The following is a 144,179-nucleotide window of genomic DNA, read 5'->3' as shown; positions in this document are numbered from 1 at the left end:
AACGCTTTTTTATAAAATAATGAGTGCAATGTAGGTCCGCTACTCAACTGTCAAGAGTCAATCTGCTATCACTCGCTCGTTCCAGATCTGCTGCCATAGGACCGTCTTTGCCTGCTGCTGAGGAAGGTTTCTCCTCATACTACAGCCAGATGGGTGAGAGGCAGTGCAAGGGAGGGAGGGGGGTTTACCAGTTTTATGAGACCACAAGGAAGCTTCAGTGGTTTCCTCAATCAGTGATGCCAACCCTAGAATAATAGTTTTAAACCTATCAAAATTTGAACTTCGTTGTCACCTATAACACTCTTGTGTTTGGCATAATGGTAAAATGCAGCAGCATCTAGAAAACGGGCGCCCCTGGGAAACAGAGAAATTGAATTCTAATGAAGATATTTTGAATACACCTATATTTAAAATCTCCAGATCTTGTTTGTACTTCTCCAGCGGACTTGTTTCAAACAAAAGTAAGTAGGCTGACCAAGGGACAAGCTTTTACAGGCTGTGGCCCCATCCTCTTGTTTTCATCTTTCGTAATCCTCCCCGATTTAACAAGTGAAGAACATTTTATAAAAATAAATCGGTAGAAAGTTAGGGGTCACAAATAAAAGTCGCTACCAGTTTCGAATTTTCTTCAACTTTTTCAAACACTTGACTGAACCCATTTTATTGAATGGTCGAAATTCCTAATGTTGCTTAACTATAATAAATAACGCAGTTCACAGCTCCAAGATAGCTGCATAAATTGAACTTAAACTACTACAGCCATCAGAAAATGATAATGATAATAATAATTGCATAATAACAATAATAGACCCTGTCATAATTTTTAGCATAATCTAAGAGTTGAAACAGCACTTTTCCTTATCAGGAGGTTGGTATTGGTAAAGCTGTTCTCAATCCACACATGACAGGCAGGGAGGGCCTGCAGCTAACATTATGGCTAGTACAAACAATGGCAAAGATAATAGTAGACCGCACAGCGAAGTGGGTTAGAATCCCTGCGTGCTTTAGGGCAGCTTTGATAAGGTACCTGAATTGTCTCGAGCTGAACCAGGAAATGGACGATCTTTAATCCTCAAGGCCATTAAGCACAACGAATGCCAGAAGAGGTTTGTCTGCGAGTTTGGTGGGTGATGATAAGTGTATATGTTATTGTTTTCTGTTTTCGTTATTTTACATTGGTTTGCTACCTCTGGAATTTGAATGACGAATAGAATGATTTGATGAACTAATATACACAAAAAAAACCAACCTTGTGGCAAATTAGTTAGCGTAACGCGCTTCAAAGTCGAATAGATGGGTTCATAATCTGGTCCTTATCCCACCTCCACCTTACATATTTATTCCTTATCATCGCAATTAACGGAGAGTGATAGAACAATTGCGTGAAATAACAAAAATATAATCTTCGGTAATGGCTTCTGAGTTTGAAGCATTGTTGTTTCGTCAATCAATAGCAGCGATAGAAATGAAATGATCCTTATTTTCTAATGAATAAGAAAGTAATAAGAGAAGAGCGATAGGTATTCCTCGTGTTTTCGCAAAATCCTTATTTCCAGTCTGTGGTGATAACGAACTCTATTTAGTGTGAGAAATATGTTTAAAATAAGTTTATGTTAATCCATGCAGATGTAACCGGAGGGTCTTGAGGATGACGTAGTGATAACGTCAAGCCTTGCAATCAAGGGGCCGTGGGTTCCAAACCCGGTGGAGACACACAAAGGTTTGGATCCTACTTTAAACTGTAGGCCCAGTTCCGATTAGCCTATCTGTGCATAAAATGGACTTGAAACAAAAACCCAAACTAATTAAGAATTTGTCGTAAAATGCTGCCTATCTCAAGAATGGTAACAACGAAAATAATTTCGAAAAGCAACAATACGCAAAGCACCTCAAATCCACACTGAATTACAAGATGATACTATTCGTCACATAAGAATTATTATTTTAGTGTTCAAATTCTGACATTTGCAGCCTTGAAATTCATTGTTTCTCTCAATAATTAAGTGCTTTCTGTGCTTTGCAATGCACTAGCTCACACAGAGCTCTAGCTCTTCGTCTGAGCTTAGATTAAATGTGATAGAAGCTTATCTTCAATCCCTCACACAACTTCGCTATTTGCTTGCTACATCTTAACAGAACTTCTATCGAACATCGCTCATGAAAAATATATTTTACTTATCAGCTCTTAATTCACTTTTTAATTTTCACATATATTTTTATTTTTGTTATTTAGCGTCGCTTTTCTTCCACTTTTGGGCAATCGCGACGATGAAGATGAGTGAAGATTATAAATAGAACGTTCAAAAAGAACATCAATGCCTAGAACGGTATTCGAATCTAGGACCCCTGACGCAAAGTCGTCTAGTGCTACCACTCAGTTAATTTTCACATAGAAACTTACACTTACACACCTGTTCCTTACATATGTATTTTGTTTTACCTGCTGCAACTCTCTTATGGTGAACACTAACCCCTCATTTCAGGTTTATCTAATATTTATAGCTATTGCACTGTAGCGAATGATAATCCTATTAAGCCTTGTGAATCTTACTCCGAAGGAAACCCTGTTAGAGGATGGAAACGTTACGTGTGTAGTGTTATTAATAATATATAATAAAGTCTGCTTTGGTTAGCATTTTTAGTGTATTGAATGAATGTTGCATTTTTATTTCGTGTTAAAACATATTTTCGTAGATCCAGTATATATTAGTCATTGTGAATTCGTGTCAATTAAAACATTTTGCGTTGTTGCGAGATTATCTATCAGGAAGAGATTTGGACATAATGAATCTAAGTAGAGAAAATGCAACTTGTATATCAAAATTGCCATGCCAACTGATCTCCGAAAGTAGTGTCTAGCACGTCACATTTCAAGTATAGTCCATGATTGTAGTATCTAGTATATGGACGAGATGTGTTCCTCCTCTCAATCAATACGTGGCTTGTCCTTACCGAATGAAGTGTGTCACTTATAAATTAAGTGTTCGAAAGCAGGTATTAGGCATGAACAGAGCAAAAAATACTCCTGAGCAATTACAAATGTTATAAGCCAGTTCATGGCCGGGAGTTAGTGACGGTCTTCCCCAACCTACTCGCTTTAGGTTCCGGGTTCGGGTCCTCGTCTGGCAATCTCTTTTTTAAGTGTCTCTTCATCAATTTAATCTAATTATCATCCATCTTCATAGTTTCGATTAATATTATAAAAGTGACATAAAAGCAAAGCAAAATATGAACAAATAAAAATAATTGTAAAATGAATACAATGTCAGAACTACTCGCATTTTATTTTTCAAATGTAGAAGATTCATTTTCAAACAGGCATTTGGGGAGAATTGTGTAGACAGACAGCATGCTCCCGAAAGTTGCCAATCCACGTGTAGTATGACCTTCGATACTGGAGTTGTGCTTTTCAGGAAAGTTTGCTCGACGCTCCTCAAGCGTCTTAGCAAGAATGCCTCGGTGTTCGCAGCATTGCCAACTTATTTTCCTTCGCGAAAATATTTCTCCTCCTATTTAATTTGCAGTTGGCTGTACGAGGTGCAAGCGATACGTGTGACTGTGTAATTGAACGCATTTTTGAAAACTTCTCTCTGTCTGTTTTCCATAACTTCCTACACCCAAGAAAATCCAGGAGTCGCCACTGAATTCCCATCCCATCCGCACAACACAATGTTGACCCACTTCAACAGATTGATACACATCTTTCTGCATTGTTTGTCGAACGGATTCTGCATTTGTTCCCTTTGTAGATGGTGTGTTGGTTCTGTCCTTTGCTATATTTTTTCCTTCCATTTTAAGGTTTAAGGTCAATCCTTGAAAAAAGGGCGGATCATAATAGTCGTTGAAGGTAATTTTCCAAATTGCAGCGACATTTGTGTTTGGTGTCACAGGCCAGTGAGTCTTGCCTTCTAAACTGTGTAGTCGTCAAGCTTGGCTGGAGCGAACGTACTGCAACCTCGACAGAAAACGAAAGAACACGTGTCATGTAAATGTACATATTATTTCGTCGTTAAGAGCTTTACCGAAAATTGGGTGTTTCTGGAAGTAGTTGAAAAATTAGGGAATTTTTAAAATTGTTCTAAAGGTATACTCAATGTCAATGTTCTCATTGAGAGGGCCTCCCCAATGGCGTATTATCGTCGTCGCCTTGTAATGAAGGGGTGCGGATTTCGATACACGGGGTACATTGGAGTTGGTATCCCTAAACTGTAGGTCCAGTACAAAAAATGGACTTAAAACAGAAACTGAGACTCATCCATTGAGATTGAAAATTCTCCAAACCTCACTTTAAAAGCTGGTAAATAAAACTTGCATGTTTAAATGAGTACATATTATGTATGATTTTCCTTTTCACAGTAAAGTAAGTGCAGATTTGATTGAAGTTAAGTTTTAATCGCGATATCCAGGATGGAAGTGTATCACTTTCTCCAACTTTTTTTTTTTTTAATGGACCATTGTGGCGCTTCTTTTTCCGGAACTACGCCACCACTCCTTACCATATATTTGTACTTGAGCTAATGTCCGTAGACATCTGAGGTCATCATATGAGTCAAAGGTTTCTTTAAGAGAAAGAAATGACGTATAAAAAATGTATATTAGCCCAGAGTCGTCCTCTGATTGTTAAAGAAAATAAAATATCATATGACGCGAGAGGCGCGGATTCGATACCCGGGATGATTATGATCTCGGATAGAAACTTTTCCTGCGATGTCCTCTATTACCGACTCCGGAGCTTATCCAGACACTCATCAATGGGGCAACCATACACGGATCTAGATTTTTCTTCTGGGGGTCGCCTATGTGAACGCGATTGTGTGAAGGGAGCGTGTATACAGGAGTCGCCATACATCACTGGTGAACTTTCAGAGGGAGCAGAGAACATGAATAACTTTTCCTTGTGACGTTTACAGCCCTCTCCGACAGTGTTGTATAATTCTGTTGCCTTGTAATAAAGAGAAACCGGTGGAGGCACACTGAACAGTGATACTCATTCCAGTGGCGACCCGTGGCTTTTTTGGAGTGTAGGGAGAAATTATGGTAAACCGAGGAAGGTTTGATAAATGCGTTCAATTACAGTCACATATATCGCGTGTACTATCCATTGCATTTTAAATGTTAGGTGCAGGCCCTTGCCCCCTTGAACTATGAAATATTTTAATCTGAAGCTATAAATAAATAAATAAAAACTTACGAAAATAGCATTGACGAAATTTTAGATTTTGCAGGAATTTCGATTTTGTCCCCTCTCCCTGTCGTGCGGATTGAGGATAATAAAAAGTGCTGCTTAAACCCTGAAATTATGCGAAATGCTTCTAAATTGTGCTAGGGTTTATTATTAATTATTTTTTCGGTTAAATGCAGTTTTAAGTTCAATTATGTATATACTTTTCAAGTTTCGAACTTGCGTTACTTATTATTCACTACAGTTATGTGATATTGTTAATTGTCCCACAAAATTGTGTAGAATGGCTCAACAAATGAATTGAGTTCAGCATAGAACTTGAAACGGTTTGAGAAAACTGTTTGTTCACCCCCAACCTTCTATCGATTTTCTGCCATAAAATCTCCTCACGAACAAAATCAACAGGATAAAGAAAAGATAGAGGATGGATCGTGGCGTAGTTGTAAAAAAGCTTCCTGTATGTACAAACTCCCTTTTTTTAACAGGTGCGCTGGTGAAGTATAAATAAGATTTGGACGTAATTTTATTTCTATTTCCTGAAAACATTCATTTGAATTCGATTTACATCTCCCAGGGACTCGCGTTTGCAGATTATGCTAGATTTTACCATTAAACCAAAAGCAGGATGCTAGGTGCCAACGAAGATCAAACTGTGCTAGATTTAGTACCATTTTGATGGGGTTGGCACCACTGATCGAGGAACCCATCGATGCTTCCTCGCTGGATGCTTTAAAACCGCAACCTTTCCCCTGTCCCTTTTCCAATCCTCACCCATCAGTTTGTAGTGATACCATCGAGGTTCCTCAGGTTGTGCAGGAAAGCGTGTGTGTCCATCGTCTTTGGCGCTGGGGGAACTTTTGACAGTAGCTAACCTAGTCAATTGTACATACATTGAGCTCATAATTTTATATTGCGCATTATTATTAAACTCCTAAAAAGTAGAGAACTGGAAGCAAGTATAAATGAATTGTAGGAAGTTTCGCACTTCCTACATGGAGGAATCGCCCCTGACTCATTCACCAGAAACTTTAGGTCCAGTCCCGATTAACCTATCTGAACATATAGTTGACTTAAAAACAAATTTCGACTTTTTGTATTGCTCATTTGGATGCTACAAATCCTCGAAAAATGCCATTTTCTTTCCTATATGCATGCAACCACTTGACAAAGATTCACATTTATTATTTCTGTTGAAAAGCGACAAGATTTGTAACACGGTACGGAATTTGACATGGCATCCTACACGTATGTAGTGTAAATAACTATTATAAATTTTTCGATTTATTTTTATGCAAAGCATCCAATACGATCAGCAATTTGTATGTGGAGTGATAATTGCATTATTTGAACGAAAAGGGTAACTTCAGTGACTTCATCCTGCCAGTCATAGGCGTGCGTAGGGAAAGGGGGGGGGGGGCAATTGCTAACCTTAAGCATGGACTTCAGCAGATTTTTTTTCCACGGAGGGACAAGTAAGATATTTTTACATGTGGCATATTACCCCGATAGTAGTGTTGCCCCCTCAAATAACATCACTTGAATTTGAAATTATCGCATGCCTTCATCCTCATTATAATAATTAATGTAAATTATCTACTATGACTGAATTAAATGTATGCGTGTGAAATATATACTTTTAGGTTGACATTCGATACTTTCCCCCCCTTCCAGACGTTATAATTAGACGTCGGATTTTAGGTTTTTAACCTATTTTTTTTTCCTTTACAGGTATGTAAGAAATACTAAGTTATGTCAGCGTTTCGTTAAAAAACGCAACAACTGATAAAGTTTTATAGTGTTTAAAAAAACCTATTTTGCTTGTTAGAATCTATTTTAGGTTTATGCGCCTAAAAAGCCTTTTTTTTTAGGTTTTTATATATTTCTAAAGGTTTTCCAGGATTTTTTTGTCACACAGAGGTATTTGCTTTGTTTGGTCACGAAAAAATTCAATGATGAACGTGTTTGAAACATATTATCTGTCGAATTCCCTTCATCCAAGTCCACGGTGATTTTTTCAAAGCTCTAAGCAAAGCAAAATGTCTGGTGCCACTGTTATCTGTAGGTACAATCCAAAGAGGTCTTGCTCACTTTCGCATCACTTCGGTGCTTTATGGCATTCACGCCTTGCAAACTAACATTTCAGCATTGAAGTTTGCACCACTGACTATGTTTTTGTTGAAAGATTATTATTTTTATTATTCTTTGTCTGTGATCCTCACAGACAAAATTGCGGAGATTGACTGTGGATAAAGTTCTGCCATCACCGTAGGGTTAGGAACACACATAACGTTATGCAAGATAGTGCGTATTTCAGGATATTCGAGTAGGTGTCCCAATTTCATTGCCGGTGACTATACCTAATCAGCATTTTTCAGGAATTTTCAACTATTTTTAACTTTTTTTGAACCTACTTCAAGATTATTCGAGCATAACGTAAGATTTTTAGGACCTATTTTAGGATTTTTAGAACCTATTTTAGGGTTTTTCGAACCTATTTCAGAATTTTTATAGTTTATTTTAGGAACATAAAGGCACACTTTTTAGAACCTAAAAATTCGAGGTCTAATTATAATACTTTCACCTAGAAATTAGTGTAGAGGAATCTTATCGCCGTTATTAAACGATATTATACTCTTAAAGAAAATTAAGTATTTTCAAACCGATGAAAGTTCAAAGCAACTACGGGGGAAGGTGTTGCAGTGGCGCAACCACAGGGGAGGCAGAGGGCATTGCTCCCAACCTAGGACGGAAATAGATTGTAGGGGCGAGGGCAAACATTGAAGTAAAATAAAACAAAACAAGACTGGTAGATGGTAAGAGTAACCGGACAAAGGATACTCTATATGGAATTAGTTTTCACGTCTTTCTTGCATTATTTCTTCCAGACGGCCAAGAGTACCTACAGGGCGACACAGAGGGGCAATTGCATTGTTCTCTGTAATGCATTGTAAATTACCAGAGAGAGAAGTAAGACCAATTATGTACTTGCTGCTAAACACTTTTGCCTTAAATGCATGAACAATTGTTTGGAGGAAAAGGAGCGCGCACATTTCAGAGACAATTTATATTAAAGAGACTTTGAATACGTTCACAATTTAGTGTTAACGTGTTGCATATGCATTTTCTTATTTTACCTGGCTCCATGTGTAAAAGATATGTTAACATGAAAGTTTTCTGTCTTTCAGAAATACAGTTTGTTGCCCCACCTGCCTCCCTCTAAGGTTTAATTTATCTTGGTAGACAAGGCTTAGAATTAAGAGGCCATATAAATATAAATTAATATTTGATGCTCAATATGTATAACACTGTCAAGCCTTGTTTCCATGTCAATAGAAAAAAATCAAATGCTGACCAAGGCAAAAATTATTGTATAAAAATATACACTGAAAAAGGCCTTGTTAGAAGGTGGAAACGTTACTTTTTAGTGTATATTTTTATACAATAAATTTTGCTTTGGTCAGCATTTGATTTTTTTTATCAATAAGTATGTGTATATGTACATATGTGTGTGTATATAATATTATAGGAGATGAAGCAAACACTGACTATAGAAACCAAACTTTAGCCAATTTGTCCAAGTAAATAACATTGAGCATGCATTTATTTTATCTCTTGTATTTTATATTATATATTATGCCTGTAGTTTTATAGATGTATTCTTTTTTTATTTGATGTTTTAAGTTCACTTTATGAACAGTAAGGCTAATCGAGACTGGGCCTACAGTTTAAAGTGGGATCCGAACCACTATGTGCTATTCTATTTGTACATGTACAATATGATAATTCCAAACTTTTGTAAAAGTTGAACGCATGCTAATAAATAAATAAATAAATAAACCATAGTACGGGCGCGGAGGCAAAAAGTGGTCGCCACTGTTTAAGGCTGCCATTTTTACCAGAACGTGAAATCGGGACACCTTTTACCACTCGACTCCTCTGTTGCAATGTATGAACATTGTGTGTGTTTGTCCGTTTCTTTTCATCAGGCATCAAAGCATCTATAGGTGTGTTTCACCTACGTCGCAAACTGTTGCATTGTGGGATCGAGCAGCCATGATTGAGGCTTGTAAACATACGGGATTCAAGCGGGCGGGCGGGAGATTTCAATCTTGTTTACGATGATACTGTGTAGTTCTCGGTTGTTTAACAGAAACTCACGTTTATCCTCGAATTTTCAGAGAAAGAACAGAAGGTGCGATAATTGTTGATCGGAAGATACCAGCGCGTCGTCTGGTTGGCGAAAGTAAATTGTGCCAACATTAATGAAAAAAGCGAACATTACAGAGAATGCAGTGAACATTTCCTCTCAGCTAAGTTCATATGCCACCTTTGTCTGTGACTTTTAGTACAAATGGATCGAACTGGTGTGCTTAATCATACATGCAATATTGTTTCCTTGTTTTTTGGTAGGAAGATGCTGATACTTCCGATAAGTTTGAGGACAAAAATGATAATCTTCAAAGTTTAATTAATCTTGATAATTGTACGTTTGTACTTGGTTATGTATTATAAATATATTTCGTTCGTTAACACGAACTGTTATTAATTGTTATTCGATCCATGAGAAAAGATGCCGCTTGTAGGCTTTGCGTAATGTCAGAAAAAAACACTGCTATCAAAGTATCGCAAATCGATCGATTGGTTTATTTTACATCGCTTTTATGCCAGTTTTGGCTAATCGTGAAGACGAGGCTGAGTGATGATATGTTGAAACTGATAAAGCGAAACTCACAAAGAACACCCCTGCTCAGGCTGGGATTCGAACCCGGGAACCCTGACATCGTAGCGCGCTGTGTTAACAACTCTGCCACGGAGGCCGGTATATCCGAAATTGTTAAAGCAGCGAGTGAAATTACTGTTTTCGAGTACCTCAACATTTTACATTACAGCGGTTCAACAAACCTTAAAAGGAAACAGAGACGATAATGGGGGAGCCTTGGAATTCACAGTTAATCTTTACTGGATGTAAATGTTTCAAGCAGAATCCTGACCAGTAATAAATACGAAAACAAATTGATTCCAGGTAGCTGGGTCAAGTAAATAAACACACCTGAACTACAGTTGGGCAAAGATTTAAGCCCCTTTTTATTTCGTTATTGGTTATTGTCAAGTTTATGTGGATCTACACCGCAAAACTTGGCTTCTTCTCCATATCTTTTTCTGTCGATTACGCAATGAGTTTGAACATATGAAACATTACCGCTATTCCCAGATGACACGACATTGTCAATAATTTTATGCAATGTTACCGACATTTTACACAGTACTAACAAACGTACAGTTGGCGCAGGTGTGACGAACGCTACATGGTGGGTATTTCCTTGCAGACGACAAGCAACTTCGCCGGAAACATGGCGGTGGTGCGAATCCTGACGTCACATGAAACCCACATATAGTGTCTTTCAGTATTTTTACGAAGCTGTTACGCACTCGACCACGCGAGATTCAAACTGTGAAGCGAGGTAGACAGCACTCGGATACTTCTATCTGATTCGAGCCTGAACACCACTGATGTGTCCTCCCATGTTTGCAGCTCCATCAAAGCCGTAATTACCAAATTGCCATATTCATGCCTAAGAAATCACAAGTCTTCAAAACTGTCTCTGTCACAGCTTCAGCAGTCATGTCATATATCGGCAGGAAACAAAGAAAGTCAACGCGAACACAGTTGGATCACGAAAAAAAAAATAATGCATAGTAAAAACTTCTGTCCCTAACACATCTAAAGTGTCGTCTCCAAATATGGAATAATACTGAGTTATTTATTTAGGAGAGAATTTTACCTTTTTAGTTGTTGATCAATAAATGTGCTTCAAGTTATATGCTATCAGGAATTGAATATTCTGTGTCCACATTGCGAGTTCTTTGTTCCTCCATGTTGGGAAGCTGTTTTTGTATTCTCTGTATTGAATGATTCAAAAGACAAATAGTCAAAGCCCTTGACATGGAAGTCCCCGCACCTCTTCCTCTTTTACGTCGTATTTGAAATGTCCATCACGTTTTCTTCGCTGAAAGGAAGGCCGCAAGGCAGACAAAGGTTTCGATTTTCAATGCGGTTCAATAGCTGCAGCTTACAATAACTTAAATGCAGATAAGATTTATTGTGCAGGAAGTCGAATACGAATACGCAGCATCTTCGTACTTTCTGGCCCCCTCTCCCTCCCTCTGCTGGCTACATTTCTCGACGAATTCACATAGTCTGTACCTGCTACAAAAGATATGAATGAAGTACAAAGAAACGAAACTACAAGCAGAGAATAGAGTGATTCGAAGTCCAGTTTGGGAGCACAAACGATTTCTCATTCAGGAAAACAAATTCGTAATCGGCCGGGAATCCCGATCTATATCCGATGGATGTCACGCGATTGATTGGAAAATTGTCGTAATGGGCGCGAGTCCTTGAAGTAAACAACGGTTCGGTGCCCTGCAGTCTCCCTGTTCTTCAATTGCTTCATTCTCCGCTCGAAGAGAAGGTTGTCGATCGACTCGTCTCACGATTGTGTATATGTTCGGGTAAGTACCTTTGCAACCTCTGTGGTTCGTTGATCTCTTGTGATTTATACTGTTGGATGAATAATGATGAAGTTGATGGTAAGTACCAACAACCAGCGTTGCCGTCTTGGATTCGAGTCCTGTCAGTTTCATCTAAATACCATTCATATTGCGACCTCATCGTCGGAATTAGTTAGAAAGTGAAAGAAAAGCGATGCTAAACAGCAAAAATGCAATCGAACCTGTAGAAGGGGCAAATCTTCCCAAGTGCTGTGTTCTAAGTAATTTCAAACTATTTTATTACACATTTAATACTGTAACAAAGTTGTAATACCGTGCGTCCATTTCGATCTGCGGTACTGTCCGTGCTCGAGGTGCAAAGCATTAGGTAGATGGATATTTGATTGAGACTTGGGACTAGCTAGGGAGATGCCCCTTTAACACGATGACAATGGGATTTTTCGAGTCATTTTCCTACTCCACATTTTATATTACATAAAACATCGACATCTGTCAATAAAAAAAATTGACATAATTCTCGAGGGAGTACAGTCGGTGAAGTACCTTACCGAGGAGGGGAGGTGCAATGACTCAACCTCTTCAATTCGAGCACAGCGAACGCTCATGCTGCGTCTAAAATCGTTAGGCGTAAGGCGCAGACCTCTTCTCGATGGACAAATGTGGGGCAAAGCGAAAACATGCTGGTCGAATGCGAAACACTTCCCCCAGCATTCTTCGCCAAACGGCGATCCAGGACCATGGAAATATTAAACTTTCTCTTCTAATCCAGGTGTATCGATGTCCCATATTGCTCTTTAATCAATCAGGGCTATGTTGTAACTGTTTTATGTCTTACGCCAACGGTGTCATTCACAGGTTGGAGTATTTGACCCTAGCATACTAACATACAACGACACGTGGAACTACAGACCGATTAGGATAACCTCTATATCCTAAGCTCAAGTATTTGTAGACAGTATTTAAATATATCTATTATATGTAGGTATCTGTCGAACTGGGAGGTGAATAAGGACCTCCCCGATGGGCTAGTGGGTCGACCTCCGTGGCGTAGTGGTTAGCACAGAGTGCTACGACGCCATGGCTTCCAGGTTTGAATCCCAGGCAAAATATGGATATTTGTGTTTGTCTGTCCTGATGTCCTCAATGAGAAAGTAGAAGAAATGAGTAAAATTGATATGACGTTGAGGTGCGGAAACTGCCTCTTAGAAGCTTTCCTTTTAAAAAAGTGGTACAGTTGTCTCCTTATCATCAGGGGGTCCTGCCTGGGTTCGATTTGCAATGGATGCACAGACTGACTCCGATCCCAATCTCAATTAGCCTATCTGTACATATATTGGATTAAAAAAATTACAACTCAAACTTGATGGTAAAGAACAGACATTCATAAAGTCATCTATCTTGTTATATAACCTACACTGACCGTAATCATAAAATGTACGTTAGATCTTCATGTTGTTCAGTTATATCACCAGACATGATCACTCAATATACGTAAGTGCATATAATGATGACCGACCTTCATGGCGGAGTGGTTAGCGCAGCGCGCTACGACGCCAGAGGTTCCGTGTTCGAATTCCGGCCTGGGCATGGTGTTTCTGAAAAGTGTGACTTCATCAATTTAGTGCTATTATTACTCATCCTCATCGTCGCGATTAACAAAAGTGGAAGACAAGCGACATAAAATAACCTAATTCAATCAATAATTCAATTTTACAAATCATCATCTTTCCGTATTCGAATAGTAAGTCAGTAATAGTAAGAAAAATAGAGTCGTAACATTTCAGTTTCGTACACGGCCCGGCAAGACTGGAACTACAGTTCTTGTGCGTCACAAGCCATGAAATTGTGTTCCAGTTCAAATCCAATCCGTGACCCTTTGATTACGCAGCGATAACCTCAACTACGTCACGGAGAGAAACTTTGAATTGTAAAAAGTGTTGCAAATAAAAGGTAACTGAACAATGTGTGTTCTGGATACTTTCAGTCACCTTTCTATTGCAACACCCTGTATATTACTTTGGTAGTCAGCATTGTTTTACCTTCATAAGTCAATCGTGGGAAGCTAAGAATGACTGATGTATATTATTATTATTATTTCAACTTCCGCGGCTAAGAGTCTATCTAACCTACAACCTTCGTAGTTGAAAGCATGTGTACAGAGCATGGGCTTGATCTTATAATTGGCGTAACATTTGTAGAGGCTAAACGTAAATGTATAAGATAAGCACTTGTGATCTATTTAATGCGAAACATATTCTGAATGAATTATGACTCACAGAAAAACTGACGTAATTTCCTGTTGGGCACATTCCTCCCTCCCTACCCTACGTTCTCGTCTGCAAATAATCACATATTTTACACACTGAGGTTGAGATACTTCTCGATTCAAGCATTGGAATTCATTTTTCAGTCTGTGATAGAGATGACAACGTTCAAGGTTAGGAACTGTATGTTAAGCTACAACGCTCGTTACAATACTGAGTGACTTCGGAAAGTGTCAATTTTTTTAAAACTAATTTTTTCTGGTGGGAATGGAATAGAAAGCAAATAGTCAGTGGCGGCGATTGGGTTTCAAAACTGCGGGGGAAAGAGACCAAATCTTTGGGAGCAAGGACAGTTTAATTTCCCTTTATACATGAGGTTTAGCATAGTGCGGGGGCAAGAGTAGCAAAAGGTACGGGCAACTACCCCCCGCCCCCCCCCCCCATAATCGCCGCTACTGCGAATAGTTATTAGTTACTAATAATGTTTAGCCATGAATAGGCATTGTTGTGAATGTGCCTGCTTAGGGTATTAGTTACATGAATATTTAACACGTGCTATTTCAAGTAATTTATGCCATTAACCTGTATTCAAGTAATTTATGCATGCTCTGATTAAGGGGGGGGGGGCGATCGTCCTCCTCGAGTCCAAAACTAACACTAGTCTCCGGCCGTCGTACCAACCGGTGTTTATTCACAGCGCAGAACGGTAATTTTCACAAATTCCTGCTTTAATGCGGGCTGCTTCGGGGAGAATGGATTTTATTGTTGCCCAAGCAATAGGTTGTTTGTTCCTTCGAAGGTAAACGCAGCAACAGAGGATCACTGCCATAAAGGCGATCTCGGCGCCGGATCCTAGGCCGTCCGGTCTATAGGATGCCGTTTGGCACGAAAAATTAGTAATAACTTCCCGTTTGACGGCTGAAATAAGGCAACCATCCAGAACAGTGAACCTTGAACGTGCTCGGCTAATGGATATATAATGGTTCAGATATCAACCCAGTAATGCCCCAAATCAGGAAGAGCCAACGGAGGAAGTTCCCATTTCAAGAACAGATCTATTTCGTCGGAATGTTTCAGTGGAATATTCCCAACTCAGCTAAGTGCTTCTAATTACCTTGGGAGGGAATGGGGAGAGGTAAGAACGGGTTTTTGGAGGTTTTCATTGTTAGTGCACATGTCATACCTTTGGATATGTGTGATATATGCACATACAGAGTGATCACAAAGTCCCATTACCCCCTATGTATTACATAGATGTTAGTGAGCACAAAGTCCCATTACCCCGTATGTATTACATAGATGTTAATGAATTGTTGTTTCTTATTGTTGCAGGATCTACATCTAAATCATGCGTTATGATGATGATCATGATGATCGCCATCGTACATGGCGGAGAATCATACTCTGTTATGAAAACGATGGTGTACACACAGACACTCCAGACTAAATCATAACGAATAGTCACACTACCTCCGAGTTGTCTTCTGCCATGATCTCACATTAATACAATGCGACCATCTATGACGATGTGGACACGCGATAGGGGGTAATGGGACTTTGTGATCACTCTGTATATATATATATATTTCCATTTAAAAAAAAAAGTAGGTACAATACGTGCTTTGCGAGAGGTTTAGTTGAGGACACTTTCCCACTCTATCTGGAATAAATATGGCCGTATTAACTTAGTATTGATAACTTACATGAGTAATTAAGAGGAATATAAAAAAATACCATTATTTCCGCTAATACTATATTGTGAGTTTGTTCTAGAGCTTTTGCTTATAGAAGAGTTGAGATCCGCGTTAACAGTCTCTGAAGAGTGAGGGGCCAAAATTGATCAAGATGGTAATTTCAACGATGTTCCGTCTTCTTTAAATATGTTCGTTCAGTACATAAAGTTCTACAGGGAGTATGTTACCATTGATTTTGGTTGAAATCAGATGACTATGGAAACTGACTTTGTACCGGGTTAGTAAACAAACCCTTTTCCCAGGTGGCCAAAGAACACTTTCTCGGGGAGAGTAATGCTTTATTGCTTTATTTTGAATATGAATAAAGTGTTTCGTATATGCGGTAGAAAGCTGTACACTCTACAACGAAATGAAAAGAAAAGAGGTCAGAAGCTTTAGAACTGTAATTATGACAAAGAACGGAGCATTTGATTGAGCGATTGACTTTATTTACTTCGTTTTTCTATCACTTTTGACTGAAAGATAAGATGAAATTGGTGAAAGGACTATTACAAATACACATGGACAGGGCATCACAGCATTGTTGTCGGTTAGACGCCAGAGCCTCGTTAGTCTGCAAAATCAGTGGCGTGGCGCGGATTTTTAAAAGTGTTACCGGTTATCAGTAGGACATTTAAGGGAGACTTGGGCGCCTCCCCACCTCATGCCCCCCCCCCCCAATGTCTTCCAAGTAGTTCATATAATATTAATCTGGTACGTATGAAATTCAATACTAGATTTTGGTAAAGTTATTAATCAGGAAAAAAAATGTTGACGTAAGGACTAAAGTGAAATCTCAAACATTGGTTGTTTACACAATAATACGTAATTTGATACTTACAGAAACATCAAAGGCTACTTATAGAGCAGATCAATCCGACTTTGAAAATAGTTATATGATGCTGGGATCCCGTGTTCGAAACCTAGCTTGGGCATGGGCGTTTGTGATGTCTATTCATCAATTTAATCATATCATCACTCATCCCCATCTTCGCAAATTAGCCAAAAGTGGCACAAGCGAAGCAAAATCAATCAAATCAAATCAAAAAACTTATATGATGCTGTCATAAAGAGAAGTTTTTCATTTGAATTTGAATATTTGGGTGCGTCATGGTCATGGTCCATGTTATCCACATCTGAATTCAACACGGTTTTATTTTCACCCGAAAATAGAGTACATGGCCAACAAAAGAGTTTCGACAACTGCACACATCCACATAACCACGGATAGTCGTTATACCACGAAACATTGAAATGTCGGTCATATCCAGCAGACGACTTGGTTTTTAAATCGTTCAAAATAGGCTTTGGCATCCCTTTCGCCACAATTTCGATTTTTTTCTGCAAAATAACGAACCGAAAGATTGCTTCAAAATATCTTCTATCGCACGATTACACACACTGTCCAGATAGGATGAACCCGCCACCTCGGAACTCGGAGGAAGCTTCATTAATTAATTGACAATGCCCGAAAACAACATAAAGACGAAAGACACCACTCACAAAACTCCCACTGCACAGTCCCTCCCACAAACCGTTGTTTACTTTTTTAACACGTGAAGCACCCTCCTTGCCCCCTCCCCTCTCAGCATCGGCCCTTCCCCAATATTTCCTTCGGAACCTGCAAGAAATCCAGTTGTACTAATGTTGCCATCTTAGTTCTTTTGAAACCAGATTTGCCCAAATCGCGAAACTTTTTGTTTCAAATAAGACGTACGTAGAGTAGATGTAGTCTTCATCTGTTTCCTAACTACTCCCACTCCCATGTTTCGCTAAATCCACTGAAATCTCATTTCTGACACCACTACTATTTCGTATATTTTACGTCCTTTGCTACCTTTAAGGCTTTCGCTTTATAGGATAATCGTGACGATGAGGATGCATGGTAAATTATTGAAATAAAATTATTATTTCTTTGTGTATGTAATTATTAATTTTTATAATTATGTAAGTAAAATAATAACAACGAACATTGAAATAACCATTTCTTGCTGAGGATTCGAACCTGCGACACCTGACACTTCAGAGCGTGCTAAGATAACAATCGGGAAATTATGCTTGTAAGTATTGTTTTCACCCAAAAACAGTTCTACCACCTCAAAAACATTGCTTCAATCCAAAATTATTGCATTCTTGCGACAACGTATGTCAATCTCAATCAGTATTATCAACAATTATCACAAATTCCTGTAACCGAAATAATATTATATGTGTGAAATATAGAATTTTAGGTTGACATTTTTAGAAGGACAGCGGACCCCTTGACCATACCCATCCCTCTCCTCTCCTTCTCGTCCATGATGTCGAAGAAGGACAAAGAGGACTTTCATAATCGCTGATATTTAGTGTAAATACAAAATATCACTTGGTAGTTTGCTTTTGCCCCAGTGTGATTTGATTTTTTTAAATTTTGATTTGGCGATTTAAGTCCACTTCATGAACAGTAATGCTAATCGGGACAGTTTAAAGTTGGATCCGAACCACTTGTGCCTCCACCGGGTATCGAACCCGGAATCCCTTGATTATAAGGCGGCGACGCTACCACTGCGCCATCATTCCCCAGTGTGACTGGACACCTTCAGAGTAAGATAGACCCGATTAGGCGACTTAGCTCTTTTCTGTCAATTGAATATGGCAACACTGGTATATTTCCGGTAAGGATCACCGGCAACTGCGCCGGCCAAACTAGCATGCCAAAAACCCGCCACCTCCTCCCGCGGTCAGTCTTTGCCGCAACGTGAAGTCTTCCTTGTGTGGGCTCAGGGCGCTTTCCTCATGTTGCCTGAGGAGGGTACCGGATCAGTCCTCCTCTTCGCTTTTGCCGGTGTCAGAAAAAATGTCAGTCTGCAATGTTTACTTTACGACAATATTACCAGTTTATGTACGTAATAATATTTTAAGACGGGTTCTTCAATTTTTTATATTTTGGTGTTACCTACGGTAACAGCGGCTACATGCACGCCACGCCTCTGAGTTCATGGTATATCAGGGTGCGAAATCTCGGGGGGATCAGGGGAAATTCCCCCCAGCAACGATTTGTCTTGTAATTTCTCCCCGCCAAACTTTTCCGGGGAGGAGAATTTTGTTCGAACAACAAATATAAAAACATAGTTTGGGAGTCGAATATACTTTACTGGAATAATATCGAAAATATACACAAAAAAGAGCCTCATCTCTGAGGACACTGAACCCAGCAATCCTTACAACAAAGAAATTAGTCGGACTTGTTATTTGTTCTCCATTTCTCATCGCCGTTCGTCAGCTACCGCAATAATAAGACACTAATAGCATTTAGATATGAATTTTATGTAGGAAACGATTATCTTCTTGATGTCTGTTAATATTTGCCTCTTAGTCACGCAAATCATTGTTCATAGAATTAGTAGTGTATTAAAATCTTCAATTTGCAATCGAATTTTTAATGAACGACGGTCGATATACGTAAGATGTATATTTTATAATATAATTTGATTATTTAATAATTGACACATATTTAATGACACACACACACACACACACACAATATATATATATATATATACTTATTTAGTGTATGTGTGTGTCTGACTGCTCCATCGCCCCTACCAATCTGCAATGATTTCACACCCTGGGGTATAGGGGAAAGAAGGGCAAAGTGGCCAGTGCGGGCAAAGTGGCCATGTGAGTTTTCTTCGCTGTATAGCGCTTCCGCCGCCGGGCGAAACAGTCGCCACGGATGCTGTCAGTGTTGTCTGTGACTTTGAAGCGGGAGGCTGCACTTTTCTAGATGTGAACTCATTTTATTGTTTTTTCGCAAGTCTGATTTTAGCTAAGTGGTACCAATTGTTGATTATAGGTAAATAATAGTAAGTGTTATAATTATATGCTCTTGTGCTGTTTGATCAGCGTGAAATAACCTTTTAAATTATGTGTGTTTGAAACCGCTAAGTCATGTAGGTTAGACGTTAGACCACAGTTTTTGTAATGGCGTCATTCCGGGCAAAGTGGCCACGAAACAGACAGACTCGAAAGGCAATGAAGGATGGATTAGATGTTTAAAATGTAAGAAGTGGGCACATGAAGAGTGCGCCGGTTGTGACGAAGAAGATGATGAGTTTGAGTGCGAATTTTGCAAATAGGCCTACGCCTAATCCTTTATTGATAGACTATTGATTACGAATTACTATTTATTTTTTCTTGTAAGGATTTCATACTTAAGATAATACTTAAAAAAATAATACTTATTCTTAGTGTGTATTACTTCAGTTTGTGTTGATTAAATGCACACTCTGAATCAATGTGATTTGTTCATTTATCTATGCAGGTAAAATGGGAAGGGGCTGGCCACTTTACCCAACCTAGGCAGGCAAAGTGGCCACTTCGTACTTTTTTTAAAGAAAGTAACGTGTACATTTCTAAACAACAAGAATTAAAAAAAATAAAATAGAAATTGGAAGTAAAGTTATACTTACTATTGGTCTATGTTTCTATAAATGTGCTGATTAAAAAGGTATGATAAGAATTCATCAAACCTTAGAGTGGCCACTTTACCCTTTCTTCCCATACTACAGTACGTGGAAGAGAGGATTACTATTGGTGTTTTCTGAAATGTTCACCAAATATGGATTTGAATCCTACGCTTACATGAAGCGAAAGACGCAAAATCGGAAAGAGTGGAAGTTCCAATGAACAAAGTGTCCATTCGATTCGGCAGAGATCAATGAATGAATGTGAGGTTATTATCCTTCGAAATAAAAATTGGCAGTTATGAAGTAAGTGATATCTCGTATGATTGTGAAAGATGAAGCGAGGATAAAGGTTGGTGTTACGGATGTTGAAAAACTTAGAAAAACTTACCTATATAATAATAACAATATCCCGTGCCACCACAGTCCTTGAACACCAGGGCCTACCTACCGACTACCGCCCTCACTTAGACATTCTCCATCAGAGGTGGGAGATCATACAACCAGATACGGGATGACGTGTGGTCAACCCCCAGTCGTTGATTCCATGACCGGATTACGCTACTCATTCGTAGCTCCCTAATTTCTTGAAGATGGTGTGTGGCCGCCGGCCCCATACACAGGGTAAATCGAAATCTCAAGAGAAAGGTGGCTACCCTTCACCCCCAGAAGCCTCGAACCAGCGTCTCCCGATGACGTAGTGGTAACGTCGCCGCCTTGTAATTAAGGGGTCCCGGGTTCGATACCCGGTGGAGGCACATAGTTATTCGGATTCCACTTTAAACTCTAGGTCCAATCCCGATTAGGCTTTTTGTGCATAAAGTGGACTTAAAAACAAAACTCAGATTATGCGTATACACTTGTCACTTAACTGAGGACATGCGTTTCTTCTTCTCCTTTTAAGTACTACGGTTCGAGAAAACAACATTATTCACTTTCCTATAACCAGATTTCAAATTACTTTAAGACAAAGTAGGTTACTTAACTTAGCACATCTAACAATGTATAGGAATGTGTTCTTGTTTTCATTATTTGGTTTTGATGATGTGGGTTAAATTACTTTTATTCTCAAGAGATGGCGTATGTGGTCCATGTATCAGCTGTTTGTGTGGGCGCCAAGAAAAGAAAACGGTTAGTGAGTGAGAAGCAACATGGCGCGAATCACGGTAACCACAGCTGGACATTACTAAGAACATACGTCGTCTAAAGTGATTAGAATTGCCTTTCAGTGATACTTCATGGTAGTTAGTGCATTACAGGTAGAAAATAGATGTCTCAAAAGAATCAGCGTGTGCATTTGTTATTGTGTTTTCTTACAAGAATCAACGCAACTCCAACATTTTTATGGTCCTCCAAGCCTTGGATGTCTACATCTACCTGACTTTGTGAACTGTAAACTTTGTGGTGAACGGTGTGTTCTAGTTTTGCATTGACATAGCGTGGTCCAGTTGTGTGGATTCGTGTCTCAAGAACTGAACGTTTCGTGCGGGTGGCAGAAGGGACATTCCGGAATCTCGATACTAAATTTATTGCGTAGCAAGCATATTCAGAAGGCGGGGAAGGAAATCAGCTGATTCTTCGTGCGAGCAGTGCAGCAGTGTTTCCAACCGGCGAGACGATTGTGTGTCCAACATCGGCAGCGCTGAAGTTTGCAGGTAATCAGGCTCATTTTAGTACCATTTCCTTTTCCTTTCTTTACATTACATTACGTTCATTAATTGCATTATTGTGAAACCTTATCAGTTATCCTTTCACCATGACAGAGGCAGAGATTAAACGTTTAAAAGTTGTGCGAGGAAGCTACAAAGGGCAATTGACCCGTATGAAAGCATTCGTCGATGCATTTGACATTAATATACAGAGTGTTCAGGAAATTAAATTGAGATTAAGTCACTTGACAGAGATGTGGGACAAATTCAATGACGTTCAAACCAGTTTGGAACTTCAATCGGAAGCAACCGAAGAGGAAGTTCACAGAATAGAATTTGAAGAAAAGTACTACAGCATTAGGTCTCAAATGGAGACAATAGTGATGCGGCATGATCAAATGAATCAGCCCAGTGTTAGTACTAGTTCTGTTACGTCAGTTCAGTCTCAACTTAGACTTCCAAAGATTTCCATACCCTCTTTTGATGGAAATTATGAAAACTGGCTTCCATTCAAGGACAATTTTAAAGTGTTGGTCCATGATAACAATACATTACCAGCAATACAAAAATTTCATTATTTGCGGTCCTCTTTAAAGGGACAAGCCAGTAAGCTCATTTCAAACTTGCAAGTCAGTGAGACAAATTATACAGTAGCATGGAACTTGCTCACTGAAAGATATGATAATAGCAGGCTTATTGCATCACATTACGTTAGTGAACTATTACACATAAAGTCGGTGCGTAAAGAAGATGCAAATGAATTGAGACAGTTTGTAAATACAGCAACCTCAAATCTGAATGCTTTAAAGGCTCTTAAACTTGAGGTGCCTTTGGATGAAGTCATTTTATCACAACATTTTGTATCTCATTTGGATCACAATACTCGTAAGGAATTTGAATTATCACAAGAGCATGATTACTTTCCTACCTTGTCAGAATTATTTGCATTTGTAGAGCGCAGGTGTCAAGCTTTAGAAAACATGAAACCGACACATAGTGACACCAACGCTAAGCAGTTTCAATCACATGATAAACAAGGTAAATTCCTGAAACAAAGCAACATGTATTTAGCAACATCCACTAACATTCAGTGCATGTACTGTTCCGCAAATCATACTTTGTACCAATGTGAGACTTTCTTACAGGCAAGTTATAAACAGAAGCAAGAATTTGTGAAGAAGAAAGGTCTTTGTTTTAATTGTTTATCTTCAAAACATTCATTGAAATTTTGTAAATCTGGAAATTGCAAAATTTGTAATTTGAAACATAATACTCTCTTGCATAGGGATACTCCTGAAAGACCAAGATCGTCGAGTGTCAGTAACAATACAAGCAATAGACAACAATTGAATTCTAGGGTGTATCCTCAAGAAAGCAACAATGGGGCAAGAGATGAAGCACCTCAATCTTCATATTGTACAGTCAAAGAAAGACACACTTCACAAGTTTTATTGTCAACTGCCTTAGTGAAGGTAAAAGGCAACAATGGACAATTTCATTATTGCAGAGTCCTCTTAGACAGTGGGAGTCAGTCAAATTTTGTAACCACATCATTAGTGCAGAAACTGCGACTGAAGAAAGAAAACTATGTTGTTCCAGTCCAGGGAATAAACAATTCGTGTCTTGAAACTAAACATTGTGTAGATGTTGTAATCCAGTCTAGAACATCTAATTATACAACAACAGTGAAGTGTCTTGTGTTACCAAAAATCACAGGCGACTTGCCCACACAGGTAATCGATTGCAGTACTTGGAATCTCCCAAAGGATATTCAGTTTGCTGATCCTTCATTTCATCAGCCAGGCAGCATAGATTTGTTGATTGGATCTGAACTATTTTTCTTGCTACTACGTTCAGATAGAAGAACAAGAATAGGAAATTATCCTGTACTTCAAGATACAGAGTTAGGATACATTTTAGCAGGAGCTATGCCTCAACAATGTGAAGCCCCTACAACAGTTACTTCATGTTTTGTACGTACTGAAGATAGCCTTCAATTACAATTACAGAGGTTTTTTGAGTTAGAGGAAGTATTCACAAAGACCAAGAGCAAAGAAGAAATGGATTGTGAAAGGCATTTTCAAGAAACAACCATCAGGCAGAAGGATGGTAGATTTATGGTTAGGCTACCATTCAAACCAAATCATACTGAATTAGGGAATTCGTTTCAACAAGCAGACAAAAGATTTCATCAGTTGGAAAGAAGATTAACAACACAGCCAACACTCAGGCAGAACTATTGTGAATTTATGGACAATTATGAATCATTAGGCCACATGAAGCAAATTAAAACTACTGATGAAGAGAACAAGGAGTCATATTACCTACCGCATCATGCTATTATTAGAGAAAGTACTACAACACCTGTGAGAGTTGTATTTGATGGATCATCGAAAACAGACAGTGGACTATCCCTTAACGATGTTCTAATGACAGGGCCTACCGTCCAAGAAGATCTATACTCTATTGTACTGAGGTTCAGAACGCACAAGATAGTTTTTACAGCAGATATAGCCCAGATGTTTCGCAACATTAGAGTCCATCCTTATGACACTAAATATCAAAGAATATTGTGGAGAAAATCACTAAACGAAGAAATACAAACTTATGAATTATTAACTGTAACTTATGGCTTAACCTCATCGCCGTACCAAGCTGTTGCAGCATTACAAATGCTTGCAAGACAGGAAAACGAAAACTTTCCCAATGCATCCAGCATATTATTAAGGGATTTTTATTGTGACAATGTAGCATCAGGAGGTGATAACATTGAAACTATGCTCAACTTACAGTCTGAACTGAATGAACTCTTGAAACGAGGTGGATTTATTTTACGCAAATGGTGCTCCAATTGTGAGGAATTAGTGCAAGCAGTACCAGAAGAACACAGAGAAGTTCATTTACCATTTCAGTTCAATAATGAAGCAGAAATAAACACATTAGGCCTCATCTGGCAACCATCAACAGACAAATTTTTAATTTCGTGCAAAGTAGCGAAAGATGGAGACTTTTGTTCACCATTAACGAACATAACCAAACGACAAGTTGTGTCAATTGTTAGCTCCATATTTGATCCACTGGGACTTATAAGTCCAACTGTCATTTTATACAAGATGTTTTTGCAGAAACTTTGGAGTTGTAAATTGGAGTGGGATGAACAATTAGATTCAGATTTAAGAAACCAATGGACGAATTTGTATCAACAACTACCAGATATAGTTCACATCCAAATAGAGAGATTTGTACTGACAACAGAAAAGACAAATGACATTCAGATACATGGATTCTGCGACGCAGCAGAAGAAGCTTATGGTTGTTGCATTTATATCAGATCAAGAGATGAGTCAGGAAGAATCAATGTTAAATTACTGTGCGCAAAGTCAAGAGTAGCGCCAATCAAAAAAGTTACTTTGCCACGACTAGAATTGTGCGGTGCTCTTCTATTAGCTAAACTAGTTAAGAAAACAACACCAATTTTGAGAATTCCAATTGACAGTACATATTTTTGGACAGATTCAAAAATCGTACTTGGGTGGCTAGCAGCGTCCCCCACTCGATGGAAAACCTTCGTAGGTAACCGTGTTGCACAGATCCAGGAACTTTCTGTTATTAACCAATGGCATCATGTCACATCTAAGTGTAATCCAGCAGATTTGATAACAAGGGGAGTAGAACCAAGAGCCCTCAAGGATTCGGAAATTTGGTGGAATGGACCTACGTGGTTAAAAGAAGATACTTGGCCATTACATGTTATGGAAAATAGCGAACTTGAAGAATGCATAACAGAACAAAGGAAGATAGTTACATCAATGTTTAGCAAGATACATGGAACAGAAGCAGATTTCATGCTGAGATTTTCCACATTACAGAGATTGCTTCGTGTAGTAGCAACATGCTACAGATTCATTTACAATGTTAAGAATCCTGTTTCGAAGAGAACAGGAAACTTTTCTTATGTTGAATTACGTGCAGTACTGATGAAATGTATCTTAATTGTGCAACGCATTTCATTTCCACAAGAAATTCATGACTTAGAAGAAGGACAACAAGTATCAAAAAATAGTCCTATCAAGGATCTTCATCCATTTATTGATGACAGACAGCTGTTACGAGTTGGTGGAAGACTCGAAAATTCAGAATTGCCATATGGGAGCAAATATCAATTAATTTTGCCTACCAAACATCATCTGACGCAACTCATAATTGAATCAGAACATCGTCGTTTATTACATGCAGGGCCTCAATTGTTGATAAGCTCTTTAAGACAGGAATACTGGATTCCACATATCAGACAAACAGTAAGATCTGTCTTGCATAAATGCTTAATATGTTTTAAGTTGCAAGCCAAGGCGTCACATCAACTCATGGGGCAATTACCAAGCCCAAGAGTCACACCATCACGTCCATTTTTAAATACAGCAGTAGATTATGCTGGTCCTTGTATCATAAGAACAAACAGAAGAAGCAGAATCACTACCAAGGGATATGTAGCTATATTTGTGTGCATGGCTACTAAAGCAGTGCATATTGAAGCAGTTATTTCCTTAACGTCAGACGCATTTATCGCTGCTCTACGCAGATTTGTTTCTAGAAGAGAAAAATGTCAAAACATATACAGTGACAACGGGACTAATTTTGTTGGAGCTAATAGAGAACTGAGAGAACTCAGTCAACTCTTCAAAGCAGAACAGCTAAAAGGTGGACTTGAAGATTTTGCAATAAAAAATGGAATCAACTGGCACTTCATTCCAGCTAACGCGCCCCACTTTGCAGGATTGTGCGAAGCCGCTGTAAAGTCTATGAAATATCACTTTAAGAGGATAGTGGGAAATGCTACTTTGACATACGAAGAGCTTGCAACATTGTTAACGCAAATTGAAGCATGCCTCAATTCCCGACCCCTGACCTCAATATCTGATAATCCTAGTGACACCTTTTATTTAACACCTGGTCACTTTCTTATAGGGTCACCTCTCATGTCCATACCTGAGCCTGATTTAACTAACTTGCCCCAAAACAGTCTTCCTAGATGGCAACACATTCAGCAATTACAACAACATTTTTGGAAAAGATGGTCGAAGGATTATCTCCACGAACTACAACAGCGTCGTAAATGGACGGCTTCAACAGAAAATCTTCAACCAGGCATGGTGGTTCTGGTCAAAGAAGACAACGCACCTCCACTTACATGGAAAATAGCAGTAGTGGAAGAGACGTTTCCTGGTAAAGACGGTGTAGTGCGTGTGGCAAAAATTAGATCAAAAACTGGTTTTACTAAAAGACCAGTGAACAAATTAATTCCCTTACCTAATGACAATTGAATTAGCAAATCTGTTGATTGGAATTTATCCAATCAAGAGGGGGGAATATGTATAGGAATGTGTTCTTGTTTTCATTATTTGGTTTTGATGATGTGGGTTAAATTACTTTTATTCTCAAGAGATGGCGTATGTGGTCCATGTATCAGCTGTTTGTGTGGGCGCCAAGAAAAGAAAACGGTTAGTGAGTGAGAAGCAACATGGCGCGAATCACGGTAACCACAGCTGGACATTACTAAGAACATACGTCGTCTAAAGTGATTAGAATTGCCTTTCAGTGATACTTCATGGTAGTTAGTGCATTACAGGTAGAAAATAGATGTCTCAAAAGAATCAGCGTGTGCATTTGTTATTGTGTTTTCTTACAAGAATCAACGCAACTCCAACAAACAATCTGAAGTTGAACGAGAGAAGCGGAAGGGGGCGTGGCAGAAGGAGGCTCTCATAATTGTTCAACGATGACGTCATAATGTGCAAGTGTCCTTGGTCCTCTGTGCAGTGGGTATTCCCTGCATCTTGAAGCTAGCAGTGGCGATAGAAGGTTCCAATTGGTGCTGTCAGCACGAACACACGGCAACTGCCAAGGTAAAGTGCAGTTTTGTAACTTTTATGGTGGTAGGATTTTTTTTAATGTCACAATCTAGGATTTAAATATTTGATATGAAAACGACACCGAGAGAAAACACAGTAATTCTTGCAGTATAAATTCACCGTTACTTAATTTAGATGCAGGTTGCAGGTATTGAAGACGTTTAGCTTAGTTTTGCAATACAAGTTACTGCAGATCTGCAAGTTTCATACAGTTTTTGCTGCACTCAACTGGCCTCCAAGTGCATTAAGGCAGAGTCAAATTATGACAACTTCCGCGCTCTACGATGTCAGGGGTCCCGGGTTTGAATCCCGATCTCCACATGAGTGTTCTTTTGCTGACTGTCCCTTTATCATTTTCATCATATCATCACTCCTCTTCATCTTTGCGGTAGCAAAGCGAAGTAAAATAAACTCAAGCATTCAGTCAAATTTTGCGTTTTTATCTTTGTAGTGTAGTATTGCGTTTCAACTCGTCAGTAATGACTATTTTGAGATGATATTCACTGCCAGAAAATTACAATTACACGAATTTTGATAATTCTGAAGATTTTTGTAAGTGTCCCCCTGAAAGTAACGTTGAATAGCTGACTTAACTCGTGGATTTACCAATGGAGTAATGGACGCAATTAAATTCAGTTTAATTTGTGGATGTAACCAATTAAACTATTGCGTATATGTAGATAACACGAAAGATGAACCACACAAAGATTCACTTCAATGCTCTAGAAGGAATTCTAACCAGATGTAATTTTTTTTTTTTAACTTGGGATATGATGTACAGTCACGAAAACTTCTACGTTGTAGCGATTCCATTGAAAGTAAATTAGGCCATTACAACCCAGAAGTGTCCGTGACTGTACAAAGGTCTAGCCGAGCCTGAAGTTGAAGCTGCGGGATGAATGAGTAAATGTTTGGTGCGATTTATTCACGAAGATTGTATTTTTATTTATTTCCTTATTTTGTTGTTATCACTGTTGAAGGAAGTCATCAAGCCAAGAGTATGCCAGAAAGTATTAATATTGTTTTTGTTTGCAGTTTATTGGCTATTATTATTTTACTCGAGCTGTTCGAATATTAAATGACTGTAATATCAAGAGTAACGTTGCTAGTTTTATTTTCTGACTTCTACTTGTTCATAATTGTTTCACATTGCATTATACGTCTCAAATATTGAATATATTGTATTTATAGTGTTTAATGTGTCTTCATTTACAAAATGTATGGTAACTGGGGACTTTTCAAACGAAGTACGTATATTCTAGTCTAGCTAGGTTATCTGCGAAGCCTGAAGTCCAGAGTAAAATACGGGAAAAAATCGATTGGAAAATGTGCATAAAATTGTTCATTCCAGTAAGGCGATCTGATTCTGAAGTTATCAACCTCATTTGTTAGCAGTTTACAACCTGACTGCTGTTGGCATGGCAGAGTGGCTTCCTTGAACAAAATGGGCGTGTCTGACGGCTACCCACTTATAGAAGGCGTTTACGCTGGTCAAGTCTTCTCCCTTAGACCAAGTGAGTTGGACTTAGAATACGCGACGCCACTCTCACTGGTATACATATATTCGTGTTCTGTACTTAGACATCGATATGAAAGTTGTCAGACTGTATCTGCAAAATACAATAGTTGACAAGCCTGCAGCGAATATTTCGCCAAACCCTCATTGTGATTGAATTACCCAATCTAGTGAGTATGAGTAAGAGTTCATTCCTCCTTGAGAGACAACAATCACGCAGTATGTCTGCGAACCCCCATTAGAATCTGATGAGGTGTAAATACTGTTAAGTAGGAAATTAGGAACTTGACCGTGCATATCGGTTACGGATGACAAGAGGTGACGAAACGCGGAGGGGAAGCATAGCGTGCATTTTGCAAGGAAAGGGTACCGGCATGCCCGAGGGAGCAACGTACAGTTAATGAGTCTGAGATATTTGGAGTATTTCGAAAAAGTTTCATTCTCTAATTAACATTTTACAGCGACATTGAACACCGCATTGGAAAAAGAGACATGTTGGCCCAGTTTTCTACCATCAAATTAATTCGTGTGGCCAGTTTCCGATTTGTCTTTGTAGCATTAAGGGGAAGAGTGACAATTACGCACCAGTTATGCTTGTGCATTTATTTAAATATCGTCGGAATGGGCACTACTACTAAAAAAAAAACCTTGACTATACGTACATGAAAGTATGAATTTCTCTCCATGTTGCATGTGGAAGCGTTTTTTAAGGTGATTATTAGCTAGACATGATGTTTGAAAAATATGATCAATAAGTATTTACAGAATCCTATGTATTCCTTATGGGAAATCAACTTCAAGTTCAAGTTACGGCTAATCAAATGGGATTTTCGACTTTTCCTACGACTAAGACGTAGTTCAACGTGTCCTTTTTCCGTCCACTTACTATTCTACGTCATTGGATGTTTTATATTCCCGAGAGAACGAATAAAATAATGGTCCCATAAGCGTAATGCATTTCTTCTTGCCTCCTACGGCCATCCTGGCAGTGTTGCCAAACCTGATGTGCATAAAAGAGCTAAATTTCACCTTAAATAGAGCAAAAGTTGACTTTCAAGGAGCAAGATTAACGAAGTGCCTCCTAGGGTAATTTTAGGTATCAGATGGGTGGGGGCACTGCTATTACCTGTAACTTTAAAGTGATGATAATTTATTCTTAGTTTTCACTCATCTCAATAATCCACCAATGGTTGTACGAAATCGGAAATAAAGGAATCCCGGATAACAATATTATGTCATCTTCACGTCAGCTACGGCGCTATAAAAAAGCAGCTGAGCAGGTAAGAGGGGGTGGGGCGACGCAGCCAATATAACAATATCACATCACGTGCAAAATATATAGACGGTGTTAAAGGCGGAGCTACTGCGGAGCATGCGCACTCGTCTGGTCCCCCTCGAACATCCGGTTACGTTTAAGGTGCTATGGACGTTAATATGAAAGAGCAAGGTGGAGATTCTTTTACAAGGAAATAGGGTGTCAACTGTGTAGGATATGGTTTCACAGTTCTATCGGGAACAAATTTATTGAGTCAAGTATCACTTCGTAGGTTTCCGAAGGACGTAGAGAGACGAAACCTGTTGATACAAGCAGAACGAAGAAAGGATTGGTATCCGGAAAGTATTTGTACGACTTGCATTTTGTTAAGCATGTTGATCGTTTATCTGAGTATTGTGTTGTGGTGAAAAGCACGCTTCTTAGTGAGGTTTCAAACCGAAGCGATACGCGACAGCAGTGGTTCGTACCGAAGTGACAAGCGACACAGGCCCATTTAGTCTATAAATAAGCATTTACGGCGCATGGGAAATCAAGTCTCAGGCGGCACAATACACGCCATTGGGAATCTGAGCGACACGTGCAGCTTGTGTCGCTTCGGATCGAAAAATTTCATTGATCACTGAGGATTCATTTTTAAGTGGCACGGAGATTACACCCCCAAGCGACAAGCAACAGCCCCTTTACTCTACAGGAAACAATTCACCTTGCATACGAGTACAACAGACCGAGGCGACACGATGCATGGTGCTGACAAAACAACAGTCCAGTCCAAGCGACACGTGCATTTTCTCGTGATGAATTGGTTCGAAAGAAAGCTTTCAGACTGGAGCGATACGTCTTTCTTGGAAACCAACATTCAAAAATAAAAAACACCTTCCGAATTAAAGCGACACGACAAATTGGAGGTGTCGCTTGTCGCTCGGCCTGGCCGTTTTATCAATACCGTGCATTGTGTTGCCCCGGCCTGTTATTTGCGCAAGCGTGGCTGGTGAATGGTTTGCTTTAGAACCAATGTTTCTGTGCGAAATCCCGACATCGTTTGTCGCTTCAATCTGAAAACTCCCTTGTTGTTTGAAGTATATTCGTGCAAGTGATATCATAGGTTTTCCCTAAATCCCTCAGGCGGAAATGCGACGTTGAAAGCACATATACAGGGTGTCGCAAAACTCTTCCAACAACGCTTGAGTGCTGGTAGATATCATAAAAACAAGTAACTTTCCCCTATAAAGTTTACCTCGAAAGCGCTTAGTTTCTGCGCTATAAGCGCTTAAAACCTATCCTGTACGTATGCAACCCAACACAGCAAACGCTTGCTCTGACATATCTACCAGGCGCGCGTGGCAGGGTTGCCACTAGCGTTCCTCGTTAAGATAGACGACTTCAAAGCAACAACTTGGGAGTCTTGCCTGAGCAAAATCCAAAACATTAATGATACTTACGATGTTGTAAGAAGCAGTGACAGTATTTATAAACTGACCAAGACAGATAATGGGCAGACTGAAAATCAAGATTACTCATTCCAAAATATCTCCATAATTGATTGATTGATTGATTTGGTTTATTTTAATTCACTTTTCTGCCACCTTTGGCTAATCGCGAAGATGAGGATGATATGATGAAATAACAAATGACACCAATGTCTAGACCAGGATTTAAACCCGAGATACCGGCGCCGTAGAGAACTGTGCTAACCACATCACCACGGAGTGTTTCTTCGTGTATCATCCGATATCAACAATTGCAAGGGACACGTGAGATAGGGGAAATCCACGAAGGAGCAAATGTAAACATGATGTGCTTTCTGCCTGGTTTCGAACATTTGAAATTCGAAAAAAAGCTGCTGGCTGCTAGTGCTTTACACAATGACTCTGCCATCGTGGTTGCAATCACATTCGCAGCAAAACATGCCTTTACTGCAGAAATGAGCTTTCCTTGTCAGTATATTCGTACTTGATTTTTCTAACGCTACTATTATTCCAAGAGTCAAAATAATTCGTTAAGAGCAGAGAACTAACAGACGTTTTAAATTCAGTTTTCTTACAGTGTTCTTTTTACGTTAAGTTCAATGCACCAATATGTGTAGCGGTGCAGTACCTCCTCCCTTTTCAGAAAAATCGGAACCTACGAAGACGAATGATCCAGTGACATATTTCTCAAGGCCGGTGCTCTTATCAGGATCCTTCGATAGAGATCATGTGTCGATCACTAAACGTACTCGATCACCAAGGCGACTAAATATACTTTTGTTGTTCGCAAAATTGTTTTTTGTCATTGTGCAATACGAGTGACCTTTGCAGTTCATCGCTTGATATAAGTATGCATTTCTTGACTTTGGCTTTTAATAAGCACTAATTTTAATGTGTGAATTTATTAATTTCTAAACGACGTGTTTCATTAAATTAAAAGCAGACTCACGTGGCGGAGTGGTTAGAACATCGCACTACGATGCCAGTGGTCTTGGGTTTGAATCCCGGCTTGGACATGGATGTTTGTGAGTGTCCATTCATCAATTTCATCATATCATCACCCATCCCCATATTCGCAAATTAGCCAAATGTGGCACAAAAAGCGAAGTAAGATAAATCAAATCAATCAATCAAACATTAAATTAAAAGAACCTTGCAATTACTTCCTTATGAGACGAACACGATTAGCAATAACGCTAGCACAGATAGGAATAATTTTCAAGTAAATTGTAATACCATTACAGTCTGCGTGTTCGAAACGAGGCAGCAAACACATCATGTTTACATTTGTTCGTTCGTGGATTTCCCCTATCTCACGTGTCCCTTGCAATTGTTGATATCGGATGATACACGAAGAAACACTCCGTGGTGATGTGGTTAGCACAGCTCTCTACGGCGCCGGTATCTCGGGTTTAAATCCTGGTCTAGACATTGGTGTCATTTGTTATTTCATCATATCATCCTCATCTTCGCGATTAGCCAAAGGTGGCAGAAAAGTGAATTAAAATAAACCAAATCAATCAATCAATCAATTATGGAGATATTTTGGAATGAGTAATCTTGAATTTCAGTCTGCCCATTATTTGTCTTGGTCAGTTTATAAATACTGTCACTGCTTCTTACAACATCGTAAGTATCATTAATGTTTTGGATTTTGCTCAGGCAAGACTCCCAAGTTGTTGCTTTGAAGTCGTCTATCTTAACGAGGAACGCTAGTGGCAACCCTGCCACGCGCCCCTGGTAGATATGTCAGAGCAAGCGTTTGCTGTGTTGGGTTGCATACGTACAGGATAGGTTTTAAGTGCTTATAGCGCAGAAACTAAGCGCTTTCGAGGTAAACTTTATAGGGAAAAGTTACTTGTTTTTATGATATCTACCAGCACCCAAGCGTTGTTGAAAGAGTTTTGCGACACCCTGTATTTACTTTAGCATTTATGTGTCATTACTTCTGCAGATTTGTTGGCAAAGATTCACTTAAGCTTTACTTTACTTTACTTTACTCTACTTTACTTTATAATATAATAATATCACTAGTTTTATACAATTATCTTTCCCTCACTTTTTAATTTACAAAATAATTGAATATATCTAAACTTTTGTACGTTTTGAGTTCGTCGTGCGTGTACATGAGACACTTGTATGTAGTATCCTATACAACTGGCGGCCACAAAGACACGTCATATTTTAATAAACTGCTCTGCAGTTGATCATCCGACGGATTCTAGACGTCCACTCCTTCATATTAGAACTTTAACAAATACCTTTCTTGACTATCGTCGCACAACTGATGAAAACAAGCGCTCATTTCTTACTTCGTATGACGGTGAATCTGCACTGGCAACAACGGGGACTGGCCTAAACCGGAAGTTCCGGGGGGACCGGGCAAGACCTCACCAATGTTTATGTTTACATTTTTAACACGGTCTATACTCATGGCAAAAGTTGATCTTTGTTGGCCGGAGCCAGTGGTGGTATCATAGTGGGACAGGTGCCACAGTTCACAACCAAACGAGTCCACGAAAGAGCCAGATCTGGCTCCAAAAGAGCGAAGCTGGCAACAGTGCTGGGCAGCTGCCGCAGAAAGGAGGACTATAGGTTGGATTGACCCTCTCCCCCTTGTGGACTTAAACGAATCAACCGTAATAGGTAGTCAATATGGGGACCTTTCTGCGGGCTCCTCGTCCATGGTACCCTACTCAGATATGAATATACTAATTACCATACTGTCTCATATGATTATGTAAAGCACCAGTGTATCTCGCAGAGATTTAAGCAATGTTTTACAAATGCAATACGAAGCAACTTCAGCTTGTGATTTGAAACTTTTATTCCTTCTCTCTCAAATGCAATTGGTTAACTATTCGATCGCCTTTTGTTCTAAAGCAACGTCCTCATTGAGCCATACCCCTCACGGAGTAGTCTTTTATGCAAGTGGCATTTGCGTTCCTAAGGAAAAATAGGAGTGGGAGTAGTGAAATGATAAGTGTTGCCATCCCACCTTTTTTCACATAGAGTGAAAGATGGACTGGAGCATGATTTATTTTATGTATCTGCGATTTGCAGAAAAATGAGGGGAAAGTGGGTGGCTCAGTGCACGTCACTGGTCAGAGTATTGCTGGAAACGCAAGAAATCGTCGTGCCTCTTCGATGGCTTAGCCATAGAGTGGTATCATCATCGTCAAGGGGTCCCGGGTTCAATACCCTGGGGAGGTACAAGTGGTTCGGATCCCACTATAAACTATAGGTCTAGTCCTGATTAGCCTTCCTGTGCATAAAAGTGGACATAAAACCTCAATTGAAACTCAATAAGAAATTGTCCACTGAGACTGCAAAAACGCCAGGCGTTCCGGGTTCGAATCCCGGTTAGAAAAGAACATGAAACAATGAAGCTCTTTCTTAATTTTTCAGGTAACAATGGCAAGACTGGTAGTTTTACTACTTTTGGCAACTCTAGGACTGGCAGATGACAAAGTTGTTTTTAAGGATGACCGAAACGAAGACTCTGCAAATATTGATGAACGATTTGGATTATTAGCTAGTCAACTCGGTTAGTAAAGAAATTATACATGTACTACTGTTGTGTGTATTCATCAATTACTAGTTACATATTTAGTGTGTGGTACCTATTTATGAACAGGTTATCTTAAATTTTCTTTTGCTATGACTTCCCAGCTGGAATTTTCTATTCAATTGAATTGGTTTCAATTGGAATGAATCTGATTCTATTGGATGTCTAATGTATAGGTACATGAATGTATTGGTTTTAATCGTAATCTCAACTGAAACCAATTAGAAAATCAAGACAATTTCCATTTGGTGAATTGAATCGAATTGTAAGTTTGTATATATTGTAGAATCAATATGTCAGTACAGTGGCCCAACGTAAAACTACATATTGGCTCAATGTAAAAAACATACATTGGCTCAACGTAAAAACCATATGTTTGCCCAACATTGGAACTATGGCCAAAATTACCATTGCCCAAGGGTATGTTCTTACTTTCGGCTAACCATTTTCAGTGTGGTTGGGCAAACCACTTTTGGTTACTTGGGAATATTGGTTATTAAAGAAAATAAAGATGTATATGAACACCTACTGTGTGTCTTGTTATGCAATGGGCATATATTTCTTTTTAACACAATATTTCAACTATAACCCAGTGGAGGATTGTCAACCTTCTGTAATTGGGGCCAGATTAGTAGCTGTAGCTGTCACCCTATGTTCATGTGTGTCCATTAAAAATTTGATAGTTTTAAATTTATCCAATAGAAGTGGTTCATATATAAGAGACATCAAGAGTAAGGCTGTCACTCTATTTTATACATCAAAGGGGAGAGCAGTCACCACTTGTGCATGCAATACTTTTGAAGACTTGCCATTTAAAATATTACTTGATAAAATTTCTACGAAGAACTTTTAATTTTCCGATCTGTAATGACTTTCCCAAGAGATGTAACTTAATAACACACTACCTCAAAAATGGGTGCATATGATGAATGTAGAATACATTAAAAGATGGGAAATATATAAGTTAAAAAAAAATCCTATTGATGAAATTTAATTGCACTGAAACTGTGCTTCAATCAATCAATAAGAAAAATGTGGTTTGTATTGTAGAAGCATATTGATGGTTACATTCAGATAAATTTTGAATTGGGGTCCTATATCTAACATTGCTCTGACCAGTAAAGCCAGACCCTGGATTGACTTCATTATAAAGGAATCAACTTGAATTTACATAATTGATCATGATGGAAGTTTTTATTTTGTGTCATAAGTGTAAAGTTTCAGAATCAAATTTGAAATTTTACCTACCATAACAACACTGAAATTTCATTTTGTATATTGAATTTGTACTTTAAATTCAGTCTTGAGGAATATTCCAATTCTTAATGCACACTCAAGCATTCTAATTCTAAAATACCACAGAAACAAATCAATCTATTTTATACTAGTCAACTATTTATAGTTCATAATAAATAACTTGAAAGATCTCTAACATTTTTCCTTACATTGCAGGCCTTCCACCTGTTCCAGGAAGTGGCTCATCAGCATCGAGTGAAAACGGACAACCACTGCCATTGCGACCTCCATCAGGAGAGAACAGACAGCCTAGTGGAGGTTGCAGTTGTGTTCCTACACAGTTCTGTAGTCCTCAACAACCTACGGATGGATCAGGAAATATTGACATTCGTATAGTCTCCAAGGTATTACAAAACATTCCAAATTCACACCTCATAAAAAACACATACGATGTTAGCAAAGTGGTATCTGCCATGCTCTGGATGAACAGTACATGTAGTAACAATGTAAAAAGTCCCATGCATGTGAGGCTAATAATAATACATGTTAATAGAATTTGAGATGTAAGAAAATGTTGGCAAGTACAGTCTGCAATAACAATGGAAAACCTAACAAAAGTGGAACACAAAAATCCGTAGATGATGACTATTAAGAAAGTTGTAACATTCTTCCCATCCTTATCTTATCAATTTCATTGCTATTAATGCCCACTTCTTGTAAGAGTTTATTCTTGACATTTGGCATCACTGCATGTCTCACTACCTTCACAATTGCATATTTGTTCCTCAATTAAAACATTATCTCTTGCAATTGTATTGACATTTTATACATGGCCCATGAGCATAAAAACTTGAACCATTACTTTCTCTGATTGTAAATACTCAATTTGCAAGACAAGAATTCTGTAGTACCACTAACGGTAACTCTTGTAATTAGTATACTTGAATTATTTTTTTTAACATTTATGTATTGAGTGTGTAAGTTGAGAGAGGGGATTACATTTTGCATTCTTGCCTTTCTTGTTCCTAAAATGCAAAATAAATCTCCATGTTAGCCATATTAATTCCTCATTTGAGACCATTTTGCCTAAAGTGAAATATGGGTTATGGTCTGAGGGAGCTTTCAGATTCAGAGAAGTGACATGGGGGTTTCACACCAAAAGTAACAACAACACAGGGTCAATTCAGTCTGTAGAAAAGCACTCACTGGGCATGTACTACCAACAGACTAAGAAATCACAATGCACAATATTGAGAAAGAGGCCCAGTGCAAGTGACACCCAAGTGACAAGTGGCACCCAAGTGACGAGTGGCACATGCAGCTTCTCATGCTACTTCAGTAGGAAAGGATGCATTTATTTCAGAGTATGGTTTCCAATAGACATGTGTCACATGTTACTTTGGTCTGTAAGCTCACTAAAAGATTAAAAAGAAGAACTAGATACAAATTAGTTATTAAATTTTCGTATTTTCTGCATGAAATGGAACCATCTGAGAACTTGCTGATGTCTGAGCATACCTGAACTAATGATATAATTAATCTAAAATACCTTTTTCCCCCTCTTCAGCCTCCAGCAGGTGTCATCTGTTCATCTGGTCAAGTATACTGTTGTCCTGGCCCCCCACCTCCAAGATGTGGCACCAGAACTCGCATCCAAGTGCCAGGAGTTAAGTTAGGACCTGGACAGGTAAGATTCCATCTAATACTTTACTTACATGGAAAAACTAAAAGCCCAATGTTAATGTGTGTGCATCTACCTCTGTGGCACAGTGCACTACAATGCCAAGGGGCCTGAGCTCGAATCCTGGCCTGGGAATGGATTTTGTTTGCGAGTGCTAATCATCAATTTCCACTTATCCATATCTTCGCAATTAGCCAAAAATGACAGGAAAGCAAAGTAAAATGAAATTACATGTGTGTTCTATTGAAAAGTATCATATTCACTTCAAACATAAATAACAAACAATATCAGAATTTACGCTATACACGCGTAGTTGTTGAATAATAAAACAGTGTTCGAGTTATATACTTAACAACATGCTATTGCTGCTCATGAAAACTGTGAACATTTGGGAGTGACTTTTTAACTACTGTCACATATTTTGTGACCATACTATACCATCAGTCCTTCAGGCTTTTCTTTCACTTTCCATTCACTTATAGGTATTTCCTGAAAATAAAGTTAAGGAAATTATATGGGTCTTATTTGCACATGTCTTGGCAAGTGCCTTATTAGAATGATGATCTTGTTTCAGGCTGAATTTGGGAAATATCCATGGGAAGCCCTTATTCTTGGAGTGAATAACAACTACATTGGTGGAGGAGTCCTGATTGATAGTTTCCATGTCCTGACAACAGCACACAAAGTGGCTCCATTTCCGTAAGTTACCTTGTCCTTCTTTATTCTTACTTCGAGCAACTGAGTACTGAAGACACAGTAATACGTATGTGTTTCTCAGAAAAGCTCAAGCTTAAACAAGGCACAAAAATTCTTTGCTATCAAGTTTGATGACGCAAGTAGTCATCATTCACATAGAGGCAGAGCAAATTGTGTGTGTAGGTTAACTTTACATAATGAAAATTATTAAAGTTAGCTTTATTTCTGCACTCCCTGCCACTTCTACAATCTGTTTGATTTTAAATATTAAATGGTATAATTTATACCTACTAAACCAATGTAAAATTTAAGTATTACTTATTGAGATAATAATTTTTCTGATTGGTTTTCAGGAATGGGGAAGGCTTAAAGGTACGAATGGGTGAATGGAATGCAAAAGAGAACACAGAGCCATTTAAATACGAAGAGTATGGAATTCAACAGAGCATAATTCATCCAGGATTCAACGCCAACAACCTCCACAATGACGTTGCAGTTCTGAAGCTGAGCCAGCCTGTTCGGCTCGGAGCTTATCCACACATCAACACAGCATGCATCCCTCCATCCAACGCAAGATTCACTGGACAGAGGTAGTATTTGTCATATAATGAATTGAATTGCATGATCAAAGAAACCCAGTCGCCAGAAAAGTGGAGAATGATGAGTGGCATACATAAAATAGTCTATAAGTGCTTTAAATAATTTACTTAAATTCTCATTTGCTTGTTTTAATAGTTTGCGATCAATTACCCATGTATTAATGCTAAACATATAAAAATATATGAAAAACGTTTGTTTACCAGCCGCAACTGCAGTAACATGGAGAATACAATGTTTTAAAAACTGATTACACTTTTGATTTTACCCAAATGTCTTAAATTTTTAAAAAATGACTGTAACCATAGGCGTAACTCAGCAGGGCAAGGGTGGGCACTTGCCCCCCCCCCTCAAAAATCAGATTTATTAAAATTTACAAGTTGGGGAACCTGATGAGCAAAGTAATAACTTAATAAGGATTAATTTTTGTGATTTCACAAACATCACAGTTATTTTGCAAGGAATCCTGGACTCTATTTTCATGAGATGGATAACTTTTCGAATCTCTTCTCCCAAAGTTAAGTCTCAGGCTTGATTCTGCCCCCTCGAAATTAGGCCCCAAGTCTGATTCTGCTCCCTCAAAATTAAGCTCCAAATCAAATTATGCCCCCTCAAAAACTAGGCCCACGTTCGATTCTGCCCACTCAAAATTAAGCCCCAAGTTAGGCCCATGACTGTAATACTAGAACTGAGTTGAAAAAGATCATCATATTAAGAAATTTAACAATGCCATTGCAGGTGCTGGGTATCTGGATGGGGAAAAGATGCCTTTGGTCCAGCAGGCAACTATCAGTTTATCCAGAAGGAGATCGATGTCCCAATTCTTGAAACAGACAACTGTGAAGTGAGGCTCCAAGGGACACGACTTGGCCAGTATTTTCAGCTGGATCGGAAGAGCTTTCTGTGTGCAGGAGGGGAACCTGGGAAGGATGCTTGCACTGTAAGTATTTCTATATTTTATTTTCGACTGCTGTAAAGTTTCTAAATCAGTTGAGAGATTATATGTATTTATTATATAATGGTTTAGTCTAGTCTTTGGAAGTAAAAAATTATAAGAAAGTTACTTTTTCAAGTAGCAGTAACTGTAACTGGATTACTTCAAGTAACTAGTAATGAAATAAAGTTACTTTCCTTTGTTTTTGCAAGGAAGGAATTTTTATCACATTTTATTTGTAACATCTTGAACCAAATGCTTGCTTGAAAGAATGGATGAGTTGATTACTGTAGGGAAAATTTCTCTACATGAGCTCCAAGTGTGTTTATTTTACAATACCTAGAACATATGAGTGTGCATACTCTGTTAATCAGGAAAGAGATTTATATGTAAATTCATATCTTCATATCAAGGTTATTTTTATTATCTTTGTGAATTCCAAAATTTTCCAACATATTTTCAATATTCATGATATATCTACCTCCCTGTTAAATACAAAAAGGTTTGCATTCATCTATATTCTGTTATGACATTAATCTTGATAATAGACAGTCCATGAAACATTCTTGTCAACAATACAGAATGCAAACTCAAGCTTTGGTGGTGAAATCCATTGCATATTTTAAATATATGGCCATGTTTGCAATTTCAGTAACTACGAGGGGGATCAATAAGTTTTGCCTGTTGAGGTATAATTTGTTTAATAATCCAAAGATTGAAACTATGAACAAACAATTAGTTTGCCTATAGTGTACTCCACTCTAAGCTACCCTTCCACATAGTTCCCATCATGTTTGCTGCATTAAATAAGAAGTAGTGGACATCACTCACTCTCAAACTGAAACCAAATTAAAATATACTAAACAGCCCATTGAGGGCCAAGGCCTGCCTAGTGGCTTAGTTGGGTGACATGTGGCCAGAATAATGAACCCCATCATTGCTGTTTTCAGACTTTCGAGACCAGAGTCCACTGCTATTGCTTTCAAGTAGCTCCCCAATTACCCTCCTGATGCTGGCCCAAGACTGTATATTTTAAGCTCCCATCAGGAATCAATCCTGGAACCGTTACACCAATGGCAAGAATGCTAACCTTCCAGTACATTCACAAGTAAAATAAAATAAATATACAACAGCATATTTTCCTCAGGAGCTCAACTTTAATTCTCCCTTCATCTTTCTGTGCTACGAAAACTGCTAGTGCTAGTGGTTAGCGTAGGATGTTATGAAGCCAAGGGTAGTGTCCAGCGCAGATATTTCTGCCGTGCGATGCGCGAAACAACTAAAGAAGCAGTGTTGGTAATGGAGCAGATAGAAAAATCACTGCAGTGCGCTGATGCACAGCTGTTACGTACAACAATAAAATTAGAGAATTCAGGTCTATCTAACGTTGAGTTTTAAACGTCATGCATTATACCAGGACTAGGATTAATATGTACTAACAAGTGGCTTTGTATGTAGCTACATACATATGGACTAAAAATTCGCAAAATATGAACTAACACATAAGTAAAATTACCAAAAATGCTGCAAAGAAGACTTCTTCATACGATTCCTTATTTGAGTGATTTCAAACAAAATAAAAAAATATTATTTTTCATTGCATTAATGCACTGGTGGCGTTCTAACTTTTCACTCCCAAAACCCGTATACACTGGTATGGAACTGCAACGGCAGATAATAACATGCCAACGTGTTAAACCGCTACAATTGCACCATAACATTCCTCCTGAAGCAGTATTATTATTTCCTCTCTGAGATCGGCGACAGTCGGTTGCCTTTGTTGTACATTTACAAAGGATGCCGGCTTCCACAACAATAACAAGTACATATACTGCCACTAGACGATAAGCTGCGCGGCTTTTTCTTTTGTTATGAACCAGGGCCGGCGCTAGTCATTTTGCCTCCCTGGGAGGTGGCGGCAGATGCCGCTCTATTTCGACCCCCCCCCCTCCGGTCATTACGCAGCAACGGAAAATAACGTTTTCATCGAAAGCGTCCACTGACGATTTGGTCGCTGGTCTTTGTCGTTCTTTCCCGGGAGTGTGGAATGATGTGGAGGGGCCTTCTGACATCTCAAGAGATTGTCTTTCGTTCAAGATAGCCCTGATTGTTCTTTCAGGAACTCCAGTCGCAGCCGCTGCTCTCTTGCCAAAATGCTTTATTGGGATGCTAACACCATGACTGGCTTCCTCCTTCATGAACGCATGCACGTTGCTTAGAATTTCCCGAGCTTGGCTATGCAAGGTTTTTGATTTCAACTTCGACAGAACTGGAGGCATTGTGGAATTTAACGTTCATTAGCAAACACACACTTTTACATACACACACGCAATACACGCACACAACGTCAAACCGGTCAAATACTTAGTATAAAATAAAAATATGGTGCTTCCAATCCAACAAAACTCACCGCCACTTTACCTGCCTTTCCCCTTCCGTGACAGAAATAGTGCTTCATTATTACAGTTGGCAACACTAGTTACTAGCTAGCCAATGAACATGCACTGCATAAAAGAACCAAGCACTACGCCGTGCTATATTGCCACATTACCGTCCCTGCCGAACGGTGGGAACCGCGAGCTGGAGCGCTATTCAATTGTTTTCAATGATGTTTGCGCGAGTGTGTCCAGGAATGGAATGACAATATGGCAACAATAGCGAAGGTTTTCGAGCAGGGTAGAACACATGATGCTAAGAGAGAGGGAGACGAAACGAAAATTCGTTTCTACGCAACGGCAAATTTACGTGTGTGGCACTCTACTATATTTGAATCTCATTCGCTTCCTCATCGATTTCATCAATCATTCTATTCATCATAATTATCCTACAGAAACTTGAAGGAGACTGTGGGAACTTTGGGACTGAAGCAACAAGGGATGGATAAAAGATAAGTGACTTTTGTCTTTGAAACCAAACTTCAGAAACAAATGAAACATTTCGAATCAAAGCAACACAAATTGTGTGTCACTCAGACTGAAATGTTTTCTCAATACCATGCTTCAAGTCATCATGGTCTATTCCTGCACATGTGGTGAATGCTTTGTTTTAGACTGAAAAGACCCTTCTTGCCTGCTGCTATTGTGTGAAATCCCCATGAATGATATAAGCTGGATAAGTGGTTCCCTTCTGTCTGAGAGATTCATCAAAGAAAACAAAATACAAAAAACATAGACTCAACTATAAATTAGAGAACAATAAATATTTTACTTAAAATTATTATTTGCATGGAACAATGTGTGTATGTAATTGGAGATGTGTGAAATATCAATAGGTCAGTAGGAAAACAAAATTTTGATTTCAGGGAGATGGAGGCTCACCATTGGTGTGCGAGGTGAACAACCAGTTCTACCTGGTGGGAATGGTTGCCTGGGGCATTGGCTGTGCAGATCCTGGAATTCCAGGTGTCTACGTGAATGTCCTGAACTTCATGGATTGGATCCAACAACAAATGCGTCAATAGCATTCCAGCATTTTCTCTACAGTGCCATTACCCTTCTCTTAAGTGGTGCATTACAAATGAACTTAAATTCATAAAATAATTCATTTTTCATGTTTTCTGTATTGTACATATAGTAAAAATTGATAATTTATTTTTTAAAAAATTGCTTTTTTCAAGTAAAACTTTCAGTCATTATGTAAGAATTTGTTGACTAGTTGAGATGACATTCAGGTATGTCTAAGCAAAAACTAAAATGACTGATAGTTGGAAATATTTGTTCATACTTCACAAATATTGGCAATATTTAGATTATACAAATAAAATGATATTTTTTCCAATATTTTGTTTTACTCATTTCCAAATAGTGCCTGTATTGTACAAACTAAACAAGCTGTGAATATAAAAAATACTAAACCCAGCACATATGTACGAATTTCAACTATCATAAAAAATTAACGATATAAGCTGGATAAGTGGTTCCACTTTCAAACAGTTTTATCTGTTCATATAGTGAACTTAAGATGAACTTTGGCATTGCTATTGCATAAAACTCTTCTAATCATTTCATGGATAAGTATGTACAGTTTTATTTTAAAAAAAAAATCATTATATTCACAATTAATTCGAATTGTTCCTTGCATTGGATAGTGTTGTAAATTGTTAGAGAGAAGTATTTGCAATAATAATAATAATAAATAATAATAATAATTATTATTATAATAATGTTTGCACATAAAAAGTCATTTTTCTCTTTGTACTAAAGAAATGAGACATTGCTGTCAGTAGTTTCTGCACCAATTTGTTCTGACTATTGATTTATTTTTCTTTGCAAGTTTGTTTAAAATGTTTTGTGTGTTTCATGGATTTGACATACCTTGCTGGATTGTCGGTGGATTGCTACACATTGATGGCTGGCGCAATCTGGATGTCAACATCTGTAATGTTTATGTTGGAGGCCGGCCTGCTAGCAAGAGGACTGGACATTAAAACCTGGGGTAAGCCATCTTTATTTTGACTTTTCTCTTTACAAGGTGGTTTGGCTATGCTGTGTAAGGTACACTTTGCAGGGGAGGTCTGAAGCATGATGCCGATCACAACATTTCTAGAATGGCAGATACTGAGAATATGTTGACCCTACTTCCACAGTCCCTATGATTGTGATAAGGGTGCAATGAATAGAGGACAACTTTGCTTTAAATTTCTAGTTTCTAATATTAATACAATTGAAGTTCAGAGTAATCATAAATGGGAATATATAATAAATATTTTATTGCATAACCTGAATTATCCCCTAATTTGAATGTACAATGTAATTTGTAATGAAAGTTGGAAAGAAGCGTTTGAAAGAAAATTCGGACAAGAACGAGAAAGAAAAGTTGTGGCTAGAATGAGATCTTCATAGAAAAGTGGAGTGAAAGGAAGGACAGATTCGGACACATTTGAAAAAATGTTAATGTATTTAAAGTTCAGTGGCCGCGGTGGCTCAGTCGGTAACGCGTCTGACTACCATGCTTAAGGTCCCGGGTTCGATCCCCGGCCGGTTCAAATCCGGGAACTTTTCTAACGGTGGAAGCGGCCCCGGCGCCCACCCAGCATCGAATAACATGGGTACCTGGGGGGTAAAGGCGGTCACATCACCCCCACTCACGACCGGATCAAGAAAGTGTGGGGCGTTACCCCCACACCGCCTGTACGCCTTCATGGCGTGGTGCTATGCACAGGGAACACTTTTTTTTCTTCTTTTTTTGTATTTAAAGTTCAAGATACAATAGGTATAAGAACTGTGTTACAGTGAATATCGGTTAATATTTGCACAAATGAAAACAATTTATATTCTCCTACACTACCGGTATGTTTGGCAAAAAGGAATACTTTTAATACACGCGCTATCTCGGCCCAGAGCCAAAACGAATGCACTGTACTTTCGCATCATGTGACCAGCTATTGATCTGTTGGATGAGATGAGTCAAGGCAAATGGATAATAAACCTTTTCCTGATCCCACAAAAATAGACAATAGTTAGGCTGGAAAGTTCAATGAATAAACCGATCTCTAACTAAGCACTGGTTAAAGCCCCTATCACACGGAACTGGATTTCTAGTTGGAATGCCCTAGTTGGCGATGAACTGACTTTCTGGGTAGTAATCATGGCCGCCTGGCTGACTGTTTGACTGGTTTTGAGGAATAGGTATTTATTTACATTTTACTTGGGATTACCGCTAAGCAGTTTTTCCCATATCTATTTGAGGAATAGGACATGTTCTAATTGCTACTAACTTCTTCGACTAGATTCTGTGGAACAGCCAATCAGAGCAAAGTTTGGCCATGTGAAGATATTCTGTGAGTTTGTAAAGTAGCCTTTTTTTGTCTGTGGCTTCCGAGTGCATACAGCACGAAAGGCATGTTTACAATTGAAAAAGCTATTCTTCCATACGTGTATAGTAAACGTTGTAAAGTACGTATTTTATCAGCGCCGTTCTTCTCTACCTAAAACCATTTAATGCGATGCGATATTCCTCTCGGTTGGATAGTTATCTTATTTTAAAAGTGTGAAGTGATACGTTGTTTACATCTCGCGCGGCCACCATTATGGGAACGAAAGACTATCGACAAGTACGGTATAACAAGTACCGTGTGAGGCGAAAACCAGCAAATGGGTAGCCAGTCCAGCGTCAACTAGATCATTCCAAATTGAAATCCAGTTCCGTGTGATAGGGGCTTTAGATAAGGCTGGAAAGTTCATACGAACTAACCGATCCATCTGTCCCAAACCAGTGTTGCCACAATCTGAGGGCATAATATCCCTCTACAAGGGACAAATTTTCCCTTTTTGTACTCAGTTTTTCCCTTCACTAAAAACCTTTAAAAATAGTAATAAATAGTACATAATCTAACTATTTTTGAGTTTGGTGTCTTAAAATTCCATGGAATTGTATTTTTCATCCCGTTTCGTTGGTTGGCCACGGTGGCTCAGTCGGTAACGCGTCTGACTACCATGCTAAAGGTCCCGGGTTCGATCCCCGGCCGGTTCAAACCCGGGAACTTTTCTAACGATGGAAGCGGCCCCGGCGCCCACCCAGCGTCGAATAACATGGGTACCTGGGGGAAACCCTGGGGGGTAAAGGTGGTCAGGGGCGTGGTGCTGATCACATCACCCCCACTCACGACCGGATCAAGAAAGTGTGGGGCGTTACCCCCACACCCCCTATACGCCTTCATGGCGTGGTGCTAAGCACAGGGGAACACTTTACCTTTTTTATCCCATTTCGTTTAAAATTTGGTTCGAATTTTCCTTCATAAAGGGAAATTTCCCTTCATGTGGCAACACTGTCCCGAACGAGTCTCGGAACGGGGTATTTATACCGCCAACAAAACTTCCCCTCTCCCAACCAATGGGGCGAAGGCTTTTGGGGAAAACTAACCGCTGAATTCCCCTGCTACCGAGCAAGAGGCAACCTTGGCGACAGTATTTACAAACACATAAATTTTCATACAAAACTTTTTCCCAAGGTACCTTTATTAAGTATGCCATTCCCGAGGTTTCGAGATTTTTTCCCATGATTCTGTGCGCACTATGGCGTCATTAAGAGGACAGAATGGAGCTTACTTCGTTAGCGTATACGGAAGCTTGAGATAAATGGGTCGATTATTTACTTATACACACCTTTTCTTGAATGCCGGTAGAATGAGTACAAATCACCCTGTTTGTGCTCTTGCCACGTGCAATAATAACAGGTGCGGCAGTGAAACGGGCGATTTAGCAACCCTGGAAATAGCAAGTTACGTAAGGAATCACATAACGGGAGTGGTGCCATCTGGACAACAAACCTTTGCCATTGACACTGATATCGGTGTTCAGTCGAGATGGCGTCGTGGACCGGTGAACAACGCCTTTTTGCCGTAAAGGCGTTTCACAAAAACAACGACAGCTACGTGGCCGCGCAGCATTTTTGTGAAACGCCTTTACGGCAAAAGGGTGTTGTTCACCGGTCCACGACGCCATCTCGACTGAACACCGATATCAGTGTCAATGGCAAAGGTTTGTTGTCCAGATGGCACCACTTCCGTTATGTGATTCCTTACGTAACTTGCAATTACCAGGGTTGCCAAATCGCCCGTTTCACTACCTCACCTGTTAGAAGAAAATCGCCTGGAATAAAGTAATCATCGCTTCGCAAAAAAAGAAGTTGCTGCAGCAGGATTGATTCAATTTGTTCCTCCAAATTTCGGACTTACTCAGTGGTGCAACCACAGGGTGGGCAGGGGCATTGCCCCCCAACCTTCGACGGAAGTTAATTCTAGGAGGGGCAAACATTGATGGCCAAAGGCACCTGCAGGGGTCACAGAGGAGCAACCCTTCTATCTCAAATTTTATAGAAATAAAAATACATTTCGTAAAATTTTCTTGCTCGCTTCGCTTGCAGTGCATGCTTTTCTCAGTCTCGTCAAGTTCAGAGCCGTAGCTAGGGGGCGGCGGGAGTCGGCCATGGGCGCCAAATAATCTAAATTTAAAAAAAAAAGTTGTGAAAGAGAGAATGCCTTGGCGCCATGTGATATTATTTGTTCCCTATTAAATCAATATTGTTTTAAATTGCAAAAATTGGATCTAAAAATTTTCTTTCTCGCTTCGCTCGCAATATTATTGTTTTCTGTAATGTATTTAAATAATATGTTTTGTATATATGTAATGATTAAACTTCGAATACGTACATAATTTAGTGTTAGCATCTTGCATATGTATTTTCTTATTTCATGTCGCTCCATGTTGCATATGTGCAAAACATATGAAATTTATACATGTTATATGTACAAAAAAAATATCTTCGGCATGCATTTAACATTCATTTTCTGCCATTCAAAAATACAGTTTGTGTGCTTGTTTTCAATTATTAGCTAATGTAAAATTTCTGGTGTTGAAAAAATATTTCAAATTGTTTGTTCCAAACAAATGCTTTAGCACAGACATCTACCTCCCTTTTGCGTAATTTATGAGGATAATAACGTCTTTGATACTACTACTACTACCACCAGTAATAATAATGCCATTATTAATGTTATTATTATTACTAATATTATTTTTGGTACGTTTATCCTGGCACTTGCCCCTCCAGACAAAATTCGTGGTTGCGCCTCTGGCCTTACTTCCACACTCGCCTTCCGTATCATCACGTATTCAACTTTCAAAAATCTTTACACAATCGGAACTCAGCTTCTAAGTATTCCTTCATTGAATATTGAGCGCAAGATAAGATTTATTAGCTTTGAAGTTGAAACATCGCCCGCGAAAATAATACTTTGCACATCTCGTAGGTAGCCAACACTAATTAACAATTGCACTGTGCTACTTTACATTATGTGCGTTTGTTGAGAACTTGTGCTGAAAATATGATGTATGACTTACAGGACAGACGTTTCTCCCCTGCACATCCTTTCAATCTTCTCGTCAATCAATGAGAAGAGCTGTCATGTAAATAATGCCCAAAGAAGCTATCAATGTAACGCATACTTATCAAAGCAAGGAAAAATTTATCAATGATTTTTGTATTATCAATATAATGTGTTGTATACACGTCTATTATATTATAATTTAAAGATATCGTACAAATATAATACTATTTTGTTGGCTTTAATTTATTTTATATGTGCTTTAAAAAGCCTCGTTGGTTCAGTCGGTAAATAATCTGACTGGCACGCTGAGGACGAGGATTCTGTTCCCAGGGTGGTTGGTCTCGAGAGGAATTTTCTCAGCAACGTCCTTGCATGAAAACTGTTTTGAGGTTCACCAGGGGTAAACAAAAATAGTGTTTTCGGGGCCGGAACGTGATGCTAACACCACCTTCATAAATGGCCGGGATTGTGAATCATAATCCCTATATTCATTCATGGCATGTTGCAACGCGCAGAAGGTACTTTTGCTTTTAAAACTTTGTGCATATTTAGTCGCACACCGTGGTCGTTCGGTCTAAGACGTCATGCTTTGGGCTCTGGCTACGGAACGCGCAGGTTCGAGTCTCCTAGGGGAAGAACAACTTTCCTTCTGAGGTTTCGGACTGTGTATGGGACCAGTGGCCACCCACCATTGTGAGTAAATTGAAGAGCTACAAATGAGTAGCGTAATCCGGTCATGGAAACTTACAAAAATGACTGGGGGGTCGTCGTGCCGACCATACGCCACCTCGTAACAGGTTGGATGATCTCCCGCCTCGGGTGGAAGTGAGGCCGGCAGTCGGTAGGTAGGCCTTAGCCCTGTATTAGTACACATTTGAATATACATGCCGCGAGAATATACATTATGAAATTTGTTTGACTCAACTCAAACAAACTGCAGAAACTCTTTCTATGTAGATTTAATAGCCGGCATCCGTGGCAGAGTGGTTAGCACATCGCGCTAAGACGCCAAGGATCCCAGGTTCGAATCCCGGCCTGGGTATGGATGTTTGTGAGTGACCATTCATCAATTTCATCATCATGAGTCATCCCCATCTTCGCAATTAGCCAAAGTGGCAGAAAAGTGAAGTAAAATAAACCAAATAAAAAAAACTAGATTTCATATTTTATTTGTGTTGCTTGATTGAATTGGCGTTTTAAGTCCGCTATTTGCACAGAAAGGCTAATTGGGACTGGACCTACAGTTTAAAGTTGGATCCGAACCACTATGTGCCTACACCGGGTATCGAACCCAGGACCCCTTGACTACAAAGCGACGGCGCTACCACTATTTTTTTTTATTTCCATTTTAAATCATACAATTACAGTAAATCTTTACAATTCTTACAGGTATGTTATTAAATTATTACATTTAAAAAGTTGGCATAATGTAATTTTCTATAATCTAAAGACATTTGTTCATATTCTTGTATTAGAGTTGGTCCGAAATCCAAGTAATTATAATTTTTTCCCACAGGAAATAAAATCATTAGATATTGTGCTATTAACCACTGAACTGATTTTTGCTTTGTACTTGGGAACAAATGAAACTCTGGTAAGATAATGTCTTTTGCTGATACTTGGTTTGGTGAAGTACGGCAAATTCTACTGAGCATTGTTCTTAATTTTGACCAAGCTGTGGCTGCTTTCTTACATTCTGTTATCTTATGGATAATCGAATCTGGAACATGACAATTATAACAATTTGGAGAATTACTGAAACCATACTTATGACATCTATCTGCCGTTATAATTACTTGTTGAATCACTTTGTACCATATAGATAATGCCTTGTTCGATAGATGTTTCGCCGTTACATTGTTCCATATTTGTTTCCAATTACATTTGGGATTTTCTCTTTCGATTCGAACGGTTATTATATTTGCGTTAAGTTGCTCTCTGTAAATCTGTCTGACAGAAGGACTGTCATAAGTATGTTGCACAGTTCTATAAAATGTATGAATGGCAATCTCGGTATAAAACATTAATTCTCTGGGAATAATTTTTATATCCATTGGTGTCTAGGCCATCGGGGAAGCCATATTTGTGTTGCTTCACAAGACTTATTTTCTAATTGCGCACTGTATTATTAGTAAAACACATTTTATGTGTGTGTTGGATATGGTATGAGATTTAATTAGGAAAAGCGATGGATAATGTAATATTTACAAAGTAAATTAATGTATTATGTTCTTACAAGAAATGTAACTATTACAGAATAGGAAGCCAGTGCCGAAATTAGCCGTAAGTTTCTTTTTAATTCCTCGCAGTAGTAAATATTGTTACAAATAAAATTAAAAATTTAGATCCTCAACTCAGGTGGATAAGAGACCAAATTATAATTCTCAGCTTGCATTTACCTCCGATTATTAGAAGTATCATGCCACCGAAAAGCAATCTCTGACTGTTGGCTGATAAATGCGACGTGCCTAAAATACAGGAAAACGTAACAGCATAATCGTTCCATTATTTTTATTTTGTATTTGTATTGCTTTTGTTTTATTTCAAGTGTAATTTACCCCTTGGCTATTGTAAAGATGAAAATGAATGGTGAGTAGATGAAATGGATGAAGGGATGATCACAAATCCATGTGGATCAGAAACAGTACAGAGTAATACACAGATTGTTGGTTGTTGGATTGTTGTTGATCCCTTCGGCCCTCGACCCGAACTAGCACTACACTGAGGCTCCGGAAATTCCGCTGTCGTTAATGTCTTCAGCTTTGGACCCCAACTGGAACTAGTAGACTTCGTTACTTTACGGTATTTTGTCCTTTTCATCTTCGAATCACTAGATATTATAAAGCCAGCAATGGACAATGACTGATCACTAATCGACATATGAACTGTCACACTTACCTTTGAACTCTCATTAACCGATTCTGTTGTACAGATCAACTTGGAAATTGAAGCCGCGTATTTTAACCTCATTATATTCTAGAACATTCCGCAGGTAAAACGATTCGTTAATGTTGCCAGTAGTTCGACTCCTTCTCTTATTCAAGAACGTTTCCTCTGTTTGACTCACGCTTTGCAGAGATTAAAAAATTACAATGAATCGCCCTACGTGTGGCGCTACGTTTGCAGCTTCTAAATGCTGAAAGTCTTTACATAGTGCTGCGACAACACCGAAAGCTCAAAAGAAAGTTTTAGTGCAATATTATCAACAACAGGGTTATAGAACATTCTCCGTGTTGCCTTGGTAAGTATTTCTCTCCTTATATTATCGGCACACTATTCAAGAAAACAAAAAACCTAATTTTATGTAGTGTAAACTGAAAAAAATTAAGGGGGTACTCCAGCCCCCTGATCACACCTTGGATACGCGCTATTAACAATAACAGGGTTATAGAACATTCTGTGTCTTGCCTCGATAATTATTTCTCTCAAATTATCATCACATTATTCAAGAAGCCATGAACCTAATTTTATGTAGCGTAATTTCCTGAAGGGGGTGCTGGAGCCCTCTGATTCCCACCTTGGATACGTGTTTGACTCGATAATTATTTCTCTCCTTAAATTATCGTCACATTATTTTATTTCCCACCACAAGAAACCAAAAACCTCATTTTATCTATTGTAAACAGCAAACTTTCGGGAGGGCTCGAGCCCCCTAAGCTCCCCCTTTATACGTGCCTGTTGCGAGTGTCCCTTCATCAATTTAAACTTAACATCACTCATCCTGTTCGTCGCGATTAGCCAAAAGTGGAAGAAGACGCTAAATAACAAAAACAAATGTATCCTCATCGTGGCGATCAACTGGAGAATCTTAAAAGTAGCGTAAAATTATTAAAGGGAAATTCCAGGACATTCAGTAAAAATTCATATCAGAATATGCCCGGACAAGAACTTTACTTAGAATTAGACATTTAAAATAAATTCTATAGGTTAGCTGGAAAGAAAAGCCGGCAGTGGACTACAGCCTACAGGGACAAGATATCACGCAAATAATGTCTGATAAATAAACTATGCATTGTTTCGGAATAAGTGTATTCTTCTATTGCGTATTTGATCTCTTGTTGTCAGATTAAATTAACAGCTTTGGTGTATAATATCAAAAGATGCATGAAAACACAGCGTTTCATGTGCCATCTGCTACATTCTACGAATAGCTTTCTTCCGCTCGTGTCCTCTTGGTGACGTCACAAGCTCTAGCCAATAACGTGCAAGTCGCGGAGTGGCCCCCTCTGACTTTTTCCATTTTACAGCTGTGTGCGTAAAAGACCACACAGCAATTCCATGCCTACCATCTGCCCAAATATTTACGTTGAAACAAATTTTGGAATGCCGATTATATAGATCAGTGGTTTCAAACTTCAAAAGGTCCGAGGGCCAAAGTTATATCTAGCAGTTGATAAGCGGGCCGCATTTTTTTTTTTTTTGGGGGGGGGGATTAAAAATCACAAAAATTGTAAGTACTGAACTGAAAATGTAGTACTTTCGCATGACCTAAATTTCTAAAATGAGGCAATAAAACAATAGAATAACAAATCAAAATTGTATAATTACAATTTATTTCACAAAAACCCAATACTTATTGATGAATTGAAATAAATTAAAGACACACAATACAAATAAGAATCCTTCATAGTTAGTGTTCAATGTGAAAATTGAGCCCGATCTGCTTCTTTTATTAAAGTTGTATTTGAAAGTCTCAGAAGGTGAAGCAGTGAAGAATCTGCCAGTCGGCTTCTGGAGCGGTTCTTCATTGAAGAAAAACACTTTCACGCGTGTATGTGCTGCCGAACATCGATGTCATTCTTTGCCCAAACCAACGAAGGTTTGGAAAGCGTTCCTTTGAGAGGTATTCGAAAAACTCTGGCCCCTTTTCTTGCCTAGTTGGAAGGAACACATCGCCTTGCAAATCACGCAATTCAACATTTCGATATTTGCACAAACTTTAACAATCAGTCACAGTACAATCAGAGTTGGAACACTGGAAATCTCTTCGTACTTCGTGCGTAGTAAAACAGATCTCTATAGCGCCTCTCTGCAGTTTGTTTGAACACAAAGAGTGAAGCCTTCGCGGAAGCAGACGAGTTCATTCCACATAGGGAAGGGATGGAATGCATGGTGTGAAGAGAAAGTTACGAAACTTTAGATTCTTCTGATTATCATTATTGACTGCAAAATCAATTCTACCTGTGACATTGTCCTTCTTCACAGAGCATCCGTTCCTTCAGTAAAAAAAGAACGTATTTTAATAAAAATAAATAAAATTAATGTATTTTGCAAACTGACTTCGCGGGCCGCAGAAAAAGGCAACGGGGGCCGCATGTGGCCCGCGGGCCGCCAGTTGGAAACCCCTGATATAGATCATATCTCTTCACCTGTCAATAGCAACAATGATTTTTAATCATGTTATCTTCATGAGTTACATGAAGTCAATGTAAGGTCTACAAGTCCCACAACGTGGCCTGACTAAGATGTCAGGCTTTGGGCTCGAGTCTCCTACGGGTGGGGGGGTAACGACTTTTCTCCTGATATTTCGGCCTGTGTATGGAACCGGTCGCCACCCACGATTGTGAGAAAATTGGGGAAGTACAGGGTGGAGCATTTTCGACTACACAGTTTGAGGTTGGCAACACTGCAAAACAGATGCATTGGGAGGGCGGTTTCCTCCTGCCTCGTGTACACTGTGACTTTGGATTTCAGAAGGAATGGAACGTTGGCTTCTACAGCAACGTATATTTTGTGTGGAGCAGTTCGTGTTGACGAAGTCAATTGTAGCGGTGCAGCGTGCATTCCGCAGGGAGTATGGTGATCAACAATGCCGTGGACGAGTTCCTAACAGGAAAACAATCAATGAATGGTGGAAACAATGGCGTGAAGTTGGAAGTGTTCAAAATAAACCGCATGGGAGAAAAGGAACAGTCAGAACACCAGAGAACATGGGTCATGCGTAGCTTTCAAGACCGTCTTGCACAATGTGTTACCTGCCAGGGACGTCATTTGAAAGATGTTATTTTCAATAAATAATTGTGTGCACATTGTTCATGTATACATTTTCTGTAATCCAAAGGTGCAAAGTTTGTTCTAGAAATGAATAATGAAAGTAAATGTCATCAGCAAATCATCTGTCTTCATTATAAAATAGGTAGTCGAAAATGCTCCACCCTGTACGAGAGCGTAATCTGGTCATGGAAACCTGCAAGAACGACTGGGGGTTCGTCGTGCTGACCACGTACGTCACCCCATAACTTTTTGGGTGATCGCCCATCCCTGCCGAGACATGTGGGAATGAGGTCGGTAGTCGGTAAGTAGGTAAGCCCTGACTCTCAAGGGCTGTTGCACCACGGGTTATTTTATAAGGTCTGCAAATTTCATTATTTTATTTTTAAACCAGTAAACTGAACGATGAATGTCCGAATAATTATGCGAGCGTGTGTATTTTAAATCGAAAATTCGAGGCCCACGTAACTTTTATACTTATAGTTTATTAGATTTGCATTTGAAATAATTTATCACTTCACTTACATATGTAGTGGTAAGTTAATGAAGAAATAAATGTATGTATTATATTTTTGTTATGGATTTTCCAAATGTTTTGTATAGCTTGTATTTAAATGACACGTCGATTCTAGCTGATTAATAATAATAATAAAATAATTCGTGGCACTACAGCTTGTGAGGGTCAGGCCCTACCTATCGACTGCCGGCCTCACACCCACCTGCTGAGATGAGCGATCATTCAATCAGTTACGGGCTGACGTGTGGTCCGAACGACGAACCTCCATAGTAGTTGTGGTTTCCATGATCGGGTTAACTGCATGCGTTCGCAATCAAAGCTTCCCCGTTTCTCCACGATAGTGGGTGACCACCGGTCCCATACACACGCCGAAATCTCAGGAAAAGTTGTTACACTTAGCCCCAGGAAACTCGAATATCTGCGCGTCCCGTAGTCGGAGCCCAAAGCTTTACGCCCACTGAGACGCGGAGAAACGCGGCAACAGACGCATTTTCGGCGTCTCAGTAGGCGATAACCTTTAAGATAACCTTCAGACTTCTGGAACAGAAATTCGGCGTTCCGTTCTGCGTGTTTCTCAGTAGTGGGCGTTACACAGTTTGATTTCAATAGAAGCAGACAACAGAAGTTCTGTTGCTTTCTGTTGCCTCGTTTCTACGGTGGAGGACGATTCTAAATCTGCATGTGTTCACATTAATGCTTCGGTTTGCGTTTTTGTAATGAATTTAAGAAAAATCAATTTCTTTTCTTCCTGGAATTAAGTGTTACATTCCCTTAACCTTGCTTCTCGGAATTTCCGTCTCTTCCGTGCTGTGTTGACCCAGTTCTGCACATTGATCGACACAGTTTTGTATTGTTTGTCAAATGGATTCCGTACTTGTTCCCTTTGTAGATGATTTGTTGATTCTGTCCTCCCCCCCCCCCCACCTCCGTTGAAGATCTGATCATTTACTGTTGTGAAGTTACGTTTACGTGACGTCCAAGATCAATCCTTGAAAAAAAGGGTGGATCATCATAGCAGTTGGAGGTTACTCTACAAATTGCAACGACACCTGTGTTTTGGTGACACAGGTCAATGGGTCTTGCCATCTAAACGATGTAGTCGTCAAGCTTGGCTGGAACGATCGCATTGTAACCGCAACCTCCGTTTGTGTTCAATGAGAATAGTAAACGAAAGAACAACTTGCCATGCGAAATGTACAGTCACCGGCAATGAAACTGGGACACAGAGATCCTGAAATACTAGCTTCCCTGCAAGGCGTTATGTGTGTTGCCTAACTCCACGGCGATAAGTGGAAATTAATAGAACATTTTCAATGGCAACTTCTACCGCCTCCGTAGAGTTAGGCAACACAGAACGCCTTGCAGGGAAGCGAGTATTTCAGGATCTAGATGTCAATTTTTTTGCCGGTGACTGTACATTTTATTTCATCAATGAGAACTTTTCAGAAAATTGGTTATCTCCGGAAGTACATGAAAAATGCAAGAACTTTGAGGACATTTTAAAACTTGTTCTAAAAATATTCTTAATGTTCTCATCCATTAATATTGAGAAAAGAATCTCAATATGAAATATGAGAACCTCAGTACAAAAGGTGATAAATCAAACTTGCATTTTTGCATCATCACACACTATATATGATTTTTCCTTTTCACTGCAAAGTAAGTAGAAATTTGATTGAAGTTAAGTTTTTATTGCGTGAACTAGGAAGAAAGTAATTCATTTTATTCATTTCTTTCACGATCTATTGCGGCACCCCTTGCTCTGGAACTACACCCCCACCAGTGGTTACCACAAAAACATAGTACATATTGTCTGTTTTCATCTGAGCCATCACATGTGTCAAAGGTTTCTTTTTTATAACGACGTATAAAATAGCCAGATTAACTCAAATTCATCCTGTATTTTTTAAAAAAAATGAAATATTATGCTACGCGAGAGACACGGATTCGATAAGTATGATATTGATCTCATATTTCCAGCGATGTCCTCCATGATAGTCTCTGGAGCTCACTCCACATCAAGGTACAACACTGAGGTTCAAGGTAACTGGAGGTTGGTGTTCATCACATCGGTTACACTATGGTCACGATCGAGTATGTGCCTTCATTATTCCATATAGTGCAATGAGGAGGAGAGAATGCTGCCTTTTTTGTTGTTAACAAAATTAATGTGCAACAAGGCATATGTTATCATTGAATATTCTGTGTCCACAGTGGGAGTTCTTTGTTTCTCCGTGTAGGGAAGTTATTTTTGTATTCTCTGTATTGAATGATTCGAAAGACAAATAGTCAAAGCCCTTGACAAGGAAACCACCACACCTCTTCCTCTTTTTACGTCGTATTTTAAATGTCCATCACGTTTTCTTCGCTGAAACGAAGGCCGCGAGTCAAACAAAGGTTTCGATTTTCAATGCGGTTCAATAGCTGCAGCTTACAATGACTTAAATGCAGATAAGATATATTATGCTCATCAGGAAGTCAAATACGAATATGCAGTATCTTGGTACTGTCTTTTCATAAGAACACTACAGTGGCTTCCATATACAATTTCATTACATGTAAACAAACTGCTTAGAATATATTTCAAAATCATCATCAATGCCAATCATAAGTAAATTTGGTAGTAGGAAATGAACACTTAGTCATAATATTTGCGAAGGTTTGAGTCAGGTTGAATTAATTAGGCACAGGGGTCCAAATGAACCGGAGCGGGAACGGCGTTGCGGTTCCTGAATACCTGTTGATCGAAGAAAACAGACAAGAGCATGTTAACGAAAGTAAAGCGTTCCGTTTCGCGAAAATTCCCATTTCGAGCCCGGATTATACCCATCACAAAATTATGAACCCTATTTTTTTTTTTTTACCTTTCTCTGCCATCATTAATTGAGACTACAATAATTAGAATTTCAATAAGAAAACAGTAAGAATATTTGTCATTTTAACTATCACAAAAATTGTATGGTGAACTTTATAAAATTTTCGTACTTCCTAAAAGCCAGATCACTGTTGAAGTTGGGTCCTTTGAGCTTAGTAAGCATTATGTATAAAACCATAGGTATAAGTGAGTATAGCGTACTTGAAACAATATTTTAAGGAACATCTTCTTCATGACCCTCACCGCCGGGTATGTGACAGTCTTGATCAAGGATCTAAGGGCTGTAGAACATTGGGGCGAGTCTCAAAGAATCGAAGTCGTAGTAGTAGTTGTGTTCTTTAATATGTCGCAATATTACACTTCACTTCACTGTACTGTAACACTGATCACAAACTTGCATATACCCACAAATTTCAAAAGTGAATACCACTCTGGCGGGATATAATATCCACATCGTACGAGGGGAAGCAGACGATAATAGGGAGGGTATGGATACAGGAAATGCTATCTTGGCTCTGTGTAGTCTGTTAAAAAGAGCGTGTCTGTGTTTGTTCCTTAACAGGCAATAGAAGAAATGATGATTTGGCGTTTGCTTGTTTGCTCCGCAATCGCAGGCAGGGGTGCTAGGTGTTCGTTCGTGCATACGTGGCCCGTTCGTAGGCGAAGTGTGGAAGTTATCACTTCACGAGAAAGTTTCAGTTCATGAAACCAAGGTCTTCTGAATATTTTCTCTGCGTACCATTTATAAGTCGTCGTATTTGCAATTTGATTAAGCGCCCAAGCTTCCCATTGGGAATTAAGTTTCATTTTAACTCGGGGTAGAAGGTCGGTATAGGATAAACGAATGGGAGTAGGAAAAGGAATGCTCTTCGCCTTTTTCGCATATTGGTTCACTAAGTCCTCATAAAGGTTAAGATTGCTATGAGCTTTTACGTACGTGAATTGTACTCTTTGATCATTTTGGCGGAGACTTAATGTAGTTGCAAGATCAGGGACGGGAGAATGGTCATGCGATATGCATCTTTCCCACAACGATCCAGTGTAAATAAAACACCCAAGGCATCAGTTAGAATTAGCGTTTTTTTGGATCCCGCTCCAAGGATTGCATAACATTCTGCCGAGAATATGGACATGTCCTGCTGTAAGGAGAATTGTCTGACGACGTTTTGGTAGCGTGCGTAGAACATTTTAAGGATGTACAGATATGAAATTTAGCGATTCCACAGATCCGATACAACATATCAAACGCTCATTCTCATCATCTTAATTAAAAGCAAAAGGTGATTGCGATAGGTTTTGCCTAATAAGAAGAAACATGAATAGAATACAGATTAATTTGTCTCACACCCAAATTATGTCCTATCTAATTACGATTAAAGCTGGTTGTTTTTGGTACCCGGATATTCGAGGGAGTCCATTAGCTGACATCGCATAGAAAGTTCCGCTCAATCAACGGTATTTGCTGTGCGTAATGCTGCAGAAGATCAAATGCCCACATGACCACACTGATACAAACAGTGTAGGCACGTTGACTGCTTTTAACAATTAACAATATTGCTCAGGGTCACAGCTAGGATGCCCACTATGAAAAAGTAGTCGCCCGGTAAATTAGTTATTCAAAAGTCGATTTTAATCGTCGATAGGTTTCTAATTTTTTAAAGCCTTATACGTTAATTAATACGTATCCTTGAAATTTAACAGTAAAAATAACAGTACGGCATAATCATAGAGAGTATTAGTTCAATTATGTCTAGATTTGTTGTAAAATTAATTTGGTTAAATTAGTTGACAATGGAATCTTTTAGTTTCCTCTGCCCAATATCATTAAATTAGTTGGTAAGTGCTGATTTTCAGTGGCATGTTCCAATTCGGACACCAAAAAATTCCAATTAATCAGAATATTTCGACTTAAATATATTTGCTAATGAAAATTGCTGAGCAAATTAACCGTGGTGTCCATCCGTCAACTTCCAAATTTGGAGTATGTACGGGTAACAGTCTCCTCTCAGCGGCTTTGATTTCTTACCAGCACCGGCGAGAAAGAATTTCCTCTTTATCGCTAGTGAACGAAAGGCCATCTTTCCAGGTGGTTGTCAGATCGGGCTGCAAGTCAGTTCTAGACATCAAAAATAAGTTCGATCTTCACCATTCTCACAATCTTGTCATAGCGTGAAGCGTCATGTGTCCACCACACAAGACACTAGTGTTACCACTTCTTGTAAGTAGGGGGCCTGAAGCTCTACCCCCCCCCCCAATATCACCATCTTACTAGAAAGGAACGCAATTGTTTCCCGCCATTTAAGTTGGTTTAGCATTGATTAAACACATTTCTCATATTCATATATTATCCTTATTTGGCGTCGCTTTTGAGCCACTTTTTGCTAATCGCAACGATTAGGATAAGTGAAATTGATGAAGGGACACTAACGAAGAACTCGCATGCCCGCACCAGGACTAGAACCTGGAAACTTCAGTGGTGAGATCGAATGTCGATCACGAGCCGGTGTAATCGGATAGTTACCCTGGTACATTTTTTCTCCTCGGTAAAAATCCCACAGGAGAGGTTAACTCCATGTTAATATACCAGGACGGAGTGAGCAGAATCGAAAACTTTCCTTCCCATAAAAAATAGCATCCAGGATTATTTGATAAATAATTGTTACATTTGCGAAATTACAAATATTACTCAATTATTACGTAGCTCCTCAGGTCTCAGGAGGTTAACAAAATTACCATTAACTTGTAAATTTCAATCAACCTGAAAAATTTGGAGGGGAAAGTGTCCCCTCCCCCCCTTGCACCTGCCAAGTTACGCCTATGCTGAAAGAAAGTAAGAAGTACACAGATAATAGAGAAATTCAAAGCCCAGCTCGTGGTCGTGAGCACAATGATTTCTCATTCAGGAAGACAATTCGTAATGGACAGGGAATCCCGATTTACGTCAGACTGATGTCACGCGATTGGTTAGAAGATTGTTGTGATGGGCGGAAATCTTTGAGTGAATAACGGGTCGGTGCCCTGCATGCTTCCAGTTCTTCCACAGTTTCATTCTCCGCTGGAAGGGAAGGTTGCCAATCGACTCGTATTGCGATTTCATAGATGTTCAGGTAAGTAAGTACCTTTGCAATCTCGTTGATTTGTTGCTCTGACGCACACGTGCTTTGTACTGTTGGAGTAACCGCGATGGTTTGAATGAATAATGATGAAGTTGATGGAAAGCTGGTTGTTTGTACTTGTACTTCCAAGTTACTTCCGATTCGAGTCCCGTCAATTTCATCTAATTATCGTTCATCCTCATCGTCGCGATTAGTCAAAAGGGAAAGAAAAGCGACGATAAAGAAAGAAATACAATCAAATGTAGAAAGAGGAGGGGCTGAATTTTCGGAAGAGTTGTAATTTAAGTAATTTCAAATTATTTATCACATAGTTGAACAAAGTTGTATTAGTGGTAGTCAGTCATCGAAGTAGATATTGGTGGGTGGATGTGTGAGCCTTGGGTTGGGACTACCTGGGGGGTGCTCCCATGTTTAAATATGGGGACAATGGGACAGTTAGAGGACGCTTTGCATATTTTTTCCTAGCTGGTGGATACCATCCCCCTCATATCCCTTCTCTTCGAGCACTGGGTATAGTTATAAAAAAGTTCATTAGGGGGAGGAAAAAAACTTGGGTCGGGTACCTATTCTACACCCTCGAATTTTCATTTTTTTTTTATGAAGATTATGTTGATTTAAAGTTGAGATTTTGTCCCTTGAAATTGTTGAGTCCAAATTTCCCACCGATTCCGGGCTCCGCCCCTGGGGTAATTAACTTACCGCCCCTACCGCTACCGCCCCGCCTTTATCTATAGAGTCCCTTTTAAAGGCATGTTAGAAATTGCCCGGAGTCACCTGCCCCCAACACTATTTCTCACTGTTTTCCTCATTGACACATGAAGATACCAAAAATTAAGGCTAAAATTAAACCTAAGAAGGTAACTTACCTCTTTTTACCAAGGCCAGGCACTGAATTGCGGGTCGAAGTTAAATTTGTAAGTCCAAAAATGAAGTAACTCCTACGTTGAATGTTCCCATTGCACAAGTCAATCATAAGAAGAAATAGAAAAAAATCAGACGTGCGCCTGTGACATGAATCCATGATCCGAAATCTTCAAACTTGCGCCTGTGACATGAATCCATCATCCGCCATCATAGAAGTTCTGAAAAATATTTTTGACGTTACGCAAGGAATTTTAATTTTATAAAAACCTAAGTTTCGTAGCACGTAGATCTAAAAAAATTAACTTCCGCACTATTTGCAAACACTGTTTGTTATGAGGAACTAAATATTTCCATGAGAATATTTGAAATGTGCCTGAAATCGAGGGTGTAGAAAGGGGTACCGGAGCCAAAAACTTGTAGCACCTTGTTCATATAGCGAGGAGAAATTTAAAGTTCAATTGGGAAAACTGCGAACAGTTTTCTAATCAACATTTACTGTTGCATATCATGCAAACTGTGTATATACACGTACGTACACATAATGGAAGTGCTTGCCAAATAGTTTTTATGTATTTTACACTCCATCGCTTCTGTGATCCCGTAGATGAAAGTCCTACTGTCTTGACTTTATCTTTTGTGTTTTATTTCTATAAGTGACTGTTTCGCAGACTGTTGATTGATTGATTTGGTTTATTTTCCTTCGCTTTTCTGCCACCTTTTGGCTAATCGCGAAGATGGGGATGAGTGGTGATATGATGAAATTGGTGAAGGGACACTCACAAAGAACAGCCATGGCCCATACTCAGGTTGAGATTCGAACCCGCGACCTCTGCAGCGTCGTAGTGCGTTGTGATAACCACTCCGCCATGATGGCCAGCTCGCAGACTATTACATTTTTCCTTTCTCGTACCTCAGATAAAATTAAGAAGATAAGAGTGATAGGGCATAATTTTCTTCTGAAGAAGAAAGCACACTGACTTTCTTTAGTTGACATGTTGTAGAACGTATAGAAGGGAAAGAAAGGGGGGGGCGAGGGGATGCCACCCTCTAACCTCTTCAATTCGAACACTGCGATTTCCATTTGACACGAGTTGCCTTTTGTATTCAAAATCGTTAGGAGCATGACGCAGGCTCTTTTCTCTATAGACACAAACATAGGACAGCGAAACATGCTGGTCGACTGCGAAACAGTTCCCACCACTCTTCATCACAGGGAGATCCGGGGCTATGGGAATCTCGAACTCTCTCTTCTAACCCTGGTGTATCGATGTCCCATTTTATCAACGAATCAGGGTTTTGTTGTAATAGTACTTTTGCCTTACGTCCGACGGTGTCACAGGTTGTAGATTTTGACGCTAACACAAACCGCGACCCGTGGAACTACAGAAGTAATTGAATTGTTTGATTGCATTGTTAAGTCAGCTTTATGCACGTATATGCTAATCGGGACTGGACGTACAGTTTGAAGTGAGATCCGAACCACTGTGCAATGTCTTTCCACCGGGTAGGTATCGAACCAGCCCAGTGCGTTCATTCTACAATGAATGAGAGATACTTCTCGATTCAATCGTTGAAATTATTTTATTTCTTTATAGTATGTGACAGAGATGATTACGTTCAAACCATTATACAGTATATTAGGCTGCGCCAGGGGTCTTGGGTTCGAATCCCGGCCTGGGCATGGATGTTTGTAAGTGTCCATTCATCATTTTCATCATATCATCACTCATCCCCATCTTCGGAAATTAACCAAATGTGGCACAAAAGCGAAGTAAAATAAACCAAATCAATCATTCAATCAAGTATGTTAGGCTGAAACGCTGGACACATTACTGATTGCGTTGACCAAGTGTTCTTATTTTTGCGACTAGTTCTTTCTGCAAGAAATCGAAGAAACTAATGCCGATACAAATGTTTAGGCCTATTCGTGTTTTCTGCAATCCTATGAAAAACACATGATTTTATTGATTCTTTATGACTTCTTAACGTGTTGGTTAAATCGAGATTTGTCACGTGTTTTTTAATGTAATGTACAGTGTCTCTCAAACGTTTTAGGACAACGACATTTTAAACTAGGCAACCCAATTTACACAAGGCGTTGGTGGGTTGGGTGTAGAGTTAGGCTCAATTTCAGGGTTGCCACATGCACAATAAATATTTATAAAATACGCGAAAGAAATAAAAACAAGTATTAGTGTATAAAAAGTATTAAAAATATCAATATTATATCGCAAGTGACAAAATTCTTTCTGAAAGAAAAATAATTGGTTTTCTAGCATTTCATCGCTGATGAGTCTACAGAAAGGAGAAGAGGTAAGAGAAAACGAGAGGTGACAAAGGACAGGAGAAAGAGAAAACGAGAGGAGAAGAGGAAAAGTAGAGGAGATAAGAAAGAGAGGATAGACGAGGAGAGGAGATGTAGTGAGGAGAATGGAAAAATATTCTAGGAGAGATGAGGAAAATGGAGCAAAGAAGATAAGAGAGAAGGAAAACGAGATGAGAGAAGAGTGGAGAGTAGAGTAAAGGAGATAAAAAGAGAAGAACGAAAAGAAGAGGAGAAAAGTGCGTGGAGTCGGAAATCTAAGACAGGAAAGGAGATACGAGGAGTGGAGATGAGTGGGATGGAGATAAGATGCGAGAAAAGTAGGGAAGGCGATATGAGATAAAAGCAGAGCAGAAGGAGGGGAGAGAAGAAGGAGAAGAGAAGAACAGAAGGGACTGAAGAGAAGAGGTAGTTGCAGAAAATATCGTCTCAGCGTCAAGAATTGATGCATTGGTCAAATTATCGACATGAAACATTCAATAACATTTTGAAATGTATTGGAGAATGTATTAAATCGGTGCGAAATGCCTTTTGGCTTAGTTCAGAGCAAGGTAAAATCTTCCATGTAAGATTTTTGATTTTACCTGCGATTATACCACTAAAAACGTGAATGTAATTTTAATATTTATAAGAATTATCAATTTTTTGTCCAATTCTCGGTTCGTTGAAATGGAGATTTTGTAATTTAATATTTCCCCTCCCCCCAATTCCAAACTGAATCATTCCGTTTCACACGGGATGAACAATGAACACAATGGGATAGGTCTAAATCTTACGAAAATTTTCTGCCACCGGAAGGGTTTGAACCTACGACCATCACATTGACAGTCCTGAACGTTAAACACTACACTTCAAGCTTTCGCTCCTGAAAGTAAGTAGAAGGAGCTGACCAATGTGAAATGTAGATGCAACTCTCCTCCTACATGTAATGTGCAAACAATACTTCTTTGTAACAAAGAAAACGAAGATAGTACGACTCGGAGAAAACATTTAATGGAGAATTGCACATGATGAGAACTTTTCATTCGATATTTGCGGAGGTATCCTTGCATTGAACTCGAGAGGGAAAAGGGGTAAAATTAGTATGTCCTAATTGCCACAAATGTAAATAGTTATTTCACTAATATTTGTCAATGTCTTTGAAGCAGTACACAATTATCGTTAAAGTATTATAATTCACGATCTTATACATGAAAATATCCCTTTGAACGTGTGTCAATTCATTTATTTGTTTATTTTTTTTATAAATTCCATTTGCAGAACAATGTAGCTACTATACACTGCTATTACAATTAATGTTACCATGCTCTTGTTTGTAATAAAAGGAGAATTAAAAAAAGAACACCTCCTAAGGAGGATCGAACCTGGGACCACAATCAATGCTTTCAAGAACTCTAACCACTACACCACGCCCTTACTTTCGATTGAAACAACAATTTTTAAGTATTCTGTCTCTCCAATATTGTAAATGAAGTTGGGTATACATGTGGTTGAACTTTTACTTTAATTTTGGATTGCTCTTGTAGTATAGCAGATATCTTCGAGAAATAATTTTCGAAGTGATGAAGAAAAACGAGAATATGGTAGTTGTGAAAATGCGAGTTATTTCTTCTAAATTATTATTGTGATTAGACATTATTAAGGAAAAATATCTAGAGGCTTGAACATTGCAGGACGATGTTCTTTTCCTGTGATACTGCAACAGACGAAATGCTTGTTTACTGACGCAAGTCTGGTGTTCAGAACAGTCTTATGAAATGTATTTGCTGTTGCGTAAGGTAACACGAAATAATTACACCGTTTGCGAACTACCAAATCTGCGCAACGTTAGACGTAAACAGGCGGAAAATTTTATTCTTCACACTTGACAGTATTAGTCAAGAGAGACTTCTGGGACACTGTGTTAAGGTGCTGGAGTAAATGCTTCTTATTTTTCTTCCTCAAAGGACAACAATTTTTGTAGTAGAGCAACAGTAGTTCCGCTCTTTCTTATTTCTTTTAAATTCTTCCACATTCATTTCATTGGGTTAAATATAAATAAAGGTATTGCTTGCATTTCTGTCATTGACGTAGACCAGGCCAGTACGCAGGATTTCTTTGAGGGAGTGGCCAGACCCTAGTGTGTGTGTGTGTGTGTGTGTGTGTGTGTGTGTGTGTGTGTGTGTGTGTGTGTGTGTGTGTGTGTGTGTGTGTGTGTGTGTGTGTGTGTGTGTGTGTGTGTGTGTGTGTGTGTGTGTGTGTGTGTGTGTGTGTGTGTGTGTGTGTGTGTGTGTGTGTGTGTGTGTGTGTGTGTGTGTGTGTGTGAGAGAGAGAGAGAGAGAGAGAGAGAGAGAGAGAGAGAGAGAGAGAGAGACAGATATTACAAAATAGTTCAAATAGTGCGAGCGCGAATCCAAAGTCATGATAATTCTATGTTTAGAAAATAATATATTTATAAATTAAATGTTGCGTACTAGGAATTATTATTACAATAAAGAGCAAGTCTAATTGTGAGTTAAGAAAACAACAATAACAAAGAGACATTCTCGCATCACGATTGCAGTTCAAAAAAGTTGGGTCAGGGATTGAAAGTAGCACACTGTCCTGACTAAATCGGTGAATCGGACGTTTGCTAGCCTTGCATTATAAAACTAAAACCATCCAATATGCAGCCTGAAGACTTTTGCTCAAGAAACAGATTCATTTATGTAAGAACAAAATTGAAATGTTTACACATTTCTCAAATCGACGATGTTATTTTCGTAGTTATTGATAGGTTCACATTTAAATATTTCAGGGTTCGAGGGGGGCATGGCCCCCATGCCCCCCCGGATACTGGCCTGACGTTAGTGACGTAGACAGTGGGAGAGAAATTTTGGAGAATCTTTGTATTAAATTTATTACTTACATCCACCTTATGCTCAGATAGGTTTATTGACAATCGTGAACTTTTCGTTTAATAGATATTGGTTTTAAACGACGGGAGAACATTGGTTTAATTTTCTTTCTTGCTCTTTTGTGAGAATATATACTTCTACAATAGCAATCGCGTTCGGAAACGGTGAAATAAAATGACTTGGTTTTCAAAGGCAGACAACCTTGGTAGCGTAGCTTGCTCGCGTTCAAAGTGACTCACTCACGCTATTCAAGGCCGCTTCTTATCGCAAAACATTGTCCGTCAATCACCCAGCAAGTTACGAGTGACCAGAGTCGAATTTTAAAGAGAATCTGAAGAATGATAGATTTCATCAGAAGCGGCTAGGTGGCCACTAACTCAACATGCAATAGTTTAAGTGATAATTTCCGACAACCAAGAAACCTTATTGAATAAGTATTGGGATAGTAATACGCGTACCCGTTCCTTTTTAACAATGTAAGCTCGAAGACAATCTGTATTCCATTTGTTTGTATTGGCAACTTGGTCAACCTGAGGTTATTATAAGGAACTATTTCCTAGATGTTCATGTAACCGTTATAAAATTACAAATAAAATATATTCACAAGCTTAGATATACTAACAACGAAGAAATAAATTCAGAGTTAATTTTCAAATGCATGTGTATAGAGTAATTCTAGAAGTACAAAGCTATATCAGAGTATTGAACTTCTTTTTGCAGGATAACGTTTACAATATCGACGCGACAGAATAATTAAGAACTGTTTCTCCAAGGGAAGCAAAGGGCGTAGTGTATTGGTTAGAGTTCTTGAAAGCATTGATTGTGGTCCCAGGTTTGATCCTCCTTAGGAGGTGTTCCTTTTTTAATTCTCCTTTTATTACAAACAAGAGCATGGTAACATTAATTGTAATAGCAGTGTATAGTAGCTACATTGTTCTGCAAATGGAATTTATAAAAAAATAAACAAATAAATGAATTGACACACGTTCAAAGGGATATTTTCATGTATAAGATCGTGAATTATAATACTTTGACGATAATTGTGTACTGCTTCAAAGACATTGACAAATATTAGTGAAATAACTATTTACATTTGTGGCAATTAGGACATAATAATTTTACCCCTTTTCCCACTCGAGTTCAATGCAAGGATACCTCCGCAAATATCGAATGAAAAGTTCTCATCATGTGCAATTCTCCATTAAATGTTTTCTCCGAGTCGTACTACCTTCGTTTTCTTTGTTACAAAGAAGTATTGTTTGTACATTACATGTAGGAGGAGAGTTGCATCTACATTTCACATTGGTCAGCTCCTTCTACTTACTTTCAGGAGCGAAAGCTTGTAGTGTAGTGTTTAACGTTCAGGACTGTCAATGTGATGGTCGTAGGTTCAAACCCTTCCGGTGGCAGAAAATTTCCTATCCCATTGTGTTCATTGTTCACCCCGTGTGAAACGGAATGATTCAGTTTGGAATTAACGATGGGGGGAGGGGAAGTATTAAATTACAAAATCTCCATTTCAACGAACCGAGAATTGGACAAAAATTGGATAATTCTTATAAATATTAAAATTACATTCACGTTTTTAGTGGTATAATCGCAGGTAAAATCAAAAATCTTACATGGAAGATTTTACCTTGCTCTGAACTAAGCCAAAAGGCATTTCGCATCGATTTAATACATTCTCCAATACATTTCAAAATGTTATTGAATGTTTCATGTCGATAATTTGACCAATGCATCAATTCTTGACGCTGAGACGATATTTTCTGCAACTACCTCTTCTCTTCAGTCCCTTCTGTTCTTCTCTTCTCCTTCTTCTCTCCCCTCCTTCTGCTCTGCTTTTATCTCATATCGCCTTCCCTACTTTTCTCGCATCTTATCTCCATCCCACTCATCTCCACTCCTCGTATCTCCTTTCCTGTCTTAGATTTCCGACTCCACGCACTTTTCTCCTCTTCTTTTCGTTCTTCTCTTTTTATCTCCTTTACTCTACTCTCCACTCTTCTCTCATCTCGTTTTCCTTCTCTCTTCTCTTCTTTGCTCCATTTTCCTCATCTCTCCTAGAATATTTTTCCATTCTCCTCACTACATCTCCTCTCCTCGTCTATCTTCTCTTTCTTATCTCCTCTACTTTTCCTCTTCTCCTCTCGTTTTCTCTTTCTCCTGTCCTTTGTCACCTCTCGTTTTCTCTTACCTCTTCTCCTTTCTGTAGACTCATCAGCGATGAAATGCTAGAAAACCAATTATTTTTCTTTCAGAAAGAATTTTGTCACTTGCGATATAATATTGATATTTTTAATACTTTTTATACACTAATACTTGTTTTTATTTCTTTCGCGTATTTTATAAATATTTATTGTGCATGTGGCAACCCTGAAATTGAGCCTAACTCTACACCCAACCCACCAACGCCTTGTGTAAATTGGGTTGCCTAGTTTAAAATGTCGTTGTCCTAAAACGTTTGAGAGACACTGTACATATATATGTGTAGATTAAGGGGGGCAGGGGCTATCGCCCTCTTCGAGACGTTCAAATAGAGCGACCACAACGAAAAGAACCTTCGGCGAAAATCCTTCGCGCACCTTCCCCTTTATCCGTTCAACTCGGGCCATAAGAAAGTCTGCTCCACTCTGGCCCTCCCCTCCACACAGGAGGACGATGCAAAGGAGTCGCGGGTCTGCGCAAGCTCTTTTGCCTGTGGTTTCATATAACATTAAGGTGTTATTTACTACGAATAATTAGCGATCAATCTCTTTAGGGGTGCAAACGACCAACCTCCAGGCCCTCTTAGACAGTGAACCTTCAATGAACCTTTTTTTACAAGTCTTTGAGCATGACTCATTTGTGCTCGGCTTATGGATAGACTACGAGGGGAGCCTGATAAGTAGAGCCCGGAAGTTCAGGCATTTATTTTCGTTAAAATAGGCAGGCAAAATGGCATTTATAATGTGGAAAATAGGCACTGAAAATGGGAAAAAAGGCAAAATAAACTGAAAAAGGCACATTTGAAAGTCGCTTACTTTTATCTATAATTTCTGGCAAAATGTTAATGAAGCATACATAAAACAAGCAAATGTAGTTGGACTCATTTCGATAACAGCATTTTCACCTTTTAGAATATCACAAATTGTTTTCAATTGTTTCAAGTCATCATTTGCACTCGCTACCCATTTGCAGTTTTCCACAACAGCTGACCCCTTTTCTCCTGACACTTCCATCATCTGCTGCATAGATTCCTCGAAGATTTTCATGGATGCTACAAGAGTCTCACCTCTTTTTTCTAGCTTTGTAATTGTCTCTGGCAATGCACCGTAATGTGCAAAAATAAACGACAGTTCATTCTTCAGATCTGAATAGCACAGGAGTTTTTTCACTTCACGAATTGAAGCCGCTTCATTTTCTGGAAGAGCATCGATCACCTCACTGATTTTTTCAAGGTGGTTAGCATAATATATAGCTGCTGATATCCAGGTTCCCCATCTCGTCAAGACTGGCTGCGGAGGTCAACTAAGCTCAGGTGCAACTTCCTGAAATTTTCGGGTTCGAGAGGGAGATTTCAGAAATATCTTCTTTGTGTTCGAAATCAACCTGTCCACTTCTGGGTGCAACACACTAACTTTTTCGGCGATTCTGTGCATTGCGTGGGCTACACATGCAGTGGCGCAGGAACGTTTCTGATTTGGGGGGGTACAAAGTCCACCTCTTCGTCTGTCCGTGTATGTCTGGTTCTTCATATGTACACACACACACACACACACACACACACACACACACACACACACACACACACACACACACACACACACACACACACACACACACACATATACATACATACATACATACATACATACATACATACATACATACATACATACATATATAATGATGTCCACAGATTTCTTTCTGGTACATATAACCTAAAACATATGGGGGTGTACATATAGTAGCTTAGAAGAATTATTTATCTGCTTTCAGATTGAAAGTTTAAATGACAATGATGAACCTAAATGTTGCAAATCTCTCAAACCTCATGCATACGTAGTAACATTTATGAATATGTAAGCGAGAATAAAACAACTATTTAAAAGTAAAATGTCATGCTTTGGGTACTGTGATGACTATATTATTGATTAAAAGTTGAATTTGCTACAGAATTTCAATGATATAATCGTTAAAATAATGCAACAATAATAAGTCTCAAATAAGCTATACTTTTTCAGTAGTATTACTGCATAAAACATGGGAAAATGTACTTCAAGATAACCTGGCAATACTGTACATCCACTGCATACACATAAATGGAATGCAAATGTTATGTTGTAATTACACTTCATGAACCTAAACATATTTCAATATTTCAAATCATTTCAATATTTAAGAAAGCAACATGAAAACTGAAGTGTTATTTCCCTGCCTTTACACTTTTCCAAATACACTTTTTCTGTACTCATTGTTAACAAATTCCTTCATCAATACTGCCAGGTCCAAGTTGTCTAAATGGTGTTGATAAGCATGAAGCACACAAAGGTGATTCAATCGTTCTTGGGACATTGTGCTCCTTAGGTAAGTCTTAATCCTCTTCAATGTGGAGAAGCTTCTCTCAGCAGTTGCTGATGTTGCTGGAATTACAAGAAGTTCCTTCAATAATGCCTCAATCAAGGGAAAAAGGTTTCTAGTTTCCTTGTGTAAACTTCTGAATTTTGCTACAACTTGATGGATTCCTCTTATCTTCGAAAGTCTTGAAAACATCTCCATCTCCAATTTCAGTTTTGTTGCTGGAATTCCCCTCTTTTCAGCTTCAGTTATCATAGACTGCTTCCAATTTTCAGGTGACAAAAGTACTAGATTTTCCAGTTCGCAGTAGGTTTTGAAATCAGGCTGATCAAATCTATACGATATTTCTCCACAAATATTATCTAGTGCTTCAAAAAATACTGTTTTGTACATATCTTCAACAGAGGACCACCTATGAGGTTCAGCTGGTTTCTCAGAATGCTCTAAACGTTTGGGTGGACACCGTACTCTAGGTAGCAGCGGTGGAAGTAAATCATAGTCCTCTATTAATTGGTGGACATTATTCCAAATTTTCTGAAATGTTTCATCATTTCGCTTTCCTTTCAGATGATTCAATACTACTTCAACAGCTTCTCTGCTACCGATGACTGTTTGGGAAGACTTCTGAAGAGAGATACTTAGTTTTTCAGTAGGCGCAAAAATTAACTGACAAAGTAAGATTCCAAAGACTGTAGATCCTTTCATTAGGTTGTCAAGAAGACCACGGGCCTTGCTTGAAGAATCACTAGGAGCACTAGAAATGTTCTCGAAGAACGCTAATAATGCAGAATAATTTTCAACTATCGCATGTAAAGCTGACGTACGAACTGACCATCTTGTTGGGCACAGAGGGCGAGGTGAGGTAAACTCCGACACTCCTTCAGCAGCTTTGATGTCTTTGAACTGTGATATTCTTTTTGGGGAATCCTTTAGAAATACACCAATATCATTTATCAAGTTCATTGTGTCTCTCAAAAGAGGGATGGTTCTTGTGGTATCTTGAAGAGCCAAGTTTAAATTGTGGTTATTACAGTGTACAAATAATGCTAAAGGCTGTTTCTGTTTGATTAATGCTTGAACGCCTTTTCTTACACCAGACATGTTAGCGCCCCCATCATAACATTGCCCTCTAAGATGTTCTAAGGGCAAGTTAAATCGCTGCAAACCATCGATAATAATGTCATGCAGAGCACTTCCTGTTGTGTTAGATGTTTCGTATAGACCCAAAAAACATTCACGTACCTCTAAGTCATTTACTGTTCGCACACTGATTGAAACTTGCTCTTTACAGCTAATGTCACAAGTCTCATCGACAATTAGGCTAAATAACTTGTTCTCTCTTACTTCAGAAATTATTTCTCGTAAAACACAGTGAGCCATAATTTGTAGTATTTCATTTTGAATAACATCAGAACTGAAGTCCTTTTTTCTTTTCAAAAACTGTTCAAGTTGTGGTGTTTCATCTTTTCTGAGTTGATTGAGCTGGTATACATTTCCACTTTCCTTGTAATGTCCTCGCAAAGGAATTCCCTGCCTAGCCAAGAAACGCAAAGAATTAATCATTGCACGCAAAGCCACTCTTGCACATTTCTGCTGTTCGTTCTTTGCAGAAGAAAGCACACTGCAAATTGGAACGGATTCAAGACCACCGAGTATCGTTACAGCGTCCTTATGAAGTGGACTGCATTCATGTGAAGTCAGTTTCTCATTTGCTTTATTCCATTTACGGAATCCACGACCATTCACGAGATCGGACACTTTCACTACTTCATCATACTTTTGTCGAAAGAGTCCTTTCTTCAGTGCCTTGCAACAATAATAACAAGAAAATCCTTCTATGGATGAATTGTAATGAAGCCAAGGATACTCACGATAGAGCTTCGTTTGAAAGTAGAACTTACGCCCATTAATTATCTGTGGTGAAATATTGAAGGGGTGATATGGTCTGTTTTCAAACATATTGGAACTTCCACTTCCAGAACAAGATGTTTCTTCAGAAGAATCTTTAAGAGATTTTTTTGAAGAGCTTACAACATCACTCATTTCAGCACGCACATCTGGAACGGAAAATTCAGGAAATAATAAGTACTTATCCCTGTGTTTAAATAAGTGCAATTAAAAATCCTTTAAATATAGTTAATGCAAATACTATAAGAACTTATTCGCCATATCATAAGTATATGTCAGTATTCTCAGGATTCCCTTAAAATCAATTTTAAAGTATTAATTTTCAAAGTTGAAATATTCTTATGTGATTCTTCGTTGATTTAAACCTTCAAAATACTAACTTTGTACAAGACAAATTAATAAAATTATACAATTTCGTGGTTTGGAAGCACAAGAGCTAGCCCTGATGTATCTTACTGCTGTTTTTCCACCTGTGTAACAAACATATGGGATTTATCCAACTTAAACGCAATTACAGCTTTAAAAGAAAGAACACCATGAAAATATGCCAAGGAGTAATAATAACTTTAGAAAGAATTGTGTAATGTTTTGATTTTTATAGCTTTAACTTAAATATCAGCGTTGCCAATGTGTGTAATGGAAACGTGTGTGGATTGTGTGTGTATTCTGATAAAAATGCTCCAATATCTCAAATTTTGTTGACACTATTTTTTCTGTCGTTCGCAGATCATGTATTTCTTATATCAAGAAATGAACAAAACAAATAGATTCTCATTTGCTGCTTCGGTCTTCCTTAGAGAGATCCACTGTAACAGTTTAAAATATTACCTCTCCCTGCTGCATTCACAAAGGAACGGAAGGGACAGGAAACTTGAGAAGGGCAGGGGATGGAGGAAGGGAGGTCCTTGGAGGTACTGGCCGTGGTGGACAGTGCTGACGACAACCGTTGGAAAGCTGGGGGCGGAGGGGGTTTAATTTCTCTCGTTCTACTGCCACTAAATCAAAGCAGCTAATTGAAAATGTCAAGAAATATATAGGTAGACAATAATAACACAATTTTTGAGACACGCTTTTAAAATTTATAGTGCATATTATGCTACTTTTAATGCATGTTTTGGCCTTATTAAGTGCACATAAACGCAGACAAATAATAATTGAATATTCTCTGATATAAATCCACCCCCTAACGACGATATACTAATGAAGTTGATTGATTGAATGGTTTGGTTTATTATACTCAGTTTTCAGCCACTTTTGGCTAATCGCGAAGATGAGGATGAGTGCTGATACGATGAAATTGATTAAAGGACAATCACAGTAGAGAGCGTCCATAACCAGGCCGGGATTCAAACCCGGCATCGTAGCGCGCTGTGCGTGATGAAATTGATGAAGGGACACTGACAAAAACACGCCCATGCTGGGATTCGAACAAGAGACGCCGAGTGTCGTAGAGCACTGCTCTGCCATAGATGTCGACACTCGAATTATTAAAATGCCACAATGATCACGCCCATTAGAAAATAGGAACATCTTAACTTTTATGAAATTATTTGGACAAACAAATAATCACTATAATAATGGATTTTTTAAGAATATTTTGTTAGTCAAAGCTCAATAAATTTATTACAATACGTCACAAACCGATGAATTGTGATACACTAGCCAGTCGTGTATGCTACATATACAGGTTGCTTTGTAAATTTTTGTTAAAGACTTACTGAACGATCATATGGTGACTTTGTCCCGTTCTGCTCCCCCCCCCCCCCCCCGCACCAACTTTGCTTATAAAAATGTGCGAGATTTTTTCAAAGCGACGCATTTTTCAAGAGGAGAAGAAAGGCATTTTCCTCCAAATCACTGTCTTCTAGAAAAAAATCGATCCAGTCCATAGGGTACAGTGGAATCCATGAGTATTACCGTGTAAATTGTCCATCACCATGTTCGTGCACTTTATTTGATCCAATAAGAGCTTCAAGAATTAAAAGAAAACTCTAAACACTCTGTTGACAACTTCTGTACCAGCATACATAAAAATCCATCGTTTAAAAACACATATGATGTAAGAGAAAAATGAATGAAAATAGCCATTCACAATTTGCACGGTAATACTCATGGATCCCACTGTACAACGCCTCACGCTCAATCCTCCGGACACCCTTACTTATGAGGAATTTAAAAAAGCAATCAAATAAAGCAAAAATAATGTTTCTAACCTCTTTAGTTTCTTTTCTTTTTTAAGATTGGAAATTACCTGCTTGCGCTTGAAACACCCCCCCCCCCCTTTTTCGGCATATGTAAGAAATATAGGTGTAATTTCAAAATCAGTGTGTGTGTAATTTCACAGCAACTTTCGTGGATTCTGTGCGTATGCGTCTGGCAACGCTGCTTAAATTACAAACTTTCTCATTTAAATTGGCAACTTCAACAATATTTCAGTCAGGAGTGTTCAACAAATTTATAATTAAGGACCATTTTCAATCCAATAACACGCTAACTCGCTACGAATAGTTTCAGGTTCAAGTGTAGGATTCAAAATGAATGTCCTTTTCATCAATTTCACATAGCAAAGCGACGTAAAAATTACCAAGACTATCAACACGATCAACCATTAGCTGCATATTTCGTGGTCAGAAAGCACACTCAGTAAATAGGAGTATATTTTCTACAAAATTAAATAAGACAAACCAGATAATTAGGAATGCCCTTTTATTATAGATCCAGTGGGGAAAAATTACCTTAATTTTTTCATATTAGGGTAAATAGTTAACTAATTTCGAAACACGATATCGGAAATATATTTATTATTTGCGTATCAATAATTCTTGATTGACTGATTGACTTGATTTATTTTACTTCGCTTTTGTGCCACTTTTGGCTAATTGCGAAGATGGGGATGACTGATGATATGATGAAATTGATGAATGGATACTCACAAATATCCAAGCCCAAGCCGGGATTCGAACCCGGAATCCCTGGCGTCTGACAGTGATGTGCTAACCACTTCACTACGAGGGCTGGCTATCAATAATTCTTGTTAATTCAAAAAAACTATAGCTTAACTAAAACTAAGAGTGCGCTACTAGATTTTATGGAGGTGTGAGCTCCAAGATTTCGATGTTAACCCAGTATCGTGAGGACAATTGCAGAGCTACTTGAAAGCAATAATAGCGGATTAAGGTCTTCAAAGGCAGAAAACAGCAGCGATAGGATTCAGTGCTCTATAATCATGCATCAGCCAATGAACAAGCGCTCGGCAGATCCTGGACCCTAAAAGACTATTGCGCCACGGAGTCGAGTTTATTTTTTATTTACTTTATTGATTTTCATAAATATATTAAAATAATTTCTCGAATTGCATTTTTCTTATTTTGTTCCATGGCTTTTCTTCCACATTTGGCTAATCGTGACAATAAGGATGAATGGTGAATTGATGTAGTATGTAAATAGAAAGCTCCTTACTAAGAATTATAACCTAAAATCTCTGGCGTTCTAGCACCACTGCCACACAGACTTCCACTGATCTAACCTTACGTAACTAGTACATTGAAAATATTGCTCTCTTAAAAAAATGTATGTTTATGAATTATTACATGAAACGCATTTAACGCATTCCGTTTATATCTAGCGCTAATCTAAACGTACTAGCCCTGATTTCCGACTTCCACGTTTCGTTACGTCTATCTTATAAGCATAGCCGTGTGTATATACAGGGTGACTGGTAATTAGATGTATTCCCTGAAAGGGGTTAAAGTAGAGACAATTTGCAATAAATTTGACCATATGATACCCCGTCCGAAAAGCTCAGGGAGAGGATCTGAACAGCTGGTCAACACATCAATGACACCATCACATCACGAGGTAAGAGACCAAATGTCCGTAAAAACCTGCTTGCCTACATTCGTAACGGAGGCGCCCACTTTGAGCAAGACGTGTAATGTTCTTTAATTGTATTGTTCATTGATTCCATTCACATGAAGATGAATGAAGTATTATTTCTTGTACACAAATGTGAATGTTAGCAACATTTGTATCTTGTTGGATAGTAGATGTCACAAGGAAGTAATTTACGTAATTTGAACGCTTCGTGTCATACCATTTTTGTTATTAATACGTTGCCAAGTAAACTAAGAGTGCATTTTTTTATCATCACTTGTAAGTTTAGACCCACCCGTTACTTACATGTGATTGTTATTTGGGATTTTTTTTTTCAACGAACCACTTATTTGTTAGCTATCAGAAAACGCTGAAATAAGTTCCATACAAAGAGCAGTTTTTTCTGAATTCATCTTTTTATGTGGAAAATTGTCATTTTTTAAAAAAACAATTGAAACTCGATTATCTCGAAAACTACTAATTTTCGGACGGGGTATCATATGGTCAAATTTATTGCAAATTGTCTCTACTTTAACCCCTTTCTGGGAATACATCGAATTACCAGTCACCCTGTATACATACACATTGGTTAAGAAAGGAAACTTCAATTTTTCCCGGCCAATTTTAATAAAATTTAGTAGTAGAAGCAATTTATTAACATTTTTGTATTAAAACAGCGAAGAAACACCATACCAATTTTACCTTAGAAGTACAATAAAACCTCGTTAATCCGGACCCTGATAAGCCGGACTCCGCTTAATCCGGACAGGCAAAAGGAAAAGAAAAAAGGGAAAAAAGCAGAATGCTTTCGGAAGAAGCCGCATTGATACAGGAATGCCCTCGTACTGCATTATATGTACACAGTAGTGCTATACATTTTATTGTACTGTATAGTGTATTTAGGCCTATGCCCTTTAAATACACCACAATAAACGTGTTTTGTTGCTATAAACGGGAGTTTTAATGCAATTTCTACTATTCTTTTAGGTTATTTAAGTTAATCCGGACTTTTGTTAAACCAGTCAACTTATCCCCCCCATTAGTCTGGATTAACGAGGTTTTACTGTAATTCTTACCGCTAAAACAGGAATAAACTATGACCACATTCAACTTGGCATGAACTACAAAACCACAAAGAGAATTATGAATTGTCCGTATTAAAAAAACAAACATATTTCACCGTTTGAATTTGAAGTCCACTTTACGCATAGCTAGGCTAATCGGGACTGGACCTACAGATTAAAGTGGGGTCTGAACCACTATGTGCCTCCAGCGAGTATCAAACCCTGGACCCCTTTGTTACACGGCGACGACGTTACCACCATTGAGAAGTCTACATGTTGCAGCGTAATAGTAATTTACTAACTAACACAAGCAGTGGAAAGGATTTTTATCTGTTAAACTTCCCTTCAAATACAGCCATGTTTGAAAGCTGTTAATTAAGTATTGGAGAAAAAATATATAATCACATACCTTCTTTTATCGATTTATCTTCTTCTCGACATTCAGCATTTGTTTCGCTCGTTTCCACTTTCCTTTCTTTGGCAAGAATTGGAACAAAAAAGTCCTTTATAGTTCTCTTCGCCATTGTTTAAACTACACCCACTACCACTTCCATACACGTTCTGATAGAAAATGAAGTTCGAAGAAAACGTGTATGCAGGCCACTGAATCATTGACAGTTGCTCCCTGCACACCAGTGTCGCACCAAACTACACTACCAATTCACTCGAACAGAAAAGAACGTGAGAACTGACAAACCCAAAGTTACGTTGACTGGTGCCGGCTGGACCCACACCCACCCTCAAGTCCGGCGTGGGTATCATATTACCGTGCATGTCCAGCGAAGACTGCGACTTTTCGGTGTTGACTGAAATGTGTTTTTTTTCTCCTTCTGGTCAGTAGCAGAGGGAAGGAAACCAAAATGTCACTTCAACAGCGAAGAGGAAGAAAGAGGAAAAAACTTGCGACTTTGCCACGGTTCAACTCAATTCTACTCAAGTTGTTTGAGTTAGAAAAACTTAAATTAATTTGAATCTTCCGAGTCACACATTTCTTCTTTCCTTGTCAAATGAACTGTAGGGGGGTACAGGGGGTACAATGGGATTTAAGCATTTAGGGGGGTACTGTACCCCCCTTTAAAATTTTGGGGGGGTACAATGTACCCCTGTACCCCCCCGTTCCTGCGCCACTGTACACATGTGATATGAAGCATGTTCGGGAAGAGAATTCCATGCTATGGCAGCCTTCTTTATATAGGGAGCTGCATCACTGATAAAAAGTAACATGTCATCATGATGTACACCATCTGTCCAGAGCAGAAGTAGGGAATTTGAGAATATCTGAGCTATTGACGAACCATTGGCTCTCTCTAGTTGTTCTGACGTGAGAAGAAATGACGAGGATTCTCCGCATGTTGGTTCCATAGTTCATATGATGACGTTGGCTATTCAGCGTCCCATAGCGTCAGTACTTTCATCTGTTTAAATCCAAACCTTCTTTCCACCAACTTCAGCACGAATTCTTTGCAGAGCTTCTTCGTAGCAGATGCTTAAATATGTTTTCCGCAGCGTAGATTCCGACGGCACCGTTTCTTTAGTGTATTTATCCAGGAATTGCCTCAGTGACTTGTTTTCCACTTTCCAGAAAGGTATCCCTGCTTCCATGAAAGCTTTGCACAGTTCAAGAGAAAACTGAGATTGCCTGTTGGATGAAGTGCCCACTGTTGAAATTAGGGATATCTTCTTCTGTCCAACCTTTTTGGCAACTGCAGATTTATGTTTTGCTGTTGACACATGCTGAGATATAAAATATTTTTTCTCATGGTTGAATGTTTTTTCACATATATTGCAGAGAAGAATAGTACCATCTGTCAAAAATGTGCTTTCACCAAATTCATGCACGTAACCATGTAACTTACCACTTAATAGCATACTAAATTTCGGCATGATGACAACTACACGATCCTTTCCTTCCAAAGTGCAGAACTAAACTAAAGATAGAGAACTTGATTTTGGAATCCATGCAAAGCCCCTTGGGCATTAATGCTGTTTCTTGTCAATAACCTCCTGACACGGACGCTGGACGTGATGACGTAATTGTGCAGGTGTTCTGCAACAGGTTTTCAGCAGTCAATCATTCACAAGGACATGTTAACGGAAAGGCAATATCTTAATTCAGCATGAAATACTATTTTTTTTTAAACACACTTTTCTCCTTCAGCAATGTTGAAACATACGTGAGTTCAATATTACTTAAATAAGGCGAAAATTTTTCACATAATAAACGGAAGAAAAATAAATGCCAACAACGTTTTTTGGGAGAAAAATAATTTATTTACACATTTTTTTTAAAAAAATGTTCAAATTTCATTGAAAAAGGCAAAAAAGGCATTATAATTAAAAATAGGCAGTGGGGTCCCAAATAGGCAAAATAGGCAAAATGAAAAGGCTTCTAAAACATTCGAAACAACATAAAAAACATATATCCGGAAACATTTTATCAATATATGAAGTAGATAAAAAGAGGCATTTTGCCTAACTTCCGGGCTCTACTGATAAGTATTGAGCCTTACCCAGAAAAAAAAATAGCTAGTAGCCTGAAATTTGCAGGCTGTACTGGTCAATTTCTCTACATGTAATGGTGCAAAAATTGACTTTCTATCATTTTAACGTCTTTGGTTTTCAGGTCCAAAGTGAAAATGGCAGCACCTCCAGAAAACTTGGGGAAATCTCTGCAAGGGCGTCATGCTTGCATGACAATGCCTCGCCACACACTGCAGGTGAAACAATGGCGACACTGACCTCCTTAGGCTTTCAACTGTTGCGCCATCCACCCTATTCGCCTCACCTGGCTCCATCTGACTATTATCTGTTCCCCATCTGGAAAAAAACACCTAAAGCGACAACGATTTTGAGTGTTCAGGAGGCGACTAATGCTGCAAATGGGAGGTTACTTTTGGACCTGTAAAGCAAAGGGAAGTTAAAATCATAGAAAGACGATTTTTGCACCATTACATATAAAAGAATTGACGAGTACACCCTGGAAATTTCAGCCTCCTAGCTCATTTTTTCTCTGGATAAGGCTCAATACTTATCAGACTCCCCTCGTATAATGAGCCAGGTATCTACCAGTGTCAGTTTCTCACTAAAGATTTGGTGACTCCTGACATTTATATTATAGGTCCGATCTATCTTTGGAGCTAGGTCGCGCATAGTGGCAGAGAAGGGGGTGGGGGATCGAGTGGGCAGAGCGAAGCAGTACACGCTGCTGGGAAGGCTAGTAACTGCAATCGATTTCACTCCCCTCCACGCAAACACGTTCCTCTCACGTGTTTAGTATTGTACGCAGAGGAAGCCTGACAAGGAACTGAAGAAAATAGGTCAGACGAGAATTGATTTGCTCTATTTTACTTCGCTTTTCTACCTCTTTTGGCTAATCGTGAAGATGAGGATGAAAGATGATGAAATTTGTGAAAGGATAATCATTATAAACACGCATAGACAGGACAACACAAGGCACGCAGAGGATTTTTCTGACTGAGTCAAGACGCCAGTCTCTTATTAGTAGACCTCGGATTTTTATGTAATATCAAAGTACATAAATATGTAAGAATAATATATAAAATATGTACCTAAATATGTATTATCAAAAGGATATGTAGCTAAATATGAAGTATCAAAGAATATGTAATATTAATAATAATCGAGTATCCAAGCAATTTTAAGAACTCTTCTAGACATTTATTTTATTTCAACATATTCAACATAATTTAAGGACATAAGTTGTTCAAATTAAAATTTGTATCAAATTTATAAACTAAAAAAAGCATAGCAACGTGTAGGCTACATATTTAAGAAACCAATTTGTATTACTTTTCACAATGCAAATTATTGTAGAATATGTAAATATTTAAGAGAGCTCTTTGTAACTTTCGAAAGAAATTGTAAAAAAGAAACATCTACGGAAAGAACAATCGAATGAAAACACAGTCACTTTTGTACTTCTGTACAAGGGAACATAATGTGTAACTCGCTACGTACAGAAAAGTAGATTTCTTGTGCACCGATGTCAAGTTTCTAGGTGCTTTGCCTAAATCGAAAACTGAAACGAAAATATTTTACCAGAAGGAGAGGGGGGAGAAACTCCAGCATCTCTCCATAAATAACAGTTCTAGTATTTTTTTTTCAGCCTGTCTTTCGACTTGGCAGTCAATTTTAGGTGACCGTTAGCACTATGCATCTCATTGATTAGAAAATATGACGTCACATGAGCTATAATTTTTCTTCATGTTTCAGAGATCGAAAATATAGAAAAAAATTACCGAAATATGTTGTTTTATGTAAAGTAAATGAGCAAATATGTAAAATATGTAATATCCTGGCAAATATGTAAAAATATGTAACATAAAACTTATGCAAATTCATGTCAGTTACATAATTCGTTGACATTTTCCTGTTCAAAGTATGCATCTACAAAGGAATAGAATATGTAATTACATACAAATCCGGGCTCTGCTCATTAGTCTGCAAAATGGAGTCCAGAGTGTTTATTACATGTCTTACGCCTCAAGGAGCATTTGAAATGAATAAACTTGAACGCACGACCATGAAAATGGGCGGCTGCGTAGAATTACGCTGATGCCACATAGCCTATGGGAAAAGCAAAGCGAGAGCGGGACAAAAGTCGCTGGTTCTCGCGCACTGTGTGGCAACGTCAACCGGGCTACGTTGGCTATTTCGAGCTTCTCTCTGGGGCATACAGTTGTCATCCCCGACCTTTCGAGTAGTCAGTAGTTTCTAGTATCACATGGATTACAAAGACCAACTGTACAACGAGATCTTTCATTGTCTTAAACTTCCGATCGCACGGGGTTGTGCTCCGACGTGGCAACAGCGCAAACTTCTGCCACCCGCCTAATTTCATGGCCGTGCGTTTAGTAAGAAATTGGCTGGAGTACCTCCTGGTGCCGTAGTTGTAACGTCGTCGTCTTGTAATCCAGGGGTCCCAGGTTTGTACCCGGTTAAGGCACATAGTGTTTCGGATCCCACTTTAAGCTGTAGGTCCCGTCACGATTAGCCTTACTGTGTAAAAAGTGGACTTAAAAATCAATATAACAAATATCGATTAGCCGACCCCTGTGGCGGAGTGGTTAGCACATCGCGCTACGACGCCAGGGGTCCCGGGTTCGAATCCTGGCCTGGGCATGAATATTTGTGAGTGTTCATTCATCAATTTCATCATATCATCACTCATCCCCATCTTCGTAAATTAGCCAAAAGTGGCACAAAAGGCGAAGTAAAATAAAGCAAATCATATATCATATCATAACAAATATCGATTAGCCTATCAGTGAACTTGAAACCAAAAACTCAAAAACTGGCTGAGACTGTCTAAGAAGGAACTATCTAATAGAAGATGCCTAGAAGGAATGGTTTGTTAGCGGCGCAAGGTCAGAAAGCCTGGAAGTTACATTGAAGAAAACCTGCCCGTTTGGAACAAAACAGTTAATGAATGCGAGGTTTTTATCCCTCAAAATAAATATGGACATTTCTGAAGTAGGGTTCTCTTGAATGATTGAGATGTTAAACAACTTGGATAAACTAGAATAAAGAGGATTGCCCCAATAGGGAAGGGGATAAGGAAACGAGACAAAACAAAATATATATGTGTGTGCGGGACATTTCAGAAATAAAGAAAACTGGATATACTCTAAAAGAAAGTAACCAAGTGTATGTTTGAAAACTTTGTTGCCAAAAGAAAAATGCTTTCTTGGTAAATAAGCTGCACAGCCGGTCCTGGTTTTAAGTCTTTGGATGCTATTTGTGAGTCCCCATCATCACTTTCAACTAATCGCCATCGTCGCGATAAGTCAAAAGAGCAGAAAAGGGACGTAAAACAACCAAAAGTAGAAATACATTTCCCAGTAAGAACACATTCTGTTTTGCTACAAAATATTATTGGCTAACAAGGTTTCCAAAGTCATGTTTTGTAATGTATTCCGTCACATTCGTTAGAGTACTCCCCATAAATAGAGTTGATCTTGTTGATGATGCAGGTTTTCCGCTTCTCACACTTGAAGATATTATTACATTGTAAAAATATGCATATTCTATACACGTTGTTATTTAACTGTGGACAGGCATTTCTTTCTTATTTACTACTTCAGGTCGATAGAACAACAATCCGATTCTGTTCCAAATTTTTGTACCTAAATTCAGATTTCAAAGTACTTGGGAAAAAATTTAGGTTACCTAACCTGCCGCGCCCGTCAATCTGAAGTTGAACGAGAGAAGTGGAAGGGGGCGTGTCAGAAGAAGGCTCGCATAATTGCTCAACGATGACGTCATAGTGTGCCAGTGTCCTTGGCCCTCTGTGCCGTGGGTATTCCCTGCATCTTGAAGCTAGCAGTCGCGATAGAAGGTTCCAATTGGTGTTGTCAACACGAACGCCCGCCAAGGTAAAGTGCCTTTTTTTGTAACATTAAGGTGGTAGGATTTGTTAATGTAGGATCTTCAGATGAAAATGACACAGGGAGAAAACGTAGCAATTCTTGCAGTATAAATGCACCGTTACTTAATTTAGATGCAGGTATTGAAGACTGTTAGCTCAATACAGGTTACCACAGGTGTGCGGGTTTGTTTCTTCACCGTATTTTCCTGCACTCAAAATTGACATCCGCATACATATTATGTAATTGAGCCAGAGGCAAAAATTTGTTTTTTGTGTGTTTATACGGGGACTGCTCGAAATAAAATTTTCACCCGAGAGAGGTGATTTTTTGGCGCCCCCCCCCCCTAATTTTCTACTTTCCACCGTTCCACAATGAAAAACATGACCATGAGATATATTTAAGGTTTCAACGAAGGAAAAATAATATCTTTATATTTTAAATACCTTAAGTGTTACTGTTAAAAAACATGTTTGTGTTAGGTGTGTGTTTATTTAATACCTGCATAATAAGGGCGACCCCAGAGGCCAGGCGGCACATGCTATCACAACAAACGAAATGGGTTCAGCAAGAAACTTGAAACGGTTTTAGAGAATTATTTGTTTACCCCCAACCTTCTACCAATTTCCTGCCATAAAATTTCCTCACGAACAAAATCTGTCAGGATAAAGAAAAGATAGAGGATGGGTCGAAGCATAGTTGTAAAAGCTTGTCGCTGTGTAGGCATACTCCCTTTTATTTGAAACATTTCCGCTGGTGAAGTGAAAATATGATTTGGACCTAATTTTACTTCTATTTCCTGAAAACATATCCCTTTAAATTTGATTTCCTTCTCACAGAGACTCGCATGTGCAGATTATGCTATATTTTACCATTATGCCTAAAGCAGGGTACTAGGTGCCAACAAAAATCAAACTGTGCTAAGTTTAGTACAATTTTGCTGGGGTTGCCATCACTGATTGAGGAAACCCTCGATGATTCCTCGCTGGATGCTTTAAAACCGCAACCTTCCCCCTGCCCCTTTCCCACTTCTCGCCCATCTGCTTGTAGTGACACCAGAGAGATTCCTCAGGCGGAGCAGCAAAGCCTGTGTGTCCATCGTCTTTGGGCTGCAGCTGGAGCGAATGACAACAGTCAACTCTTGACAGTAGCTTACTTAGTCAATTGTACGTACATTGAGCTCATAATTTTATAACGCGTGTTATTATTAAACTCCTAAAAGCAGAGAACTTGAAGCAAGTATAAATGAACTGTAGGAAGTTCCTCACTTCCTACATGGAGGAATCGCCCCTGTAGGTTTGTCTTCCCTGTCTCATCGAAGGGCCCGTTCTCAACTTCGCCCATATTTTTAAATTGTCCAGTCTCGAATTTCTTTTTACATTTTCATCGAACTCGGGGTAAATTTTCCAGGAAACTTCCCGCGATGAGGCAGTCAACGAGAATTACGAAAATAGATTTGAGTTACTTTCATTAATTAAGTCTGCGTCCATTGCCACGTTCCAATTTATATTGTGAATAAATAAAGTGCATAAATCACGGAGAAGCAAAATGGAAGGGTAGAAGCAGCACCGAACCTCCAAAAGACTCCTTCAACTTGAACTTGGTAGGCTATATGTTTGTTGATGATACATATGTAAAAGGTAATGAAACATGTGTGTTCAGTCATATTTTTTGTTTATCAAATATTACAATACTTTTATATTATTATTATTATTAAACACTTTTATACTTGCGTGTCAAAAAAGAGACAACTTTAATGTCAGTCCATTAGGATGCGTAGTAAGAACAAGCCATGTTACCTTGACCGAAGTACGAGAGAAATACTCCCCCCCTCCAAAGGTGCCAGGGGTGTCAAAAAAAAATAAGATAATGCAACCTTGGAATAATGACAGCTACTATTTTTTGTTACGCAAAAGGGTCCTGGTACTGGAAAGTTGCATGAATGTTAAATGTGCCTAGAAGAGTATTATAAACGTTATGGAAATGAAAGTAGGATAATTGCATACCAGAAAGGTTTACGAAGAAAAACAGGCGAAAGAGATGAATTGGTTGTAATAAGTGCTTCGAAAAACAAACATTGTGCGAATACTTTCAATCAGTTTACTTACAAATTGAGGCCGATGCCCGTACATATTTATATGCAAACTATTTAAGAAATGTATTATTTATAGGAATGTAAAACATGGAAAGTTAGGTAAAAATGTAAGCAAAAAATAGAGGTAATTATGCAAGATTGTGGACTGTAAACCAAAAATAGATGTAACTCTGTAATTGTTTGTGAAATAAAAAAAAATAAAAAAAATAAAAAAAAAAAAGTCGGTAACGCGTCTGACTACCATGCTCAAGGTCCCGGGTTCGATCCCCGGCCGGTTCAAATCCGGGAACTTTTCTAACGGTGGAAGCGGCCCCGGCGCCTACCCAGCGTCGAATAACATGGGTACCTGGGGGAAACCCTGGGGGGTAAAGGCGGTCAGGGGCGTGATGCTGATCACATCACCCCCACTCCCCCTATACGCCTTCATGGCGTGGTGCTATGCACAGGGGAACACTTTTACTTTACTTTTTTTTTTAAATGTCTTCAAAACATTTATCTACGATGTGTTAGATGAATTCTTGCAAACATATTAGCGCTTTGAAAAAAGCAGGAGTCATGAAAAAATTCAAAGTTTCTTAGACGCCACTTGGCAGCCTGGCAAAGCATCCCTCCCTCGACTCATGGACGCGTCGCGGGGCGGCGACCTGCAAGTCCCGCTTGATGAGAGAGAACTTGCATCGAATTTAGGTGTAGATGATCCAAAGATAGGCAACACTGTACAGGGCCGAAATCGAAAGAAGCAGCAGTTTCATTATGATGGAACTGTTGAAGATCCACAAAAATGGTACAAAGTTGATTTTTATTACCAAGTCCTAGACGATTATTTTTGCTCTAAGGCGAAAGATTTGAGCAGCTTAAACATCATAGTGAATTTTCAATTTATTTTATGATATTAGTAAGCATAAAGAAATGCCATCTGATCTCTTTTCTGAAAAGTGTAGAAAACTTGGCGGAATGTTAACACATCACATAAAGGCTACTGAATTAAAAGATGAATTGAAAGTGCTTGCGGCTATAATAAAACAATTACACCAAAGGAGATCTTAAACTGATAAAGGGTCATGATTTTGTACCTAATGTGAGTGTAGAACTTCGAATTTCTTAACTTTCTCGGTAACCGTGGCAAGTGGCGATTTTTTAAAATTAAGGCTAATAAAAATATTATCTTCGGTCAATCATGTCTGAAACACGCTTTTTTCCATTTTATGCAAGATAGCATTATACGCATAGGCGTGCGCAGCCCCTCTGATTGGGAGGGGGGGAAAGTAGTGTTGCTCACGGGACGGGACATGTCCCTTCCCGTCTCGTGTCTCGTCTCGAAAACGAGACGAGACGGGACAAGCCTTTTGAAATTCGAGACGGGACGAGACGGAATGCCTTTCTCGTCTCGTTTTCGAGACGAGACACGAGACGGGACGGGACGGCTTTTGAAAAGTCTCGTCTCGTCTCGAATGTCCAGAAAAAATAAAGGCAACATTTTTAATCAGTTGCAAATACTTGTTTGCTTGGAATAAAGTATTTCAATTAGAAACGTTGATAAGCGTGTATTAAGTCAAAATAAGAAGACTATTCTAGATAGAGGCATGAATGAATACCTAAACTTATTTCCTATACTCTTTCGAAACGCAGCGTTACTCCCCATTTTTTTAAAAAAATATTCCAGGTTAATAACTTTATCTTACGATAGTACTCCAGATACTAATACAATTCTGAATAACATCAAGTAAAAGGGCAGATAGAGAAGGTGGAAGGAGGGGCCAAAAGATCGTGGAATGTCTGCGTCCGAGGTTTATCTTGTAAAAATAGTCTCAGCTCTATAGGTTGGAAAGATAAACGGACCGACGGATATGGTTTATTTTTATTATTTAATTTTTACATCAAAGGGTGTACAGAAGTGATTGTTATTAGGAAGTAGGAAAAGCATTGTAGGAAACATGGCAGTACAAATTGATAAGGAGTTGTTGGTAAAGTTATTAAGGAGTCCAAGATATTAGCAAGACTAAGAGAAGGAGATAATTAGGGACAAATAATCTTGCATTATCCCACTGCGAACAGCTGAGAGCTAAAGAGGAGGAGAAAATACGGGAAATATGGAAAGAAGTAATTTGGTGATTTTAGTGTTTACAGGGAACCACCACAAGATTTTACCACATGATTATTTGCACGGGTTGCAAAATTATTAGAATGTTATGGAAATTTCGGATGTCTTTGTTGAGAAAATTCTTGTTGTTTCCCTCAGGCATTCTGCAGGTGGTTGGATTCGATTTTTTACGTCCGTTTGAAGATTATTTCCAATGTTTTTTTTTATTTCTTTATTTCTTATTTAAGGAGAATACTATTCCTTGGATTGTAATAACGAAATACTGAGGCTGATATACAGGGTGGATCACGAAATGTCTTACCATTTGTTTTGTTTATTACACATTTATTTAATATCGAAACATTACAAAATTAATGCATAGTGAATTATCAGAGTATGGAAAGTTTGTTTAGTGCAGAATGTGTTCAATGTGTCCACCATTATGGGTTCACAACCTCTTGCAAGCGAACCTTTACATTTGTCACAACCCTCCGGCACAAGTCCTCCGAAATTTCACGGCACAACTGCACAATAAAGGCCTTGAGTTGCACTACATCTGCAGACTTCCTTGCGAAAACTTTATCTTTGAAGAAACCCCACAAAAAAAAAGTCACAAGGATTAATATCCGGGCTATGCGGGGGCCACAATCTCCCACCTTCGTGACGTTCAGGAAACCGATTAGACATTACACGCACATTAAACATCTCATGCAGGAAATCAAGAACAATGTTTGCAGTATGTGGGCGGGCTCCATCTTGCATGAACCACTGAGTGTGTAAATAGAGACCTGTTGCCAAGAGCTGCGGAATAAATGAGTTCTCCAACATTTCCTTGTATCGTTCTTTGTTTACTGTGTCGTCAAAGAAAATCGGTCCAATGATTCCATGAGTTAAAATTGCTGCCCACACACTCACTTTTTCTCCATAATTCTCACGTTCATGCAGTTTGTGAGGCTGTTCACTTGCCCAGAATCGAACATTTTGCTTATTTACCACACCATTTAAATGAAAGTACGCCTCATCTGTAAACCAAGTGTTGTGCAGAACATGATCTTCTTCCACTAACAACGAAGCAAACTAATGCCTTCGTTCCTTGTCCACTGCCGTTAGTTTCTGGACAACTGTCATTTTGTAAGGGAACAAGTGAAGATCAGAGTGGAGAATCCTTTGGATTGACCTACGAGATATTCGTAACTCAGCAGCCGCCCTTCTTGTTGATTTGCTTGGACTTCGTGCCAAAGCCACGCGAACTGCTTCAATGTTCTCAGGTGTTCGGACACTTGACGGGCGCCGTCGATTATTCTCCAACACAGAGCCCGTGGTTTCTAATTGTTGGCACAATCTGCGAATGGTCTGTTTACAGGGAACCCATCTTGTACCAAAGTGTGCACGAAAATGCCTTTGTGTCGCTACCAAACTCTCTGTTTCTGCAAAAAACATTACAACTTTCACCTTCTGTTCGACGCTCAACAGGTCGTTATCCGCCATCTTGCAAACTGCTGTTTCGCAACAAAATAGAGTCCGATACTGACTTCTCCTGACATCTACCTGATTTTCCATGAACCAACTCACCCGCATACGTGTTTTGAACATTCAATATATGATATTAAAAATTTTATGAGGTGATTGAATGGTTTGACATTTCGTGCGCCACCCTGTAGAATAGATTTCAAATGAAGGAAGTGCACTAAGTTCTGTATAATCGTCGTAGAAGGAAACTTTGTTCTATGAGGGGATTCCCCGATGGTACAGTGGTAGCATCGTCGCCTTGTAATCAAGGGGTCCTGGGTTCGATACCCGGTGAAGGCACATTGTGATTTGAACCCCACTTTAAACTGTGGGTCCAGTCCCGATTAGCCTTTCTGTAAATCAGATGAAGGAATGTTGTAGCTGTTCTTTTTATTCTGTAAATTTACCCTTCAAGTTTATGAGCAAAATACATGTACAACCTTGGTGACAATGAAGTTCGACCAGAAAGGAATACGTGATTAAATGCACAGAGGCATAGCCGGTGGAATGGGTGACCCGCAGAAGCGACGCATGTGTGTAAGAGGAGGCGTGTGAGCAGGCAAGAATCGTGATCCCAGCATGTTGCACCTAAGGTCACGTAAAGAACGAAAACGGGGAACAATACGCGTGACATTGAACTTCGACCAGGCACCAGACCCATACGGTAAATTCCAGATAGTGGCGCATTCGACGGAAGCATGACGTCACGGACACGATAAGGGAGTCCGCCGTATATAAGCGCGTGCTGTGCACCGAGGAACCGCAGTGCATCATCACAAAGGCCAGGGGCAAACCTATTGACAACACCGTGAGGAGAAGAGAGGTGGAGTTGAAACGGGATGGACTCAGTGAACGGGAAATAGGGCGCCAACTGAACTTACCCAAGTCAACCGTCCACTGCATCATCAAACACCACCACAATACGGGTACTACAGAGCCAGGTAAGGCCCCCGGTCGAAAACGCCTGCTGAGCGTGCGTGACCTGCGGATATTTAGGCGTTATATCCAGACCAACAATCATGTTTCTGTGACCGAATTACGACTGTGGACTCGAGAATGCTTTCACATTGATGTGTCAACCAGAACCATTCGCCGTTACCTACAGCGATGCGGTTACCGAGTGTACAAGGCGAAACGTAAACCCTTCCTTTCCATGTTGAACAAAGGCAATCGACTACGGTGGGCACGAATGTACCGGGGATGGACATTTCGGCAGTGGAGCAGGGTTTTGTGGACGGACGAATCCATTTTCAATGTTGTGTACAGGAAAATACGGAAAACAGCCATTTGTCGGAAGGAGGAACAGAATGAAGCAAAATGTTATGCACGTCGGGTACAGAAACCTGCGTCAGTGGTGGTATGGGGATGCATGACGGCATCTGGGGATGGCCCACTACACGTCTGTGAGGGCATTGTGAATGCACACGCCAATACACGCATACTGGAGCGGCATCTTCCCACAGTGCGAAGGCACCTGTTCCACAGGCGGCGTCTCATCTTTCAACACGACAATGCCAGGCCTCATACAGCGCGGCTGACAAGAGAATGGTTGACTCGCCATCACGTGCGAAATCTGCCATGGCCACCATCGAGTCCCGACCTCTCGCCCATTGAGAATGTGTGGCGTGTTCTTAAGCGACGTGTGCAACAGAGGGGACCCACGACAGTGGCTGCTCTTATCACCTGCCTGCAGGAGGACTGGCACCGCATCGATGTGGAATACCTTGAACGACTCGTCCGCAGCATGCCCCGACGCATTGCCACAGTTATTCGCCGACGGTGCGGCGTCACACCATGGTAAACAGGAACCCCTCTAACAGTGGTCGAACTTCAATGTCACGTGTAGATGGACGAAAATGTTTTATTTTGTGTGGACACCATACATTGCTGCGTTGCAGCGGAAATTTATGTTTTCCTTTGTTCCATGTAGCCTGCTGAATAAAATATGTTCAGCATATGCATGTGTTCTTCTTCTTTCACAACGCACTCCTATATTTGTGACTGGTCGAACTTCATTGTCACTAAGGTTGTAGTATCTACTGTCTACATTTTCACTCGTTATTAAACACATTTCACAAAGTAGTTTTATCGAACTTCAGAGGGAAGCTGACAGCAATGTCAGGGTGGCGGGAGCTTGTTTACGACCAGGGTGTATTCCGAGACTATTTTTCGCCGTTCCCCACTGACAAAGGTTTCGCTTTGAACAATGGACACCGTTGCTTCAGGGGGCAAACACCAAACATAGGGCGAGTTGACCTGCAGTAGCGGGTACGTGCCATAAATCCAGGCCTAAAGTAGGAATGAAAGTTGATGCAAGGGAGGGGCAATAAAAATTCTGTAATTTGGTTTGCTTGCTGACAGGAAGTTTTGCAGGAAAAGCTGAAAAGGAAAACGGCAGACTTTGAATGAAAGAGGGACAGTGAACACAAGTTCTTTGTATTATTCGCCGACACAAAAGCTTCCATTTCGAAGGTGAGGCTATCAGCAGCGAAGTTATTAGAGGGTTGGAAGCAGTGACGACGCCAGAGGGGGCAGGGGGACGCCCCATGTCAGACACTTCGCCCCCCTCCCACCCGGGCCCCCCAACTGAAGTCAATTAAATATCGAATAATAAGAGAGTTCATTTATAAGAGTATGACGATTTTCACCTTTTCAAAGTGGTGTATTCTGCATGATATCACTTTCCTGCTTAAAATAACAACTTGATTAACAAATATTAATTTGCTTCGTCCAAGATTCGAGCGCCGACCTGGGCATAGGTGATTTTTCATTCATTTATGTCCTGTAATAGCCGAGATTAACCTAAGTTTTAACCAGTCTTAAGAACTGGGAAAAAGTGTTGAATGTGGATGATTTTAAAACATCACGAATATTTTCAGGACCACAAGACATCATCTGTAGTACGGGCAAATTATTCTAATCGTGGTCGTTAGTGACAACGCTAATTATTAAAAGACATTCAAAGTTGATTCAAGATTTGGTTGGTTGGTTGATTTGGCGCTTGAAGTCCACTTTATGCACAGTAAGGCTAATCGGGACTGGACTTATAGTTTAAAGTGCCTCCACTGGGTATCGAACCCAGGACCAAAGGTGATCGAAGAAAACCCGTCACTACATGTCAGTTGTGGATTCATCGCGGTTTCTTACTATTCAGGGACTTGAATTTCGAGATGATGAGTCTGAGGAAACCTTAACAAAGGGGATTTCTTCTATACTCTTGAAGTTAATGAGGGGATATTATTTGTAAATGTATTGAACGTGAACCTTAAAATGCAAATTACACTTAAAATTCGATTCAAAACATATCGCGGGCAGGTAAAAGAACGCTTATTAGGATTTGCCACTCTTCAATCATTAGATGCAGGTTCGCTCTTTCTCGTACATATCAAAATCGAAGAACTTCTTCCCACAAACTCCATAGGTGCCTGTAATTGTGTAGCACAGACATACGTTGGAGTGGTAGAGTAAGAGTAAGTATTGCCAGGGTCAGAATATTTCTTGAATTATGAGATAACTGTAACCTTTGTCTGATTTTTTATCCTGAAAGGTGAAACACAAATTTTGCCCAAAACTCTTCAGCGTTACGAAGATGGTTGTCCTTAAAATCTTTGAAAAGGCTTGCTCGAAACAGGATGCTGGATGCAAACTGCTTCATTTGGCTGTTCTTGCCATTGAGAAGAAATGCCAAGTCCTGGACGTACCAAAGGTGTGCAATGTGTTCTCCAAAGCACATAGAGCAGATTTCTACTACAGGAGAATTGCACTTCACTAAGTGCCTCACATTGTTTCTAATACTTAAGAAGATTCATTTCTTCCAACGTCACGTTTATTTTGCAAGAAAATTAAACTCTTAGAAGCATTATTTTCATCATTTATATTATTATCTTATAACTTAAATATTTATAACAGTAGTTTCATCTCAAGAAAGACGATGAATTATAAATTTATGAATGTCTTTTAATACTGAAATAGGCCACTAGGGACAACGCAACGTACCAATAAAAAAGAATTAATGTCTTTATTAAAACGAATCATGTGGAGATAAACTCGTAATCAAGATTTAGGCAGTAAACGTCCACTCTAAATAAGACACACACAAAACACCATACATGAATATAATAATAATAATAATTATTATATAAGTATATATAGATGTGTAGTGTTTTCGGGCGTTTTAATGTGACTGCCCCCTTACAATATTTTGTTGCCGGCCTTCCCCCCCCCCCCCAGTCAAATTTCCCTGGCGCCGTCACTGGTTGGAAGTAAATTTATTAGGACGAGGAAAGTAACATTAGCTGTTGACAGTGTTGCACCAAAGGACGTGATATGTGCTACTGTTTGTATAAATTATGGGAAATTTAAGCAAAAATTTATAATTGTTGAGACTTGAGAGTTGTTTCTTTCATTTGATCTCAGGAAGAGGTTTTCTGAGACAGAGTGGGATTATTTTACACATACATGGGAAAGGGTGGTTGTTTAAAGATAGAGACGTATTTTGCACATTTTTTAAAAGTTCAGATAAAACGAGAATTTAGCCTTATTGTTATGAAAAGAAATAACGCAGTACGGGGAAATAATAACTTCACTTTTTCGCACCTGGTGGGATGCAACACAAGAGTATTGCAGGAAGTCTATGAACGAAGATGAAGAAGGATATGTGAAATTTGACTTACCTGCGGATGAATTAGTTTATTCTAATATTCTTAAGGTTGATATAAGTCCACTTGATTCGCAAATAGGCAAAATCGCGAACCGACCTACAGTTTAAAGTGCGATCCGATCCACTTCGTGCCTCCTCCCTTCATTACAAGACCTCGACGTTATTACTACGCCATTGGGGAGGCACCCAATTTACAAAAATATGTTGATTCCAATAACACGTTATATGCATAATCTGATAATGATGCACTTTGGTGCATCTAAACATATTTTTTTCAACTATAGCATGTCTAAAAGAATCATTGAAGTTGGGAGTTTTATAACTTCAGGAGGCACTGCTCTGTAAACGTGCGATATAAAATTAATGCAGGTGGTTTTGTTACGTTTCTTCGCTTCGTAAAACATACACTTTTGCAGGAAAGGCTTCTTGCATCCTCCTGGGGCCTTGCTCTAGCTAAACAAAAAATATATTTGTTTAGCATAATCGAGGGTTACATATTCCTGCCGAACTTACTAGAAAACAAGGATTCTATTGGGATCATACTGCTTTGAATGACAGTATCAATGAAGTTTTATGTACGCTACTACTTATAATAATGAGCATAAAATATTAATCAGGAACTTTATTTTAAGTCAACTGGATGTAACATCTTTTTTTGTTATTCAGCAAATATTCAATTCATCACCTTTTTTGACATTAATTTTCTTGCCAGAACAGCTGTTTTTATGCAGATTTTGACGATCTTAACTACAAGTAAGCTAGATATTAGCTAATATTTGTGCTGTTATATTACTATTCTTCTACCATCTTTGTAACATGTCATGCAATAACAATAATAGAATTGATTAATTTACATATTCAAGTGAATAGACCTATGAATTATATTAATGCATTAATTTAAACATTTGCTTAATTGTTGTCGTTAATGTTATTATCATTTTTTCTGAAACACTTGGCTCAGACACCCTCCCCCGACATATATTTCTAGATGCGTGCCTGCCGAAGGATAAATTAGATCAAGCGGTGGTGGTACCGGACTTAGAGGCTAAAGGGAAAACAAAGAAGTATGTGCGTCATAAGCTGAGCATAAGAAACAGCACAATATCACAAAGAAACACTTGTTGAAACTTATGTCATAGAAGATGTTTAACAATATTAAGAACAATAAATGCTTTCTATTTGTAATATACTAAATATTGAAATTTTAAATAGTCTTTTGTGTTCGTACTACACATTTAAAAACTTTTTTGTTGCTCCCCAGCGCCAAGCTTAGAATTTAAAGAAAAAAATTTACATTTTCATAGTGCACGGAAGTTCGACATTCAGAAAGAAAGAAGGTCTATTGGAAAACATTTCAAGACTTCCAAAAGGTATAGCAGTAATGAAAAAGAGCACTCACTTATAAGTTTGTTACAACCTGTCCGGCTTCCCGCGGTAGCTGATCGCTGGCTTTTCTAGCATAAACCAAGCGGTGTTGCTGCTGAAGACCGCCTGAACTCCGTGCTGGGGAAAGCCAAAGCCAGGCAGCAAATTAAAATACGCAACGTGGCAACAGCGTCTACGTAAGCTCCTCTCTTCTGGCTTCCTTTCGCTCCTCGCTGCCCAACAGACGACTTTTTTCTCGTTTCTCATTGGCACCAAAACTGGCCAGCGATCGCTAGCGCGGGAAACGGGACAGGTTCTAACAAACTTGGTATAAATGTACGATGGATAGACAGTTGTATGAAGCGAGAAAAACCACAAGGTAGATTTCATAAGATACCTAGCAATCAGTAACCAACAAACTGCATTTTTAATATTAATGTCCTCATGATTAACGAACCTTATTTATTCTCACCACGCAATGGGTAAAATATTTGGAGCTTTATCCCACTTTCCGGAAAAATATTTCGTGTTGCTGCTACTTTTGACTTTTGTTGGCATGATATCCCGGATCACTTTAACGAGACGAGACGGGACAAAACGAGACGAGACGGGACGAGACGAGACGAGACAGAACCCTTCGAGACGGGACACGAGACGGGACAAACGAATATTTTCGAGACGAGACACGAGACGAGACAGCATTTTCACGAGACGGGACGGGATAGACCAAAGTCTCGTCTCGTCTCGTCTCGTGGGCAACACTAGGCAAAAGCCTTGACGAAAGTTCAGAAAGAAAATTTTCATTTTCTCTCGCTCTTTTAGTTTCATTGCATTGATGGGTATAGGCTATGTGTGTGTGTGTGCATAGGACGTATATATATATATATATATATACGTATATATAAACATATATAAACATATTATTTAAATACATTACATAATCAATTCATCTGCCCCATAACAAACCAAATGCAAAAGTGATACAAATTGTCTTTGAAATGTGAGCGCTCCTTTCCCTCCAAACCAAACTGTTATAGCAGCAACTGTCTGAAGTACTTAGTTGTTCTTACTTGTCCCTCTGGTAAATTCACAGTGCATTACAGAAAAGAGAGAAAATGCGAGCGAAGCGAGCAAGAACATTTTTCGATCCAAATTTGTATAAATTAAAAACATTATTGATTTAATAGCGCGCAAGAAAATTCATGGAATGCTATCGCATTCTCGTTTAGTTTACAAATTTTCTCATTCAGATCGGTCGGCGTAGAGGGACAACTCTCGCAGCCCCCTAGCGACTACTGCTCTGAACTTGACAAGACCGCAAGAAAAAAAGATATTGCAAGCGAAGCGAGCAAGAAAATTTTACGAAATGTATTTTTATTTGTATAAAATTTGAAGTCAAGGGGGCAATTGCCCCCCTGCAGGTGCTCCTGGCCGTCTGGAAGAAATAATGCAAGAAAGACGTGGAAACTGATTCCATCTTCAGTATTCTTTTGTCCTGCTACTCTTAGATTCTGCTAGTCTTGCATTCTATTACTTCAATGTTTGCCCCCCTAGAATTGATTTACTTCCAAGGTTGGGAAATGGCAATGCCCCCCTGTCCCCTTGTGGTTGTGCCACTGAACCCCCTTCCCCCGTAGTTGCTTCGAACTTTCATCGGCTTGAAAATACTTCATTTTCTTTAAAGTATAATATCGTTAAATAACAGCAATAAGATGCCTCTACAATAAATTTCTAAGTGAAAGTATAATAATATAGGAGGATGGAACGTCTGGAAGAGGGGGGGTTAGGATGGCCACATCTCCCCCTTCGAAAACAAATGTCAACCTATTTTACACGTATAATTTTATTTCAGTCATAGTAATTTAAATTAATTATTTTGCGATAATTTCAAATTCAAGTGGTTTTTTTTTTTTTTGAGGGGGTCAACACTATTATCGGGGTAATATGCCCCATGGAAAAATACCTTGTTTGTCCCTTCGTGGGAAAAAATATGCGAACGTCCGTGATTAGGAGGGACAACTGCCCCCCTTGCCCCCTCCATGCGCACGCCTATGATTATACGAAAAAGAATATTACATGCAAAGGTAAAGGTAAATTCCCTGTGCATATAGCACCATGTCATGAAGGCGCATTTAGGGGATGTGGGCACATTATCGATCTCGGCCATTGTGTTTGATGTGATCAACACCACTCTCCGGCCCCCTTAACTTCCAAGGGTCACATTAATTTGAGGCTGGGTGAACCCCAGAGCCGGTTTATGCGGGGACAACACAGGAAGGAATTCATACACGCGGGAGATCGGAAATATTACATGCAATTCTTTTAAAAATCCATTCATATATATCACAGACCTACAACGGTGAACATATGAAGTCAAGCCTTCATTTCTTCCCTAATACTTCTTATACTTAAGATTCGTTTTAGAGAGGCAGAGAGAGTTTTCATAAAATATAATAATTATATCACATTAGTGTCGCATTTTTAAAAGTTTAACTGTGGTCGAGCGAGATATCCTTTTGTGCTTAATAGTATTGGAATGGCGTAATAAATCTCATTATTTATTTTATAGTTTGATGTTTTACTTAGGAATATATAGATTTTCAATTTCCCGTTGCTGCGTAATGACCGGGTGGGGGGTATTCGAAAGGGAGCGGCATCTGCCGCCACCGCCCAGGGCGGCAAAATTACTAGCGCCAGCCCTGTTTCTGTGAGCCCACATTTGAAACTGATAAAACAAAATATGTGTGCAAATACTGTAAGTAGGAATTTAGGAACATAACCACACCGTTACGGATGTAATAGAAGCGACGAGAAGGGGGAGGGGAAGTAGCGTGCATTTTAGGAAAGGATACCGGCGTGCACGAGAGGACAACGTACAGTTAATGAGCCTAGGATATTTGGAGTATTTCGAAAAACGTTTTGTGAGAATAAGAACTAATATTTTATTTTAAAAGAAACATGCGTGATCATTTGTGAACATACTACAAGATCTTGAGTTGTTTCTACATGGCCGCCCGCATAAAATTTTCCAACTTTCCATCCTTAAATTAGATATTGACATCATGTTTGCATGCCATCATAAGAAAGAAGTGTTTTGAGGGAACATACCCGTAGCTAGGGGAGCAGGGGGCAACTGCCCCCCTGAGAGTCTGCTTTTCCCCCCCTGTGAAAAATACAGAACATATTCCTACCTGGAATTCTCACTAATCTTTACAATTATATCTTGTGTTACTCTAGCAACATAACAAAGACACATTGATTTGGTGATTTATTAGGGTGTATGGGATTGCGTATAATGTCGTATCAGGATTAGGGGGAAAAATTCCCTTACAGATTCAGACTTCGGGAAATGATTTCGCAATTTTCAGTATCTAGAACAGTTGTGACATTTTGAGTAGTCTTGTATTAAACGTGCCCTAATGTGTTCGGATGTTTTTCTTGGATGTGTTGGAACTGCTTAAATTTTTGTTTCCCTAAGTCTGCCTTTTGGTAATAGTGATTCATATGGTAGAGAGACGGAGTGGATATTTGATTTTTGTCACTTATACTGCTTTTCCGGATTCTCTGGAGTAGCGACGCGCAGAGGGGAAAGCTTGTGGGCGGGGCCAGAGTAGGTGGGGAAGGGTGCGGGATGAAAGCAACGAAGTGCTGCGCGGTGTAACGGCCGTAAAGCAAAACGCTTTCTGCTGCCAATTTCTTCTTTTATTCTTAACAATGGCCAGTGTATTGTTTTACACAAATAACAAATAATATTGCACGTTTATTTGTCTTTTGATGCTACGAAGAACTGCAAAAAATTAAAACAAATTTAAACATACATTTTCAAAAAACATGCAAATAACCACAAACTATGAAACATCATGTTAAAAATGAGTTTTAAACAAGTATGAAAAACATGTTTCAAACACTTTGTTTTAAACATTTGTAAAGAAAACAAAGCCATGTGTTTTAAACTTTTCAAACAAGTTGTTCTCGAACACATTCAACACTATGAGGCGCTCTCCTGAATGCAGAGTTCCCATAGACTTCCGAGCTGACATGTTTACTACGGAACTACTGGACCGCGAATGAGCCACTCCCGTGGATGCCCCTCCCCTCCGCGAGTTCATTGGACGAGGCGCACACCCTTCAACATGCGCACAGAACGCGTTCGCGTTCTCTTACTCCAGAGAATCCGGGAAAGGGATATAGCCTTGCTTTTCTGCCACTTCTAGCTAATCACAACATTGAGTGATGACGTGAAATTAATGAAGAGACACTCATAAACAGTGCCGCAACCACAGGGGGCAGAATGCATTTGTCCCCCCCCCCCCCCCCCCGACCTTGGACGGAAATCCATTCTAGGGGAAGCAAACATTGAAGTAAAAAAAACAAGACTAGGAGAATCTAAGAATAGCAGGACAATTGGATACTCAATGTCCGTACCGTTCCCTCCGCTGAACTAGGGAAAACATACCTGGTAGAATGCGAAGAACATGAAAATTGAATAACATGAGCAAACCAATTCTACGCTAATTTTCACTTTACATTTGCTTCTGTCTTGCTCAATTCTGTTACTTGAACATAAATTTATCAAAGGGAAAAAGCTTAAATATTGAAGATGAAGCAAACTAAATTAAAATTCAAAGCTTAAGCAATTAAAGCACCTATATGCTGACTCCCCCATCCTTGTATTTACAAAAATAGTGATTGTTTCTCCTCTCTAATCTTCAAAAGCAGCGAGAATACTTCTTTCACGGAACTGAATATTTTTTAAAGGGAAAGATATCAAAAATAAATATATATATATATATATATATATATATATAATTAGTTAATTTAAGTTGCTATATTCCGCCTCTTTATATTAATAGTGATGAAGATGAACGAATTAAACATAAAACGAAAAAAAACACATCAGGTACGTAGCCAGGTGGAGGACTCGGAGGGCTGAAACCCCCCTCCCCGAAATCCTACAAATATCTAATTTAAAAAGTGTATAGTGGTAATTAATTTTACTTCATTAGCAGGATTAAACACCTTGCATAATACGTTGTAATAATCTGGGATTCATCTTCAGGACTTCTAATCCCACTGTTTCAACTTTATGTGGTGGCTGCTAATAAGGGATGATCCCCATCCCGAAATAAAATTCTGGCTCTGACCTGCAATGATTCGAACTTTTAAAACCTGTCATTTCGAGCTTGGAAAGGGATTTTTTTTTATCATTCATAGGGAATTTCATTCTCAGCCAGGAACACAACAACAGAAGTTTGGAGCTTGAAACTGAATGCGTGTAGTCGTTGGCTTCGTGCTGGGCTTCGTGTTTATTATTTATTTAGGTGTTAGTGTTTGTCGTGATAGTGCTGCGTTAAAGGGTAACGGATGTGATACAAGATTTGCTGGTGAAACCTTTTGGAACAAGATCTTTTCAGGAGAAGTTGCAAATTGTTAATACAGGTAGTCCAGTGTCATCGCTTGAATTTATTTCTACACACAAGGACAAAAATCGGGAATATGTGAGGCATTTTCTCAAGCAAATTATGACAAAACACCATGGTTGACAGGAAGTATAAGTGTTAATAAGCTTTGCTTTTTTGTTGGCCGTGCTTACTTTTCGGGGCTGAAAAGAATGTATGGACGCGTGGCGGATACTGTAATCTTTGCAACGCTTGCGTCAAACATGAAAAATCCAAAAGTCACATAACTTCCTTTGTTAAGCTGCAATCTTTCACACAGACACGTATTGACGTGCAACTGGACAAACAGCGTGCTTTGGATGTAGTACAGCACAAGTAATCGGGTCCTGGAGTAAGTTGAATTTTGCACTTAAATTAATATTGCGGGTTTTTATTTCACTAGTGCACGTCTTTCATTTTATATTTCACAGGTTGTTTTTTTATAGCTTTTATAATACTGTCTTGTTTTATTATTTGAAATTCTACACGTATATTAAACTGCAATAACGAGAATTAATTGATTGTGGTCGTAGCAATAAAACAAACATTCCGACACAATATTCCTAAATCCAATATGGATCCTGACATAAATTGCACGGAAACTTTTGGAATTTGAGGATCAAGGGTCGGAGATTACCCACTCTTTAGAACCAGCATACGCCACTGGTCTGTAATGATGCAAGAGTCTCCCCTTTGAAGGAAATAGAGTCCGTGGTGGACTAAGGGACCCATGTTTTAATGTTCTAGCAAGTACAATAAAATGTATTACAAATTTTTACACAATTCATCAAAGTGTAGATGATATGTAACCATTATTATTTAATTAATTTGATTTTTCTTGCATGCATAACACAACGCAATGGTTTTGTTGGATTCTTGTTAGATTCCTTTGTGCGTAAAAATCTTGTATACTGGAAACTAGAGGGAATCATTATGAAGCATGATTTATAAAGGGCTCCCTTAATCAGTTCTGCAGAGAGGCCCAAAGCTGTTGGTACATATTAATCGTCTATTAACACGACCTGTAAATATCAAGTAGATACAGTCCCTATTAGCCTATTTATGTTAAACTTTATATATTCTTTGGCAATCTGGAAAAGTCATTATCGAAATATTGCTATTTGATGTTGCTCGAAGATTTTTTTTTTATTCATTGCAGTTTCAAGATATCATCCCTTTTCTGTTACTTATCTCTTTTGGGGGAGGGGGCAAGCGCCTCTGTGTACCCTGCTATATCTGCCAATGCGACACAATATATTAAAAATGTGCCCCCTCTATGATTGACTTCGCCCCCCCCCTACAAAGAATTCCTGGCTACGGGCCTGGGGAAATAGGGTGAAAAAAGTGATGAAAGTAGCGTTACAGAATGAGGGAAAAGAAAATAATCAGAGAGAGATATAAAGAAGCGGCACACGCGCTCGCAGGGTGCAAAAGGGAAGAGTTATAGAGAAAGAAATATGGAAGCGAAAGGGGGAGAGAGAAAGTTAGAGAAGGGAAAGAAAGAAATTGCAAAGTCAAAAGAAAGAAAGAAAAGACTAGAGAGGGAGAGAGAGCAACAAGGGACAAAATATAGAAGCAAGAGAGAGAGAGAGAGAAAAGAAAGAAAATAGAGTAAATTAGATAGAGGAGAAAAATAATTTAGAAGAAAACAAACAAAGATAGTGGCAAAAAATCAATAGAGGGGAAAGGAATGAATAAAAATAGACAGAAAAAGGAGGGAGAACATTGAAAATAAATGGTTAAGAAGAGAGTAATGAGAAAACGTCGAAAGCTAGAAAGAAGATAACAAGGAAAGAGAAACGCCCATGAGTTCTTATGAACTGGAACCTTTATTCCTAGGAAAAAAAGCACTGGGTATAATTAATTATAATTTTATAAATTTGTATACAATTTGTCCTAATTTCAGTGCAATAGATTCCATTCTTTGATTATAAAAAGCAGTTTGTACGGTAACAATTCATCATATCGGAGACACATTTCTTCATTTTTACAGAAGAAACTACTTACGGAAATGAGTTTCCCCAAGCTTTCCAACGTTCGTGGAGGTATTTTCTTTCATCGTGGAATCTATTTGACTGGCAAATCATATATTTTTCAAGAGAAATATCCCACCACGCACAAATTACATGCTTCCCATACGTGAACTGCATGCTCCGCATGTTCGATTACGTAACCCACTGTCAGTGTTTCAAACTCCTTTTTTTTACTATGCTTGCCTAACCCAACCAAACCTAACCTAAACCTTATGGAAATTGTTTGTGGGGCTATCCGTGAATGGTTCGTGGGGCTATCCATGAATGGTTCGTGGGGCTATCCATGAATGGTTCGTGGGGCTATCCATGAATGGTCCATGGGGCTATCCATCAGCTACCGTGCATAATGGTTCGTTCGTGGGGCTATCTGTGAATGGTTCGTGGGGCTATCCATCAGCTACCCATGCATAATGTATAATTTCCACCAGTGACTAACACGATAGTAGGTATTTTTCGGTGAAGAAGGTTGAAACACTGCATACCCACAACGTGAGTCAAGATGTGCTCGCCATATTGTGAGTTCCGGAAGCAAAGAAAGGAATAAAGAAAGTTACTCTGTATGTAAAAAATTGTGTTTGTTTTTGTGTAAAAAGTATAATGGCACCTTGAACTATGTTCCGCAATACACAATTGGTAAGTACGAACCATGCGAAACACAAAATATCCAATTTAAATGATGTGTGTCTGATATAATGAACTGTTACCGTTTGTACAATACAAAAACTTTATCATATTTTGAAGTACTACACCACTATATGTTTTTCAATGTTCAATGTATATGTTGTTATCATAATTCCAGGGTCCCAGGTTCGAATCCCAGCCTGGGCATGGATGTTTGTGAGTGTCCATTCATCAATTTCATCATATCATCACTCATCCCCATCTTCTCAAATTAGCCAAAAGTGGCACAAAAAGTGAAGTAAAATAAAGCAAATCAATCAATCATAATTTCTCCTATTGCCACTGTAAATTGGTCGATTAGATATGAGGAATAAACTGAATCAACAAATAAAACAAAAACCTATTCTCTCAAAGGGTACTGATTCGATCCCCCCTTTTAACGCATATTGCACATTCGGATCAAAATTTAAACTCTAAGTGCAGTTCTGATTAGTGTGCCTTGAACACAAAGCTGACTTAAATCAAACTTTAAAAAATATTATCTAGTCTGTTAAACTGGGTGATAAAAGACAGAATATTTGAGTCTTGAAAAATATTAGGCATAATATATCCAAAAGCCTGGTAGTTGCCTCCATTGCCTCATTGCCTCCCCCTGTGGATCTGCACCGGCATCACTTCAAAATCCAAGAATTTGAACGAAAAAGAACCTTGCATTCGAACATTACGGTATGAAGAGAGAGCCCAGGTTTTGACCTCAGCATATCCATTATAATTGTATGTATGAGCATAACAATGGGATATCATAACGAAGCTGTAAGTCTGTACATTTTTCAAGAAACTTCAACCTGACCAAGGGTCATTCACTTGTTCTACCAGCTACTTGCTCCTCTTAGGTATTTCAAATATGCTAAGTCAAGTGGTAAGCAGACTTCCTGAAGTATTGGTGTAACAAACAAGCTAACAGGTAAACAGTCAGTAATCTGCTAGCATAATAGGAAGCTATATACTTGACGAATCAGCACGGAGTAAGTCTCCACTGCAACAGGCACAGAGGAGAATCACACTCTTTTGATTGACTTGGAATAGTCAGGAGCACCTTTTGGTTTTGTCTTTGAACAGGCTGAGTCCGCCTGACTTAGGCTAACAAGCAACAAGAAGCCTGGAGAAAGTTAGTACAGGCTTACACTGCATTCTTTGATTTGCACATCGGTCTTCAAGTATTGGACAGGTAATTATCCTAATTTCACCATGTATGATTCAGGTTCGAAGGTTTTAAAATCCAAGTGTTGACTGTTTGCCATTTCTAGTTCTTTTCTAGTGTAGCTTGTTACAGTAGTACCTCTTAGGCTGTTACCATCAGGCCCACTTGTTAGCTAGTAGGACACTCCTCTGAGGATGAAGGAGATTTTAGTGTACATCACCCAATAAGTCTATTAGGAGTGGCTGGTTCGGTCCCCATCTCTGAAGGCACCCAAATTTAAATCTCACATTCACACCAGTATAATCCTCTGTGGGACTCATGTTGTGTGCTGTCCACATATTTCAATTTCAATTTTTCTTTAAAGAGTGAGGTTCAGCCTGCGGCTGTCCTACCACCTACATGGTAGATTGTCCTTTTCATCATTTCCATCTTATCACCTTTCATCATTATCACCTTCATAATTAGCCATAAGTGGTAGAAAAGTGAATTTAAAAAAAGCAAATCAATTAATCAGTTCATCAGCCAGCATAACAATGAAGCTTTCTTCATTTTTCAGGTAACAATGGCAAGATGGATAGTTTTACTACTTTTGGCAACTCTAGGACTGGCAGATGACAAAGTTACTTTCAAGGACAACAGAAATGAAGGCACTGCAAATATTGATGAACGGTTTGGATTATTAGCTAGTCAACTCGGTTAGTAAATAATTGCACAGTTATGTGTTTATTCTTTTATATTACATGCATATGTGTGTATTTATGCATTATTAGTTGCAATGCTACATATTTATTGTGGTGCCTATTTTTGGACAGGCCACCTTACTTCTTTTCTGTGGCTTTCTGTTCTTTGTAAAAATGGATGTTCTCAACCAATTTGATACTGTTTCCTTTCGGCATTAAGTAAATTATTTACTGAAAAAAATATGAACAACTACTGTGTATCTTGTTTGTACATCAGGCTCACATTTCATTTTAACACAGTAATTCAACTATAACCCAATAGGGGCCAGATTACCATTTAGTAGGTATAGTCCTCTTCTCTGTGTTCATGTGCTGATTGTAAATGTATTAGTTTCAGATTTATCAGATGTGGTTGATATAATTTAGATGGCATGGGTATCACTATATTTTATACATCAAAATGGGGAGGCAATCCATTATTTATTATTTTTTTTAACACTTCGTTGGCTTTAAACACCTGAGACAATAATACCCCACACCCCTTCTGGTAATTTGCCCTTCCTATATTTTGATTTTCTTCCAATCTATTTGATGGCACAATATTAATGTTCCTGTTATCACAGAAGGACACTTTAGGATCACCACATAATAAGTCTGCAATTATAAGTGACCACATCCATTCAGAAGAGATATAGAACCCATAATGTTGACTTGTACTGTAAAGATGATACCCAATGCAATAAGACAAAAATCATTTTTTATGTACTAATGAATCAAGGACGTATTTAGGGGGGTCCAGGGAGTCTGGACCTCCCCGACAGACTTACCAATTATAGGAATTGTAGCTTTCTTGGCGACGTGATTCGAACAAGTGTTCTCAGATTACCAGGCAGGTTAAAGTGGAGTTGGCTTCCAACATTTCGAGGGCATACGTTGCTCTCATCTTCAGGGAATGTAGAAATGGAGACCAGTGTAGGTTAATATACAGGACTATAATGTGGCGGAGTTTGGATTCTGTCTTCCTATTGATTCTCTCTGGATCCTAGTGTTCTCATTGGCTGGGGTCTTGTTTTTACGGAGGAGTGGGTTCCAGGTGTGACTGAGCTGGATTCCCACATCCCTGTTCAGATTGGTGCTTTCCCATGATATGGCTATGGCTTCCTTTACCCGTCGGTCCCAGTAACCGGCACATTTGTCTATTATTTTGGTGTTGGCAAATAAAATTCTGTGTCCCTCGGTGATTCTGTGTTCCACAAGTCCTGACTTCCCCGTTGGAATAATCGGATATTACGTTGATGTTCATTCTGCCGCTGCTCAATGGTGCATCACGTTTGGCCTATGTATGGGGTCCCACACTCGCAGGGTATTCAGTATACTCCTGAAATACAGAGTTCCAGGTCATCTTTGACTGAACGGAGTAGGGCCTTGGTTTTCAGTGGCCGCCTTGGAATGGTCTTCACCCCGTGCCTGGCTAGAATTCTGCTTAACTTCTCGGAGGTGTGTCCTACGAATGGTAAAACTGTTACAGTAGGGCATTCCTGTCCTGTGTTGCTACTGGTAGAGGGGCTGGGCAGTGCAGTATCAGTCCTTGCAAGGGGCTCATCCTCATGTTTGGCTTCTCTTGGCTGTAAGGGCCACACTGTTATCTGTGCTTGGTCTCTGCTGAAATGAAACTGCCTTGTTGATCGCCCTGTTGATATCTCTGATGTGGTATCCATTCTGCTGTAGACTGGTTCGGAAGCGAGTGAATTCTGATTGTAGATTCTCCTAGTCAGAAACTGTTACTGCCCTGTGGGTTAGTGTTCAAAATGTTGAGGCATTGTGCTTTGTGATGGTAGCTATTGGTATTTAGGTACAGGTCAGTGTGGGTGGGTTTTCTGTACACACTATGTCCGAGGGTGCCATTTGGTTTGCGGCAGATCAGGATGTCCAGGAATTGGAGGCAGCCATCTTCTTCTATTCCCATGGTAAACTGGATATTTGAATGCCGTTTGTTAAGGAAGTCTAAGAAGCTCTTTAATGCTGGTCGTCCATGTGGTCAAATGACGAACGTGTCATCCACATATCTGTAGAAACAGGAAGGTTGGTTGGGAGCGTCTTTCAATGCTTCATGTTCAAAATGTTCCATGTAGAAGTTCGCAATCGCCGGTGAGAGTGATGAACCCGTGGCCACTTTGTCAGTTTGTTCGTAATATTTCCCGTTGTAGAAGAAATATGACTAGAATATCGGATGGGGAGACCTTGAGTTTCTTCAGTTCCTGGACAAAATCACATGAGTTCTTGATGTGATGTTCACATTGTCAAACTAGAGGTTGAAGCAGGGATGTGAGTTATTTGGCGATTCTGTAGGTTGGACTGGCTATAGCACTGACAATGGGTCTGAGGGGGACACCCTCTTTTTGGATTTTTGGTAAGGAGGCTGGCTGCCATGCGCTGTCAGGTGTTTGCGAATCTCTTCAGTTAAGCCCGATTTCTTGAGGTGGTGGTTGGTTCCACTGCTGCTGTGGGGTTCCTCGGTAGTTCCCTGTATGCCTGATTGCTCAGAAGTTCTGCAATCTTATCCCGATAGGCCGGCGTTGGTAGTAACACAGTTGCATTTCCTTTGTCTGATGGGAGAATCGTAATGTCAGGGTCTGAAGGGAGTGATTTCAGGGCTGCTCGTTCCTCTCTGGTGATGGTGGGTTTTGGTAGGATGACTCTCCTGATTGTCTGGCTGACTGGAATTATGAAATATTTTCAGATTTTATTGATTGAGTGATTTGCTTTATTTTACTTCACTTTTTGTGCCACTTTTGTTTAATTTGTGAAGATGGTAGTGAGTGATGATATGATGAAATTGATGAATGGACACTCACAGACATCCATGCCCAGGCCGGGATTTGAACACAGGACCCCTTGCAATTTTCAGACTCTACTAACCATATCCACACTGAAATATCATTTTGTATATTGAATTGTAACTTTAAATTTAGTTTGCTTCTGGACCGAAATTTTTATTATTACAAGTACATTTCCATAGTTAGACAACTGTCATATAGTCTAACAACATCTGTCAGACATGGCACATCAAGCAGCAAAATTGATTCTTTCATTATTCATAGTGTTCAATGAATAACAAACCTATGAGATGTATTAAGTTGCTTAGTGTGTGTTCAAGTCATGCTCTACAATGTTGATGGTGTGTTTTATTCACAACTAAACACCAGATTTGGGTACGTTCATACCCTCACTCTTGATGAATATTCTAACCCGTAACGGTCCCTGGGACCTGCAGCCTAGAACAACACACTCATTCTTGGAAGAAATAAAATTCACTTTCACTTTCCTTTCCTTTTCGGTAGCATCATATCTTGGAATATCGCATGACCTGCCAGCATGCTTGCTGTGTTGTACTGTAGTTTCAGAGCTATATACACTCATGGGTCCCATTGACGATTCAACACCCTTTGCATAAGACTTTCAGTATGAAACCTGGTATGAGAATCTGAGTTGACACTTTTAGTGGAAATATCCTTGCCACACTTGACGAAATTGGTAGCAGAAGTGAATTATCGGATCTGGAGTTTTAGAAAAGTGATAATGAAGTATTTACTTCCACTGACTATCATTTTGACATTGTGCAGGATTTTTTTGTGTGTAATTTTTTGTGTGATTTTGTTTTCTTTAGGTAACTCCATGTATGTTCTGTGATATTTGAATAACCAAAGCATTTTTTTTTTTTTGATCTTACACTCGTATGACAGTGTATTTATAGAACCATTTACAGATTTTTGTAGCATAAGATAAATTGTGTAATAAAAACAGTAATAACGAAAACGTTATCATAATTCTATAAGGAAGGTCCAAAATGCATGATAATTTGTGAAAAAGTTTGCTAATTTTTCGATAACTCGTGGAAATAGTAAATTCAATTTGGTGGCCCATGGGACCATGCCATGCTATTTGTGTTACAATCTGGCACCAAAAGACGAATACTTGATACACAATACCACATCATTTTAAATTTAGTTTAGAATGGTCTCCTCCCTTTCCCCTCATGTCATACCATCCTCAAATTATTATTATTATTAGATGGGGAAAATTATTTGGTACTCTATCGCTATCGGTATTAGCATATTGATGGATTGATTTATCAGTAATATTACCCATAATTTTATCGATGTGATATATTTATAAATTGCCAGTAATTTAGAGCAAATTTCTGTCATTTTATTACAATTTTTATAAATTACAACAAAACTCATGTCATGGTTTTGTAAAGTAAATGTCTAAATACAGGGTGACTGGTAATTAGATGTATTCCCTGAAAGGGGTTAAAGTAGAGACAATTTGCAATAAATTTGACCATATGATACCCCGTCCGAAAATTAGTAGTTTTCGAGATAATCGAGTTTCAATTGTTTTTTTAAAAAATGACAATTTTCCACATAAAAAGATGAATTGAGAAAAAACAGCTCATTGTATGGAACCTATTTCAGCGTTTTCTGATAGCTAACAAATAAGTGGTTTGTTGAAATAAAAGTTTTTCCCAAATAACAATCACATGTAAGTAACGGGTGGGTCTAAACTTACAAGTGATGATAAAAAAATGCACTCTTAGTTTACTTGGCAACCTATTAATAACAAAAATGGTATGACACGAAGTGTACAAATTACTTAAATTACTTCCTTGTGACATCTGCTATCCAACAAGGTACAAGGTTGCTAACATACACATTTGTGTACAAGAAATAATACTTCATTCATCTTCATGTGAATGGAATCAATGAACAATACAATTAAAGAACATTACACGTCTTGCTCAAAGTGGGCACCTCCGTTACGAATGCCGGCACGCAGGTTTTTACGGACATTTGGTCTCTTAACTCGTGATGTGATGGTGTCCTTGATGTGTTGACCAGCTGTTAAGATCCTCTCCCTGAGCTCTTCTTGCGAGCTTACTGGTGTCTTGTCATGTGGCTCCAAATGTAAAATTCTCAAGGCGTCAAATCGATCGGGGGATCGAGCTAGTCATCATGCTGATAAATCAAATCACATGTAGCTAGAGGCACATCCTCCAACAACATTGCCATCCCGTTCCTCAAAAATTATTCATAAGTGATGTAATTTAAGATTTGGGGCAGGAAAAATGGCTCGATGAAATTATTGTTGATTACGCCCATCCATACTTATGCCTGGGCGTGAGACAGTGGCTGGATGAAAATTACCCAAAGAAATGGATTGGCCGAGGCGGCCCGATTCCCTGGCCGGCTCGATCCCCCGATTTGAAGCCTTGCGACTTTTACATTGGGAGCCACATGACAAGACACCGGTAAACTCGCAAGAAGAGCTCAGGGAGAGGATCTTAACAGCTGGTCAACACATCAAGGACACCATCACATCAAGAGTTAAGAGACCAAATGTCCGTAAAAACCTGCGTGCCTGCATTCGTAACGGAGGTGCCCACTTTGAGCAAGACGTGTAATGTTCTTTAATTGTATTGTTCATTGATTCCATTCACATGAAGATGAATGAAGTATTATTTCTTGTACACAAATGTGTATGTTAGCAACATTTGTACCTTGTTGGATAGCAGATGTCACAAGGAAGTAATTTAAGTAATTTGTACACTTCGTGTCATACCATTTTTGTTATTAATAGGTTGCCAAGTAAACTAAGAGTGCATTTTTTTATCATCACTTGTAAGTTTAGACCCACCCGTTACTTACATGTGATTGTTATTTGGGAGAAACTTTTATTTCAACAAACCACTTATTTGTTAGCTATCAGAAAACGCTGAAATAGGTTCCATACAATGAGCTGTTTTTTCTCAATTCATCTTTTTATGTGGAAAATTGTCATTTTTTAAAAAAACAATTGAAACTCGATTATCTCGAAAACTACTAATTTTCGTACGGGGTATCATATGGTCAAATTTATTGCAAATTGTCTCTACTTTAACCCCTTTCAGGGAATACATCTAATTACCAGTCACCCTGTATATAGTTCACTTTCAAATGCAAAACCTATTGCAGTCACTTCATTACATTAAGGAAATTACATTAACCATTTGTGTGTTCAATGAACAGTGGCATAGTGCAGTGTAAAATCTTGGGGGCCCTTAGTGTAAAAAACATCAAGAACACTAAGACATTCATTATATATATATATAGGATAAAAGGAAGGAGGGCCACAAGGGCTAAATAAAAAGTGAAAGAGGAGAGAGGAAACACTCACCGGACATAGAAAAAATTCAAATTTTCGTGATGGTGTATCACATCTTCAGGAGTAGAGATAGTTATACAATGTCTCTCTACTCCTGAAGATGTGATACACCATCACGAAAATTTGAATTTTTTCTTTGTCCAGTGAGTGTTTCCTCTCTCCTCTTTCACTTTATATATATATATATATATTGATGATGTACAATAGTTGCAGAAGAAATTACATTTCACACCAAATGCAGTGCTTTTCAATTTCTTATTATAGACTTACGGATCAGCATAGTAGCTTCTGGAAACTAAATCAAGATGGTAAACAACTGGAAGACGAAATTTCATTTTTTAATTATTTTTTTCTTTTACTTTGTTGCGCAATCAGAATTCTTTCTTGGAGGGGGCCTTCTTATAGCCAACATGTGTGTGTGCATGATCTTTCGTATCTTTTGAAATAGCCATGGACTCCAGTCTTGAAAGACAGGTACTAATGTGGTGATGGGGCTCTCTTCACTGGAAATTTGTCACCAAATGAAAAGCCGATGGTAAAGACTGGATCCCCTAAAAGATTGTTGCCACAGGAACATGATGCTTTAATTTTGTTGTTAGTGGGCATCAATAGTAGTAATCATAATTTTAACAATGTCATTTTTCACCTGATATACCACCGACTATACATTTCTTAGACTTTTTCATCCCTTCGAGTTGGGATAATTTGCATAAGCATTCCCCACCTACTGCATTGTCTCCATGTTGATCCATACAAGGATCCTCGAACAAGGAAATTCGCAGCTGTAGGATTTTTCACTTTGTATACTTTAGTTCACAAGATCATAACGCACTAGAAAAGAACTGGTTCGACAGAAATGTTCACAAAATTTCAAAAGGGAAGAAAAATGAACTTCAGAAAATCCCCAAGAATAATGTTGACATTTAACTCATACACGTTATACCATGTGCAACAAAAGAAGGGGTACTAGATCTTGGAGGTTCCTGAGCCTTATCCCCCACTAAATGTTTGGGCCCCTTCAAAGTGTTTAACAATTAAAAGTAAATCAACTACATTGTCACAGTGTAGCTAAAAATCTAAAAATCAATGTATGTGTGTGTGTGTGTGTTGGGGGGGGGGATTATCTTAGCTCTTATTTGAATATGAAATGGCTGTATGAGCAACTGAATCTTCTTACTGGATTCATAACTGTAGACAATTTATAGAGTAGACAATTTACACTCTATAAGTTTATGAGAAACGAAGTTGAGATGGGTGACTTTTTTCTATTGATGGCCATCTGCAATCAAGTAAGGGGAACCACATATCAAGTTGCCCAGGTCACTTTGGCTGAGCCATTACAGCCCTGCTTATTGTAGAAGACATCATCTTATAATATGTTAGTGGGGACTCACAAATCCACTTCCCTCATATTAAATAATAGTAATAAGTAATAATGCTAGTAAGCTATAAAGAATTTGAAAGGTCTCTAAGCTTTCTTCTAATATTGCAGGTCTTCCACCTGTGCCAGGAAGTGGTTCATCTGAATCAAGTGAAAATGGACAACCACTGCCATTGCGACCTCCTTCAGGAGAGAATAGACAACCTAGTGGAGGTTGCAGTTGTGTCCCTACACAGTTCTGTAGTCCTCAACAACCTACGGATGGATCAGGAAATATTGACATTCGTAAAGTCTCCACGGTATGTAGTTTCCACATTTATCTACATTGCAAAATTCCATATTCATTACTCGTAAAACATAAGATGTAAACAATGGCATCTAATGTGCTCCAAATGAACAGTACACGTACTGACAATGAAAAAATCCTGTGCTTTTGATACTAACAAGATATACGAGGGGGGAGGTTCAAAAAGTTTCCATATCCAGATAGAAATAATTCACGTAGGAACACAAACTTGTGCAAGTTGAATAGGTACAACCTTGTGTATGTTATGTGCCAAATATGACTGCAGTTGAACAATTACTGTTTCCTTACCAGGTGTTTCACAGAATGAAGGTGCAACAATGGACAAATTCGAATACAGATCTGTGATCCGATTCCTCTTTCTGCAAGGCAAAGCTCCCAAACAAATCCATGAGGATATGTTTGCTGTATATGGTGAAGTGTCCATCCTATAGTGTTGTTGCTAAAAGCAAAGAAAGTTCAAAACAGTGGAAGCATTATGATTCCCCCTATCTTAAAAAGGCAAAGGTCAAAGTGTCTGCCAAGAAGGTGATTTTATCAATTTTTTGTGATGAACGTGGTGTTATCTTCATGGATTACCTTCCGAAAGGCCACACAATTACTGGGAACTATTATGCAGACCTTCTAGCCAAATTGGGTGAGAAAATTAAAATTTGCAGGTGAGGAATGCTGTCCAAAGGTGTGCTCATCCTGCATGACAATGCATCTGTCCATGAATCCCATCATGCTCTCGTTAAAACACGTGAGTATGACTATGATATTTTGCCTCATCCTCCATATTTCCCGGATATTGCACCTTCGGATTTCTTCCTCTTCCCTAATATGAAGAAGTTTTTGCAGGGCAAGCATTTTCAAGATGACAATGATGTCATATCTACGACAGAGGTGTGGCTATATGCCCAATCTCCAGCATTTTACAAAGATGGTATTCGCAAGTGTTTGCAATGGTGGAAAAAATGTGTAAAATAGACGGTGACTATGTATGTAGAAAAGACATAATCTTTCTACCCAGTTTCAACTTTCTCCGACATTTTGAAGTAGGTTAATATGGAAATTTTTTGAACTCCCCTCGTATCAGGGGATTTTAAGAACCAAGAAAATATTGACAAGCACATTTGTGAAGAAAATTTTGACAAGTACATTTGTCAAGAAAACATTGACAAATACATAGGAAAACCTAACAATGTTGGATCACAAAAATCCGAGTTGCTCTTAGTGATTATGAGAGTTATAACAAAAGAATGAAGACTAGGTGGATGTGGAGTAACTCTGTGACCAATTCTCTACCCATCCTTATCTTATCAATCTCATTTCTATTAATACTCTCTTCTTGTATGAGCTTATTCTTGACATTTGACATCAGTACGTGTCTCACAAACATTACAATTGTTGTATTTATTTCTTAATGAAAATGTTCTCTACTATAAATACATAAACATTCATAAACATGAGCATAAAAACTTCTTTAAATGCCTCCACATACTATTTCCCATAAAACTGTGGACATGATGTTTTCTTTTGTGCAACTGCTAAACAACAAATTAAAAATTTTAAACTTTTACTTTCCGAGATAGTAAGACACAACTTAATTTACAGCACAAGGATTTTGTAATTAACATACTTGCTTAGTGATTTGTTTTACATTCTTGTCAAATCTGTATGATGACAATCATTAGACAAGATTACACATAACACTCATGCCTTTATTGTTTATTATTGCACAGTGACATGTGGTGACATCGACACTTGGGGTAGCCCAAGGGAAGTTGTTGTGAATCATATCCCCCACCCACCTTTAGGGCCTAGTGTTCCTAAAAAAAAGAATGTCAATGATAGGAAAAGATTGCAAAATAAGGAATTACTAAAAAAAGGGGACACTTAACTACCACCCCCTTTTTTTTAAAAAAAAACAACTATTTGATTTGACTACTAAGCTAGAGATGCCAGGTCCGAATCCTGGCTTGCCCATGGGTGTTCTTTCTGTGTGTGTCCCTTCATCAATTTTATCGTATCATCTTTGCGATTAGCCAAAAGTGATGGAAAAACTAAGTAAAATAACCCAAATCAAACAATCAATGATTAATTTGATTATTTGTAACTTAGCGTTGCTTTTTTGTCACATTTGATTAATTGTGAAGATGATACAATAAAATTAATGAAGGGATAAACACAAAGAACACCCATGCCAATGGCGGGGTTCGAATCCGGAACTCCTGGTGTTATAGCTTGCTGTGATAACGACTCGCCCACGGTTGGTTGATTTGGTGTTCTAAGTCCACTTTGTGCACAGAAAGGCTACTCTGAACTGGACCTACAGTTTAAAGTGGGATCCGAACCACTATGTGTCTGCCTCTACCGGGTATCTATCAGAGACCACTTGCATTCCCCCACGGAGGTTGGACAACAACAAAGACTAGAGGAAAGCACTAACCATTCAGATACATGGGTTTCGATTGGATTTTCGAAACACCATCTTTGTATATGATTAACGTTTTTTTTTTTCAAAAATGTTGCATTGCTTGATTTCCCTAATTTCTCCATCTCACGATCTCATTACTGAAGGATCCGGGCTCGAGCCCTGGCTTGAGCATGAGTGTTTCTTTGTATCCACCCTTCACCCATCTAATTTAATCAACGTTCATCGTCTTGGCAGAAGTTAGGTAAAGTGATGGAAGAGCAATGCTAAAAAAACAACTCCCAGTGCATCTGCAGGGCACTGTGAAATCAGGAACCCAGAGTTCTCTGTTTACGAATGTCCCTCATGACTTCCATAAAACTCATAAGCTTATATCTATACAGTTAGAAAAAATTATGGGAGGTGGCAAAAATTAAATGTATAACAGGTAACAAAACATACTTTTTTGTAGTTTCTTCAAAAATATTCATTTGGCTTTTTGAGTTCTGGGATAATTTTTTCATTCCAAATTAATTCATTATTCACTACAGAGTACAACACAGAAGAACAAGAATGCACGCTTGTCACTGGTTCGAATCCTGGTCTGGATTGTTCTTTGTGGGGTCCCTTCATCAATTTCATCATATCATCACTCCTCCTCATTTTCGCAATAACCAAATGTGTTAGATGAGCGAAGTAAAATAAACCAAACCAACAACAACAATAAAAATGTGCGTTCTCTTGCCCAAATAAATACGTCCATATTTATGACAGTTTAGCTAATCTATTTATTATAGGATAAAGAGATTAGTATATTTGAATGAAACTCTACTAAACCGAGAGCAAGAGAGAGCATGAGCAAATATTTTTTTTTAATCATTGTATATTCCATATTTGAAAAAAAAGAAAAGAAAGCATAACATTTTTGTCTGTGCATAATACGATCCCATTTCATAAATAATAAAACTACATCCTGTATTATACATACATATTGTACTACATATAAAAAGTTGTGGTGTAAAGACAGAGAACATAAGTACTGACAAGACAATAAATATTGTGATTTCAAAATCATTAGAGATGTAAGATTGATTGATCTATCTCTGCTAGACTAGCTACTACTCAGTGCACGTCACTTATTGCAAAGTACAGTGCAATAATTAATATAAATTAATCTTCATGCTAGACACATTAATTCCTCAGTCTTGTGCGGGATATTTTGCCTAAAGCTAAATACAGGTTAAGGTCCAAAAATTAAAATCAAAGATCACATACAAACTGGTTACTAAATTTTCCTGCTTGTTTCGTGTGGTGAAACCTACTGTGTCTTTGCTGATGGGTGCATGCATCCTGGAACAAATGTTATTAAAATAATCTCTTTCCTCTCTACAGCCTCCAGTAGGTGTCATCTGCTCATCTGGTGATGTGTACTGTTGCCCAACCCCTCTACCTCCCAAGTGCGGCACCAGAACTCGCATTCAAGTGCCAGGAGTTAAGTTAGAACCTGGACAGGTAACTGCTTCCTTATAATACTTTACTTACATGAAAAACTAACAGCCCAATGCTCTAACTGTATTGCTCCAATTGTGTATTATGGTGTTGCAAATATAACATAGCTCTAATTGGTTGAATTTAATATGACACATAATGAAATGAGAAAATCAAATGTCAAATGTGATCCACAATTGAATTATTTAAGCTAAAATGCCTCAATATGCATCAAATACCACTAAAAGTTTCTAAAAAAAATTGAAATGGTTCATGACTAGTTTCACTATCTGTAATAAAATTTAAGTTCTATTGAGAAAGTTTTAAATTCACTTCATGCATGATTAACAGATAATATCAGCATTTATGCTATACACTTGTTAAATATCAAAATAATGAATTTCATGTTTGAATTATGTACTTAACAACATTCTGTTGCTCAACATGAAAAATTTGAACATTTGGTAGAGACTTATTAACTAGTGATTTATATTTTGTGACCTTCCTACATCATCAGTCTATCAGGCTTTTCTTTCACTTTCCTTTCACTTATATGTATTTCGTGAATATGAAGTTAAGGAAATTGTATGGGTCTTAATTACACGTGGCTTAGTGAGTGCCTAATTAGAATGATGAACTCATTTCAGGCTGAATTTGGGAAATATCCATGGGAAGCCCTTGTTCTTGGCGAGAATAACAACTACATTGGTGGAGGAGTTCTGCTCGATAGTTTCCATGTCCTGACAACAGCACACAAAGTGGCTCCATTTCCGTAAGTTATCTTCCTTCTTTATTCTTACTTTCAGCAATTGAGTATTGAATATACAGTAATCCGAATGTGTTTACCAGAAAATCTCAAGCTTAAACAAGGCAACTTACACATGAATCATAGGTGTTGGGAAGGGGGTCAAACCAGTCACTTTGTACCCTCTGGAAATGATAATATCAATTTCAAATTACAAAAAAAGCAAGAAATTTACTATGTTGATAGGCAATAACAGAAAGTTCATTTAATTAGCATTCTAGCAGAACTCTAAAAGGAAAAAAAGCAGCAAATTGGAGGAGGCAGGGCAGAACTTAATCCAAAGAATAAATGGTTCTAAGAGTTCACAAATTTACAGAAATGAGATTTATGTGAGAGCTCACAGAACGTAAACATAATTATCAAAACTCCCCCATAACTTCTTGAACTTGAATGAAGTGTGTACAAGTTAATAACAAAATAGCATAACTAAGCATTTCAATATACAGTGCATCCGGCTTAAAAGTATAATAGAAGAAAAATTAATAACTTGTAAGTTTATTAAGATATTTCCGTACTGTTTTCTTCTGCCCATAGAGTAACTCAAAAAGTTTTATTACATACACGTAATACACCTCGATATGTGCACCATTAGTAACATGACAGATGTCCAACCTATATTCAAGCTCCGCCCATGTGTTGTACAGCATTACTGGCATCACTTTCCAGATTGCAGCACAAATGCGACTTTGTAGATCACGAAGATCTTGAACTTGTGTTTGGTACACTTGAGAATTTACAAAACCCTACAGGGAAAAAATCAGTGGAGTAATGTCCAGGGATTTAGGGGACAAAGGATAGGAGCACCTCTCCCAATCCAGCATCCAGGAAACCCTACACTACTTGTGCATAATGGCACGGTGCTCCGCCTTGCTGGAAGATTACATCAGGTGGAAGTGTGAGGTACAGCATACAACTGTAACATGTCTAGGTATGTTCATGCATTGACAGTTCGTTTCATGAATAAGAATGGCCTATGGCTCTATGCTGATGCTATGATTGCTTACTTTTGAAGATTGTTCAGTTCTTGCATGCACATGTGTAACCTAATGAGTGCTAACGTTTTTCAAGCATTGTAAAAAAAAAAAAGTAATTAAAAAATATTTCCAAAGACATATGTACGGCTTATTGTGCAAATGGTTAAATACTAATTTAATTCTTCTATTATACTTTTAAGATGGACTTTTCTTTTATTGATAGTGCGAAGTGCAAAAATTAATAAAAAAAAGCCCACTGCATATTCACTACTCTGATGTATTGAGTAGAAGTCTCTCCCCAAGGTTATAATAATTTTGTTTGTCAAAAATTAATTAAAGTTAATAGTTAGTTTATAATAATAGTTATAGTTATTACTAATTTAATAATAATAATAATATTCAATTTCATATCAACGGCCAACCTCCCCAACAAAAATTTTGGCGATGCCAATGACATGAATGTAAATGTTCTGTGCTACTTGCCACAAAAATTCTTAACCTATCAATTTTGATTATGCTAGTAGTCATCATTCACATAGAAATGATGATGACATGGTGTGTGTGTATGCGAGTCTGTAGGTTATGCAGAGTTCATATTTAACTTTATGTAATGAAAATTTAATAAAGTTAGCTTTATTTTTTGTATTCCCTGTCACTTTTACAATCTCGTTGATTTTAAATATTAACTGGTATGATTTGTACCTACCAAACAATGTAAAGTTTATTTATTTGGTTAGTGATTTTTTTGATTGGTTTTCAGGAATGGAGAAGGCTTAAAGGTACGAATGGGTGAATGGAATGCAAAAGAGAACACAGAGCCATTTAAATACGAAGAGTATGGAATTCAACAGAGTATAATTCATCCAGGATTCAACTCCAACAACCTTCACAATGATGTTGCAGTTCTGAAGCTCAGTCAACCTGTTAGGCTTGGAGCTTATCCACACATCAACACAGCATGCATCCCTCCATCCAATGCAAGATTCACTGGACAGAGGTAAGTTATTACGTGGTCAAGTTCATTGAGTGGTCTGCTCAAAATTTGACCAGAGATTTCAGATTAACAGTTCCAGTGTGGGCAGCCTCAGTGCACAAATTTCATCTATTAATTATTCATCTTTATTGTGACTAGACTAAAGGCTGAGTCCCCAGCAAGGAATGTAAGATTTTTAAGAGACTGATACCTTATAAAGTTGTTGCAAATTTCGTTGTTTGTCTAATTCATTTTGCACAATGCAAAGTTTAAGAATTAAACAAAAACTACAACAAAGTAGTACAGTTTCACTTCTTAACACACACTCATGGGCATCCAGAAAAGGGGGGGGGGGCATGCCCCCCCCCCCGGAAAATGAAAGTCAACCAAAAATTAAATATTTTTCACATATAATTTCATTTCAGCTGCAATAATGTGTGTTAATTATTGCATGAATATGATACATTCAAATTTAAGCAAAGTTTTTTGAGGGAAAAACACTATTATTGGAGAAAATGTGCCTTGTTTGCCCCCTGGAAAAAATACCTTCATTGTCCCTCCCTGGAAAAAATCCTGCGGATGTCCATGCACACACTTGGTATAAAAGATAATGAAAAGACTCCGTTAATAGTTTTCCTAGTCTTGCTGTCACTACAGACTGTACATACATGACAGGCACGTATCCAGGAATACCTCTTTCGGGGGTGGGGGGTGGGGGGGCTGAACACCATCTTTTTAAGGGGTATAGATAGAACCTCACAATTGTATGTTTAAGGCCAGTGTGGCAATTTGGTTCCAAAATGGGGGGAGGAGGGTAAGGAAAGTTGGCTTTCTCTTTGTAGACAAGGCTTAGCATTTAGAGGTAAGATAATGGGAAGCAGCTAACTATCTCCTAATCATCGCCACTGTTGAAGGCTGCCATTTTAATCAGAACATGAAATCGGAACTCTTTTACCAGTAGACTACTCGGTTTCCATGCATTAACATAGTGTGCCGGAACCATCTCAGTAAGTGTGTTTGTCCATTTCTTCTCAACAGGCATCAAAACATCTATGGTGTCTTTGAGTGTTTTTATGTAGCTGTTACACATGCACGGAATGGACAATCAACTTGACAATGCGAGATTCAAACTCGCAAGCTGCGAAGTGGATGCAGACAGCTCTTGCATATTTCTCTCTAATTTGAGCCTGAACACCACTAATGTGTCTTGTCCTCCCAGGTTTGCAGCTCTTATAAAAGCAGAAACCCACCATATTGTTCATATTCAGGCCTAAGTAATCACAAATGTTAAAAATTGTCTGTCACAGCTTACGCATCTTGTCATATATCAACACTAAACAAAGGAAGTCTTCTCGAATACAGCTGGATCACAAAACAATTAATGGCCAGTGAAAACCCTTCTGTTCCAACACATCTGTTTCATCTCCCAATATGACAAAATGCTTACTCATTTATCTCCAGTGGCCTGCCCAAAGGAGGGTTCGTGGAGTCATAACCCTATTTTACCCAGTATTCCATAAAAAAAGAACATTAAATTCAGGAAAGGATGGCAAAAATAGTATGCATAACCCATCTCCCCTCCGAAAATCCTGGGAACGACACTATTTATTTCGGACAAATATTTTAAAATCAACTCACCAGAAGTTTTTATCATTTCGTATTGGAGACTGAAGTTCTTCCTGCAGGTCGTGATATGAAACTTTAGGGTGCTGTCACCTGCCTTCACACCTGACCTTAAAGCTATAATTTCCCATCATTGTGACTTGGATCTTCTTCACTTAGGAAGATTTCAGACCGAAGGGAGACGCAATACATGTCTTTTGGAATAAGCCAATCAACAGCAACGTTTCACACCATAGCGACACAAAAAAATGCACAAATCTACTTTCGACTTGTGAAATCCTCAGGTGACATGGTGTGAAATCCTCAGGTGACACAGTGTGAAATCTCCCTTAGTAGGCCTTGAAGCTGGAGCTCGTGTTGACCACAGAAAAAAAAGTATCCTCAACCAGTGGGAAAGCCCCTCAGTTTTCATATTTCTCCTATATTTGCTGTGCTTGTTAATGGGCCTGGTCAAAGCAAACTATTGTAGGTGGCAGCACCCCTGTTGTGTCCCCACACTTTTGATGGGCAATTGTTTTCTCATTTAAATACATGGCGAATTTGATGCTGAACATGCTACCATTACATTAAATTACAAGTTTAATTTCATCTTAACCTCAGAGATTATGTCGGAACATAAAAGATAAATATAATTAGTGCTGTGAAACTAAGAATTTTCATAAGATGATAGTCAGTCAACAACAGAAAAGATATCGAAACTAAAAAAGCCTTAAAATTTGCACAGCACTTATTTGGATCACTTGCAATTTTCATAATTTAAGTGCTCTATTCTTGTGAATCTGATAACGAATAATACATAATAATTGTACGCAACTGCACTTTTATTTTTATAGTTGTTATTAATAACGGACTCCTTTTTTTACGTGATATGATATTTTTCCTCATGGCTAGTAAACATGGTTCTCTCTTTTATATATACACATTTATAGACAAGAATAGTTATTAAAAATATATTTTATATTCTGTTTCATGTCTGGCAACCTCTATGGCTTTCTTAATTACAGGAATTATAATTTTTAAATTGTTGTAACCCAAGACAAAAAGGACGAAAATAGGGGGGAAATGTCTGCTTAATACAAAGAAAACCTGTTAATTATTAACTTATCATATAGGGCATAGTGTATAATAATAAATATCATGTGTTTAATCACTTTAATACATTTTCTCTTTGTAATTTGGTGAGTTTATCAGATTCCTACTCCCGCTGTTAAACTACATGTACTCGCACGTCGCAACAAGAGGAAATATAAAAGCGTAGAGTAAAAATCTAAATTTTTGTATTACAGACCCATGGCAGCTAGGAACGACCAAAATTATGTCAAGTTTAGTGCTCTTTGTGCATAAACATACTATATTTAGCCCATCTGAGCTACCCTGCCATTGCACTTTAATATATTAATTCTTAGGCTCAGGAGAATGTAATTTGTCAGAAACTTATGACTTGCTACATAATCTTAAAGGTTTGCTAAACACATTTTTGTTATCGATTTACACGAAAAATTCTAACCTTCATTGAAAATAACGTTTGAATAGTCATCCTATCATGCTCCAATGTAAAGCTTAGGGCAACCAGATGATGAACAAAATTATTTAGGGACACAACAGGGGTGGCCTCTAGTGGAAGAGTTTGGCAGTGAACAGCCCCATTAAACAGGCAACGATTACGATTTGACATACACAGGACATATACTATGTAGACATTTTAGCGAAAAATTAGTCTAAATCAAGGGTGGCTTGGTTGGTAGAGCAATAATGGGGTATGCCAGAGCCCTGATTCGGGTCCTGGTAGAGCCTGCAATTTCCGCTAAAATGTCTACATATGCAACATCTTCTTGTTTCCCTTCTCGACATTCATAAAATTTTCTGCTGTCTCTTTATGGTAGTTAAGTGTTTGAGTGTGTGTCGACCCCAGTAGGCTTAAACAAAAGTATTTTTTTATGCCATGAAATTCTCAGACTGCATACACGAAATTTGGTCCAGGCACAATTAAATCATCACTCAAACTTAAATTTCCAGTTGATATGTGCAGCTTATTTCTGTTTGAATAAACTGCTCCAATACCCGGTACTGCTATAATAATCACTTTAGAGAGAGAAAGAGAGAGCTAGCACTACACTGAGGCTCCGTAAGTTCCGCTGTCATCAATGTCTTCAGCTTGGGACCCGAACTGGAACTATACTAAAATGCAACTCCCAACTGGCGGCTGGGAAACAGCGAATCAGCGATCAGTTGAATTTTATTTGACTGAGATCAAGCATTTTCAAGTCACAAGGTACTGAACGTTGTTCGTGGGACAAAACAAATGAGCATTGGGTCCACCACATGTTGCCAAATGTACTGTAAAGCGAGAAAGAGTCTTCTTGGGCAACGGTATTGTCAGCACCAGAAATCAGCGAGGGTTAATGGTACAACTGCACATGCGGTCCTGAACGATGTAGTTTTTGGAAGGACCACCCACAGGTCGGAATGCAGGCGGACACAGTCATATAAAAAAACTGGCAAAAACAGAAGTACGCTTGGCCCCCTGATTCCCACCTTGGATACGTGCTATTAACATTAACAGGGTTATAGAATGTTCTCAGTCTTGTCTCGATAATTATTTCTCTCAAATTACACTAGGGAACATGATTTTTGCCCCCATGAAAGTAATGACTGTTTCTAATGTGTTTTGTAGTGTAGTAAGCGAAACTAATCCTCAAAATTCTCCTACACGTAAAAATTTTTCATAATGTCAATTTTTAACAAAATAAAATTTATGGTATAAGGTATAACATTGGAAAATAAGGCTAGATGTTTACCTGGAAAAGAAAGGGAAAGAATTACTTCATTCGAAAAGTTATGTAAATTTATATATAAGAGACCGGTACACCACAGCGAGCAACTACCGGTTCCAAAACCCCCACGCACATAGGTTGTGCAAGCAACAGATGAAGATACCGCAGACGAGCCATCAACATTAATCGACGTAGAATACCATTGTGACGAATAAGATGATGGTGTGCATCTCATTATGCAGGATGAGCTAAGTGATCTTATACGCGATTTAAATTTGGGAAAAAAAGAAGCAGAGATTCTTGGTTCAAGGCTTCAGCAGTGGAAACTCCTTGCGAAAGATGCAAAAATTTCCATTTATCAAAAGCGTCACGAACAGTTTTCCAAGTATTTCACAATGAAAGAAAATATGCGCTTCTGTGTAGATATCATTTCCTTAATGAATGAGTTCGGTGTTCGATATTCAGTACCCGATTGGAGACTGTTCATAGACTCCTCAAAATTAAGTATGAAAGCTGTATTTCTGCATAATGGCAATATTTTACCATCAATTCCTTTATTCCATGCTCTAAATACGAAGGAAACACACAAAACAATGTCTGCTTTGTTAGCAGCTGTAAATTATAATAAATATGAATGGGAAATCTGTGCTGATCTCAAGGTTATTGCCTTGCTCACAGGATTACAGGGAGGTTTTACGAAACATTTCTGCTTTTCGTGCCTGTGGGACAGTCGCGACACAATTCATCATTTTGTAGTTAAAGATTGGGGATTGTGGGATGAATACCAAATTGGAGAAAAAATGTGAAATATGTGGCGCTTGTTGATCCAAAGAAGATTCTTCTCCCACCACTACATATTAAATTAGGTTGATGAAGAACTTCGTGAAAGCCTTGAATAAAGATGGCAGTGGATTTCGTTACCTCCAAGACCTTTTCTCGAACTAGGCGACAAGCAAAATTGAAGGAAAGTATTTTTGTGGGACCACAAATTAGAAAACTCCTGAAAGACAACATTTTTTAATCAAAGCTACAAGACGTCGAACTGGCAGCGTGGTGTTTCTTCAAAGCTATGGTGAATGGATTTCTGGGAAACAAAAAAGAAGAGAACTATGAATTTCTAGTTTCAGAGCTACTGAGGTGTTACCAAGAAATGGGTTGTCGAATGTCTTTAAAAATTCATCTTCTACATTTTCATCTTGAATATCTTGAATATTTTCCACAGAATGTAGGTGATGTAAGTGATAAACAGGGGGAAAGGTTCCATCAGGACATTTCTGACATGGAACATCGTTACCAAGGATGATGGGACCCAGCCATGTTAGGGGATTACTGTTGGAATACGAAACGAGAAAGTAGCACTGAATATAAGAGACGGTCATTGAAAGATAGTCATTTTTTACCTATTCTCAAGTAAACGTATGCTTTTGTATTGTTCAAATTTCCTCATCTGTAGCAAACTAATTACTTTTGACTAGTGGTTGATTACTACTTTCCTTGTAAATAATATAAAGTATCATTTTATATGTACTTACATGATGTGCAATTCATGGCTCTGTACATTTGTTATGCATATTTCCATGTATACTGAAATCTACGTGTAAAAATAAAATCTTCCATGTTAGAGCATTTTTTTTGTTATTTTTGAATTCAGCACACTTGTTTCCAACCTATTTTGCTCTGGAGGCAAAAAAAAAAAAGTATTTCATTTGTTCCCTAGAGTTATTGTCACATTATTCAATAGCCAAAAACCTAATTTTATCTATTGTAAACTAAAAAATTTCCTCAGGGGGGGGGGGGGATGCCCGATACATGATACAAACAGAATTTGATTATTTCTTGAATTTAATTAATTTTGATCCATAAACTATAATTCTTTAACAATTCATTGTTTCAACATGTATTTTATTACAGTCCCGTGCAAATTAATCTGAATACAGCAATTACATCCAAAAATTTACATTTATTGTCTTACAACATAGAATATTTCAACTTTTTCAAACACATTTGTACATATATTCATTTTTCACATAAGGTACAAACAGATAATCATTTCTAATAGTTAATATGTCCTCCTTGTTGTTTCATAACTTCCATTACACGTTTTGGTATAGATGCTACAAGCTTTGAACATATTACATTAAGTTCATTGTCATGGAACCAAACATGAACAAGACTCAATCACTGCTTGCTTTGTGAAACAGTTCAGTTTTGATATTCGTCGTTTGCAAATAGTCCACAAATTCTCGATTGGATTTAGATCCAGGGAGTTCCCTGGCTACTTTAACACTCAAATATTGTTCTCACTCATAAAATTCTGTACTTTTTTGGCAGTGTGACAAGAAGCCAAATCTTGCTGGAAAATGCAGTCACCATTTGGAAACTTCTTCTGCAGCACTGAAATAATTTTCCTTCTTAGAACATGTATGTATTTATCAGCATTCATCATACCACCAATTGGCACTAATGATCCTGGTCCTTCATGGGTGAAGAATCCTGAAAACATGTTCTTGTCAGGGTGTTTTACGGTCTGTTGCAGATGTGCTGACGTTACAGATTCATTACTCGACCGATGCACATATTGAACCCTCTGTCCCTGGACCTCAAAATGTGTTTCATCTGAGAAAACAACTTTCTTCCAGTCATCTTCTGTCCAATTTCGATGAGCACGGGCCCACGAGAGATGTTTCTTGTGCATTGCAGCCGAAAGAAATTGTTTTTCCACTGGTTCCCTAGCTTTCTGTCCAGATGCAAGAAGTCTACATCATACATTGGAAACGGTCAAATGTACTCTTTTGTCCCTCATTTCCCATGCCAATTCCACTGCAGTTAGAGCCGGGTTTTGTTGACTTTTCCTGGGAAGAAATCGGTCATATGGCGATCTTCTTCTTCCTCCCACATTGCCCCTTTTTTTATTAGGTGAAAAGGAACCAGTTTGTCTGTACTGCTTGAAAATTCGATTTACAGTAGCTGCACCAACAGAGAATTTTGCAGCTATCTCCCTTTGCGTCATAGACGTATTTTGCGATAAAGTCACAATCGCAGAAAGTTTCCTAGGTGTTGTATCCATTGGCAGAATCTCACTGACACCTCCGCCATAATTGGCCTACTGATTATATGGAACAAATTACACTTACGAACGCATAGATATGTACACAAACTCAAAGGATCAACGCACGAGATGCCTGACCGTGTCAACAATGCTAAAGTTAATGCACAGAAAATGCGGGAGATAAAAATAGCCATGGCGTGTACATTGCTGCCACCTACTGTGCAAGTGCTGACAATTCAGATAAAAATGGAGCTTGTTCTGATTAATTTGCACGGGACTTTATAACCTAGTACATCTTTTAAAAAATATATTTTTCATTGCCAACATGAATGCACAAGTGTCATCAATTATATTTTCTACCAGTAGCGAACACTCTCCTCAAAACAATGGAAGCAAAGCAACCCACCCTTTCATATTTGAAGTATGCATGACATTTTCTTTCAATTTGCACCCACAATATTGAGAAAAATGTTCAGTGCAACTAACCACCCACTCCCTAAACACATGCTAACTGTGTATGCAGTGTTTCCCACATATTCATTCTAGTTCACAGATGGTATACTACTAGTGGCAATAGCAGTTGGTGATGCTACAAAGACTTTTTGTAGATTAGGTTGACTTCTTTTGACAGTTGCTTAACTTTCTTTTCCATATTATCAGCTACAATAGTTCACATGGGCTTTCAAAACAATTACATAATGTTTTTAAAACTGATTACATTTTGATTTTACCCAAATGTTTTTAATTTTTTAAATAATGACTGTAGCACTAGAAATGAGTTGAAAAAGAGCATCATATTAAGAAATGTAACAATGCCATTCGCAGGTGCTGGGTATCCGGATGGGGAAAAGATGCCTTCGGTCCAGCAGGCAACTACCAATACATCCAGAAGGAGATTGAGGTCCCAATCCTTGAAACCAGTGACTGTGAAGTAAAGCTTCGAGGAACACGACTTGGGCAGTACTTTCAGCTGGATCGGAAGAGTTTTCTGTGTGCAGGAGGGGAACCTGGGAAGGATGCTTGCACTGTAAGTTTTAATTTTTAATTTTAGACTGCTGTCATCATCATCCTTCGCCGTTTCCTGCCTCTGGCTGGGTTGGCATAGAAGTCAAGTCTCTCATTTTTTTCCTGGTCTTCCATCACTCCTCTCTTCCCACAGTGTTCTGATCTTGTCCTCTTCTCCTAACACTCTCCGCTATCTGCTCTTTCCACCGACATCTTGGTTTCCCCCTTGGCCTTATTCCCACTCCTTGTGCATGGTAAGCTCTTACTGGTAGTCTTTCTGCATCCATCCTCTTCATGTGTCCGAACCATCTCATCTGTGCCTGATCTATTCTGTTCTAAAGCTTCACCATCCCTCCTGTTTGTTGGATCTCTTCATTCTTCATTCTTTCCCTTCTGGTCTTCCCCAATATACTCATTAAAAATTTAATCTTCACTGCCTGTATCTTTCTTTTGTCTCTCTCTGTCATTGTCCAAGTCTCTGCTCCATACGTAATTATTGGCACATAGTATGTGTTGTATATTATCTTCTTGCATTTCACAGGTACATCCCTGTTCCATATTAATCTTCAAATGCTTTGATATAATCCACCACCCATTTGTCCTCTTCTGTTTACCTCCTCATCTATTCTTCTCATCACCTCTCAATTATGCTTCCAAGATGTTTGTAGCTCTCCACTACCCTCAACTCTTCTGTGTCCATCTTTATTCTTGGTTCATTTCTGATTCTTGTTTCTTGTTGTTATTGGTACCTCGCTCTTTTCTGCACTGAATATTATTCCTGCTCTTCCGATTTCCTCATTCCAACTATCAAGCTGTGTCTCTACTTCTTTCCTGTTCCCCCATATTACTAAGTCATCAATGAACAACAGGGCCTTCATCTCTTTCTCTCCTAATTTCTTCCCCACTTCTTCATTAATTGCATCCATTGTAATTATGAAGAGCAGTGGGGAAAGAGCACTTCCCTGTTTTAGTCCATTACTTATACTGAACCACTCCGTTCTTCCCAGTGGTGTCTTCACACAGCTCTGGTTGGCCTTGTATGTGCTCTGCACTCTACACACTATCTCTTCCTTGACTCCTTTAGAGCCTTCCAAATCTTTTTGTCCATGCTATCGTATGTCTTTTCTATATGTAGGAATGCCATAATCAAATCATTTCCATATGCATAGTGCCTTTCCTGCATTTGCCTTATGGTGAATATCAGATCTATTGTTGATCTGCCTCTTCTAAATCCATACTGTTCCTCTCTCATGTTAAGATCTGTTACTTCCCTTATTCTGTTCTCTATTATTTTCTAATACACCTTTGCTGAGTGGCACATTAGTGTTATTCCTCTGTAGTTCTTACATTCCTTTCTGTCGCCCTTTTTGAATATGGAAACTATTAGTCCCTGTGTCCAATCTCTTGGCACTTCTCTCTCTTGCCACACTGTTTTCAACACACTGTACAGCCACTGCACACCAATCTCCTGCTCCCAGTATCTTTTTCATCTACTCCAAGTGCTCTACCTCTCTTCAGAGCTTCCTCCACTTCTTTCCATGTGAGATTAACTTTTTCCTTCCTGTTTTTTTCCCCTCACTTCTTCATGTACATTTCCTTTTTTCACGTTCAGCAATTTTTCGAAATGATTTCTCCACATTCTCCTTATTTCTTCATCCTCTTCTATCATGTTTCCCCTTTCATCCCATAGCTTACAGCTGTTCTCCTCTTTCTCATCTCCTTTCTCTCACTAATCCATACAATACTTTCTTGTTCCCATCTACATCTTCTTCTAGCACTTTGGCCCATTCTTCCATCTACTTTTTTCCTTCCTCCTTTACTACTGTTCTTGCCTCTTTCTTCTTTTCCACATACTCTTTTCATGCATTTTGTGATTTACATTTAAACCACTTTCTAAATGCATCATTTTTGTTTTTCACTGCCTCTCTAGTTTTTTCATTCCACCATGGTGTTTCTTTCTGCTTTCTTTCCACATAACTTTTCGGCTGTCTCGACTAATTCTGTTTTAAATCTTATCCATTATGTTTCTACTCCTTTGGGTTCATCTCTTGGCACTCTTGTTTGTAATATTTCTTGATATTTCTCTTATCATATTTTTCTTCAATTTCCACACTCTTATCCTTCTCTCTTGTTCCTCCCTTCTATCTTTCATTTTTTTCCATCTCCTCACATCTCCTACTAGTAACCTGTGGTTAGGGTGAGCACACACATACATTCAAAAAAGATGACAGAGCACGACGAAAAAGGAGGACAAAGTCATAAATAAAGAGGACATAGCAAACAATTGCAACACATTTGCTATTACTCATAATTTAAGCAATATAAAAAAATCTCGCCAACACTTTGTTCAGATACTTTTCAGGAGCTCTCTTTCAATAACTTCCTCTTACCTTTAAGCAACAAAAGCAATCTCCTAATCTAATCAGTTAATTTAACAAATGACAAAGAATATGTAACAATTAAGATTTGCTTTAACTTATTTCCAAAAACCGAATTACATTTTTAGGTAGGTAGTTTAGATTGGGTAGAGAAATATGATTTTAATGTCCCCAAACATTTGTAGCACTCTTTCAACAGCAGGGGAAAGTAACAGCCACTTTACACTTTACCTCATATTCGTTTCTGGATATTTTCTTGCAAGATCATTGTTGAAACACATTGTAATTAAAAAAAAATTGAACAAATATTATGACGAAAATAGTAATTCTAATTCAAGAAAGTGTATGTCTATTGTTCTTGTAACAATAATTTCTTGCTGGTGAGATCCTATATCCTGACAATGGTCAATGTTGTTAATGCACTGAGCCATTGATTGCTGGCGCTATTGCTATGTCATTGCTATGGACCACTCGTTTTTCGACTGAAAGTTGTTTTACACAGTAATTAATGTCATTTTGCTGTCTCTTACACCAGGATATCCCCACTATATGTTCTGGGGCTGGCACAAACGAGGCATTTTTTTTTCCAAGCGTGCCACAAACTAGGCATGTTTCTCTCCAAAATAGAGATGCAGCTGAAAACAACATAGCTGTTAGCCGGAATATATTAATATATGTCAGTTAGTTATCTGGATACTAGAATTATTTAGATACTAATGAAATAAATTCCGTATTTTATATGTAATAGACTGTCTTTATGTACCTCCTGTAAGAGTAAGCTTTATTATCGATTTTTGACACTTTGAAAATTTACCTCAAAATGCTAAGAAATATAGCTGTAGCGAAATTATCGTGTAGCTTCTTCGCTACCGCTACATACACATATACATACACATATACATATATATATATATATATATATATATATATATATATATATATAAATGGATGAAAGAAAGGATTGCCAGTAGGGCTAAATAAAAAGCAAAGAAAGAGAAAGGAAACACTCACCAGACAGTGAAAAAATTCGAATTTTCCTGACTCTCGCTCCATCCTCAGTGTTAGGAGAAAGACGGAACTGGAAGTTCAAGTATCACTTCCGGTTCATTCTTTCTCTTAACACTGACGATGCATCAATATAATCTGCAAAAATTCGAAGTTTTTCAGTCTGGTGAGTGCTTCCTTTCTCCTTCTTTGCTTTATATATATATATATAATGTAAGGAATAGATTGAGAAAGAGTGCACACCCTGTAATGTTCTGTTCGCGTGACTTAAATGGGCCAGAGTATTTCCATGGATAATTAAATTAGCAAATAGCAGAACATACAAATCTTTTAGGGTTGAGGTTATTGCATCAAGGTTATGATGCACCTCAGTGTTCATAGTGAACCTCCACTTTAAAACTAATGACTAATCAGTTATAAACAACAAGCTAACGAAGCATGGAGGGGGGGTAATCAAATCACCACTGCACACACAAAAAAAAGTTTGTCAAAATGCATCACAGATTGTACACGCCAAAGAATAATCTCAACACACACAATTGCTACTATAGAAAATGCATACACTTCTTATGTCTACAAGAACTAACTACTCTATGCATTAAACCTTTGTACCAAAACTTGCGCAAGCCAATAAATCCTGCTTTCGCTGAGTCTTACTTTTATCTGAAATGTAATTTTGTAAAGAACATACTTTCGAGAAATTGATGTTTAACAGCTTTATTTTGACTCAAACATGATAATAGTGACAAGGTAACAATAACAACGGGCTCTTGGCCCTCCCCGATGGTGCAGTGGTAGTGTCCTTGCCTTGTAATAAAGGGGTCTTGGGTTTGATACCCAGTGGAGGCACATAGTGATTCGGATCCCACTTTAAATCATAGGTCCAGTCCCGATTAGCCTTACTGTGCATAAAGTGGACTTAAATCACCAACTCAAACCAAACTTGAACAACGGGATCATCTTTCACATAGTTACTTCGCCCTCTTTTATACATATACGCATTTACATATCTCTCAATGTAATAAATGATTCAACATCAAAAAACAATGTTCCCAGAAAGAACTCATTTGCATAACTATATCAGTCATCAGATGCAAGCAAACATACGTATACAAAACGCAATTCTTGACATTTACCTTGGTCAATAATACACAAAATCTTCCAGTTATTTACTATCATTTTACAATTTAAAGTTTCGTCCAACAAAACAAGTGCATTGAATACAAATGATTCATCTAAAGGTAAAAAGGTAGAGTGCTCCCCTGTGCTTAGCACCACGCCATGAAGGCATATAGGGGGTGTGGTGGTAACACCCCACACTTTCTTGATCCAGTCGTGACTGGGGGTAATGTAATCAGCATCATGCCCCTGACTGCCTTTACCCCCTAGGGTTTCCCCCAGGTACCCATGTCATTCGACGCTGGGTGGACACTGGGATCACTTCCGTTAGAAAAGTTCCCAGATTTGAACCGGCCAGGGATCGAACCTGGATCTTTAGCATGGTAGTCAGACGCTTACCAACTGAGCCACCGCAGCCACCTCAAATTCATCTATGAATCCTAAATTCATATTCTACCACTCTTCATTCAATATTACATTTATTGTTTGTACATTTTTGTCCCGTTGGGAACAAATGCTCATTTATCTTTAATTTAGTTAGGATTACCCAAAAATGCAAAAAAGGGGGCAAAAAGGGGAGGGAGTGAGTTATCAAGATTAACACTCCTTGTCATTTAATACACCCAAAATAATCAACGATACCCCGATGTTGGTGATGTCTATACATTTATTGTTAGAGCAACAAAATGGTTCACCAATTGCATAGCAAAATGTTTGTATTGTGTCTATCCTTTTCTTATCACTCGCAACTTTCTACATACTTTTCATGAACTTGCATGTTCGTAAACTTGCTCCAGTTAACTAGATTTTGATAGTCAAACACCTTTTTGTCACACATGATTTGGATCAAAAACATGTAACCACACATCACATACCTTAAACTTCCACATGTTGACAGGGTTGGCACTTCTACCAGTCCTCGTCATATATAGAAGAATATAATTGGAATCTGGCCATCAGCATCCCTCTATCGCTGGTAATCAGGAATCCAAGCCCGTCTTCAAGGTTGCTTCGAAATAATCTCAAACTTCCTGAACTTTCTTGTAAAGGGTGTTTCATAAAGTGCGCAGTTTTGAAAATGCAATAACTCAGCCAAAATTGCATGAAAGTTGACATTTTTATTTTCATTATTTTACACATTCACTACGATTTAATAATTGAAAAGTGAAAAGTGTCAGTCATATGCCCGTATGCGATTTAAAATTGAAAAATGACGTCTGGCATATGTCCACCTCCGTTTAGTACACAGGCAGTAACTTGAACTGGAAGTTCACCATGACACTTGTGCAGATGTCTCTGTCGATTGAACTAATTACCCGTTGGATTTCCCTCTTCAATTCGGGGATTGCTTGAAGTTTGTTCATGTAAACTTGTGACTTCATATAAGCCTATAAAAAGAAATCACATAGGGTGAGGTCACAAGTCCTCGGAGGCCACTCCTGAGTCCTGGTCACCATGAAGTGAGATCACGCGGCCAGGAAACTTTTCTTGCAGTAAGGTTATTGTCTTGTTGGATGTGTGGCAGGTAGCCCCGTCCTGCTGAAACCACATACTCACGGTATCCAGTTCATCCAGAGCAGGACACACAAAATTTCTGATCATGTCCCGATAACAGGGACAGTTTAACATAACTGCATTTTCGTTCCCATCTTCAAAAAAGAAGGGGCCAAAGATATTACACTTGATATCACCCCCTGGGGGTGGGGCAGGGAGCAACTGTGAAATTTGAAATAGAAACCCCCATTTTGTATTGTAGGATCGGATTCTACATAAGAAAATAACCATGTTTCTGTACTACATTTCACGTAACCAGGAACAACGATGTGGACGTAGTAGTATTTTGTTTCCAACGTCGAAAAGCATAAAAGTCTGAATTGTTCATTGTTTACATCACGGCCCGATTTGTTTTTCTTCCGCACTCCCATAGGGTCGCTTGAAGGCAACTGGTCTGCCGTCTGGCGACTCTATGCGTACATGCGATTACCTTGACATGCGTCGGCAGTTCACTGTGTGAGCAGTTCCCAACCAACAACGATACACACACAGTGGGCTTACTCATTGTGCCACCAGGTCGGTTTGGTGTGAGGAACTGCCTGTAATCTACCACAGTGAAGGTCGCGTGCTTAAGGCGATCGTTGTGTAAGAGGTGAGATCTTACAGAATGTGAAAGTGGGCAGTCAAAATTTTGCAACTCACGAAGGGGGAATCGTACTGGAGTATTAATAGGTCTACGAAAGAATAGAAAATTCATTACTGTTCGTATTCTGTCAACGATGACATTGTCGGAGAGGCAAAGGATAACAGTTCTCATGATGCGGGGGTTTGGTGATAACGGAACGATCATACAGAGACGTTGCGCATTTATTCAACGATATGTTCCTGAATCTTGCACCTATTTCAAAATCTACTGTTTATTGAACCGTTGATCGCTTCAAAAGCACTGGAGCGGTCAGGGATGAACCACGATGTGGAAGACCTACAACTGCTACAAACAACGAGAAATCTTTGGAAGTTCTAATGTATTTCCAAGAAAATGCCCATACTTCGAGTCGAAAAGTATCTCAACAAACCGAAGTAAGTAAAACATCTATCCTTAGAATTGTGAAGTCGCATCCGTACAAAATAAAACTAGTGCAAGAACTCATCGGAGATGACTAGGATCGTAGACTTGAATACTGTGAGGAAATGATGCTACGATCCAACAGATATAATAGATTTCTGTGATGGACTTGTTTCTTCGATGAAGCTACCTTTGAGTTGAGCGGATCTGTCAACCGGCATAACATGAGGTATTGGGCCACAGAGAATCCCCACTGGATGAGGGAGCATCGTACACAGTACCCACAAAAGTTAACATTTGGGCTGGAATATTGTGTAATCGTATTATCGGGCCATACCTCATTGATGGCAATTTGACATCTGAAAATTACGTAAATTTTGTTGACCAATGAGATAATATCTGAAATACAAACTATCGTTGGTGATGCATTCGCGAATGTTTGGTATCAACAAATTGGAGCTCAAGTTCATTTTGCTTTAATTGTTCGCAATGTGCTGAACAAAGTTTTCCCTGACAGGTGGATTGGTAGAAGGGGCACCATAGGGTGGCTACCGAGGTCACCCGATTTGACACCTCTTGATTTCTTCTACTGGGGATACTTGGAAAGCAAAGTTTTTGAAACCAAACCCAACAATATCAAGGAATTGAAAGACAGAATTCATACAGTGTCAAATGCAATTAGTCTGGAGATGTTACAGAATTTTTCCAATGGTGTGTATCTTCGGTTGGGACTGTGCCAAGAAAAGGGGGGATACCAATTTGAGCAGGAAAGGAATTGAAGTTGGCGAGAACACCGAATGGTGAGAGGTGAGGGGACTCACCTACAACAAGCACCCTGATGGTGAAAGGTGAGGGGACTCATATACAACAAGCACCCTGATGGTGAGAAGTGAAGGGACTCGCCTACAACAAGCACCTCGATGGTGAGAGGCGAAGGGACTCGCCTACAACAAGCACCTCAATGGTGAGAGGCGAAGGGACTCACATACAACAAGCACTCTGATGGTGAGAGGTGAGGGGACTCACATACAACAAGCACCCTGATGGTGAGAGGCAAAGGGACTCGCCTACAAGCACCCTGATGGTGAGAGGTGAGGGGACTCACCTACAGGCACCCCGAAGATGAGAGGTGAGGGGACTCGCCTACAACAAGCACCCCAATGGTGAGAGGACTTGCCTACAACAAGCACCCCGATGGTGAGAGGCAAGGGGACTCCCCTAAAACAAGCACCCTGATGGTGAGAGGTCTCTCCTACAACAAGCACCCCAATGGTGAGAGGTGAGGGAACTTGCCTACAACAAGCACCCCGATGGTGAGAGGTGAGGGGACTCACCTACAACAAACACCGCGATGGTGAGAGGTGAGGGGACTCACCTACAACAAGCACCCCGATGGTGAGAGGTGAGGGGACTCACCTACAACAAGCACCCCGATGGTGAGAGGTGAGGGGACTCACCTACAACAAGCACCCCGATGGTGAGAGGTGAGGGGACTCACCTACAACAAGCACCCCGATGGTGAGAGGTGAGGGGACTCACCTACAACAAGCACCCCGATGGTGAGAGGCAAGGGGACTCACCTAAAACAAGCACCCCGATGGTGAGAGGCAAGGGGACTCACCTAAAACAAGCACCCCGATGGGAACAAAATACTACTACGTCCACGTCATTGTTCCTGGGTTACGCGAAATGTAGTACCGAACCCCGGTTATTTTGTTACGTAGAATCTGATTCTACAATACAAAATGGAGGTTTCCATTTCAAATTTCACAGTGTGATATCATTGAATAGCTTTCTTTCACTTATTAATAAACACGTACTTTTCGTTTTCCGATTCGATGAGTATTTTTCACGATATTTGACCGTTCTGGGACTATTGGACCACCCGGTACATATATATCAGTTGATAGATTACATGTATTTATTATATATGGTTCAGTCTAGTCTTTGGAAGTACAATATTAAGTTATTTTTTCAAATAGCATTAACTGTGTCACTTTTTCAAGGTGCATGTTATAAAATGAAAACATGTACCTCGCATTTGTAAAATTTCTATGTCTCAAAGGACAATAATAAAAAAAGAAATGACCAAACCAGTGTTGGGAAAGTGCTTTCACAGTTATTTTATCCCAGATAAAATATGTCTCTGATAGAAATATTGGATCAGAGAAATTAACAGCACTTCATAAGAAGATCTGTAGTTAGTGTAAAAATGTGTTTTTACTTTACTTTGATATAGAGAATGAAAGCTGAAGGAATGATTATTCTGCAATATAATACTGGTAGGCTGAACTTATTAGGAAAACTATAGGTTTATTCTTTTCTTAATAAATGGAATTGAATGTTGTTTGATGTTCTAAGGACATTTAAGATGTGTTTCAACTGTGCAACATCAACTGGAAGGTTGGAGTTCAACATTTTTGTTCTTGACTTGTTTCTATAAAGAAGGTGACCTGAAATAGGGGGTAGATAAGTAGCAGGGATTTATTCCAGAAATTGAGGAACTGTTGTTTCATCACATTTGATGGCAAGAGTGGACGATTTGTTCCTACACCAGAGGGTATTGATGGAACCCGTTGAGTATGTAGACAGCCAGCTTTAATCATCCACAAGTTACAAACAGCACTCTCAATTAACATTAATTCAAGGAATTTCGAAAAAAACATTGCAAATCAGTGCATATTACAAGCAAGATAACCTCCTCATTAAGATCAAAACTGTATAGCCACTTCCTAAGTAACTAATAAGTATTCGCCCTAGAAATAGTGGACATTACTCATCCTCAAACTGAAACTAAAGTAAAACAACCACTTGAGGTCCTAGTCCTGTCTGGTGGCTTATTTGGGTGACATGTGGTCAACACATCGAACCACATCACAGTTGTTTTCAGACTTTTGAGACCGGAGCCTGCAGATATTGCCTTCAAGTAGATTCCCAATTGGCCTCAAGGTGCTCGGTAAGCACAACTAGGATTTAATGGAACAACAAATATTTTCTTTAAGATTTGTATTTGCATGTAACAATTTATATAATAATTTGAGATGTGTGAAATATCAATAGGTCAGTAGGAAAATGAAATTTTGATTTCAGGGTGATGGAGGCTCACCACTGGTGTGCGAGGTGAACAACCAGTTCTACCTGGTGGGAATGGTTGCCTGGGGAATTGGCTGTGCAGATCCTGGAATTCCAGGAGTCTATGTGAATGTCCTGAACTTCATGGATTGGATCCAACAACAAATGCATCAATAGGATTCCAAACATTTCTTCTGCAGTGCATTACCCTTCTCTCACATGATTCATTAAAATGAACTTGAATACATAAAAGAAGTCATTTCCTGTGCTTTCTGTACTGTATATGTACATTAGTAAAAAAATAATAATTTATTGAAAAAAATACTTATTTCAAATAACACTTTTAAACATTAAGGTTTAGCATGCAAAAATTTTGGAGACTGGTGGAAAGGTAGGTAAGAAAAAGCTAAGACACTGATGTGCTGACATCCACCAGCTGTCCAGTAAGGTATGTGAAAACCTTAAAACACAGGAAACATTTTAAACAAACTTACAAACAAATTCTAACAGTTGAGAACAAACTGATACAGAAACCACTGAATACCCCATTGCTTTAGTGCAAGGAGAAAATCGAGCAAATTTTATGCGCAAACACTGTATTTAATCATATTTTTATTTCTTTACATTTGTACTTATACTTAACACTTTACAACACCATCGAATACAAGGAACATCTTGAAATAATTGTAAAATTTGAGACTGGAACTACTTATTCAGCTTATATCACTTGTCTGGTTTTAGTTTTTGTTCATGTTGGTGTTCTTTGTTCCATTAGTTTGCAGAATGCAGGTAAAGCTTAGAAGTGATAGTAAAACAAAATGTTAGATAACCCAAGTAACCACAACTGTTGGGCCAACAGCAGTTTTTACATGGGCATTTTGGCTTTACGTTGGTTGTCAAATTGAAGTTGTTTCTCATTGGGCCTACTGTTACCAACGTTTGCCCAACCATGGAAAAGTGAGTCAAAAGCAGTTTCAAAAACTACTTTCTCCTGTTAAGACAACTTTCAACAGTGTGCTGTGAATTGTAGATAGTAAAATAAATGACATGTAACAGTGGTTCCTTTCGAATATTTCGGGCACAACACATACTGAAAATATAATATTTTGTTAATGAAAGTAGAAGCTATTCTCAACTTGTATTTTGAATTTTTCTACTGTCCGGTGAGTGTTTCCTTTTACCTTCTTTGATTTTTACTTAGCCCTTTTGGCCCTCCTTGCTTTTATCCTATATATACAGGGTGTTTCTAAAGGTCGTTTACAACGCTTGGGAGGTGATTCCTCTCATGAAAACAAGCAAAAAGTGTGAGTTCCATTTTTACGACTGAGGCTTCGTTTCCGAGATAGGAGCCTCGCAAAAGGTGACAAAGTGAACGTCACACCTAACTAGGACGAATACTATCACAGATAGAGAGGCGGTTCCAAGGGAATCATAAAGGAATCGTATGTGCTCAGTCCGGAAGTCACTATGAAAAGTTCACTGCACGCATGCGCAATGGAGTCCTCAAAGGAATTGGGGATTTCCAAAAAGAACAATGCATGGAAAGGGCATGTAACGCAGCAAGAAGGACCGAGACTTTGAGAAATGCGTTAAAGACAACACATCCCGACCTCAAACATCAAAACATGAGCACGGAACACAAAATCCGAAAAGTTGAGCACGGTTGCATACTCCAGTTACATGCGAGGAATGAACGAATCATGTCATGTGGCATACGAGAGACACATTACTCCACCAGGAGGAGGGAAAGAAAAACACAATATCAGATGATTGCGACAACATGTATTTTTACACGCGACAACTACGTAATATCCCCTCCCCCCCACACACAACAAACAACAAATGCTACAATGTCTTACGCACAGACAGTGCGTGTCACTTTCACCACACAAAGGGGGTTGGGAGCAATACGAAGAGTGTATGATAATCACAGACGGTTTTCAAAATGTCTGTCGTTCACTTCTACGAAGAGATGACAGCGACGAATCAAAGATTGTCGAGTACGTGCAAACAAGCCAGATGTATCTGCTACCGTCGCGGCGGCGACGTTGATGCGAGCAAAGAGGTCCTCAGCTGATGTGACAGGTGTGTCGTATACGAGGGTTTTCATTTCTCCCCAGAAGAAAAAATCGAGAGGGTTGAGATCTGGCCACCTCGGTGGTAAAGGCACAGGCTCATCCCTACCAATGAACCTATTGCGAAACACGTCATGCAGGAAATGTCGTACATTACGATCGAAATGAGCTGGTGCCCCATCGTGTTGGTATCACATTTCTTGCCGCAGTGCAAAAGGTACGGTTTCCAACAGTTCAGGCAGAACCTCACTAAGAAATGCATGATACCTGCGACCATTCAGGCGAACAGGGAGAATGTATGGTCCAATTAAATGATCATGTACTATCCCGCACCACACATTCACTGAAAACCTGTGCAGGTGATGGGCCACAAAAAGTGCATGTGGGTTGTCAAAGTCCCAGACATGACTGTTTCTACTATTGAAGACATCCATCCTGGTGAAAATGGCTTCATCTGTCCACAATACCTTTGCCCCGAAGTGAGGGTTTGTGTCCAGCTGATGCAACAACCATTGGCAAAACTCCATACGAGGGCAAAAGTCACGAGGTAACAGTTCTTGTACTTTCTGCAGTTTAAAAGGGTGCATTCCTTCCTCTGACAACACTCGCCAAACATTCACATGAGACATGTTTCGTGCCCGAGCGAGCATGCGCGTACTGGTGCCAGGATGTTCTGCAAACTGATGTGTGCGTACACTTCGGGGTCTGCCAACTTCTTGCCGCGGTGGAAACACTGACCCTGTTTCACGCAGTCGACTGTCCACTACCCGAAAGAAGGCGTGAGATGGCAAACGTCTATGTGGAAAACGTTCTCCATAAAGACGCCTTGCCTCACGGCTATTATCACGTGCCTCCCCATACATGAGATGCATGTCTGCTAGCTGCTGGGTCGTATACGCAGCCATCTGTGTAATAGGGAGCTGCAACTGCAAAGTATCGTTTTTGTTTAACACTGGCACACTGCACAAATTGGCCGTATCACGGTACGAACACCGCAGACCAATTGTTGCGATACTTGACTTACCCACTCCATTACGTCAACTTCTTTCAATACAACATACTAGTACTCTTCAATGCGTATGACAACCTAGAGCGAACTGCTGATCATATCCCAGCACCTGCAACACGACTGGGACGACTGCCGGAGAGAACCAACCATTCGAGCTCCTGTCGTGGATACAGCAGTCATGAAGATCAAACGTAGACTACGAGAGCCAGACTTGCCTGCGCAGCGCTTACAAAACTGGTCTCTTTTACGTCACAGTGATCGCGTGCGAACACTCTTGGTATTGCTCCCCACCCCCTTTGTGTGATGAAAGTGACATCTTCAGTTGGTGTACAGTGACACGCACTGTCTGTGCGTAAGACATTGTAGAATTTGTTGTTTGTTGTGTGTGTGTGTGTGGGGGGGGGATATTACGTAGTTGTCGCGTGTAAAAATACATGTTGTCGCAATCATCTGATATTG

General features: G+C 38.8%; 2 protein-coding genes across 2 annotated transcripts; one reads left to right on the top strand and one right to left on the bottom strand.

The window, feature by feature from the left end:
• The first annotated feature begins 61,923 nt into the window (after positions 1 to 61,923).
• On the top strand, positions 61,924 to 141,710 carry LOC145990462 (inactive CLIP domain-containing serine protease A3-like). Its single transcript, XM_083126156.1, has 8 exons — positions 61,924 to 61,982; positions 107,404 to 107,542; positions 115,224 to 115,411; positions 119,204 to 119,323; positions 119,947 to 120,071; positions 121,839 to 122,075; positions 130,323 to 130,524; positions 140,655 to 141,710. Exons 2-8 carry the CDS (start codon positions 107,410 to 107,412, stop codon positions 140,811 to 140,813), a joined length of 1,164 nt encoding a protein of 387 aa, XP_082982282.1. The 5' UTR covers positions 61,924 to 61,982; positions 107,404 to 107,409; the 3' UTR covers positions 140,814 to 141,710.
• Positions 72,477 to 73,577, bottom strand: LOC145987564 (zinc finger MYM-type protein 1-like). The gene has a single exon (XM_083121915.1). It carries the CDS (start codon positions 73,575 to 73,577, stop codon positions 72,477 to 72,479), a length of 1,101 nt encoding a protein of 366 aa, XP_082978041.1.
• Positions 141,711 to 144,179: the final 2,469 nt, after the last annotated feature.

The sequence above is a fragment of the Lepisma saccharinum genome, chromosome 1 (genome assembly GCF_977018435.1).
Source record: "Lepisma saccharinum chromosome 1, izLepSacc3.1, whole genome shotgun sequence".
Classification (NCBI taxonomy): domain Eukaryota; kingdom Metazoa; phylum Arthropoda; class Insecta; order Zygentoma; family Lepismatidae; genus Lepisma; species Lepisma saccharinum.
This window is presented reverse-complemented; position numbering and strand designations above follow the sequence as displayed.

Bases quoted from the DNA above. Each gene is read 5' to 3' on its own strand.
- LOC145990462 (XM_083126156.1), top strand. From the start codon at position 107,410: ATGGCAAGATGGATAGTTTTACTACTTTTGGCAACTCTAGGACTGGCA. The intron at 107,543-115,223 runs GTTAGTAAATAA...CTAATATTGCAG, and splicing joins ATTATTAGCTAGTCAACTCG to GTCTTCCACCTGTGCCAGGA. The intron at 119,324-119,946 runs GTAACTGCTTCC...AACTCATTTCAG, and splicing joins TTAAGTTAGAACCTGGACAG to GCTGAATTTGGGAAATATCC.
- LOC145987564 (XM_083121915.1), bottom strand. From the start codon at position 73,577: ATGAACTTGATAAATGATATTGGTGTATTTCTAAAGGATTCCCCAAAA.